This window comes from Larus michahellis, chromosome 2, assembly GCF_964199755.1.
Source record: "Larus michahellis chromosome 2, bLarMic1.1, whole genome shotgun sequence".
NCBI classification, from domain to species: Eukaryota; Metazoa; Chordata; class Aves; order Charadriiformes; family Laridae; genus Larus; species Larus michahellis.
The window spans coordinates 70,765,516-70,909,694 of NC_133897.1; the positions used below are offsets into that span (position 1 = coordinate 70,765,516).

General features: G+C 43.9%; 1 protein-coding gene across 2 annotated transcripts; it reads left to right on the forward strand.

The window, feature by feature from the left end:
* Nucleotides 1–2,804: 2,804 nt before the first annotated feature.
* Nucleotides 2,805–60,906, forward strand: MBOAT1 (membrane bound glycerophospholipid O-acyltransferase 1). 2 transcript variants are annotated; one of them, XM_074575823.1, is made up of 13 exons: nucleotides 2,805–2,978; nucleotides 26,815–26,960; nucleotides 27,502–27,579; nucleotides 31,299–31,394; nucleotides 40,977–41,032; nucleotides 43,253–43,307; nucleotides 46,024–46,207; nucleotides 47,847–48,039; nucleotides 51,135–51,238; nucleotides 54,055–54,119; nucleotides 55,504–55,636; nucleotides 56,841–56,992; nucleotides 59,065–60,906. In XM_074575823.1, the coding sequence occupies exons 3-13, from the start codon at nucleotides 27,530–27,532 to the stop codon at nucleotides 59,195–59,197; spliced, it is 1,221 nt and encodes a 406-aa protein (XP_074431924.1). In that variant the 5' UTR covers nucleotides 2,805–2,978; nucleotides 26,815–26,960; nucleotides 27,502–27,529; the 3' UTR covers nucleotides 59,198–60,906. The 2 variants fall into 2 exon arrangements, with proteins under 2 accessions (XP_074431924.1, XP_074431923.1); XM_074575822.1 differs by lacking the exon at nucleotides 2,805–2,978 and adding an exon at nucleotides 3,120–3,309.
* The last annotated feature ends 83,273 nt before the right edge of the window (nucleotides 60,907–144,179 follow it).

Below are 144,179 nucleotides of genomic sequence, written 5' to 3' on the forward strand. Positions count from 1 at the left end.
TTGTCCAAGCATCCACAATTGTCACCATCAGAGACAACAGACCTAAATAACCTTTTGGTCTGTCAGGTTATGGCTACTTTTACACCTTATATTTGGTCTTGCCAGTGGAGAAAGGGGCAACAGGCAGTGACATACAATTTCCATGTGCAAATTAGTTTATAAATCAAATACGGCATTGGCGCAAAGATACTCAGGGTGAGTCCATTCCAGCATGGTAGGGTGTAGGAGAGCTTTCTAGTCTAAATGCAGTGTATCAGTAATGTACCTTTGCTGAGCCAGTCTGGGTCCAGGAGTGTGGTCTCAGTTGGATTTAGCCCGGTCGAATGCCCCTTGGCTCCATGCAGTGCCAGTCCAAGTGTCTCTTATAGGAGGGCTTCCCTTTCCAGGGGCACAGACTCTGTGTAATGCACTGTGCTACTGGCTCCATATACCTGTACCACCCTGTAACCAAGCTAGAAAAGCTCCTCCAGAAGGAGGTGAACCAAAGACTGCGTTGAGGGGACATCATGCCAAGCCCTCCTGCTGACAGTTCAGGTTTGGAGATGGAATCTACCTTCTCCTTCTTTGGGATTGTACCAGCCTTCCATGCCTATAAGCTGTGGAGTTTATATGTTTCAAAGCTACTAGCTAAACAAGAAAAGGAACACTGAAATTCATCAACAAACAGTAATAATTTTTCTAATAATAATTCCAGTTTTCTTTCCTCCCCTGTTGTCACTCACAGCTTCTCCTGTCTCTCTCCCCAGTGCTTTCATCTTAATACTATCTTGCCTTTCTTAACAAACTTCTATCCCACCCCCTTCTCACTGATACACTTCCCTCACCGATTCTGTGCTCCTAACCATAGCTCCCTTTGCTTCTGTGCCTTTTTATCTGTAGCCAACTTTGCTCTAGCTCCCTTCACTGGGCTTCTTGTGCTAACCCGCTCCAGAATCGCCATCTTCCACCTTCTTGTGCTTGTGCTCCTGGCTTTCTCCATCTGTCCTTTTCTCTTTCCAGCTGTTTTCTGGAGCAGCTGTTTCCACCAGCGCACAAAGCCCAGATGGCCGAGTACTGACTATAGAGAGACAGCCGTGTGATATCCCACTCTGCTCCTATAGTGGCAGAAATAGAGGGAATCCAGTCACATGGAGGAAACGTGAAGGGCTGAAGAATGCTGATGGTCTTCAGAGACGTTATATACTGACCCCCTGAGTCTCCACATGGATTATGTCTGGCTTTTCCCCGAGAACTCTGGCAGTTGGTCACTTCTGAGTAGTTTCACAAAGACAACGAAAGGCATTTCCTTGATTCCAGGAAAACCACCACATCTAAACTTGAAGTCACCATCCCAGAGGTACAAGATTTCCACAGTGAAAAAGCTTTGAGAATATCTGTACCGTGTGTGTAATAAATCATTTTTGTTCTGTTTTCAAAAGCAGGTCAATGGTTTTAGCCGAAGCTCAACAAGCAGCCCGCTTGTGGCGGACACAGCCCATGGAAAGTTCCATCCAGATAGTTTCAGGCTGACAAATTTTAAACAACCGTAAGGAGGGACTTCTAATGGAAAATGTTAGGAACTCATGCATGGCTATCCAGTCCTTCCAAACCACTTACTTTCCCTACTTAAAGTATGTGTGTGTGTGTATGTATGTATATATTTTTTTATACATATATTTTCAAACTGGCACCACTAAAACGATACTATTAAGAAAAAGTTGTTGCTGTAAAACTCCTTCCCTACTGAACAATTTTTGCCTGGGTTTTCCAGCCCAGCACTCACTTGCACAGTATAAGCAGGACAGTTGGAACATGGCATGCTGCCGTTTTAAGCCACAACTACAGTTTCAGCTTCCACATTTGGCAATTATTGGAAGAAGAGAAAATGATGGGCCTATTAAAGAGCCTGCAGCTGAGCTTGTGAAGAATCTTTGGGGTATTTCAGGTTCTAAGCATATCAGCAGCATAAGTGGAACAGAAAGCTTCGCAACATTGCCCGAGCTCTCCTTGCAACACAATACAACACTGTCCGGGGCAAGTGTAAGAACACTTCTTCTGCAGATAGATGATCTTGGCAGAGGTACCTTCTCAATGGCCATATTCCATTTACAAGATAAACATTTCACTTAAAACTCCTACTCTTTTTTAATTTTTTCCCCTATCAAGGAAAAGTCACCACTTCCCCAAATCACACGCATCTTAGTTTCCAGCGACATGAACCACAGGCTGAATGCTTGGTAACTCTCCATTAAAAACATCAGTACTTCTAAGTAATGACTGAAAACAACCTATCTGTGTTTAAAAAAATTTTTAAAAATAAAAAAACCCACATCCTACAACTTTTTTTTTGGGGGGGGAAAACTCCAGCTCTCCTCTGCTTGGGGCAGTTGTGAACTGTCACCTTGGCCCTGCAGGTGTCTGGAGAAGTTAACGCTTCTGACAAGAAGCTGCAAAAAGCGGGAAAACACGTCGAGCTGCTACTGTCGGTCCCTCCTTGGCCGGCTCCAACCCACCCGGAGTGGCACGGCCGGCGCGGTGCCACTGCAAGCGGGCGCCTCGCACCCCTACCAGGCCCCGTTCGCTGTCATCACGCACATCGGGGCCCACCCGCTGTCACCACGTGTACCGGGCCCACTCGTTGTCACCACACGCACCAGGAGACCCCGCCAACCCACCCGTGGTGCCACCCCCGCAGCTCGTCCGCTCCTCCCGCCGCCGGCCATCGCCACGGCCACCGCGGCGTGAGGCGTTGACCGCTCCGCTCCGCCCCGCTCCCGCCCCCGGGCAGCCGCGGGGCCGGGGAAACCCCCGGGGGTGTCGGGGGACGCGCAGGATGTTTTTCACTTCCCGTCACAAACCCGACGCCGCGGGGACGGGGGGGCTCCCTCAGGACGGAGCAGTTGCTTTTCAAATTCGAATCCGACCGTTATAACGGACAAACCCCACGCGCGGGCTCGGCCGCCTGCACACCCCCACCCCCTCCTTTCTGCCGGCAGCAGGTGAGGCCCCGGGCACGGCGAGGGCTCTCGGCCCCCGGCTCCCCGCCGCCGGGGCACGGCCAGCGCCCGCCCCGCCCCCGGCCGTTGGCGGCGGCCCCGCCTCGGCCGAGCGCCCCCTGCGGCCCGGCGGCCGGCGCGGCGGGGCGGCGGCCGGCGCGGAGCGAAGCCGTGGGGTGCGGTGCGGGCCGGGGGCGCGTGGCCGACGGGCGGTGGAAGTGGAGGAGGGTGGGGGGGATGCAGCATGGCCGAGCCGCCCGGCGCCCCGCACCGCACCACCGGTTCCACCTTGCTGCACCCGCTGAGCGGGCTGCTGGGCATCCCGCTGGACCAGGTGAGGCTGCGTGGCGTGCCGTGCTGGGGAGGGGTGGTGCCGAGGCGGGGAGGCTTCTTTGGCAGAGAGGAGTGTCCGTCCCGTCGCTGTCATCTGCCAAAGCGCCCCTGGGGGGGCGGGGAGCGGGGCCACCGTCCCCCGCGGAAAACCTTGGGGTCGGAAGGGGTTTCGGCGAGGGGAAGGCGCACGGCGGGGCCGGGCGGGGGTTGAGCCGGGCGGCGTCGCCGGGCGGGCTGGTTGCCGCTGCCGTAGGAGCCCTCTGTTTTCCCCGGCAATGCCCGGCGCTTTTCGTGGTCTTGCCAGAAGTGGCTGCTGCTGCCGCTGGATGCAGAAAGTCGCGGCGTTGCGCTAGCCGCGGCAAAGTTTGACACGCTTAAGTAGTAGCTCAGGTGCTTGCCCGCCTCTGGGCAGCTGTTTGGGAACGGGAGCTGTTTGGGAGCGGAGATGCAGCGTGTTCCCTACGAAGCCATTGCGTTCAGGCACTGCTTTTGTGGCTGCAGAGGTGGAGAAAGGCGGCACAGAAGTCTCTTTTCAGCCTGGTACAAGTGCCCCTGATGGAGTTGCAAAGGGCATCTATGGAGAGGCGTGAAACGCACAGGCACGCATTGGAGAAAGCGGTCTTACGGGACTGCCTAATATATTTTTGGCAGCGGTGTTGTCTGGTTGTTTACAGCCTCCTAGCTAAGCTGACCCCTAACAGGCAGAAAACATCTCTCCCCCACCGCCACCTTTTATTGTCTCTCAAGCCTGTCTGCACCTGCTGCCTTCCTGCATTCTGTCAGCAAGGAGGAAGTTCGGTCTGGAAGTTTTGTGCCGACGAGAAAAAGTCTCCACTGAACTACTAGGAGGTCGAGCCGTGCTCTAAGGAAGCAGGGTAGCAGAGACGCGCTGGTAAAAATCAACAGAAGATTGAGACTTATTTGCTTTCTTCTGTTTGCAGAGTGGCTGGTCCTATGTGTCGTTTTTTACTACTGTTTGTTTTTAAAAGTTGAGTAAGAAATAAATCATTTTATGGATGAAACCCCTACATCTAACCATGCCAGTTTTTCCTTTTTTAACAGAAAACAGGTTTTCATGCAAAAAAGAGATTTGTTGCTCAACGCTAGAACAGTCAAACAATAAAGGCCTATAATTATCTATAAGCTATTAATTTAGGAGAAGGTGCATGAATAGCGATAGCTTCTTTTTTGAGGTATTCTGTGCCATGACTGATGAATACAGGAACACCAAAGGCACCAGAAATAGCAAACGTTTACTGTTTCAGCTTGTTTGTGATGCCATGGCGTATGTACAGTGTTAGGCTGACTGGGTCACTGAACAATGAAGACTTGACAGACTGCAGTTTTTCTTCCTAAGCTTTCCAAAACTTGTTCTTCCATTTAGCCAAGGTGATACAAAGACGATGTTGTCTGTGGTGAAAATTCTCCCTATGCTCTTCCAGGCCTGAGGATGCTTCACTGCATCTGGTTATGTGCTGTGTTGGTCTCAGGGCCCCGGTCTTGTGGGTGCTGATGGTGGGCACCTGTATGCCTGGTAGTTTGTGACTTGAACCCACACCAGTAAGCAGGGAAGATGTGCTCCAGGGTTGGTGGTGTGGCTGGGCTGTGTGAGCGTGTGTGCAACCATAGGTATTGTCCGTGTGAATGACCGCACTGCCTCCAGTGGTGGGCTGTGAGGAACATCCCCCTTGCTGGAGTTCATCGCAGAACTGCAGCACAGCTCTGCTGAAATGCAGCTTTCCTCACCTGAAAATCACCTCTTCCACCCCACCCCACCCCCCCCGGCCCTGGACCCTGCTTCATTGTCCCTGTGAGATTATGCTATCAGTCATTTAAAAAAGTCTCCCACACCCCTCTTGTTCCACTGCAGTGTGTTGGACCATGCCAAGCATCAGGGATTTCTGCTGCCCTGAAGTAGGAAATACCCAAATCGCTGTGTGGAAGCGTTGTGCCACCACTGTCCCCTCAAGCGACATGAGTTTCAACTCCAACCCGCAGTGCTTACGCCCACAGAAACAAAATAATAACACTTTCAACAGTTCACAGAGCTCTTTTGCCACATGGGTTGGTTACCTTCTTCATTAGAATAAGACAAGGCTTTTGCTGAGGGGGAAAAGAAAAGTCCAGTTACACCTCTGCACAGAACTGAGCGTTGCATATGAAAGACTATTTTTGCTAGGTATGAATCCCACGTCTGGCAGGGGCTGGTTTTATACGAGTCCCTTATTGCGATGCTAACAGGCTCTCTAGGCCTTCCATGTGGTGGCTAGGCTGCAACAGGGAGATGATAATCTCTGGTTTGTCAATGTATGTCAGCGACTTCATGCTCGGCCTGTTGGATGGTGACAGCCTAAGTCTCCCTCCAGTCCGTGTAGCTGGCAGTTCCCCGTGGCTGGCCCTGAGCTTTCGAAAATGCCGAGAAGCGCTCAGAGAGCGAGCGGCAAAGGCACACAAGTGGAGTTTAGACCCTCCAGGTCTAAAGCCATGTATGTCTGCCTCTGTTAAGTGCACAAAGGACTCTTCCCTTCTTTTATAGAGATGGTTTTCCATGAGGTCTGTGCTATGAGAGATTTCAGTCCATGAGAATGACCAGAAAAAACATTGAGGTGCAGGTCCGAAAAATAAACGTCGTAATCTTTACTCTTTCATAGCAGGGTCAGAAAAGCTGAAGCAATGGTAGGTGGAAAATGTTCTGTCATCTAATAAGCAGTTATTGTATCACTCACTATGGGAAGCATGGATAAATATGAAAATGTCATTTTTCACATTGGTTGTTTTCTTCATTTTGAAAAATTACAACTTAAGTTTAAAAACAGTGCAGAATTACAGAGAGTGCAATTCCTAGCTGCACTGTGTACCTGGCAGACTGTACACATTTTATTTAGTAGACAGCGCACTGCATGAGAACACAGCAATGTTTTCTGCTTTAGATGCTAAAATAATCCTGATGTCTGAGCATGTATCTGCATGTCTCTTTAGTGGATGAGTTATCTTTGAATTTAGCATTGAAATATTATTTTTTAAGAAGTGCTATATTCAGTAACAAAATTAATGAGCCTGAAAGAGGATGAAAAGACTCTCTGTGTTCAATTCATCATCATATCCCAGGAAAGTAGACTTTGAAGTTTAGCTGACTTGCATTCTAAAAATATCTGGCTAGGTCAATGACACACCTCCAGCAGCATTTGGAAAAGAGTTTTGGGTTGGTTTTTTTCTTGTCGCATATGCCCCAAATCACTGATTCTGGAATGTCATCCATCCAGTATGCTTATACAGTAAGACTTGGCAAAGTATATATTTTTTTGTCATATATGCCCTAAATCACCAATTTTGAGACATCATCATCTAGCATAAATCGGTGAGGTATGGTAAGTTAAAGCTTAAACTTTTAATGGTGTAAATTTTGTAAACAGAGGCATGTGTTTATAAATACAGTGAAGAAATATATATGCTATTTAAAGGTATATTAAAAGTAAGTTTAATGTCATTGTTTATCCACATGGAGTTTTCACCATGCCTTCCTAAACACTAGGCATCTCTAGAAGTAATTCAGATTCAAAGGGTTAAGACATTTTATTAAAAAAAGTTTCACTTCTTAAGGTTATTTTGCAGTACTGTTAATATCCCAGGTTACCTGTTGTCTCGGAAGTATCAATCCAAATGCAAATCCTCAACGGATGCACAACAAACCTTACATTTTAACAGGCCTTACCCTGACCTATGTCAGACAGTACCAAGTTTGTTGACTTTCAGGGAAATGCATTCTATGTTCAAGGGTGCTCTCAAAAAAAAAAAAAAAAAGCGATGTTGTATGAGCATCTTCTCATGTTTATATCATTTATATCAGAGGGTTTTTAACTTTAGTGTTTTCATTGATGAGGCCAGACGTGGTTCCCCAAAGGGGAAAAAATGTGCTTTTAAACTTAATTTTGGATGCTTTGGCTGCTGGGTGTACACCTTATTTTTCATTTTAATCCTTTCATTGGAGCTGGTCTGCATACTTATGTTGTGGCAGCAGTTTAAATAAAACACTAACTCTGTGGGGGGACTGTGGGACATGCCTCTGAGTCTTGGGATAGTTGAAGTGTTAGAGATGTCTTCCCACTATTCCTTGAGTTTGAATAGCTCTCTGCCCAAAGCATGCTGATAAATTGGCTTAAAAAGGAGAAAGAAGAAAAAAATTATATGTATATTTTTTCCGTTTACAAAAATCCACATGAATTCTCATCCAAAAATCAGGGGTTGTTTTGCTGAACTTCACATTTTGCAGCTCTTTTGCTGTCCAACTTCAGTTTTGCTTCTCTGCTCTCTGGTTTAGCTAGTCAGCAGATTTGTTAGTCCCAAGCCTCTTTGCGTGGTTTTTCTAATCCACTTCTTGTGCAATGAAAAGCCAAATAAAAAAATAGCTTTCTAGGAACTCAACAGACTTAGGCTGGGAAACTTTAAGGTTGCTTTAATGGTCATCAGTAGAGGCATTAGAAGATGTAGTGCTGAAAGGGAAAAAAAAATACATTTTTAGAGATCGAAGCGAGATAAATAAAGGTGGAAGTTCATTGAAGACATTATCTGATTTTTACCTGAATAAAACTACTGTAAGGCAACAGGAACAACTGTCCATGTTTGGTATGAACTATGCTACATTTTGATTCTCTAATGCCAGTCATTCTGCAATTGAAAATTCAGTGTTTTCATTTTGAATTGCAGCTGTACTTGTCAGACTTAACACCTTCCTGCCTGACACCCTCAACTGCAAAAAATAAAGCTGTGTAACTTTTAGTTATTTGAGAAACAGTAAGCAAAAATTAAATTTGAAATCAACACCTTAAAACACATTTATAGAGACATATTGCTTAGGCTGCCAAAGCCGACTTTAATTTTGATATTTTCTGACTTTCAAGCAGCCAGATTTTGTAAAACTATTGTCCTTAAGAGAAATCATTATCTTTTTACTACAATGCCCTGAAGGACATGGCACTTGATTTAAAGAAGAGGCATAGTCTGGCTGACCCTGTTTTGGGTCCCCAGTTGAAGAGGTGCCTGCAAGCAGGGCAGCGGGGTGCACGGCATTTAGAGCAAATTCACTCTCTAACTTGTGCAGGGCCCACTTGTGCAGAGCCCAAGATTCTGTACGTTCCTGAGACAGAGGTATAGTACTTTCCGAAGATTAAGGCTATTTCCAAAGTATTTCTTTCTGTTCAGGTCAGCTGTTACTAACAATTGCAATAATACACATTTTCATCTGCCTTGGAAGCGTGTGCTGCCTTTTTCGACGTGTTCTCACTCAATTTGGCACTGCAGTCTTGAACCTCATGGCTGATGTCTTGATACTATGGGTGTAAATATTTCCACATCCCTCATGCCTTGAAAACAAAGTCTGTCCTATTAAGTTTTTCATTTGGCAAGGGACAAAAGTGCAACTGGAATCAGCCACTTGCAATTTTCCCCCTTTTAAGCAGTTTCCTTCTCATTTGTGTTAAATGAGATCTGGAAAAATAAATGTTGAAGCGCTGCATAAAGTTTCCCGAAACCTTCTCCGCACATTAATTACACCAGCACTGATTTAGTGGTGCTCTGCAGCTATTTTGAGACAATATAAAGTAGTGACGAAGACTCTTGGGCTCCAGCCTAGGGGTCTAGTCACTGAGCACAGAGCTGGCTCTGTGCTTTCAGGGGAGCCCCCAATGCTTAGGATTTACTGTGCGTTGGCCAGCCTGGCATGGTATTTAATGCCCTGATTGCTCCTTGGCTCCTGTTACTGTTCACGAGAATAGGCAGTGCTCGAGGTGGACTTGCCAAACTGCAAGTGGTGCTGGTAATCTCTGGGCGGGGGAGGGATTGGCATCAGTGTGGAGGTGAATCCGGCCTTCTATACTTGTCCAAAACCAAGTGAAAAGTCAGATGTCAATGGGCTGTGTTTCTTTTTGGAGTGAAAAAATCCCTCTGTATGTGACCTAGTAGTAACGGGTAAACTTGAGGGTACCAAACCTTATCTCCTGTATGCTCAGCTATTCTAGTGACTGTTCTTAAGGAGGGCTTCCAGAAACCCAGGCTTGCTCTTAAATGCACGGCATGATGCATAAATTTCTACTGTCCCTTACTAATAGTGGGAGTGTTTATGTTAACATGTGGGTTGGATCAGGAGTGCGCTTTGGGAATGAATCTTTGGACTGTCCCCACTTAGCACACCTTGCACATGAAGTGGCCACAGAGCATCAGCGCAGGCTTGCTTTCTGAGAGTATGGAGCTGATGGATGTGCCCCAGGAGCCTGCAGTGTTTCAGCTGCTGCAGGGCACACAGCCTGCAGCGCCAGAGTTCAGCTTCTCTGAAGCGAGACCCTCCCAACAACGAGTCATGTGAACGTGGGGTCCTCATCCTCAGCCGTTTTGCTCTTCAGACGTGCTGCTGCTATGCTGCGCTACTTGGTGAGATAGGCATAGTGGAAATCTCTGACCTTCACCTGGTGGTTTCTTCAGAGCATAGCACTGGTCAGGCTTGTTTGGTCACTTCTGACAGTGTGGAATCCAGTCTGTTGTGAACGGGGCTCGGCTGGATCAGCCTGTCCTGCTTCTGCCAATGGGAAGAACGGCAGGTGGAGAAAAATGGTCAAGGGTGGTCCTGCCCCAGAACAAGGTGGGATCTGATCATTCTCCCTTCTTAAGATCTTGATTGGGAATGATAATTTTCACCAGTCCTTTTTTCCCTGGTTTAAGGCACTTTAAACAGCTTTTGCAGAATCGTAGGTGAGCACCAAAGCAAAAACAAAAGTACAAGCAATAGTTTCTGACATAAATGTGTTTTGTAGAACTTTTTTGGGGGAGCTACTTGTAGTATGTTGCATCCTTTATGGAGTTGGGTGGAAAATAGTTTTTTTTACTGTGTTTTGGTCTTCCCTCATGATAAGAAAATTTCAAGCTCAAAAAAAAAGAAATCTCAATAATGTGAGAAAAAAACCTGCTAAACATATTTTTGTAATTAAATAAAATGAAACAACGCCAGAGTGCGTGTATCTGCATGGTAAGTCCCAGACAAAAATCTGTTAATCCTATGGAATAGCAACTTTAAAAGTTATTGGTCAGTATCAGATTATATTCTGCAGTCTTCAGTGAGTGAGTCAGGCTGGGGACATCTGGGAGGGAAAAAGGAGGCAAGAAAATACTCCTTTAGATTGGCCTTTTGGATTGCACACAGAATACTAAAAAACTAAGTAACAAATTCAGGCCAAGAAGGAAACTTCATCTGTTGGCTGTTGTGCACAGGGTGAGCGTTTGCTTCTTCTACAGGCCCTGGTCTTGTGACAAAAGCTCTAATTGGACTTGAACAAATTCTTCATTTGTGGTTTTCTGTTCAAGTGCAGTTTGGCACTGGTATGCAGATAGGGCAGGAATGGGGAAGGCAAAATGACAAGGCAAAACCCAAGACATTTGAGGACCCCCCCACTCCCAACATTTCTCAAATAACTTCAGTGTTTGTTTTCATGCTTATGTATCGGTTTTATTTTAAACTTTTTTTTTTAAAGGATTGCTGAGTAGAAAAGATTTAATTATTAACTCTTACACCTAGCTTAAATGACATTATAAACTGGTGAAAGTAGGTTTTTTCCTGTTATCAGTGCAAGGGAGTGTTAAAGAGTAGGACTGTATTGACTTTGTTTATCTCACATGCGCACGCACAGAGGGGAGGTTCAAATCACTGACTCCTATGATTTGCAGTAAGTATTTATACCGCAAATGCCAGGTAGAGCAACAATTTATCTATTTGAGAGAGAGTTAGAATTACTTTGTTCGCTCACAAGCAGAGTTGTCTTACATTTATACTTCCTATGCTGCAGGGTTTCTCAGGATGTTCTGCCAACTATGCTGTACTGAAGGTGAAAAACAAGTGTAGACAAATGGTTTGGAGACAGTGACTGGGAAGTTAAAGGATTTACTCTTTGAATTAAATCCAGTTTTTGATGGTAGTGTTACACATCCACAGTGAGTTGTAGACACTGTTAGCACCCACAGCTGTTTATGCCTTTGTGTGGATGTTTGTGTTTATGCGAATTCTTTTGAGGCAAAAAATTGTGGTCTGTAGTTGCCACAGCAACAATAACACTGCACTCAGTGTATGGGTGGGTTTTGCCTAATTTATACAAGTATGTTGAAAGTGTAGGCATGTTGCTGTGGTACATTGTGAAATATGATAGACTCTTAAGAAAGGAAACATTTGTTTGTTTTGTATTTGGAGAATGTAACTTTGATTTAGTGTTACCTTTATTGCTACTTCTCTGCTAGGGCGCTAGTTCCCAATTGCAAACGTAACATTGCAGAGAGGAAAATGGGCTCAGCAGTTTGGAGAAATAAAGTTTTAGAGATGCTCTGCTGATGCTAACGAGCAAATAAAATGAGGATTAGAACAAAGAATGGTCCAGGGCAGAGGGAAATGGGTGACATAATTATGTTTCTGTCCCATGGCAGTTGCTCTTGTAAATCAGAAGATGACTGTAGCTCTTTGCCATGAAACCAGAATAAAAATATGAACAAGATAGGAGAGGAAAAATTACAGGGTAGACTTTTTAAACATGCAAAAGCAAAGTGAAGGAATTGGGTTGTTTGCTTTAGAAATGTGATTGTTAAGAGGGATCGTGGTGAAAGTATACGTGAGCAGCATAAATGAAATAGATCTAGGACTTCTTCCTTTCTGTCTCCCAGTGTTTCTACATGTGAAGAGAAAAATGTGATAACATTAGAAGGCTGCAGATTCAACAGTGATTAAAATGAAGGTCTTTTTCATGCAGTCCAGAACTGGACTGTGAAACCCATTTCAACAGGGGGCTGCTAAGGCCAAGAACTCGGCCAGAGCCAGTGAGGACTTGGATGTTTATATGAAAAACATGAGTATCCAGAGTAAGATATTTCCTAGCTTAAAAGGGAAACCTTTGGGGAGTACGTATTCTTTTGCTGGATCCTTTCAGGGCCCATCCCGTCTGCAGATGCTGGTTTCTGGCAGCTCTGCCTCTGGTGTTGATGATGCTTTTGGGATCCCGAGTCACTGATGGCAGTCCCAAGCGCAGCTGCTCCTGTTACGGGTGAGTGGGTCTCCTAGAGTCATCATCCCCTCCCAGGGCTTGACCTGACACTGGATTTATTGCTTGAGTTTCTTCACATGGTGACACAGCAAGAAGCAGCAGATCTCTGTAGGGAAGATCAGCCAACTCCCAAGAGAGGTCAATTCTCCAACATTCCGCTTTCAAGGAGCCCAAGCTACAACTATCCTTCTATCAGTTTATATAGAAAGTAACTGGCCCTTTATATACTTTGCAATGTATTTCCCTCTTGGTTATCCTCTTATTTGTCTGTTCTGCTTTCTAACTGGCAGGTTTTTTTTGTCTATATGCTGAGCATTTCCTCTCTGTTCAGTTTATGCTGTGTTTCTTTAATGCTGTATTTGATGGTTTCGTCATCTGTATATTCTCTTTGAAGAGACTACACCAGCAGGTGTCTGGCGTAGTCTGCCCTCTTCCTTTGGTAGGGTTCTGACATACTGATCACTAGGCTGTTATCTGCTTATCAATCATACATTTTACATGCACCATTACGTCAATTGCTTAACAGTCAGGCTTCCTGTTTTTTTCACCTGGATAGAGTTGAGTCAGGGTTTAAATGATTATTGGGAGAAAATTGATTCTGTATCTGCCTCCTCTTTTTCTCGGACACTTTGGTTTTTGAGCATAGTCACTAATAAAAGCAACGTACCAGACCAGTTTAGAAGACCCTAAATGGCAGGTGTGCCTCTGTTTCATGTATCTAGAATCGGGTCTTTGCAATTGCTTGGACTATTTCTGCCTATGAGATGGTGGCCTCATTTGTTTGCTGGGAGGTGGAACTACTGTCTTGTGCCCTGGAGAGACTTTGTCAGAGCAGACAGTGCAGACCAAGGTCCCTGGTCATCCCCCTTCCAAGTCTGCTCTCCCTCATCTGCTATAAAGTACATGCTGCTGGTTGCTCGGGTGGCTTCCAGCATCAGGGAAGCTGATATGCTACCACACTCCGCACTTTAGTGCTACTGTAACAGTGGGAAAAAGTCCATCTGCATTTTGAGATATCTTATGTTTGGTAAAAATCAAACCTGAAATGATGTCTCAAAGTGCTTCTGAGATAGCCAGATGTTAGTGGTATAAAAGCTTGTGATAGAAAGAGAGATGGAAATAAATTTCGCAAGCCAGCTGTCTGGAACATGCAATGTCCCAGTTCTTTTAAAGCATGTTTTTTTAGGCTTTATATGCAAAGGGCTTGTTTGAAAAAGAAGTTGTAATTATTTATGCAACTTGTTGAATTTCTCTTCCCTGGCTTTGTTCAAGTTCATAGGGTATATTGAGAAGAGCTCACTTGGAGTTTCTGGAACTTTGTTCTTGTACTTTGTTTCTTGGACAATAGTTTGCCTGCCGCTGCGTGGTAGGAGCATCACTGTAATCATTGTAAAATGTAAGGGCATTATTTTCTTTTTTTCCAAACTGTTAAAGGGGAAAAAATTAGACTTATTCCTGTTGCCTAATGATTGCTGTCCTTTGTAAAGGAAAGCAAATTAAGTTTCTGCTATTGCTGACTCATAAGCATGGCAAGAATACACCTGGAGAAAATTATAATGCTGTGGCTAAGTAATACAAACGTGGTTGAGTTTTTTCCTCCTGATATGTCAGTTATCTTTGGAAAATATCAGTGTTATAACGCAAAGTTCTGCTGTATTGTATGCAAATAGTAGTATGGAACTCTAGTGGGAGATATATGAAGAAGGCAGCATGCTTTTAAAGAGGCAAAGAAATTAAATCTTTTTTTCTCAAATATACTATAGTGCAAATGAAATCAATTTATAGCAAAATCTAAGTATCTTTTCTTTTTTTATTGTTTGTTTTACATTTCTTTATGCTTATTCACCGATACTTGCTCATGCTGTGTGTTTTCCTGTTAGTTTTTGTTTTGATTTGGTTGCTAAGTTTGAGAACTAGGAAATTTTTTATTTTTTTTTTTTGAGGGGGTAACCCCTGGAATTCATTCAGGGCATGACTTTTGGAAAGATACTAATGATTTCCAGATATTTTAGTGTAGTGACGGTTGAAATGTTTGACTTGTGCCGAGTCCTGAGTGCTTGTCATCTCCAAGTTACTTGTTTTCAATAGAGCCTGAAGTTAAATGCCTAAAATTAGACATGCTCCGAAGTTCAGCTTCCAGAGATATTTGCTGTAGATGTAAGGTGCTTGTCACACAGGCATAACTAAACAGCTGGGGCTACGTTCTTGTCTTCTTGCATGGTTCAGGATCCAAAACAAATGAGCATGAAGTGAGCGTGCTGCAAATTCTGAGCAGAAATAAGGAAGGAAAAACCAGCCACAACAGGATATTGTCACTGTACATGTTTTATTGGTGGCTTCTCTTCCTGCCACAGTTCTGAAGGGATTAAAAATAAGTCTTCAGCCCACATGAATGAAGGTTAGATAAACATATTTTATATTAAACAGCATAGAGCAGTAATTTTACTTTTGACCAATAGGGAACAGTAGGGAAGGGCAGTATTTTATGACTGTGAAATCTCACGATTGTGAAAGCGAGTATCTGAAGTTGGCAGTTTTGGAGGCTTGCTAATTCTACACGGTCACTGTTACAGCAAAGGAATGAAACAAAGATAATTGTGTTTGAATTGAAAAAAAAAATAATAAAATAAACCATCCCCATACACAGCTTTTTGGAAATAGGCTAAAAAATGATGAAGAAAGCTATCTAGAAAATTTGCTTGCCAGCAGAATCAAGGGCCACAGTGGAAATGGGGGACTCTGCAAGCAACTGCAGAATATAAAGTTTACATTGTTTATGGAAACAAAGAGAGTGAGTTACTGTTATGCTTGCAAAGGTAATTGCCAAAATATAAACTGAAAGTGTGATTTTCCCAGTCAAAGAAATGGCTTTGACTAAAGTTTACTAATAAAAAAGGTGGTTCTGTATATATTCCCTCCCCTTTTGCCATGCTTCTTTTTCTTCTCTTGTGGAAAAAAACCTCTCAGTTGTGCATCTGTACAGGTTAAGCTGGCTGAAAATTAACCCAACCAAAAAACATCTGAGCAGATTCACTGCAGATTTTCCTTGGCGCTTACTGATGGCTTCCCAAAATCTTTGTGTATCCTCTTCTGCCTGCAAGGGAGTTCCATGTTGAAAGGTAGCTGGAAATATCTTCTGTACTTCTTTTAGCAATTTCTGTGGCTCTGTAGCCTGGGAAAGGGTATGGTGGCACCCTGAGATCTGTGCCCAGTATTTTGCTAGGTTGGAGCATGTGCAGAAGAACATAGATCTTCACATAGATCTTCACCTCTCCATGTTGATGTACCCTGAAGTGATGTTTTGAAGCTCAACTGAAAGCATTTTCTTTATTGTTCACAAGGGTTTTCCTTCCCTTCTTTTGTAAGTGCTGTTTCTGGGTGTTTTGGAGATACAAAACTGCTTAGACAAGGAAGAGGACAGGAAGAACTGAGGTTTGCAGCACCTGCTTGCGGAAGCAGGAAACCGGGTGCATTTGACTGCACCCATTGTGTAGGAACATTATTACCCTAAAACTCTTCCACACATATCTGGCAGTAGATGTCAGAAGTGCATCCTAATTGGCATCTTCTGCCCGCCCCCCCCCCCCCCCCCCCCCAATTCTATTTCAGGCACTTGAAGTGGGCTTAGTTTATTGCAGAATACCAGGTTCTGGAATATGATACCATTTCACAGTGTCTTTTAAGTGGTAAACCAAAAAGTGGAGCACCAGGAACTGTGGCTCGTTTTTGAAAATTTCATCTCTTGCAACCAAATGGAAGTCCAGTTTCACAGTCCAGAGATTTCTTTTTGCTTCTGTTAAAGTTAATGCCTGTAGTATGGCTACTGTTCATCTTTGTAAGTCTGCAGTGTACATTTTTACATCTAAACTTACTCATCTAGATTACTTTTATCGTAGAAGTACCTGGTTTAGACTTGTGTTTTAGGATCAGATGAATTGCAACTTAGAATTGCCTTTCTTCCCCATTGACAATAAAAGAAATTTAGACAGACTAGCTCAGGTATTGACATCAGTGTTAGGACAGATAAATTCTAACCCTTCCTCTAGCAAAGTCCTTGCATAAATTTTTAAAGCATGTCCTAATATGCTAATTTTTACAGTGCCCTTGTTTTAAGTTACAATGAGCATGGTTCAGTGTTTAAATACAGGATGTTCCAGATTTTCAATGTGTAAGGGCCTAATAAATTCTTCTATAATACCATTGTAATGTCTGAAAGGTTTAGTCTTTGATCAAGCCACTTAATTCCAAGAATAATGCGCGTAAATTTAACACAGTGCTGACAGATTCTACAGTGGGGGGAAAAAAGCGCCGCCCAACTTTCTTTTGGTTTAGAATAACTTGTGAAGTTGGCACTTTTTTTCCCTTACTGATGTTTGTTTCTTTCTGTTGTGTGCACTTACTGGGATATCACTGGGATAACGTGAACAAAACTGCTCTGTTTGTATTGGTGTGTATTTTTAAAGACCACTGACACATTTTTCTATAGAAAAGGAACTGAAAATAGAATTGCACAGACATTGCAACAGCAATAATGGGGCAAGTTAGTTTAGATGTGACAGTTCCCATTCTAGTGAAGGATTGCACTTTAAGCCTACTGTTTTATTTTTAAATTGATGAATATATGCAGGCGCAAGGCTTTCATCTGTCCTGGAAGCATGTTTCTGAATTGGTACTTTAGAAACATTGCTATAAGGATCCTGCCGTTCCTACATTCGTGCAACTCCCATTGCTATCTGGGGAATCTAATTTATATTGAAGCCACAGAAAGACGTGCCAGCAGGGTGGCTGGGTATATGCACATATGTCTGTATTGTCTTCCTTCTTTGCAGTTTGAATAAATCAACTACGTACTTATGCCAGTTACACAGACAAAGTGAAAAGGTGCTTGACTTGCTGTGCTGTGTTGTAAGTTTTTAAAAACTAAACCTTTAAATCTGGGGGGAAAAAGCAGATCTGTGTTGATGCTACTCTTAGTACTGCTACTTTGAAGGTATTTACTGAAGACTACAAAAGTAGAAACCAGACTGAAATCTCTGGAGCAGTTAGTGCTCGAGGCTGGTGAGCTTGAGCTGGGTCATGCCTGATGAAACCTGTCTTGGTCCTGCTTCCTTTTTGTTGCTGACCTACTGTCTGTGGTGGATGAGGTGATGGTGTTGGGCTAGGCAACGCTCTTCACAGGTTGTGTGAAAATAATTGTTTGGGCTTTGAGAGCACTCATCAGGTCTGAAAAGACCAGTTGGGAACAATAGCTGTTATCCAAGAATTCATTTCGGAGAAAAAGATGGGTAACTGGTGTATTTAACTAATGGTTATGAAAACTAAGGATCCAAGTTCCAGTTAGTTGTCTGAGCCCTACAGGTGTCAAAGAAAGGTGGGAAAGAGTGCTGTGGTGTCCCTGCCATGGGAAGTTGCTAGGGACTTTCAGAGGAAGCTTTGCAGGCACTCAAGCCTCTGCTTTGTTGTATTTTACTCTCCTGGAGTTATTGTTTTCCTTGTTTCTGTTCATTTTCACTTCAGCATCTGTCTCCTAACTTTACATATGCTTAAATTGGGTCTTCTGAATGGACCCTGTGAGAAGAGCTGGAGTGATGGACTAATGTGATAAGGTCAGTCTGTTCTCCCTGCATCAGTATGAATCTACGCATAAGCAAGGAGGGTAGGCGGTACAAGATGCCACCTTTGCTACAAGTATGAGATCCCAGTGACTTCCTACTTCCTGTGACGCCTTTGGAAAAGCAAGGCTGGTAGTCCTGGTGTTTGGGTTGTTTGTTTTTTTTTTTTTCTGCCAAAATTACTGCTTGGATAACAACATTTCGCACCTCTCTTCCCATTTCTCATTAAAATATCTTCTATACTCTGACCTGCTGGCTGTAGTTCTGCTTTTGGATGTGTCTGCCATGTTATACCATGTGATACTATACCTGCACAGAGGTATGTCAAATGATTCTTTTTAAAGTACTCTTTTGTGGCTAAAGGTACTGTAATTAGTGTGCTACCTCACTGCCGAGTAATTTGAAGAAATGAGGCAGCTCTCCTAACAACCTAAAGGCATTCTGGTTTAAAAAACCCAACCTGAATGACTAAAAGTTCCAGCTTGTTTGATTTTACTGCTGCTTCTATTACAGGTAGGAATTAGTGCTGGCTATCTCAGGTACAAGGGAATTTTATCATGCTATGTTTTGGCATTACTCACTGAGAGAACACTAATTACTGAGTTACAGGTAGTGGCAGAACATCGCTGCACATAAATGATCACTACTTAAACATCTGTTCAACATACAGTGTCATTACAGTTCAATGTAAGAGCTGTTGACAGCAAGCTAAAGCTGTTTTTGGATCAGGTCCACACATTAAATTTATCAGCCATCAAAGGTAAATGTGTGGGTGTGTGACTTAGCATTGTGATGTAGATTTGACTTCTCAAGCTTACTTATGACTTAAATGTTTTTCTTTTAAAATTTCTGATGACTCAGGGTTTAATCTGCTCTATAGCTATATTTATGTGTGTGTCCTGCTAGTGATTATTCTGCTAGTGGCTTCATAGAGGTAATCCAGAAAGAACATCTGTTTCAAGTTTATAGTCTAAATCATGGAAGGATATTTGACCCTGTAAGTAGGGAAACAGCAGAATTTACCCAGGAAAACAGCACAACAGGCCAAAATACTGGCAATTTGGCATATTCTACTTTACCAACTCCATATCCCACATGCAACAGCAACAAAAAAGCCAGGGCTAATGAGAACTTGGTGCTGCTTCCAAAGGCGACGGTAATCTTAAATTGGTCATGCATATATGCTTTTCTCTCTCTCTTATGAGAGAAATTCTATTTTCAAACATTTGCTTCTGCCCCCTCAAAATCTTCTATGGGACTCTGACAACACAAAGTCAGAGAAATTAGTTGTTTCAGTATAATATCAGAGATGTGACTTTTCAGTAGTCACATCAGTATTTCCCCAATGTAAATTAATGTCTCCTCTCTGATCCATGCTGTTTGCAATTCACAGTGCTTGGATGTAGACATAAAGTATAGCATCTTGCAAGCGGCGGTTGATTCTGATTTCTTCACAAATGGCTGTTTATGCTGGCTGTTGGTGCACTGAGTTCTGTGCAAAGCGATACCACCGTGGGGTATGCACAGATGATGTTACAGGAATACTCCTCTGTGGAAACCCGAGTCAAAATTCTAGCAGTAGGAAACTTGACATGATTTCTGTGATATTGCCCTCTTTTTGGGTGCGTTTGTCACCTTCCTGCATAGAGTTAAGTGATCTCTGTAGAGAATATTTGTCCTTACGGTTCATAAAAATAGTCTGGAAGATCAAAATATTTTGAAAAATTTCAGTTAAGTATCAGATATCTTTGAGATGATCTGATTAAAGAATATTCTCTCTCTCATTCTTAACACACCCATTTTAAATATCACAATTTGGATGTTACGAAATGCTATCATACCAGCAGGCCTAATTTTCAACATCAAAGTAGAAGTGTCGCCAGCAAAGTGAACTTAAACATGTTGTTTGCCAGGTGTCTTTGGTTATATGTGCAAAATAATCTTTTAAACAGAGAATACAAGTTATTGCCCTTCTGTAGTTCTTGCTTTGTTCTTTACAAGAAAGACACCATCCTGGAAGATGGGGCCGATCTCTGGCAAAGTGGAATGTTTTATTATGGCATCCCTTTTCCAAAATACTGCCCAAGCACTGTTGGACTCCACAGACAGTGGTTTGAGTTGAGAAGGAGCTGCTGTTGCTGTCAGTAGTTTCTTATGCTTTTCCAAATACTGAAAACAGCTGTTTGGTGATCTGTGGTAAGTTAGTGAATAGAGGAGAAGTTCTAATTTGGCAGATGAAAACCTCGTAGCAGCCTCCTAAACTAATGCTCAGTAGCTCATTAGTAGATAGCAGCAAATACGAAGTATCTTTACCATGGGCTACGATGTCATCTTTATACTGAGCCACTGAACAACCCTTTTGTTCAGCAAATGAAATGTAGGTGTAAACCCTTATTCTCTCATTCGGCTGATAAGCGCAAGGCCTGGAATAAAAGTAGAGGTATCTTCTGTGATATCTATAATCTGAGGGCAGTCTGCATCACCTGCTGCCTGTTGAAGCGGGCATGGACAGGGGTGCTAGCCGCCAGTATTCTGGCAGCCTAACACTCGTACCTCTGTGTATGAATGTGCAGCAGGCCTGCTTTTTGTCCAAAGGTGGTATGTTGTGGGGGACACGTCAGCACCTTCTCATCAAACAAGTGACATATTAGCAGTGCGATTTCTCATAGTGATTTTCATAGTGAATGAATTATATAGCATTAATAGGAATTTTGCTTACAAAGGGCTGTCCGGTTTGGGTAATGGGCTTAATTGCCATTTGGAGTTTGGAGAGAACTGTGTGGTCAATTTGTTATATCCTCCTAGATTTTTGGAAAGTGAGATCAGTTTTTCTGCTAGTATAAGGGAGGAAAAAAGTAGTAAAGGAAAAGCAAAGTATTTTTGAGGTCAAAACAGAATGCAGGATACTTCTTCCTCATAGTTAACTATAAAGAAAATGTTAAAAGCACTAAAATAACAGACTATGGGCTTAATCTTACTTATTATCTCTTCCTAGAGTGTGATCTAGTAACTCTCAAATGTCTATTACCGCTTCCTTAAATAGGGTGATTTGCAGATGCGAGGCTTGTGGGATGAGGGGAATTGAAACTTCCTGAAGTGGGTTGTTAGCAGCCTACCATGACCTACGGTGAGTGGGCACCAAGAATATTCGTGATGATTTGATGGAAGGGTATAAACACAGATTTTGCCTCCTCTTGTATTTTCTGTTTCCCATCCCAAGAACTTCTAGACGGGAAAAACACTTTCCACTTTCTCCTCATAAGATTTTTGTGGGTTTTTTCAGTCATTTTTCAGTGCACCAAACAACACATTTACCTGTGTCCTTTTGGAAATGCACTGTGGCTCCATGACTTTCTGTTAGAGGAATGTGGTAAATTGCTACCTTTTTTTTTTGTTTTTAACCTTCACCAGGGAGCCAGTTTGCCCCCAGAACAAACAGTGATAATTGTTCCCACTCAGTGTTATGGGCAGTGGGCTTATGTCCTCCAAATGATGAGATTTTGAGACAAGCGTATTTGATGCCAGGTATTTGGAACTTTTATTTCAGGACTTGCCAAATGGCTGTTGCCCTTAAAAGTGCCCACCCTCAGATAGTTAATGGGACCCAATAAAAGACAGAGCAAAAAGTTTTATGGCTTTCCTCTGAGAATGGTTATGAAGTTGAAGAGATGAATTTCCCATGCAATGCCCTGCCTGTTGATGGAGATGACTGAAAAGGTGACTCCAGATGGCTAGGAGTCGGTGTTTCCCCTTCCTACAGTACCAGTCCAGCATTCACCAAGTTAGTTTCATGCTACTAAAAATGGGAGAAGATGCAAAGGCTCAAGGCAGACGGAGTTTACCTTCTATGTACTTTGAGGGCTTTGATTTTGGCGTAATAGTATAGGGGATCCTGAAACCATTATGTTTGGTTATTCTTGTGTCAACATCATAGGTGCTCAGTTGGTTGGTTTGACCTGGTTGCTAGCTTTGTATAAAACTCAGATTTGCAGTCTAAACATTGCTTTGAATTATTGCTGCTACAGAATTTGAATGGATAAGGGGAGGAACTATGGCTTATTTTTTTTCTCATTTTTTGTACCTGGTGTTTACATGTTCTGGATCCATCTGGCCCTTTAAAGTCGAGACTATTGGATATTGAAGGATTCCTTAACCAGACAACAATAATCATCAACCTAGTTGGGCTGGAGCTGTTCCAGATTTTCTCTCTCTCCAGAAGTTCAGATATCTTGTTTCTGCATTGCAAGGCTGCCTTCAGCTGGCTGTGACTCAGGTACAGGTCTTCCAGATGTCGTTGCAGGATACTGTGATGAGACTGCCTTTCTGTCTTCCAGTGTTTAATCATGGAAAATGAAAGGAAGATAATATCTTGTTTTGGCAACATATCACATGCTCTGATTCCTAATTTTATTACATCTTACTCGCTGCAGCATGGAAGAAAATGACTGTGAAAAGCAAAAGTGTTTCTTTTCTGTTGGCAGAGTTGAAACCAGATGTGAAAAAAATAATTGATGGCAACACGGAATAGATGTGACTATCTAAAAACATGGGTTAAATGACTTATAATGGTGGGTCGGAATGAGAAGGGTTAATTCTAATATAATTTCTTTTTTATTTCTGTGTTATTTCTGTGTGGACACCATTCATCGATGTTCACAAGCCCTCAATTTACTGTTTACAAAGTGTTTTTAGCAACAGTGGAAATAACCAAAAGGGTTTTTTATTTTTATATATACACACACACACACGAATGCTTTTCTCTTTGGGAAGGGAAAGGCAGGAAAGTGTGGCTGTTACTTCACTTGTGATGCAGTACATTTCTTAAAGTCTTAGGGATTTATATGCTTAGGTACCTTAAATATGTAGAGTGAAGAATAAAATTAATGTTAAAAAATGAATGAAGTAAAGTCACTGTCGGATGAACTGCCAGTCCTTGTGTGTATGCATGTGAGTGCTGCATGTGTTTAAAATGTTACATATAAATAACTAAACAGAGGTGGTAGTTGTATGAAAAGCTGTCATATACCTTTACTGCTCTGTGGAGAACAGGCTAGATCTGGTCTGGTACCAATGTTAGTGCTTGGTTTTAAATACAGAGTTCAGACTGCCAGGCGGAACAAATTTTCTCAGCACTTGGAAAGGAGCTCCCTGGTTTTACTGGTGTCTTGACATTTGTCTCGCATTCCTGATACCCAAGAAACAAACAGCTTCCCTCCCTCTCTTTGTGACAGGTTATAGTTAAGAAAAGATTTGGCCTGTTTTATGCAATGCTTTCAGGTTGGCTCAGGTAAATGCAGAAGGGATTGATCTACAGAAGTATTCTGCAATTGCTTAGCACCTCTAAAAGTCAGTCTTGCAGTGAAGTATGTGCTAGACCTTGCAGTGAGCTCTGCACAGCTAAGTTTGATCTTCAGACTGAACTCCACAGAAATCAGAGGTGACCTTGGTGTATTCAGATTCTAAGTGCAAGCTTACAGGTGGACAGATAAAAGTAGTATTCTCCAATACTATTGCACAAGGTTTTTGTCCAACAGGTACCAAATACCTCATGGATGACAGAAAGGTTTTATCAGTAATTCTTGTATTTACCTGGCTTTCCTGTCCGTTGGTGTTGCTCTACCAACCCCTCTGCTGATGGATCCTTTAAAACCAATCACATTGTTTGTAATACGTTACTGTGAATACACACGAAAAAAAAACCCACCCTGAAAGCCTTAATGGTAGACGAAAACAAATGCAGCATGTTGTGTTTAGGGGCAGCGCTGCCTGTCAGAAAAACATGGCCATGGAGGAGAGGAACCTGGAAAGCTGCTGAAGAGCTATGGTGGCTGCAGTTCAGAAGGGAGGGCAAAGGCAAAAGCATGAATGGCCTCATCCAGTGAGGAAAAGTCTTCTCTTTCTGCATTTCAGACTGCATTTTTTTTTGTATCTGGGAGTCGATGTCCCAAGCAATGCATTGGGGTGCAGCCTTCTCACTTCCTGTATGCTGCTGTGGTAGGTCACACCATGTTCAAATCACACTTGGGAATCCTGATGTGTATTTGTGCCTCTTCAACACCATCACTGTCATTTACAGGTCCTGAAAAGGAAGGTTAATCTTTATGTTTTTAAATCATATCTGTAGCGTTTAATGGTGTGTCGTAGCCATTCCTTTGTAAGGTACTTTCTAGCTTAATTCAGTACAAAAAACATAAGCTAGTATTCTGAGATTATTGCTTGCTGAGCACATTGAGTCTGTGACGTTTGGCTGCTCAGCAGAAACAACCCTTATAAATTGAAAGCTGATTGAAATGCAGGGCTAGCATGTGCTTTTGCTTTTATCCTGGTACAAGGCTTTGCCCCAACTCTTGCAGAAACAGCGCAGAGAAGAAATAGCCTTGGTTAATTTGTACAACAAAATGAAGGTGTGATAGTGGCATGGTTGGTGTACCTGTGCTAACTTTAACCCAAGTAGCACAGGTGATATGTGCTCAGAGGAACTGATAGTGTAGGCAAGCAACAGCGTATGTATGCAAGGCTGCTGTGCTGTTGTATACTATATGTTAGCTTGTGACGAAGTCTCTGCTGCTTGCTTTTTGCTGCTGCTGGCATTACCTGCCTTAATTATGTACATGCTATTACAAGTGTGTCTGCCATGGCATTTTGCACTTTCATTTTGCTGTGCGTGTGAACCTGTGAAATCCCAGCATCTTTAACATCTTGAACTGAACATACAAGAACTGAATGAAAGTAAAAAGCAAATTCTTGCTTATCTTGATGTTTTTTTACTGGTGTACAGCATCCATGAGTGATGCTGCACAGAAGGGGGTGTTATCTTTTAAACAATCAGCCACATCGGGTTTCTTGGAGTCTCTGCGCTTTCCTTCTTTATTCTGAATCAGAGGGGCTCTGCGTGCCACAAAGTTGAGCTGTGCTGGATGTACTGGTGTGACCCTACGTGGGAGCAGGCTGACGTGGGGTTAAGGTTCACTGAATTGTCATTGATAAATTGGCTTCCATCAGTCTTGGCAACTTGCTTAGAAAAGATGCAATCAGAGCAGCCCTGTAGGGGATGTCTTCTTTTCAGCCATTGCTGTGGTACCTCTGGCTGCAGAAGGAGGGGCAGGAGTTAGTGTTTTGAGTGTAACTGTATGCTAATAGACCAGATGTGAGTTTGGGATTTGTACTTCAGCATCTGGATTTTGTGAGACCAGTGCAATTTTGTTCTCTTACTTTTTAAATCTTGCATGGAAAATAAGAATTATCTTATTTAAATAAAGCGTAAAGTATTGTCATAATAAGACATAGCTAATTACTTGCTTTTGGGTATAGTTCTATGGTACCGTCTGTTATAAATGCAGGTTTCTTACATGAACAAGAAATAAATCAATACTGTCTCTGCTCCAAAGAACTAAGATTCAGCATACCTAAGTACTTAAATTACTGCATTATTCCATTGCACGGCTGCCTGCACCAATGAAATAAAAGAAGAGCAGCAATGTAGCTAACAAACCTTTAATAAAAGCATTTGCTTGAACAGCACCCTGTTGGATACAGTCCACCACAGTAAAAGCAGTTTGGGGCTGTAGTGTCTTGTTAAACACATTGTAAATGTTTTTGACAAGAAGCCTGGCTGAATTCAACCACCTCTGGACAGACAGCATGTCAGAGCATTTCAGCGTGAGATGCATCATCCTGTCCTGGATTGATAGCTTTGGATAATCCTCTAATCCAAGTCATTGCTTAAATGTTGCAGCCTATTTAGGTTTGCTCAGTCTGGGATGACTAGCTGCTGGAGAGCTCAGGGTGATTTTAAAAAAAAAAAAAAAAAAAAAAAAGACTGCAGCTGAATAAATGAATTTAACTCCAGCTGTCTATGGTCCAGGCTGGACTTACGGATGTTGAATCCTAATGCTGTATTGCTCTGTTAGAGACAGCTCCTGAGCTCTGTTGTTCCTCTGACTTCTGGGATTTTTGCAGAGGCTGCCAAAGAGAAGGTGACTTGAACCCTATGGTTCTATGATTCTGTGAAGAAGGCAACTTGGTGTCGGTTTTGCCCTGAGGACACTGAAGCTTTTGCTTGTCCTTGTGTCTGATAGGAGTAGGCTCTAGTCATGGCTGCTTGCCCTCTGCATATACCTGTCTTGTGCCCCTTACAGTGGGACCAGACCGCTTGGCAAAGAACAGCTGAGAAGCATTTTCCTTTAGCTGTCTGCATGATGGTAGGGCAAAGTTGTTTTCTTTGCACTCTGGAACTGCAAAAAAAATGGTAAGTTGAAAGGCCTGCTTGGAGGATGCTGTGGAGTGGAGCGTGTCAGCTAAGGCAGCTGTCCAGTTACTGCTTGTGAAATAGTGTCACATCAAGATTGTTGGTTTTGCCCTTTTTGGAGGGGTTTTGGAGAAAGTCAGGCACTGGGGCAATGCTTCAGAGTTCCGGTCTGCTTCTGGGCCTCTGACTCCCACCAAGAGGACAGGAAGGAGAGTGGTGTCCCCTGCACCTGGGTTGGGCTGGTGTGCCGGGTGGCTGGCAGTGTAGCAGAGCCCTGTCCCGGGGAGAGAGTGAGAACTGCTCCAAGCCTGCCCGTACCGCGGGTAGCTGGAGCCTACTCTTCCTTCAGTCTGAGTTCCTGGGTGGCTACGTGCTTGTTTAATCCCTTCTGTTGTTGGGCAAGGAAAGTTACCGCTTGGGCTCACAAGTGAGAATTCTAAGAAACAAAAGATTAATTGCTCTCACTTTTTTCACTCCCTTTTCCTGGCTCCACTCTTTATTGTTCTGAGAATGGAGAGATTCCTTCCCCCTCTCCTCTAAGAATCACAACCGTTTTTTGTTTTGTTTGTCTTTTGCAGATCAATTTTGTAGCCTGTCAACTGTTTGCACTTTTGGCTGCATTTTGGTTTCGTATTTACTTGGGTCCCAGTCATGCCAGCTCTGCTGTTCGCCATGCATTTGCCACCCTCTTTGGAATATACTTTGCTGTCTTCTGCTTTGGGTGGTGAGTATTTAGTCACCATGTAGACAAGGCTTGGGTAAAAATATTTTTAAACTTCATATCAGCTTTTCTGGATTACATCTTTTTAGACCTTCTTAGTCTTAAGGCACTTTCTGTGTTATCCTAAAAAAACACAGTAATTCCTAACCAGCATAACCATACCAGACTCTTAAAGTAAAATGAACCATGAAAGTATTTATAAGTGAAGTATTTAATCAGTGAAGTTTGTTCTGGAAGGTAAAGCCACGCCAGTCTGCTGTGAAGATACCTCTTTTGGAAAAGATGCGTCCAGTTTGAATGTGCATTTTGAGCTAGGCTGCTCTTTCTCTCAATGAAACACATTGACAGTATCTTGTCGATAAGTATTAATTTATGTTGGATATTCAGGCTATAAAGATGTCATTGTGATAACTCATGTTTACTGATACTGTGATATGACACCACATTCATGTCTTTTGCATGGAAAAATATTCCCTTGCTCTGAACTGCCAGCCCTTCCAGGTCACGTAGAAATTATCTAAATACTCACTTTGTTGTCTTCAAGGTATTCCATTCATCTTTTTGTCCTGGTGATGATGAACTATGGCATTATGAATATGGCGAGTATTCCTAACATCCACAGGTGAGCTGATGTGGCTGCAAGTCTGGAGCTGCCCCTCTGGCAACTTCTCTCCTTTCATGGAGAAGCATGAGGGTTTTTTGGGACCACCTTCTCTCCTTTCCTGCTTTTCTTTCCCAGTTACTTGCAGAAGCTTTGTTCATTCAGTTACAGAAGCAGCTGTAACTTCAATTTGTGGTTTTTTGCATTGATACATTGCATTTCCCTACAAAATTGCTGGCCTCAAGAGTTGGCTTTTGCAGACTTAATAATTTATGCCCAAACCTCTGGTTTCTTAAACATAATGAAGTCATATTCTCCTTAGTCTTGTGTCCTTGAGGATCGCTTTTGATAATTCTTTTTAATGTGTTTTCCCCCTTGCTGTTTGGCCTTTAGGTATTTTCCACTTATTCTTGAGTTAGGTAGTTCAAATAAGGTCACTGTGGCAGCTTAACTTAGTGATCTACAAAATTAAGTCTTGCATTTGGTTCTGGGCTTTGAGCTTGAAAAGTAGAAAGTACCAGAAATGTCATTGCTTTTAAGCAGACGCTTACAGCATCATCATGAGAAGTTCTTGACCGTGGGATCTTTCTTTTCCCTATGCAAATGTCTCAGAGGAAGGAAGACACCTGGACTCCTAAAGTGCTTTATCAAATGAGTGCCTTCCTGGCCAAAAGACAAAAAGCGCTTTCATATAAAAATGAAAACTACATGGTAGTTATGTCTGCTTCTTTCACTGACTAAGAGGAGGTTCATGTGGAAGAACTTCTCTGCCCAGTCACTGAGCCTTCTTATGTAGGTCCCATGCTCTCTAATAGAGTTCAGCATGTCGGAGCTTTTAAAATTGTGTAGGTGGAGTTGTTTGCTTCCCATCAATCTGCACAAATAGAAATTTTTATTTGTAAAACTGCTGCTTTATAGCAGGCTAGAAGGACGAGCTGGCAGTTCTTCCCACTTCTTTACTTTTGCGTTGGTCTCCCTAACAGCATGTGGTTAATACAATGGTTTGGTTTCGGTGTGTTACAGGTGATTTCTGTCTCTACGCTGTGTGGCTGTTTCTGTAGCTGCTGTTGAATGCTCACATCCACATCAGTCTGGGCTGGGGAACAGAAACCCTTTCTTCACTTGTCTTCAGGGTCAGGGCTGTCTGAGGATCTCATGCTCAGATAATCATCTCCCCTTCTTTAGCACTTCCTGAGGGAGCCCCACTCTAATCATCAATTGCGATTTCTCTAGGATTGTTTAAAAACGTGAACCATAAACAACAGGCCTGTCTATAGCAGTCACAAGCATTTTGCACGAGCAAGATAGGTATTAATCAAGGTTTTTTGCAGCCTCTCACAGAGTGCATAGCCCAGAAGTCCAGAGGTAATTAATAATTAAAAAAAGAAAGAAAAAAAGTAATTGGACAATGTTTAAAGAAGTGCCTTCCAGAAACCAGAAAGAAAAGGTGCTAAAAATGTGTACTACTTGTCTCTTGATCATCTCCTGATCATCAGGTAGTTACTGATTGCAGATCAGAGGAACCAAGTCTACAGAGGAAATCATCCAGTACTTACTTATGTCTTCCTAGTCAAGTTGAGGTGGTGGTAGGGAAATAAGCACAGTTTCAACAGGAAACCCCCTCACTCTTACTGTTTAGCCAATTAGTCACAATGGGGAAAAAACCTGTATACTGCAACACAAATTAAGTTAGTTCATGTAATGTTGCGCACTGCTGCGCGATAGTAATGTGTTGATTTGAGTCAATGTGAAATAGCAATCCAACATGCTGAAAAACCGTAGGAGGGCTAGGAGGATCGGGTTAGGACTTTTAAACTGTATTCCACTAGCCATAGCAGTGTGACTCAAAATACATCCCCATTATTAATTTTAGCAAAATAACAGTGTATTCAAGCTGCTTGAGAATAAGCTTGAAAAATGCCAGTTTAAGGGCTGGACCTGTTCATACTGAGAGCCTGTAAGAACACTGGATCCTTCATAGTGGGACTCTAAGACTTGGCTTTTTTCCCCCCAAAATGCAAGTGGAAGTGAACAAATGACATAAAGAAACAACATAGTTTAACCTGCATGCCCCTTTCCCTTGTTATTTTCTGATAGTTTGCTCTCTGGTGAGGCTGCCATCCTTCAAGACCTGTAAATGGACAAACTAATCCAGCATCAGAAATGCTGCCAGCTGCAGCAGCAATTCAGTATCTCTCTCCCTGCTCACTCCCTTTCAGTCTAGGTGCTTTACACTTAAGCATTGAGGCTTATTTTAGATGCTTCATCCTGTCCATTGCCATTACATGTCTGAGCTGGGTGACTTGCCTCTGGAGGCACGCTTGCTGTTCTCTGCTGATGAGAGGGAGCCCAAGGACCTGGCTGAGGCTGGACTGGATGCCTGACCCAGATAAAATAAGATAAATTCTGCTCTAAATCTCCTGAAGAAGCTGTCGTGTCCCCTCAGTCTGCCTTTCATCCAGCTGTTCGCTGTGGGCCGCGTGACCTGCAGGTTGCCTTGCAATCCATCACTGTCACTCACATTTCAGTTTATTAGTCCCCAGGGAGGAAAAACTCATTTCTTTCAAAGCCAACCATGATTTGACAAAGGCCTGGCTCATTTTCCGTTGTCTGCTGACTGTTCCTCTTGTCTGATTTCGCCTTTAGCTCCCTACCACGATCAATCCTCTAATGGATCTGGGGGCACCCTGCTTGGTAATGTGTGCTTACCAGCCTGCCTGACCTCCTGTGGCTCAGCTGTGCTGGGTGTGTAGGATGTGCAGGCTCATTCTGTAGTCTGTATGTCTTTGCATCTTGTCCCCCATGTGGCTAACTTCTCCTGATGCAGGGGACACCAGCAGATGTGGTCCAGACCTGCCTGTGTGATGCATGCCTTTCCCAGCTCTCCATTGCACTGTCTAGTTTGCTTCATGTGTCAGTCTGTTTCTAAATATCCGTCCACTTCTTATCTCCACAGTATCTTCTTTCTTGCTCAGGTAAATACAGGGAGAACTTAGTGGTATGAAGGGCTTCATCTGCCGCACCTAGACACTGCAACACTTCCAGTCCTCAGACTCTTCGACTCTTGAGATAGAGTCATGCAACTGTCCTGCCTGACATAATTTAGCAATCATCTTGAAAAACAGAAGTTGTCATGCTCTACTTAAGGAGTGCGTCATTGGTTGGACTTAATGATCTTAAAGGTCCTTTCCAACCTAAGTGATTCTATGATTCTTCTGGAAGATGGCATATTTCAGCATGTAGAGCTGGAAAGATTAGGCTACGTGTCATTATCTGCCTTTGTACAAAATCAGAAGAGAGAAAATACCTTAAACTTGAAATATTTTAGTTTCTGGTAGCTCTGAGGAAGTGTTGTACGTGTAAATAAAGAACACTTACAGATTAAAACAGCAGTGGATAACTTCAGCAATGCACATACAATCAGAAATTTCAAAATAATATGTGAGGGTGGGAACTCTGAAATTGAAATGCCCAACTTGAAGTGATCCTATTTCTTCTTTTCTTTTTGCCCACCCGCGGTGTGAGGAGACACCTTAGTAATGTTTAAGCTGGGTACACAAAGCCATCAGTCCTCTTTGAAAATTTCTGCCACATCTTGTAACATAGCTTCAGACTTGTTAACAACCTAATTTGCAAAAATCAAACTCTACTCCTAAACAAGCCCAAACCCAATTTGAGGGACTCTAGTTCTTGTTGGTACTTGTGTTGGTAACTATGTGTTCTGTATGTTATGTTTTTAGGTACTCCTTTGTCGTAGCTATGGGATACCTCACGTTGTGCCACATAAGCCGAATATACATATTTCATTATGGTATTCTCACTACAGATTTTTCCGGGTGAGTGAGTGTGCAAGCTGTGTCCTGTGTCAATTAGTATTAGTTGAATCCAGTATGTTTTAAGTGTAATCTTTGTTATCTATGGATCACCTGTAATTTTGTTTCCCTTAAGCTTTTTCTAAGACCTTTTTTTTTTTCTTTTATAAAGGAAGGAATAAACACTGTGTGGGTTTTTTGTTTTTTTTTTTTTTTTTTTTTTTTTTTTTGCCTTGACTCATTGTTTCTGCTGTTTTCTTGCTAGACATTGTCTAATTAGGAAGGTAGAGCTTGGTTAGCTAGACTTCCACCTAGACAGCCTGGGAGGATAAGTCTGCACAGTGGCTTGCTGGTGCTGGAGAGCACTGATAGCCCTGGCGAGCAGCATGGCCGGTGCTCTGGTCCCTGGGTTCTGCCCTGAGAGGTGGAGTGGGCAGCTCTCCTCCCACTTTCCTAGGCACAGCCGTTGGCTCTGGGTCACCTTTTCCCCCTGTTCTGATTAATCTTGATGTCCCAACGGGGAAGGTGTTTCCCACCCCAGGCACTGGGAGCCCAGGCACTGCACCTCAGGAGATGAGGGCTTGGGCAGGGGTCTGAGTGGCTGGGCGAGCTGGGAGGTGGGTGGGTAACCCGGGCAGAGACGCACAAAATCAGCTTTTGCTCTTGGTCGGTCTTATGGGTTCTCTCACGGGGGCAGGTTGTGGCTGCTGTTCAAATAGCACAACTTTCTATATGCCATGCGTTTCTGTGGAAATGTTTTTCATATACACTGTAGTCTCTTGTTTGATTTCACTGAAGCTGTAGAGGATGCTTTGCAAAAATATAGACAGCTTACTCTATATGAGAGGAAAGTATACTTTTGCATGATTTAAAAACAGTGTGCTAATCTGTATTCCACTTGTTTAATTGAATGTCTTGAATACAGAGTAATTAGTAACGTATTATGAAAAACCTCTGTAAACTGGCACAGTAAGTTACAGGTGCCTCTTGCAAACCTCTGTCATCTTACAGGCAACTGGAGTTTTTTGCTGTCTATGTGCATGTGTCTCTGTGTGAGATGGTGGTGGGTTGAAGCATTTAATTAAATGGCGGGGGGGGAGTTGTTCTGAGAGTTTAGAGTTTTTTATTAGAGGAGGGGGCAGAAATGGGAACTTGTACATTTAGAGAAATTTAGTTCTATAGTTTTTTCTGCAGTTCTTTTAATACACAAAAGCATGTCCTGAAAGAGCATGACATACCAAGAAGCCTATAAATGGGATTGGAATGCTATAGCTCTGTGAGATAGACACGGAGAGAGAAATACGAGAGAGCATTCTTTTCTGAATAGTGTGTTCAGAAATGCACTGTGAGGCATATTAGCTGTCTCCCTCTGAAGACATTTAATAAAGATCCAGCTGAGACTGGGGATGGAAGAAGAGGAATACTGGTTGTTTATATTATAGGTTAAGTAGCACTTTCTGCCCTTTTGATGAAAAGGGAGTTACTTTTATTTAATGATGAGTTTGAGGATAATAACGGTACTGAAAGAATAATACCTGAACTTACTCTGTTTTTGATTTTGTTCTGATGCTTCAAGATATAAACCAATTCCTAAACTTCAGTCAAACATAAAACTGCCAAGTAGTAAGCAACTGGAAAATGTAGTATGGATATGAACTACATCTTCATGGCATATTTTAAAAACTAAGAATAAATAAAAATATTGTAGTGGTATTAATAAAAATTTGCAATCCAAAATGCTCAAACCCAGGTCAGCCTCATAAATCTGTAAAACCCGTTTTCCTCAGATGTAAATATAATATATGCCCGCTGAGGCTTTATGCATGTACCTAAACAGATGTGATGACCCAGAGAGACAAAAATATACTCCCTGACCACAGTTTTGCCATGTATGAGCAGCAACTGCACCTCCTCTTGTGTGTTCTCCCATGTTGGATGGTTCCACATCTATTGCGTGTGGTAATAGGGAAGCATCCTGGCTGGAAGGGTGGCCTTAGCGTTCTCCCTCAGGACTTCGGAAACAACCGAGACGGAATCCATGGAGTGATGCCCATCTCCCTCCAGCCTCCTGTCCTTTTGGGTGAATGTGGCTGGGGAAGGCAAAACAGTGGATTTAAGGAAATCTTTAAGAGCAAGCAAAAAGCCTGTCATCTGCTGACATGTGTTTGAGATCTCAGTATCCCATAAGTCTCTGGTGATATCTGATTGCAAGGAGGAAGTTTTAATCCATGTCACGTAGGCACGTAGCCAGTTCTAGTGCCATCAGCTTTCCAATGTCGGTTCCTGAGGAGCCGGGTGTTAAATGAGTGTTTCCCAATGTCAGTGCTAAAAGCTGGCAAACCTCGTTTGCTCTCTTGACCTGCTTTGTGCACTTAACAGTTTGCATGCATAACCCTTTTGGCGTATGCTTGCGAATATATTTTTTTTGTGTTTCTAGTAATAGTTGATTGTGCTGTTTGTCTGGAGTCCCCCCTATTTTGAGAACACAGCTTATAAAATGCAGGTAGAGATGGACGGAGAACAAGGTAGCTTTTGAGTCATGCCTTAAGTAAAATGGAAAATCAAACTGTGAGTCACCACCTCAACGTTAAGAAGAAGTAAGAAAACTTGTTCTGTACTGATGACTAGTTAATTCTTCTAACTGATGCAAAGGGTGGGTTTGGTCACTGACTCCCACAATCAAAACTGTACTCAAGCTGCTTGCAGCAATTTCTTGATTTAAGAGTGTTTCATGTACCGCATAGTGCTTAGGTGAAAAGTCCATTTTCTTAAAATGCGTGCCAAGTCTTAATGAAAACCAGTTCTAGTTTGCTACGCTTCCATTTTAATTACTTTTTAAAAAATGTATATATATTATAAAAAATCTTTTGTTTATATTATTTCACAAAAATGTGGTGACACAATTTAGGAATTTTCTCCTGACTAGTTTCTCAAATAAAACTATTTCTTTTTGAACACTAATTGTAAAATAACTGAATGCTGTGCTTCCCCCTTCATTCAAATCAGTCTTTGAGAGAAACATGCATATTTTATTTTGCTTGGTTTGCCATGGCATTTATACATTGTACCTAGGAATACTAAATCCTAACTCACTCTTTCTCTTTTTCTCTCTTGTATTTCTTCTTCTTTATGCTAAGAGGATTATGCTGGTAAGTTGCCTGGTTTCTATACAACTTTATAAAAATGGTAATACTAACATACAGTTTGGGATTATTTTTTTTTTCTTTGCATCACTGGTTTAGGCCGAATATGGAAATATCATGGCTTTAGGGAAAAATTAGTTTAAAACAAAACAAGGGATCTTGATTGGGATTTCTGGAAACTAGTAATAGATATGGTTTCAATCTAGCAACCTACATGAACAAATGCCATGTGCCTATGATCATCTGCATGGAATTCAGAGGAGCTCCTCATCCATATGAAGTTGTGTCTGCTTTAATCCTCTGCTTGATTAAGACCATAGAGCTTTTTGGTTTCTTCTTTGAATTCTTGCAGTGTCTGAGCAAAATTTCCTAATGTTGTAGCTTGTTTGGTGAATGTCAGGGAATGATTGTGCATATAGAAGTTTGTTGGTGCCATTTGTTACAGAAAAGAAACTCTGTTTGTGAAAGTCACCATACACACACACTGGCATTGCTTTTAGTCTTCTGTTGGTCTTAGACAGACCTAAGCTGAATTATCAGGGACACTTGAGCAGTTTTCCTCCCTACAGATGTCAAATCTGTACCTCTTAAAGGAGTGTTTTGGTGGACATCAGTCTCCAGAAAGAATGGACACCTTTTCATGTTCGCTTTATCCCAAATGCAGAATAGAAGCAGCGTTCTCAGCAAACCACTTAGAAAGGGACAGTCATTGAAAGAGCCCTCTCGAAAAGCCCTATAAGCAGATACTTTAGTAAGAAGTGTCACTTCAGACAGTGAATATTTGTCAGATGCTTTGTTACTGGTTTTTGCCCTCTCAGTGGCTTAGTATCAACCACAAAAGAAAGGAACAAAAGTACAAATACATTTGCTGATGGAAACAAACATAGGTGTACTGTTACCATGTTAAAACACCATGCAGAAATGCCGACTGGTCCTGCGAGTTCAGTTGTTTTGGTTTACTTTATTTCCTTGTCTTTTAAATGTATGAAGTGCGATACACTGCCTGCCGCGTATGTTCCAGCAGCTGTGGGTAACTTTGGTCCGCAGCAAGTCCCCGGAGGCAGTACGGCAGCGCATGTGCAGGCTGAGGAAGGGGAGGTCGGTGAGGTCTCCATGCCCACTCGCTGCTTAGCTGCTCCGCTGGGCGTTTGCCCACTTGAAACTGCACGGACAACACTGGCCATTGGTTACACGGAAGCCCTGCGAGAGCTGCAATGTGGGAATTAGCCAGAATTCAAGCAGGCGGTCGCTACTAGAGAGCTCCACACATTTAGTGCATCCCAGGACACTTCTCCAAAAGTAAATACTCTTTTTAAGTGAAATGCTTCTATCATGAAGGCATAAGAAACGCTCTTTGGGAGCTTTGACCAAAAAAACCACATGAAGCAAATTGGAAGTTGCTTTGGAGGAATGAGCATGTTTAGTGGAGTATTTTTTCCTCTGTGTGCTTCAAGCACTTCCTCATTTTGCTGTCGAAAGCACAAGTACGAGCCCGTTGCCAGTGAAGCCCTTGTGGTGTCTCTGGCTCGGCAATCCCCTCGGCAGCGTGTTTAATGTCATAGCGGAGTGTGACTGTGTGAACTTCTGGTCATGGCTTCAGGGCGAAAGAGATAAACCTGAAACAAGTGTTTGCTGTTTTGCGCTCTTGTCTGCAATGAGCCTTTTGACTCCACCTCCTCTTTTAGTGAAATCAGGTCAGTGGAAACTATTTCTAGTGAGCGTGTGCCAGGCTCCTCCATGGGATTACCGAAGGTCAGGCAGAGTCTGCTTGGTAAACATCTTTTCTCTCATAAGCATCGAAGCTTGCTCGGCGCAGAAGCCAGCCTGTGGTACAGGGGGCATCCCTGCAGCAGGCTACAAAACGATGCTGATATCTTTAGTTCCACTGACCTGTATTTCTGGGCCAGTTTATTTCACTGGAAAAAGCCATGTTTAAAAATGACACTTAAGTGGTATGTTTTCATTTGGAAGGTTTAATTAGGGGGGGTAAAACCCTCTATTCAGCATCCTCTGTAAACTGTTGCATCTTTGTCGTCTTGATTATTTTTCAAGGCATCTAACTTAAGGTAAAGACAGTTTTGGGTTTGTTTTTTTATTTGTTGAAATTTCCTATTTCACACTGACTTCCAGGGGCAATTTCTTGATTTTTTTTTTTTTAATTTCTTTTTTTTTTAAATTAAAAGTTGGCCACTGTAGTTTGTGTGTAGGAAGTACAACGCAGCTACAACCTGAGATTAAAATCTTAGCCAATTAGAAAACACGGAGCGGGGGGAGGGGGGTGGAATCACACCACAGGTAAATTGAATTCTGTGTTTCTGTCCTAGTTTGTAACCGTCGTGGTTAGTAAGATAGGTGAAGAGGAGAGGATGTGGAATTGCCACTTTGCATGTGGCTGCAAAGCAATTGGAAAGTGTTCAAATATGATGGTGTTCAAGTTGTTTAGGCTTCTTAAATGGGTTTTATTTCAAATGCTTCCTTCCTAGGGGTAGGTCTTCATGCTTCACCTGTAAATGCAAGTATAGTAGGTAGATTTTCTTTTTTAATTCAACCTAATAATTTGCCCCACTACAATAACCTGTGCGTCTCTCAAAATTTGTGAGAAAGAAAGGTTATTGAAGTTTTATAGTTTTGTTAACGCCCATTCTTGTTTGTAGCACTACTGACTTTTCCCAGTGGAGTCTAAGGTTTGAAATATTACCATGTCAGAAACAGTTGACTATATGTGATGCGATGCTCTATTTTATGTATTAAATTACTCAGGGTTTTATTGCTGTTTAAAATTAGAACTTGCTTGAAAGGCTGAATAGAAATGACAATTCAATACTCTGGTATTGCCAAGTTTTAATAATCAAAACTCACATGTATATTTAGGAAATTATGTTACTATTTTTTCCGCCTAAATTAAATGTATTTTTCTTATCTAATTTTTAATGTTGTTTCAAGACTTGCATCCTTGTGTATTGTTCTACAAATGTGGGGGAAAGGACTATTTTTCATTCTGAAGAAACAAAAACAGCCTTAGACTTGCTCTATGTGTATGTGTGCGATAAGGAGAGATTGGTGAGTCCCCAGGGAGGAGAGGGACAGGTGTGGGTGTGCAGAAGGTGGGGGCCCTCCACACCCCAAAGGGGTGCCAGAAGGGAGGGAGAGCTCCAGTACTGCCATTGTTTTGTCGTGCTCTGCCCTTTCCTGCAGCGAAGGCTTGGTCCCCCAGTGAGATCAAGTCAGTGGGGGAATGGTAGACAGGTGAGGGAGCAGGAAGATGCTCCCTGTTCACCTGAAACCTTGCTTACCTGTTGTGTGAAGCATTTAATGATATCTGATACTGACCTTGTGAAAGATTTAGAGGGCGTCATCCCATTGCCACTGTACAGCAGGTTTTCACCTTCCCAGGTAAAGTATAGAAGAGCTATGTCAATGTGTAATATGATGGTAGCAGGAGAGAGAACTCAGGGTATCTCAGATGCACTTTGTGGGTCTCCCTCCCACCCATGGAGTCCGCAGCATCACTTTTGTGCTTGCGTGTCTCCTCTGGAGTTGGGATTTGAGGGAGGCAGACCATCCGTCTGATTAAAATGCAGGAGGGGCTGACTTGTTCTGCTGGATTACAATGTGCCGTCGATGAGGCGATGAATTCCTAATATAGATGAAGAAGAGAACCTCTCTCTTCTCTGTGTTTATACGTTGTATGACTTTAGCACAGGCTGCACTTCTGCTTCCCTCGGTTAATCAACACATCAGGATTGTTTGCATTTTGGTTCTCTTTGGCTTATGGTGGGGGGCCCAACTTTCTAAGACAAGTGTCTAAATTTAGGCACTTAAAGACATACGTTTTTGGCGCTGAGCCTGAGGTTTAAAGTTACCCACTTCAATATTGGCATAAAGTGCTTGCCGTAAGAAACATATGCAACAAAGTGAGCCAATTTGAAAGAAGTGTTAATATTCACCCATAAAGCTAAAAGGTCAAGCACTGACAAAATAAAAATCTGTGTTTATTGCAGTAGAACTGCTAGTTTGCCGACAGCCTCTGTCTGTCTTCAGGATTAAAAAAATCTGCTTTTTCATATGCTTAAAGGGTTGGGATTTACGTATCTTTGAAAGTAAAGCTAAACTTTGTCTGAATGGGAAAATCTACTTTGAGGAACAGGATGTTGAAGACAATGGTGAAAACAGCTTATAAATAACTTTTCTTGAAAAAGGAATTGGAATAAAAATTAGAATGACTATTTCAAAATATTGGAGTTGTCTGGAAGGTGAAAAGTCATTGTTGAATTCGTCCATTCCTTAGCTGCAGTCAGTGGTCTAGGTGACCCAAGGAGAGCTGCTGTACCAACCATTGTGTTACGGTTGTATTCCAGGCCTGTGTATATTTAAGCTTGTTCTGGATCTTATGTGCAAGTTTCTTTACTGACATTTCAAGTAGAGACTGCTGAAATGATAAAAATAGTTTCTGATCAAGAACTGGCTGATACTGCATGTTCTCTGGTTTTGGGTAGAAAATGCAAATTACCCACGCAGAATTATATGTGGACTCTTGAAAAAGATCAGCCATATTTAGTATTAAAAAAAAAAGACCACTTACGACGAAAGAGTGTCTTTTTCCAGTATTCTGGTGTTTACCATGTTTAGCATAGTAATTATCTGTAAAATCAGTTTGATTTATCACAGTGGGATAATCAGATTGCAAACAGTTTATCTTAGCTGTTGGATTTACATTTGATTGTAACCAGTAGCTTGATTTTAGTCAAGGATGATCCAGAATATCTTGAAAATCTCTGCAGAACATGAATATTTGACTGTTATTTTAGACAGAGAAATCATTGAATGTAACTTTTGCTTTCTTTTCTTAGCTTGAGAAATACAGTGCTTGAACTAGAAAAAAGCCTTCAACTTTTTTTCCTTCATTGTATTCCAGAAAATATCTTACAATGTGTAAAGTGAATACCATAATATTTGGAATAATCATCTACGTCTTTTGAAAAAGATCCATACACCGGTCAAACTCTGTAAATAGCATGTACCCAAATTTGGGTTTTAATTTCCGTGTTGAAGACAACATTTATGTTCAAGTGGAAACGTCTGTATGGTTTATGTTGATAATTTATCACCAAATTGAGAAACAATCCATTGTATTAATCCTCAGAGAAGACAAATCTCTTCTGTGGACCTGGCTTTACATATAATCGTCACAAATAACGCTTTGAAAATAATGGTGTATCCTCACCACCCATTACAACCTCCTGGCTATTGCGGTTGTGAAGGTCTTGTAGGTAGTGTGAAATCTGGGCGTGCTGTGCTGGTGTCCCCAGTGGCAGAGAGCTGGGGAGAGACAGTGTTAGCAGGTGTTCATCCGTCACTTTGCCTGCCATGGGTCCTTCCAGATCGCAGGTGTTCAGTGCCGGGTTTTGTGTTTAGGGCTCCACGGCCCTTAGAAACTGTATGTGGACCACAATTAGCCCTGGAGCCTCTGCCTATGAGGGACTGGTTAGTTGTCCCTATGGTTTTCCCCTGATCTTTCTTCTTTCGTACCTCTAAGTGCTCCTGGCTGTGTCCTTTACCCTCATGGGGACCAGCTCCTGATGCCACCAAGTTGAGTTTTGTGTTTTTTCTATTCCTTAGCTGCAGCAGCTCACATTTGTTTACAGTGCTAACAAGCTCCATAAAGCTGGATACGGGAAGTATAAGCAGCCCTATTGAACGTCATTCCTATGGCTATTCCTATGCTGATTGTTTGGTTGGCTCCAGAGCTGCTATGGTGGTGTAGCCTGTAAGTGTGGCTCAGGTACAGCTAGATGATGTTTTTGGGAGGCTCCAGATCCCATGTGCCCAAACACTCCCAGCTGGATGGTACATCTTGGATGGGCTGTCCGCAAGGCAGTTGCATGGCCAAGAAGCAAGTGGGAAGTTCTGCTGTACTGACAGCTATTCTGATATTTGCACGTAGTCCTAATTGATAGGGCTATTCATATGGGGAAATAAGCGTGTGTATCTGCAGAGTCGACATTTTTTTTTTTTTAGGGCACTGAGAAGACAGACAATAGGAGATTAACGGTAAGGAGAGCCAGAGTTATGTTACTGCAGGATTCCTGTATTCTAGTCTTGTGTCATATGGGGCTTGAATTTGGTCGTTGCCTGAAAGGGAGCCCAGTGAACTGCAGAAGCTGGTATTTCCTTGCAGTGCAATTTCTTCTGAATTACAATCTGCGTTGCTGCAGGATGGGGAGACGTAAAATAAGGCTTTGTGTGCACTTAGCAATTAAAAATTCCAGTGCAAGTTACTGCACGGTTGTTTTGAACCCAGGCAATTGTCTTATGCCTGAGTTCTTCCTTCAGTTTTAATTGGATGTTTTCCACTTGTTGCTAATACAGTTATGCCTTTTAAAGGGATAAAGACGTTCAGTAAGAAAGTTGGGAATAATTTGTATTACAAGACATGTAACTATTGTTCCTGTCTTTGTTATAGTCCGCTGATGATAATTACACAGAAGATCACAACACTTGCATGCCAGTTACATGATGGTAAGAAAAGGAATCTCTTCCCATGTCCTGAAGACAGCCTTTTTATTCCAGCACATTCTGTGGTTGAGTTATGGAGTGGATGAATGTAGTTCAGCAAGTTGCTCCAAATGAAGAAGAAAAATGCTTTGTGGAGGAAAACGAGAAACTTCAAGTTTTGATCAGTTCTCTAGGTTCCAACTGTTTTCGCAGTAATGAGGACAACTGTTTTGCCCTTTGGGGGCTCTGCTTTCTTGGGGCCCAGTTTGGATTTTAGCTAGTGCCAGTATCCACTGTTTAGATGCTACAGTGCGTTTCCATTAAGCTCTCTGAAGCTGTTCTTGATTCTCAAAAATCAAGAGTTGTATTTGATACATTAATGTCATTCATGCCATTAATGTCAGCATAGCAAAAATATGCTGTCACTGATATATTCAGTGCTAATGTACTCCATGAGTTGTGAGAGATGGAATTCAATAGCTTTTTCCCAGCGCAGGGAGAAGCACAGTTGCAAGCAAAATAGCATTGTCTTCAGTCTTGTGCTGTGCTGTGACAAAGACCACTATTATTTCCCAGTAAAATGCCTGTGTTTAGTACAGCGCAAAGGCTAGAAATGTCAGTTGTCATCAGTACTGTTATTGCTCGTGTCTCCTGATGTTGCAGGGTGAACTTCTGATGGTCCCAGGCACATCGCATTATGAGCGTGGGTGACTGAATAAGTAGCCTGCTATAGAGATACTATGATCTAGGATTTAGGTGATGGCCACACCACAGAGTAGTGCAGGGTCTGGCATTGTTCACAAGCCAAGTTTACACGAGTGGGTCTAATGCTTTTAGCTGGCTATAATGGGTGCAGCTTGAAGCTCGGCTAATTGACCTTGGCATTGACATTCATGTTGCTGGGGCTTCTCTGCTTCTGTTATTTAAGATAGCCAGCTCGGGTGTCGCTGTGTGCCACACTGGCCTGTGGCCTAGATGCGCACCTAAAATATTGAAGGTAAACCGACAAAGGAAAAGATAACAGCAGAGGCAGAAGCGTTTTAAGCAAACCAGAAATCCTACAGATTAATTATGGTGGAAAAGGCTTATTACATTGTGGACATCCATATATGGAGCAGTTGATGCGGAGGCAGCTTGCAGCTCAGGCATCAGTGACAAATCTCTGTTTGCAAAAATGTAACGCAGCTGTCCATAAATGGAAACAGACAAAGAAAATACCCAGCCCTTTAAGTAATTAGGTGCTTAATTGTTTCCCTGAAACTCACGCCCTCCCAGTATTTACAAACTGAAATAGTGGAGAGAGAATGGAAATGTGCAGCTTATCAGCGGTCTTTTTAGGAGATGCATCTTGTGTACGCGTATTGGTAATTATGGCCAGTATGTTTAGAATAGTAGTGTTAATTGATGCCAAGCCCCTGATCTTGTGAAGAAGTATATATGCATGCTCAGCATCAAGTGCTGTGACTGATCCCATGGTGAGTTGTTCTGCTGAAGCCAGTGGGATTCCTCACAGTATGTGCAGCTAAAGCTTCAGAGTGAAGGTTTTGAGATATTTGCTATGTTCAACATCTGTTTACGCGCTGGCCATCTTACAATATTTTTTCATAGTTTTTCTGGGACAGCAAGTCTGTGCTCTACCTCTGCCCACAAAGGTCTTGTGCGCACAACAGGAGGTTGCCCTTCCAGTCTGGACCTTGTACAATTCCAGACTATTACTGATGCGTGTATTTAAGCTTGCTCCAGCAGCAGGCAGCCAGGCTGCTTGTTCACACCAGTGGAGCTTCTGTTTCCTGAGAGCCCGTTTCTCTTCCACTGCCCACTCCTCCTGCTGTGAAATGCTCCATTTCTCACCAAGGAGCCAGCGGGAGGCTTGTGCTTAAATGAGCCAGCAGCTTCTGGGAACAGAGGTTTTTCCAGCCCAGGAGTGTTAGCAGAGGCTGCTGGGGGTCGCTGCCAGTTGGTGGCATTGCGAGTTGCATTGTGTGTGTGGGAATACTATGGCTGCTCTTCCTGAAAGTGTAGCAAGGGTGAGGAAGAGGGAATGAGGTAAAGAGGTAGGGTGGAACATGGATATACTTGACCTGAAAATTGGGAATTGGGCTGTATTGCAACTGCCTGTGACAAAGAAATCTTGAAGCTTATGGCTTTAGAAAGTTATCCGTGGGATGCAAACATAAGGCTTTAGGGGTGGCTGTCACTGTTTGGCTTTTGGAAAGATCTAATGTGACTTTTCTTTCTCTCTAGGAATAGGGCGACAAGCTGAGGAACTCACTGCTGAGCAAAATCGGCTTGCTGTAAAGTAAGAATTTAATTCCCCTAGTGATTTGTGTTTAACTTCATCCAAAGAAGTTGAGGGTTTCAATTTGATGGTTGTTCTGTTTTTTTCCTTTGCAATGTCAGAACCAGTTTAGTGGTCCGGCCATGAAAATGCTCCCTGCTTCTACCCAGTCCATGATAAGCCAAAAGTCCTATCTGCTTTTTCTATTTCCTTGAGCAGTTTTGTTTTTGTAATGCTGCTGTCAGTGCCCTCCTTAAACAAACATAGCTTCGCTGCTATATTCCTTATTTCTTCAATCCAGGACTTCGGCCTTTATCACCCTTGTGCTGGTCAGTAAAGCACTGAAGTACTTGGCAGCATCTCATTGACTTAAATATACACTCCACATGCAACAAAACTAGTCTTCACGGAATCAACTCTTTTATATTCAGGCTAAGACTGTACTATATTGACTTTTTGGCTGTTCTCTTCATCCTATCTGTGACATTTTTGCACCTAGAACACTCCTTCTCTGTCAGCACATCACTGCATAGTAAAAATCCATTTCGGTTTGACTGTGACACTGATTTTCTTTGCCACAATTTTTGGACACTGGAATTTTATTTTTTTCTATCATCTCCCTCCGTAATGTTAATATTCCCAATCCTTCACATTATGTAACTAGTCATCTCATTTTTCAGAGGGAGACAGCATGTTAATCATATGTTTGAGTGCCTTGATTTTTTTTCTATTTTGTCTTTCAGTACAAGTGCAGGATGCAGGTGAATTCTTTTCCTTTTTTTTAAATAAGAATTAGTGTTACAGAATTAGCCTTAGAACCGGAACTACTTTTCACCATGAAGTGTCTGTTTAAGGACAGGGAAATTATTTCCTTCATTTGTAAAGCAGATGAGTCAGCCATCAGAAAATCTGCCTATGAGCTTCTAAAAGTAAGAAGGGAGTAATTTCTTGAGAAGCAAAAAACCTGTAGGGAGAGTCTTACAACTTTGTGTCTATTTTTAAAGCTCACCGCATAAAGTTTAACTGCACTGGGCCCGTGTGACCATATGATTAATTCTAGTCAAATTCTCACCAAACAGGCTTTTTTTTTTTTTCTCACTTGTACAGTAGATGAGCTCATAATAGAAAAGTACATGCCAATAGCTCAAGTGTCGGTGGCAGACAAGTCATAACTGAAGAGTTTTAAATCCCCTTTGGTAATACAGCCTTTTGTCTTCCCTCCTGTTCTTGGTCTGTTTTTGTTTCTCACTCATCCTCTGTACATTCCTTCATGCATTGCTCATGTCTCCCCACCCACCCATGTGCAGAAGCTAAATTGAAACTAATGACTTCAATCTTACTGTAGAGCTCAGAAGTCCAAATCATGGACCTGATTTTGCAGAACAGAAAGATGAGCCTTCCCCCAAATTGTTTGCTGCACCTTTCCGTGAAATGCTTTCACCAGAGAACATATCATTCAGGCACCAACATCTACAATAACCAGCAGGATGAATGCAGAAAATCCTGGCTAAGCTAACTGTTTATTCAAACTAATTCCACTTCAGAATAAAAGGCAACAGCAAACATTTAACTGTTGCTTAGTTTTTCTGCTAGAAATCTATGTTTTGGTCTGAAAGAATTTTAAGTGGGTTTTGGTTTATGTGTGTCCATCTGTGTCTTGGATGGGAGAGCCCTGTGCCCTAGTTTCTGTTCTCATCTGGGGACTCCTCATTTACTTGGATGGTGACTATTAGCACATCCGTGGAGAGGACTGTGTATCTCAGTGCAGAATTTGGATGTTGGTGTTTTCTGCCACATAAATAAAGCACACCCAACAATTTACAGTTTGCACTAGCAGTGAGAGGCCTGTGCATGTTTCTTTTCCATCCTACTGATCTGTAGAAAGGACAGTGGATCTTCTTCATTTTATATCTAATGTAAAACTCCCAAAGAAACTTGTGGGATATGCCCTTGCAAAATGGAAATAATGAACACGATGGACTTCCTTTGACTTTCGTCTTCAGCTGTCTTTTGATTTATGTGTTTTTTCCCCTTAGTTCCTTTTCCTGTTCGTGATGCAATACAGGCAATTACTTCCTTTATTTGCACAGTAGGACAGAGTGCCTCTTCATTCGCTTCCTCTATGTCTCACATCACGCTTCCCATTTTTCAGAAGGCTGAACTGAAGGCTGGGTGAGAGCTCCTCTCCGGCCCAAGAGTCCTGGTCTTAAATGCTGCCCACCCTGTGATTTGCATAATAAGGCAAAGTAGTGCATTGCACAGCTTGGTGAGACCCTGGTTACTCAGCTGTGGTCTGCCAGCCGTTACTGGTCTCTGACATCCTGGACAGATGTCCAAAAACAATTACCAGCTTCTCACTCCTGGTACTGCTGGCCTGTTCAAAATGCGCAAGCCAATTTGTTTGAGAGTGGGTATTTAAATTCATGACTGCTTTTAGCTAAAATGTTTCTAGTGATAAGATTACAACTTTTCAAATAAGTTCACCTGTAGCGTAAGCACTTCCACGTTACCCTTGTTCTGACTGCCATGTGCCAGATGTCACTGGTATATAAGAGAGGATGAGCTTCATCTTCTCCAAAACAGATCTAGTGACCTCTCAGCTGGGGGGAGGGTGGTAGGAGAGAGTTGGGGACTGAGGCAGACAGTACAACAAAAAGCATTCGTGAAAGCCTTTACTGTGTTTTACCTTGTTTTGTTTTCGTTGTTTTGTTTTGTTGTGTGTGGATGATTTTCACAGGACAAGACCTTCTTTGCTAGAGTATTTAAGCTATCTCCTCAATTTTATGAGCATCATAGCTGGGCCTTGCAGCAATTACAAGGATTATATAGCCTTCATTGAAGGGAGGCACGTGCACATGAAACTGTTAGAAGTGAACTGGAAGCAGAAGGGTTATGACAGACTTCCTGATCCTTCTCCAACTGTAAGTTTTAAAATGACAAAGATTTATTGCACAGGGCAGGAGAGTACAGCTTTGTACATGATTCTCATAATTAAAAACTCAGAAGAAAAACCATTTTTGGATTATCTTCCCAGTAATCGTTACAGTGGGTATTTTTCTGTGAAGTGGATGCTGTTTTTATCACGGGGTCAGGGGTGAAGGGGCTGGTGTCTTCCTCTTGAATTCCCCAAATTCGTTTGGCTTGCGAAAGAGGTCATTGGTTAATGGATGTCCTTTGTGCAGCAATGGGAACGGTCTGCAGGTTCTGACAACGAGGAGTGGCAGTTCAGCTCTAGACAGAAGAGGAAATGTCAGGGGAAAAAAAAAAGAAGTCAAATCTCACTCGTAGTGTAGGAGATGTTAGAAGTACATGAGTCAAGGCTAATCAGAAACTGTAGCTTGTCGAGGTGCTTTGCAAGAGAATCTCACACTTTAAGAAGTCTTGCGGGTCATTTTTTACATACTACTAACGCTAATGTTATTTTATATTTTTTATATATTGCTTAAAGCCTTCTTATAAAATGACCGTCTTGTAAGGCAGGATAACATAGCATGAGAACAAAATTCCTCTCTCTTATCTTAAAGCGACACTGAATGTGTAGCTTTGGAGCGTGTGCAGAATGTCTCCTCTGAAGTTGAGTATATGCCTATGCATACCTGATTCCTGTTGCACACGGTTGTATTTCTACTGACTTTAGTGGCGTTATTTCTGATTTACGTTAGTCTGACTGAGGTCAGAATAAGGCCTGTGTCATGTTAGATGCAAGTCAGCAGAGAACGTTAAAATTTACATTAAAGATAATTGCACATTAGTTTATTCCAGAATATGGAGAATATATAAAAAGAGTACTTGTGATTAAAAAATGCATTGTTGTTTCAATAGTATATTGCACTTTTATTAGTCTTTTGAGAATGTGAGTCAATTTTTACATGGTACCCAAGTGCCAGATTTACCTTTTTAATTATGACTGTATCAAGGAGAGTTTACTCCTGACGTGTATTTGAAATCAAGCTTCAAACTGCTGACGTGATTGTTGATAGTAATATGTAGAAAGCTAGGGAGCTGTAATAGAGAACACTGTGGTGTAGTAAATACCCTATATCATGGGAAGGTATGCGCGCTATATAAGACGTGCGCTTTTTGGACAAGTGATTTTTAGCAAGACCTCTGGATGGTAGCAGGACAGTAAGACCTACTGTTGTGCTGAAGGCCAATGCTTTTGGCTTCCAGGAGGAATCCAGTCTTTAGTTCTAGGAGGTGACAGTGCATATAGGGAAGATTTCTGCTTTCCATTGTAGGGTTTTGGTTTTTTGTTTCCCTGCTCACTTTAAGACCTCCACTGACTGCTGTAGGAATCTCTCATGAAGTTCATCACCAGTTTTGACTTCTGGTTGTCCTTTTTACCTGTCTATAGATAGTTCAGTAAACCAAATTAAACCAAAGCTTTGACTGTGGCTTTTTCTTTGTCACCTCTTCTAAATTAATTATTATCATAACTGCTAACTGCTAACTGTATTGGTTCTTGAAGCGCATTGTTTTTGTATGTCATGAGCACTGCCTTTTTTTTCCCCTTAAGCAAACATTTCTAATGAATGTTTCATTGTTGTTTGTGCTTTCTAGGGAGCAGTGATGTACAAGCTGTGTATCACACTAGTATCTCTCATTTTATTCTTGACACTTACCAAGAACTTTCCTATGGCATATATTATTGATAATGAATTTCTTGATAAAACACCCTTCCTGTCAAGACTTGGTTACCTGTATGTTGTAACACAGGCAGCAAAACCAAAGTATTACTTTGCATGGACATTAGGTAAGTCTGGCTACATCCCCTAATTTTGTGGGTAACAAATAAGTTCATAAATGGGGGAGGGGGTCTGAAACATTGTGGGGGGGAATTAGTTGCTAAACCTGTAGTTCATGTGGGAAATGTACATGTGCTCCTGTAGGCAGTGGACCCCACTGAAGTGGGGAAATGTCAAAAGTTTTGAAAAAATGTGCATAAAATATCTTCTAGCTTGTCTGACATCCCCTGCCTCTGGAGCTTTTCAGCTTCTTACCAGTAAAGTCAATGTAAAGTTTGCCTCTTACTTAGAACTTTGTGATTGTACCAAAATAATTTTTCAGGAATTATTAGGAAAAAAAAGTTTGCCTCCTCTAAACCTCGATTTTTATGCTTTGTTCATCATTTGCCACTTATATCAGTGGGGTTAGGAAGTTAAAATTTGTCACACTGGCTTAAGCTTTACAAGTATATTACAGTGCAAAAAGGCCTCTCTCTTCCTTTAGGGACATCTTTAGCACGTGCATCTGTATTAAAAGGCTGTAGTGCTTGTTGTGGGGCTGAGGTTAGGCTTTGCCTCTAAGGCACTCTGGGGTCCTGTGTACACAACAGCTTTGAGCGGTCAAGAGAAAGGACTGGAGAACCCGTGGGGAACAAAGGATGTGATAGGAAGGACCCAAGGATCTCTGCAAGGAAAAGGAGAAGAGAATGAAGAGGGCTCATTATAGAGAGAAGCAAACTTCTTTTACTGGGAGCCAGCTAGACGGGTGGTCAGAATAATCTTTTTGTATTTTACCTTGTTCCTTTCAGAAGTCACCTTTCTCATCTATGTGTGAGGAGTCAAATCGTTCTAGGCCAGGCTGAAAATTGAGACACTGAATTTTTTTGCTGGTGTTACAAGACTTTGTGCGTAGGGGAGATCCTGAAAGCCCAGCCAGTAATGCATGCACCTGAAACTGAGAAGAGTGTCATTGAGATGGGAAGGAAAGAGCCAGGGAAATTCATTGCAAGGCTATGATTAAACTGCTGGGAATAAAACTGACAGAACGAGGGAAGACAGCCAGGACTGGCATGTGTGGGATGGGAAAGGCTTGCTAGATAAAGAATTGCTTGCTCGGAAACTTGTTTTTGTGGGATCCAATGTTAAATTGTTCCCTCTGTTTTTTCTGGCATTATATTTAACTAAAAGTCCATTATCGAAGGGATAAACTGAACTTGGATTTGTGACATGACTAAGCCACAGAGGCTGTAGGAAATGTCTTACAAATGAGGGGATTTGGGAAAAGCATGCATCGATACTGGAGGGTGAGGCCTTTACTAGTCACATTGCAAATCCAGGCAGCAGAACAGCAGGCACTTTATCCTTTCGCAGTTTAGCTCCCAGTGACATGGCCCAGGGCATTACAGAAGTGCCTGCTGAAACGGCCGACAAGCACGTCCTGTCCTCAGAAAAGGACAGGCATGTTATTGTCCTTGAGCCACACTGCTGAATTCCTCCAGATCCATGGAAAGATGGAAAATTTGGCTTCTTGCTGCATTAGCGATAGTCGTGGGAACATGGCTGCAAAGCTAACTGAGAGCTGTCAATGAAACCAATTCGAGACTGAGCACCTACAGCCAAGGAGCTGCGAAAGCGATACCCTAGAGCCGTTCAAGTCAGCAGGGAAACCTCTGCTGGGCTTTGCGGAGATTGGGGTTTTGTGAGCAATTCGAGGGTGGACAATTGCAATTCTTCTGCGCTTCACACCTTGCTCTGCAGGCAGCAGGCCGGGAAGCGAGAGGCTGACGGTTCTGCTGTATTATTATGGCCCTGGATTTCTGGTTTGTTGCTTTTGGCAGAGAAACACTAACTGGTCCCTGCTACCTCTGGGGCAAGGAGGAGCAAATCCAGGAGTCCCCCTTCTCTGGGGTGACAGTTACATGCAGCTCCAGTCTCTGATACTGGGCAGGGTCCTGTGGGCCAGTTTCAGGCAGGGTTGCTGTTTATTGGGTATTTTTAAACAGGGAGAGAATTAAAAACTTGGAGACCTTTCTTTCCCTCAGTAAAATCTAGCTCATTTAGTAAAGTGGAAAATAAAATTGAAAGTTTCAGGTTAGAGAAGGTTGCTCATTTATTTATTTATTTATTTATTGTTAGTCTTGTTGCTTTTAATTAGGTTCTCTCCCTTGTTTTGTGCATTAGGGCTTCTCCATGACCTTGTGCCTGTACTCATAGCATTTACAAAGCAAAATCAGTTTTCATTCTTGGGAAAGAAATGGTGACCTTCTTAAAGTGTAACTTAACCAGGCTTGTATTTTGTAAATGATCTAGAATGAAAAGCCTTACCTGTATTTTTCGCTTTCCTTTTTCTTCCAGTAATCCTCAGTGTTGGCTACACCTAGTGATCCAGAAATAATGAATCCCTTCTGTTTTCTTAGTACTCTGGGAGAGGATTTCTGTCAGGGGAACATTAAAAGCAGAATCTTGAAACTCAGTGATGAGGTGGCTCCCAGGCAAGGCCGAGAGGGGAGGTAGTTGACTGGCGCCCTGGAAAAGAACGGGAGCGCAGCATGTGAAATGCCTACTGTTACCGAAGCTTTTATTTGCACTTAAAGTAGTTAAGTCTATAATTGAAGTTACTCAATATTTGGTTTGTAGAGATGGTGGGGCACTGAGCAACAGGATTACCAAAGGCTTTGTCTGTGGAAGTCTGAATGAAAGTCTTAATTAAAACAACCATGTTGGAACTCTTAATAGAGACGGTAAAGCATGTCTTTGAGACACTACAGTTTTTCGGAATTGTGGAAAATGCTGTGACATCCAGGTACCCTTTTGAGGAAAATGCTCATTCATTTTACGGCGACTTGTCTATCTATCTCAGATGGATAATAAAGGCAAAATAACAGGAAAAGTGATTTCTATCTATTGTTTTTTTTACTATTTTATTTCTTCTACCAAGGAGTCTCTAGTCTTTCCTCTTGAGGAAATGACTCTTCTGTTGCCTTATAGCAATGCCCCTTTGCCAAGAGTAAGCCTCTCTTTGAAAGAGAGCTGGCTTGAACGCGTGTTTAGTGTCATACTGACTTGTAAGAAAACACAACTCCTCCAGCAGTCTGATTTGACCTGTTTTGCTTTGACATTGCAGCAGATGCAGTGAACAATGCAGCTGGCTATGGATTCAGTGGAGTTGATGAAAAAGGCACTTTCCGCTGGGACCTGTTGTCCAATTTGAATATCTGGAACATTGAGGTGAGTTAAAAAAGTGACTGCATTGGCATAGTTATAGAGAAATGGGCACGATAATGGGGAGAAGCTTTGCTGGAAGGAAAATAAGTCCGTGCCACCAGGCTGCCCCTCTTTAACATGAAGAGGTTTTGTATTTTATCTGTTGGGCAGATAAAAAGCACCTGTCACACAGGCTTCATCACTCTCTGTATTCAGGTTGCATTTCTAAATAGTTTATAGAGGGCTAATAAATGATTAATCAGATGTTTAATAAATGAGCAGTCAATTACTGTAGATAGTGGCTGAGTTCAGCAGGTCAGGAAATTGCTTGCAGCTATGATTCTCTACCATCTGTGGTGGATTCTGTTTATTTACTTCTAACAGTCTTCCACTTTTGCAACCCAGTTGAGATGGGTGGTGTTAGCGAAAGAGGCTGCCGTAAGTAGGCATTGCACAAACACTTGTGAGGGCTGGGTCCCTGCACATGCCTGGAGTGCCTCTTGTAAATGCCGAAAAGCAAGGGTTGGAGAGATAACAGGTGGAAACTGAGCAACCTGAGTGGGAACTGGCAGGACCACATAGAGCTTAGGTGGCTGCCGATCTGGAGCTCCATCCAGCAAACCACACTGTTTCTCAAAACATCTGTCACACATGTTTCTTGTGACTGTGGTATACTTTTAACATCCATTAGTCTTTTGTAAGCTATTTATGTTTGTTTCTCTAATGCAAAAGATGGCAATTGTAGTTTGTTTGCCCCGAAGACTATTTTGTGAATGCCAGTGAGATGTGATAATGTTTGTGTCTGAGACTGCTTTCTAAAGGTTTCTTTTCTTCAGAAATAGGAGGAGCTTCCTCCTGTAATTCCGTAGTTATGATTTTAAAAGGAAAAGCAGATGAAAATAAGTTGACTGCTTTATTGCTGAATGATCTGTGACTAAGTGAATGTGCTGTAATAGCTCTTCTCAAAAACAAAAGAGCCCGTGTAATTCTTCATTGAAAGATGCCAAAACTGGAAGCATCCTTATACATTCTCTCTTTCTCAACATCCTTTCTCTGCCTTTTTTTTTTTTTTTTTTTACCTTAATTAATCCTCAGTGAACATCTCTCCTTAAGCGGTACAGAATACACAGCCCAGAAATGCTTTACGCTCCTTGATGATGGCAGCACTCTAGATACTACTCTGAGATCTTGAATCAATATCTGATTTGGTTTTGGGGGCAGGAGGTGATTCCTACCTTGATGGGCTGAGGCAATTTCTGCTTGAAGGAGGAAAGTGAAGTGCAGGCAACGCTCTTTAGTCAAGCCAAATTAAGGAAACAGGAGCCTTTGTTCCTCTCTACGAACTGAACTGTAGGCCCCTCAAAACGTTTTCCTTTCCTAGTCACACGGACAATAGAGATCAGGGTGGAGAAATTATTTTCAGGAGCATAGGTAGAGTGCTTTCCATTGATTTGGTCACGTGTGCAATGATCAAAAGAGAGGCTACAGAGACCATTATTTTAGGAAAGTCTTGAACTGTCACTGTACGCACCAACAACAATTCCAGGAGCTGAAGTTTGAGTGTGATTGTACAGTGCATTTTCAGCAGGTATAGCCACCTGCATATGCAAAATTGTTTAAGAGTTGGGAACTTCAGTGCTAAATATGGCTAAGAAATTACCTGATCTGTAGTAAAGATAAGCACATAGCAAGAGCTGTGAGGGCATTAAAATGTGAATGGGCTAAACACACGTTGGGGACTTGAAAGCCTTGGCAGCGTGCATATTTTGACAGCCAGTGACTACTGTCTGTCTTGGTAATGTAACAGAAGAACTTAAAGGAGGCCAAAAGAGAGTGACAAAATTAGTTGGAAGAGAAATGATATTTTTCTTGGCTTCGCTTGGTGCAGTAATGCAATTAAAATGTGGCAGTACCACATTGGGAATTGTTAATCATTTTAACTCTTTAAACACAGACGCTGAAGTGCGAGCCTTCAGGATTCTGTGTAGAAGTGCAAAAATGTCTACATTTTCCCCTTGGAAACCTTTGCTTTTAATCCATCTTTTCAGTGTGCCCTTGCCTTCAGCTGATACAGGAAAATAACGTGGTGTCACAGAATCACGTCCTTGCTTGGTGAGGGGGTCCTCAGAAGTTTCTGTTAGCAGGCAAGGAGCAAGAGGGAGTGGGCATGGGGAACCACCAGAGGTGAAGTTGACCAGGATTAGGGGAACTGGTGCTGAACAGAGCCCAGCAGTCCCCTAAAGCTGGGGGAACTGGTGCTATGTGAGGGTACAGGTGGTTCTCCCAGGACCCTGGAGTCCACTCTGGTTTCTCAAGCTGGGCAGTGGCTGAGAATTGGGTTCTAAATTTAGTCCCAAATTTTTTTTTTTTTTTGGTCCATGTGTTTCAGTCTTCCCGCTTCCATCTCCAAATAATAATGCATTTCTTTTAGTTTTCATAACACTTTGTTCTAGTAGCACTCTAGGGAAATCCAGACTGCGTAATGGGTGGCAAGATATCTCTTCCAAAAATGAAGCTGTTTATGAACTGAAGGGAAGGCCAAGCATTTAGAACAAGAAAGCTTTTCAGATTTCCTTTAATTTGAAAAATAACCAAACATTGTATTTAATTTTGCAAAACAAAGTGAGATTTTACAGCAAGTGCCAAATGTTAGCGGTGAGCAATCAGCCTAGTTAATGTCCCTCCCAAAACATATTAGTGCAACGATGGACTGTGGCACAGTCTTCACAACAGTTAACTACTAGAATTAATATTTTTCCATGTATCTCCTCTCTAATTTAAAATGCAAGTATTATCTTACAGGTTTCAGTGCTAACATTTCATGTGAACTTCTTTCTTAGACTGCGACAAGTTTTAAAATGTACATTGAAAACTGGAACATTCAGACAGCTGCCTGGCTAAAACGGTAAGAATAATGAAATAGTAATGTGCTTGTGAAACCCAAAACCTCTAGATGGCCTGGAAAAACACCGACTGGTGAATCTCATAAACGTGTAGCCTCTTGTCTATCTTTGTTTCCTGTGTCTGCAACAGTTGGTGGAATACAAGGGTATTTGGTACAGTAGTTTTATTGCTGCAAATGTAAGATGCCTGTGTTTTATATATGAGCAGCAAAGCCATAAACGAACTGTTCAGATCTTCCATAATAAAAAGTAACAGCATTTTGATGGCATCTTTTAGGCTGCTCTTTGCCTCCGTTATTCTTGTTGTACTGTTTCACTTTGCTATGTTATGTTTCCCATGTGTACGACTCCTGGCGGTGAGCCTTATGTCACTGGGATCTATTTCAGCTAGAACTGGAGAGAAGTTGAAATCTTCAGAGCCCCATTGTAGTCCAGTTTGGAGTTACCAGAAGATGCTTGCTAAGGAGTCCCTGTTTAGGATATAGAGAAGAGACTTCTTAAAGCACTGAGATGATCTGATTTTAACCCGTGACTGTTAAGGCACTTATAAATATTAGCATAAGTCCAAGTGAGACTTGTTATGTTTTTTGGCATGATTAAAGCTCAGTGTACAGCCAGTGGTGAGGTCTGAAATGCAGGCACAGATTTATGGTAGTTATCATGGCTATCTTTGTTGTTAAATATATACATCTTAAAAGTCAATGGCTACTATTTTTCATGATTCAAATGATGTTCCTGATAAAAAGTGCATTATCTTGACTCAGTTCTTTGGAATGCAGCATTTCAGTTAAACCTCAGATAGCCAAATAGACCAGTTGGTGCATTCTTGAACTGGTATTATTCGCTTGCATCTTCGGAGTAAGGTTTTGGGCTGCTGAAGTTAGCAGGAATCTCCTGCTTTGCAATAGCTTATAGCGCTCCCTTTTGTTCCCAGCATGACAGATAACAGTGCCTAAAAATACCGCTGTTCACCAGTGAAGGATGCGGTCACGTCTCTGTCCTTCGACTTGCTCTCGATCTGCCATCAGCGTTTGGAAGGGTAGTGTGTGATTCCAGATAGAGCTATAAAGCTGAAAGAGAAGTCTTGCCTGCCCTTTGCCCCGTTATTTGTTTACTTTGCCCTGTTATTTGTTTAAATGCTATGCGCACCAGGAATATGTGTACAGGTGCTCTTTGGATACTCAGTGCATAAAAGCGTGCTTCCTCTTTCCATGTAGTGCTCCTTGTAAATGAAGGGAGAGTGCCTCATGCCCTTGTCTGTAACTGAGGAAAGATAAGACTGTTAAGAAAACAGAATAAGACCTTAAAAACAGAGAAGGATTTGAAGTGCAGTTTCCATTGATCAGTTGTATTCAGTTGCTTCTTGTTTTGTTTTTGTCATTGCAGTGTTTGCTATGACAGAGCTCCCTGGTACCCTACGGCGTTAACATTTATCCTGTCGGCCCTGTGGCATGGTATCTATCCTGGATATTATTTTACATTTCTCACTGGAATCCTTATCACACTCGCAGCCAGAGCAGTATGTACCTTTCATTGTTCTTTTCTAAGGCCCATAGTAGATACTATCCATCTCTCAACTGCAGGAACCACCCTGACATAGTCAAGCAACTTGTCCCTGCTGTGAACCCTCTTTCATGCGTTCGTGGCCTTGATGTTCACCGGAACTTTGTTCTGTGTTGATGCTAATTACCGAATACCCCCAGCAGTTATAACCAACACCAGTTCTGCATGTGCTGCAATGCTGTCCTTGGCTGTCAGAGGAAACATTGCTTGTGAGTGTACAGTTGGTAGTACAGCCACCGGCTATGTCCATGCCGTCAGATTAGCTTGGGATCCAAGATTAAGCTCAAGTCCAGGCTTTTGCGAGGTCATGTTGCCTATACGCTGGCGTGTAATCAGCTCTGGGTGCAATCTTTCACAAGAAGGTGTTATGGGTTGAGCATTAGCCCAAATTTGAACTCTTTCATGTGGATGAAATTGATGCAGTAAACTGGTCTCTGTGTTTATGGGCCTCATCTTGGGTAGAGTCACCAAAGACAGAACAGTGATAAATTTATCGCTGTTAAATTTATCACTGCTGATCTTTCATGCTGAACCAGGCAGTTGTGCAGGGCTGGAAAGCACCACTATGGTTTTTCAGAGTTTGACTATGGATAAATAACCAGGTCAATTTGAAATGTGAATTAAACTAGTGATCAATATTAACCGCTGTGGCTAGAGCAGGTTGCTGAACATGCAGTCTTAACATGTGCTTTGCCTCTCATTTATGAGGATTTCATAGATGTGAAGCTAAACCATTATCTCTAGGGAACAGCACATGCTTGCAGGTATAAAAACATACTTGTTCATTTAAAGTAACTTTGTTTCACTGTTGATTACCAGTAAAAAAATCAAACCAGGAGAGGGAAAGATCAAATCATAACAACTCCCCTCCCCAAACATATTGTGCCAGATACCCAGCATGAGAGTCTGCTCTCTGTCATTATCGCAGAGGAAATTGGGGGACGCTTCTCTGTTTGCCACTGGTTGACTGTGGGATCTTGGATATGCCAGTCGATACACTTCTGTCTTCCTAGTCTTAGTGCTTTCTAACGGGTGTACGAACTTTTCTGTAATACTGATGCCGAGGATAAGTGGAGAGTCATATGCTGTAATGTGTCTGCATGACTTTGCTTAAGAAATGGATTTATATAATTTTCTGTTTACTTTTCCCTGACCTGCAGATAAGAAACAATTGCAGACATTACTTCCTCTCGTCAGTGCCTCTCAAGATAGCCTACGATGTTGTTACTTGGGTTGCCACTCAGCTGGCCGTGTGCTATACTGTTGCACCGTTCGTTATGTTGGCTGTTGAGCCCACAATTAAATTCTACAAGTAAGTTCTCTACTCTTGACTGTTATTCTCCAGACCTGTGCAGGCTTTTACTAAATAATCCAAACCACACTGAAAAGCAGTTGGCATTTCATCAAATTTGAAAGGAGTTCAAACAGGATGTTTAATAACGTGTAAGGGGTGATTTTTGCACTCCTGTAACTTAATGAGATAATAATTATGCCAAAGCAGAGCACTTCACTTCTATTTCTCAGTCTTTCTGTGTTCTTATGTGACTTTTCTTGTATTAAGTTTCCTTTTTCCAAACAGTCAAGTCTCAACCATTAACAGTGGCCAAGGCTGGAGAGTTTAAGAGTAATGCGAGTTGGCAGTTGGAAGGACTCGATGAGAAAAGACCACGTTTCCAGCTGCCAAATGTGTAGAACAGGAGAAGTGATCAGTCAGCAGGAGATAAGGAGGGTGCCTTCCCTAATGCAGAGCATTACTTCTTGAAATGAGTATGCTTTTGTTTTTGAATACTTCCGTAGATTCCTTATGAATAAGAAAACAGTGGTGTTGCAGAGTATATTGGATATACCCTAATAAAAATAATTTGAAATAAAGAAGTTGAGAAAGTAATTTGAAAAGGGAGACTGGACTACATTGCTTTACTTACTTTTCTTTCATTCTACAGTGAACTGTCAACATAGAGTAACAGGTTTTGGCTAAGAAGAAAGACAATTCCCTCCTCTAACATAAAAGACATAAAACTGGTAGTCAAGATAGCCGCTGTCAGGAAGACTGTTTGAAGGGGGTTGAATTTTGACATTTTCAGTCCCTGTTTCTTAAAACATTTGATTTCAACACAGAAAACTTACCATATAAAAATGACTCCAAATCATTCTTAGTTTCGGTAAGGTGCTTTCCCAAGTACCCTGTTAATATCTAATTTTTCTGTCTTTCAAGGCAAAAGTAGCAAACAGCAATCAAACAAAAAAGGAGAGAAAAGACTAAGATATTAAACTGGTTTATAAATTTGCCCTCTAAGTGAAGTTGGTTCCCTTTGTGCTACAAAAGGCCATTCCATGTAGCAAATATTAATGTAATTGTGTGAGATTACATTGTTAACATCAAAACTACAGAAATAAATACATATAGAGAACTTGCTAGCACTATGCCAGCATCCACGAAGGCAGAAATGTTACTTTTACCAAAGTTCTGAACTAAGAAAATGATTTTCCATCTTTGCCCCAAGTTGGGTCATCACCTTAATATTGTTTGCCCTAGTGACTTTGAATGTAGTTAACACTTAAATTTAGAGACTGTTAAGGAAATCTGGAGCACTGCACACCTAGCAATGATCTTAAGCACCTTACAAGGATATCAGAACTGTGATAGGAAGCGTAAATGAGACCACGGACAGGTACATCTCTGTGGTTAAGAGCTGGACCACACCACTGCCAAATGTGGTCCTTCCCAGGCTGACAGAGCCTCAAGTAATTGGTTTAAGTATCTTTTATTTCTGCTCAATCTTGTGTATACCAAATTATTTGAAATAAAAATAGGTGATATTTAATTAGATGTCAAATCATGATGTCTCAGAATAGTTGCCTTCAGAAACACAACCCTTCTGTAAACATTATTACTGGACCTTCCCCAGTTAAAAGTTGAGTGTTTTGATTTATTGCAGCTCTCAGCACTTGGAATGACTTTTTTTTTCTTTCTGTCACTTTTTTAAAAAAAAAAAAAACTTGTACAAGTTTTATATCCTATGTGTGAAGGGTGTTTCTTCAGAAAGCAGGCTTAGTGTGCTCTAACATTACAAGAGAGATGGGCTGAATAAAACTAGAGTTGAATTACATGGGTTCATCTGAGCTGTTAGACTTTGGATTATGGAGTTTGCTGATTGATTCCTTGCCTCATTAGCATCCACGGCAACGTTTTCATCGACGCCAGCAGATACCACATGGATAGGCTGCGTGAAACTCAAGGGTGTGTTTTTGTGCATTCTAGGTCAGGTTCATACTTTCTGCATTCATCCCTCAGCACTGAATTCTGCACGGACTTACTGAGGTTGTGCAATTCATGCTATTACCGACAAAAATATAACATTCTCTTTCTGCTCTTGTTCCCAGGTCTATGTATTTTCACATGCACGTTCTAAGCATCCTGGTGTTGCTCGTGTTACCGATCAGACCTCAAGCCCACTCCATAAGAAAGCCTCAGAATCAGGCCACGCAGAACTCTGTTAAAAGCAAAGACAAATGATGCCTCCAAAGAAAATTGCTGACATTGGGAAATCAAGCTGTCATGTTGGAAACAAGCAAAGAAGAAGAAAAACGGGTGGGATGAGGGTCGAAGTAGCAAACAAGTGGCATTTCTATTGGTTATCTTAAAACCTTACTGGAAAGGGCAGAAAAGAGCCTGGATGACTGTATTTCAAATTATTCCAGTTAAGAGAGCTTTTACAGGCAACGTTTACAGGCTCATGGGGCATTTTGATTTTTTTTTTAGTAAATATTTTTATGAAGTGTTTTTATATATTTAAACGTTTTCACACAGAGAGGCATTTTTTGCTCTTTTACAGAAATATACAATTATTAATCAGTAATCTGGTGATTAGAGGGACAGGAAGCAGCTAATAAAGAGTTAGACCAGCTGCCTTTGATAGCCTGGCGCTGTGGGCAGCTGGCCCGGGGAGCTTTTCACCTCCTGGCTCTGGAGAGAGATGATGCAACTAGAGAACTACGGGCAGGGGGTTGCTCAAGGTGCTGGTGCTGACTTCTGCCCTGGCAGGGAGAAGAGGGAGCGGGGCTTTCCCCAGCAATCCCCAGGAGCAGGGACCTCAGCCTGAGCTCGGCAGCAAGGGTGTTTCACGTGCCTTCAAACGTGACACCTGCTGGTAATGAGGGCAAGACGTGTCCCTTGGGAATAGGTGTCTGGGAGCACTGGCAACTGGCTAGGCCAAAATCTAAAGCCAAGTAAAAGCAAAATGAAAAAAACCGACACCCTTTAGAGTAAAAGAAGGGACATACACCCTGTGTTGTGCTTCTTTAATGATGCAGCTGGTGCTTGTTGCTACGTCTGCCTTACTTTGAGGTTTTAGAGTGATGCAGCACTTCCATTTCACTGTCAAAATAACTGAGGGGCCGTGCAGGTTTAGTGTTTTAAAGCTTGCAGTTACGGGTTAAATCTGAAAAGGTTTTGTAATGGATCAGATTGTTCTACTCCAAAACATCCTGTCTTGTGGAGGGGTCACTTTCCAGCGGTATAACACTAACATGAAATCTGAGCGGTAATTATCATAGTCCTAATAAATCATTCTCCAGAAAATATTGTGATGTGGTATGATCATCACGAGAGTCAAGACCACGTCCTTATATGATCTTGACATGTCGCTTAGCCTGTTGGTTCAAGTTTCCCTGCTTGTAAAGTCCTTGGCTTACAGGGATGTTTTGAGGCTTGATTTCTAAGAGCTTGTTGTGCATTGAGATAACCCGCTGCAAAATGCTGTGTCAGGTTTTTTATTTCATTTTTCTAAAATCCACTTACCCCAATAAAACAGGGATGGTACGACACATCAAAACCGACTAAACCATTTTTTAAAATTACTGTTTTCCAGGAATGTTTTTTTCGGGATTTAGTAGAAGAAATTCCCTTGTTAAAGTATTGGTATTGCTTTATGATCATTTAACTGACGTGTGATTGAGCAAAGAATCTGCTGTTTACTGCGTTCTGATCTTTATGTCAGATTAAAATTTTGCAGAATCCTAACATTTTTGGAAGAAACAAATTGGTGAAACCAAAACAAGTTCCAAAAAAAGTTTGATTTTTTTTCTTTTCTCTGGTGGGAAGTTTTTGTCCTGTGACCAACTCATGATTTAGAGCATAGTTCATGAAAGAGTTTATTTGGTAATTTATTTCGAAGGTGAGATGGGATTAAAAGGTTGATCTGAATAAACAAATTACTTTGTGTCGCCGTCTGGCATTATTAATCGCAAACGTCTGATGTGAAAACGGGTGAATGGGTGTGAGATCCCTCACGCTTGTGAGGGGAGATGTTCAGGTCTACTGGATCTTACAGAGCGTGGGGGCTTTACACACTGCTCCTGCTGAAACAGAGACGATCCCCACTTGTTCTCGTGGCAGCTTTGTCCTTGACTTGGTCAGTCCTTATTTGTCCTCGTGCGTGTGTTCTCCTTGTGGCACTGGCCTCAGTTGCGTCTCGGGCATCTAATGTTTTCCTTGAGGTCTGGCTGCACCAGCCCTGTTTCTTGCGGGAGGGAACCGGGGTGCATCCCCAGGGAGGATGGGGCTTGGGTGCTGCTGGCCATGGGATCCTGTGGGCTGAAGCCAGTCTGCCTTCACCTCCCAGAAACTGAAATGAATTTCTATGAGTGCTGGCAGAGGCAGCGTAACGCGCATCAACTCCGGGCTTCGGCAAGCCTGCAGAAGGCAAATGTTTCCGGCAGATTGGCTTTACCGCCTGCTTTGGAAAAATAAATGCACTCAAAGGGGTCTGCAGGTTTGTATCATCTGCTCTGTGCCTTGGTCTGCAGCCCTTCCCAAACTGCTCATTCAAGAGAGGCCAGATATTATCAGTGCGGTTTCTTTTCTGGTGTTTCACCTAAGTGGAACTTGCTTAACTCTAATACCGTCAACTTCTGTTGTAGTTTCAGCTTCTGCAATGTGATGAATTAGTCAGGGCTAGTGAGCAAACTCTTGTTCTCCTGTCACGTTGTCTTCTCAGCCTGAACCTCTCCCTGGAAACAGGAACCCCGGGCTTCGATGAGAACTGGTCGTGTGGATTTAATATGATATGTTACGTGAATTAAAATTGAAATGGTCTTTTTAAATGTATTTGCAGGGAAACTTATTGGTTGAATTAGTCTTAAAGCTTGGAGCGGGTGGGGGTCGAGAAGGACATTAGCTAAAATCTTTGCTGTATGGGGTCTGCTGTTAGGCTAGGTAGCTTACCTAGCCAAACACGGCAGTCCTGCAAAGCTAATGCAGAGTGGATTTAAATCGCTGTAAAATTTTTCTTTGAAAAAAGGCTGTTAATTTTTGTGCTACCTTTCTCAATCCATTGCGCTGAGTCGTCATCTCCTTTTCTTCTTCTCAGGGGGCGAAAATTTGCGTTTATAGAAAGGCTGCAAACAGCCACTACTATTTAGGGAAGACTTGTGCTAGTAGTGTGCGTCTACTTTTCACAGGAATATATAACTCTAAGAGCCAAAGTAGAAAGTCAGGTGATAAAAGTGTGATGTTGGGAACTCAAGTACTGGCCTTGCACTACTTGGTCTCTTCTTGGAATGCTGTAATTTGAAGATGTGCTTCGGTGATTAAAATATGTGATTGTGATTACCAGTGTGTTATTAGTCTCTAAACCCTCTCTGGGTTCCTTGTGCTGCAAAAAGTTGAGGAGCCGAAGCTTTTAGAGAGCTTCTGAAGACAAAACCAATGTTGATGGTTTGTAAGAGAGAAATATGGGACTATTGGACAGAAATTAAAAAGGCAGATTGTACTGGTTTGACAAAGGTTGTATTTTAAATGTAGGAATACCAAAAAGACACCACCACCATCACCCCCTTGGAACTGAAGGCAAATTCTATCTGCTATTTTTCAGCACATTTGGCTGCATTAAAACTAAGCTAGAAGTTGAGACGCACTTAGGAGAGAGGACTGAATGAAGAGTAAAGCTTCATTTCAGCTTAACTATGGGTGTGGTATTTAAAGAAGCAATAGCTCATCAATTTCTTCAATGGACTAGAAGCACAAAGTACGTTCTTTTACTGTCCTGTAAACTGTCCCCCTCCTTGAGTACATTCCTTGCATGTCCCATTGGAGCATGCCAAGCCACGGAGGCAGCACGGCAGTGGGATACAAGGTGGGCAGATGTTTTTCCTCCCTTTTTGGCTGCTCTGTTCTGCGTGCATACATTGCACATAGCTGGGATTTTTGCATCACTTAAAATGAGGTAGGCGGGTGAGAAGGACGTAGATTTTTACTCTATTGGTAGGTGTTTGCATAAACCTGCGCTTAGTTCTCTGTTTGCATGTGTAAAAGCAGGCTCAGCAAACTAGATCCGTATCCTTTCTTAGAAATACAGGTTGAAATACTGACACTCAAGGAAGTCTCGCAATAAAATTCCTGTCAGTGAGGTCAGTGTCTCTGGTATTTCAAGGGATAAACTATCTCTTTATCTGTGAACTGGGGACTTCAGAAAAATATTCTGCTGGCTGCAGTAGTAAAGGGACTAAATAGAAACTTTAACGTTTAAGAGTGTGTTACGAGGAATGCCTATAGTCCACATGTTGTGGACAGAGGAAGAGCATGTCTCTCCTCATCCTTGCCCAAGACAAAGTGACGTGCATGGCTGCATATTGAAATATCAAATATTCTTTGAGGTACCATTCTCTTTCTTTATGTCACTGAACTGATGTACTTCAGCTCTCGAGGGCTAGAGGCGTTCCACTGCGATACGAAGTGGGAAGCCTTGCCTGACATCTCAGCGTGAGTACGAACGCACAGTCTGCGCTTTAAAAAATGTATTCTTTTGTGCGGCGTCGGCCTGCTGCTCCCTTTCTTCTCAGAGATGACAGTAATAATATGCACGAAGCGTGTGCATTTGCTCCGGGTGGAAACCGCAGCCTTCCGAGCGCTGGTGTGACACGAAGCGGCAGCGCGTTTGCTGGGTGTTACATTTACGAGTAGTGCCCTCTGTGGGCGACTGGACCCCGGCGAACACTGGAGTGAAGACTCAAGTGTGCTGAGGAAGGGGCGCCGCAAAGGCGAAGGTTTTTGGAGGAGTGCAATCGCGCTAGCTGCAGGACAGCGGCTGGTTTTCGCACGGGCGATAATGAGCGTGTTTTGCTTCGGGGCAGGAGAGCAGAAGAAATTGAAGACCTAGGTAGATTGGAGAAAAAAATATCGTTACAGGAGGAAATGCTGCCTTGTTGGGAGGAGGTGTTTTTATGCCTGAAGAACTTGGGGTACGCTTTCGTTCACCTGACCCAAGTATGGTCTGTGGAAGGGAACCACAGGATGGGGGAAAATCAGTTCTGAGAAGTGCCCCGAGCCTGCCCTGAGGACCTGATTTATTTTTCATCCCTAGAGCTGCTCTGAAAGTGAGACCCTGGGTTTGCCTGGAGGCTTTTCTGCTGCAGCGTGGCTCCCTGCGCACCTGGGTGAGGGGCCGTGCAGCTTACCTGTGAGGGCCTGGCACGAACGGTAGGCAGCAGATCTGGGAGCACACCATACAGTCAGTTTTCCTGATCCCCCTGTCAGATGCTGTACAGGCAAACACTGCACCCAGTGGTACTGGGAAAAGAGTTCGGAGCGTACCGAGGCCGGTAGATACCTGTCATGGTGAGACAGGGTGAAGGGAAACGCTGCCAGGGCCCAGACACGCTAAGCAACTCTTGCCTTGTCCAGGAGTGGAAACTGGTACCCCTCTTTGTCCGAAACATCTTCAGATGGTGACGTTGTCACTGCTCTGAGACACATGGATTTCTCTTTGTTCGTATTTATTCTTGCCTTGATGGCTTCTGTATTAGTGCACTTTTCTTTTTCTGCTTAAATTGTTTTATTTGTGTTTGAGAAAGATGGTGTTATGTGGCTATTTTATATCTGATCAGGGAGATACAGAACTAAAGGCAACCTCAGAAGATGTGAGTATAGGAATAGATAATGTGAACACGTTCTAAGTCTATGAATTGATTTACCTATCTGTGACTGATGTGGGGTTTTTTGCCCGAATACTCCTAAATGACACCTTCCAGTGTGCAACAGATGGTCCAGGTTTCCCCTGGAGGTGTCTCGGGAAGCAGCTCGGACATAAAAGCCCATTTCTGACACCCACAGGCCCCCCTGGCTGTCCTGGTCCACGGCTCCTCCAGGGCAACCGCGTGAGGGGCTGCCCGGGATGCTTCGGGGTAGTTTGGGGTGCTGGGTGCTTCCTCCTTCTCCCACCCTGTGAACACGTATGCGATCCACAGCGTGCATGAGTGTGTGAAAGAGAGAGACTGCTTGCAACTTCAGCCCTCAGTGTGCGAACGCGGGTGCAGGGCCCCTCGGGTACGTGAAACAAGAGAGGATCCTCGCACGAATCATGAGCTGAAAGACAGCTCGCTTTGGGCAGCCGACAGCAGAGGTAATTGCGTAGGGGGGGACCGGAGGTACGGAGAGATTGTGGCAAGGGACTGCGAGCAGGCGAGAAGGAGCAAAAGGCAGCTGTCCGAAGTGCCACCGGAGACGGTGGCAAGGTTTGCCTGCTGCGTTTGGAGGAGTCTGCACTGGGCCCAGCACCGGTGGGGCCGGAGGCAGCCCCGTGGGAAGGACGGTCTGCCACGGTGTAACCGCAGGACCTGTGCGGCACTGAAGGAGGGGGCTGCAGCCTTGTTAGCTGCCTCGGTCTCCGGGTATGTGCCTGTGCCTGATTGCCAGTCCTGGGCGTTTCAAATCCCAAGCTGGATGCTCTCGCGCTTCCCCCCACCCCAATGAAATCAAGAGATGCTCTTAAAATACAAAATGTCATCCGGAATCTTTAGTGTCTTTATATTCGCCTTCTGATCTCGGCGCCTTTGAAGCCTGTGCATTCAGGCTGTTCCCAGCGGCGAAGGCCAGAAAGGCTTCTGGAAACGGCGGCTGTCAATAAGACCATTTCCACGCCGCGCCCAGTTCCCCGACGTGTTTTGCAAGAGATGTAAAGCCACGATGGGCACGGGACCTCTCCTCTCTCCTTGCTCTTTTCTGCCCAGGGTTTCGTCTGGCGGGAGGGACAGTGGCAGCAACTGCCCGGAGAATGGGAAGCGACATTATCGGCGGCTTTCAGAGAGCTGGCTTCTGCCGAGCGGTTTTGTTTGCAGCCAGCCGTGTGGTCCCAGCGGCGCGCTATTGGCCTGCCTCAATTAGGCTTCTTGACTGATGGCCAGTTTAATGAGCCTATGTACAGAGGGTCATTCAACATGGCAATTATACCTATAAATCTATTTGCAGCAGGGCTCAAATAACCTTTTGCGCACAGTTCTTCATAAAATGACTGTCTGATTAATTAACATTAATTTATCCACTGTATGGAACCAGATGCAGTCTGTATGAAAGCCTCCGCTCTGATGTGCTGGCGCTGTGTGAACTGGGAGGATTTGGGGATGTGAATGGCTCTGATGTTGTTTAAAGTCTCTCTCTTAGATTTCCCCTTCCCCCCTGCGCCGCCCCCCCCCCCCCCGCTTTCTTCCTCTGTCTCTCTCTCTCTGGTCCCAGTTGATTAACATTCCAGGGCAGCATCATATAACAGGGGGCAAAATTCAATTAATTGAATATGAAATATTTATAACCCTACTCTATGTGTCTATCAGAGAAGGGTCCTTAATAGATCTTCTCATTAGCATGGACTGGTGACTCACTTCTCTGCTTTCACAGTCATTTGGAATTAAAATCCAATTAATCTAATGTCCCTGTGAATATTATTAAACTATTTGAAAAACTGCATAGAAGAGATATGAGGTAGGGGGTGAGGGGCTAAGAGAAGAAGAGGGAATATGTTTTGAGCTCATGAAGATTCATTTCTTCTCTGTTAAACACATAGTCTGGAAAGACTAATTCCCTGTTTTCTGGAAAGTGGATAGCTAATTCTTAATAGCAAAAGCCCGAGAATAGAAAAATAACTTGCTTTCTACCAGCAGAATTGTTGTTGTCTTTGAACAAGTGAAGAAATGCCCTTACCTCCTTCCACCTTCCAGGTTGCTCCTACTTCTTGGGTGCTGATGTTAGCCTGAACCGGTGGACAGATTTACACAAGGTAAAGGCACCACGAGATAATTTTGGGGCTCGTCCCCAGATCTTGAGCAGCGTTCAGCTGCTCTGGACTGTGGGGCTGGCTCTGTAGCCAGAGGCCCCACCTGCCCAACCTGGGGCACCGCGTGTCCCTCCGGACCCTTGCAAGGAATTTCCCTTCCCGTGGGGAGAGACGGGGTGAGACTGTACCTTCCCAGAGTGAAAACAGCCAGAGCACGTAGCTCCCCGGTCTGGGGAGTGCTCCTGGACTGCCTCGTATGGATGTAGCCTAGAGGACTATTTAATTGTTAAATATCTCTGTCTCTTCAGAGAATAGGGCACTGACCTGAAACTCAGCAAGGAGGGATCTTAACCATGAATTTCACATGCGAACTTTGAGCAGGAGGCAAGTTTCTAAATTGAATATTCCCCTAATGGGAATGACTTGAGGACAAAATCCTTTAATGACTCAAAGGAATTCAGAGACTGCTGCAAGAGCGTGTAAGTCAGGAGATAAATATTTCTGAGCTGGAAGAATATTCTGGATACCCAGATACAAAATGTTCCTCCTCTATTTTAAAAAACAATAAATTAAAAGATCTGCCCACAAATTTTGTTCTGGTTTTGTTTGTTTGCTTTTTGTTTTAGGTGGAAGTAGCCTATTCCTTTGAACACTGCCCTTTTTTTTTTTTTTTTCTTTCTCTGCTAGAAGCTGAGTTCAAACATTATCACAGAACATAAATACACATTAAGACACAACTACTATACATCCAGTGCCTTGATGAAGCCTTATAAAGCCAGGCTTTAGAGAGACTGAACATACTTCCCCTGGCACAGAGGTACAACCCATGGGAGACACTTAGCTGTGTAGTAATGCTGCTGTACAGACTGTAAACCAGGAACAAGGAATACTTGTGCGTATTGGGCAGAGGTCAGGCTCAGGCACTCCTTTCTTTCAGCACATCTGGAGTTGTCACCCCTGTATCAGCCAGTTCCGATTTATTTATTCTGCCTAGTAAAACTGCAGGCTGCGCCTGTGTGGTACAGTGAAGTACAGCATGCAAATCGCAGCTGCTCTGGACTTAATGCGGCAAATAAATCACAGGTGAACGTATATGTATTTTTAATTTACTGAGGGAGTTCTATGCCTAACGTGCCCCTTTTCCCATTATTGTAACCCTGAAAGTCATCTAGATCTTTTTAAAGTAGCGTAATTTACTAGTAATGAAAATTTCATCAGCTGTTTGGTTTGGTGCACCGAGGAGCTGAAGTCAGGCCCGGCAGAAACATATTCCCATTCACGGTAAATCTGAGCGAGAAGCCTCTTAATTCAAACAACAGCTTTTCAGGGAGCAGAAAGCAAGAACTGAAATCTTAACCCTCTTCGCTCTGGAGAAACCGCGGTACCTGAAACGTGGTGGCACCTTGCGGGACAAACCCAGAACGCCCTGAGGGTGCACCGTTGGTCTGCTGAGAGCTGGTGCCACTGCAAAAAGCTGCTATTTGGGCTTGGCAGCATTTCATACCTGTTTTGTCTGTCTGTCTGTCAATCTATATTGATTTGTTGCTGCTGACCTGCTATGATGGATATAGGGAGGTGGCTGAATCTGAACTACAGGCTTAAAATTTTATTATCCAAGGCTCTAATTGGGTTTGCTTTTGATGTTAGAAGAGATCGATTGTGGCAAAACTCTTGACTCCAACCCAATTAAGAGAAGAAACAAGTTTTTCTATTCTGTAAGTCTGTGCTTTTCCTGCAGCTGGTCACTGGATGTTGTCCCCAGTTTATTCTTATTCCCCCTTCCATCCTAGCCAGAGATAAATGTGGCAGCCCTTCTCAGTGGCTTCCCTCTCCCTTTGTCTGTTGTTTATGGTCTATGTCCTAGCTTAGGCTCCAAGCCCCAGTGGTCAGGGACAAATAGTCTTGATTGCGCCTTTCCCGGGGATCTTTGCAGCAGGAAAATAGAGAGAAAGGCAACATAAAGTGCACTTGTTCTGTGCTGTGAAGATTGCACTCCCACTTTGCGCTGGTATAAAATGATGCTGCTGCTGAAGGGCAGTGGAAAATCAAATCTCTGGGTCTTTTTTTCCAATCTTCTGTAGTCCCCTGCACACTTCAGGCGCTGTATTAATCATTATAATTTCTTCCACATTGCCACTTTGTCTGTGAGCTTCCTTTGAGCAGTGTTTTCTGTTTTGTGCTCTCTTCCAGCAGGCTCCAGCTTTTCTGGAAGCGGTTGCCTGAGCTCTTTCCCAGGGCGAGGGTATGCCAGCCAGTGCATCAATCCACTTTTGTTTTCATTAAGCCAGCTTCCTGCGAAGTTTTCAAATTAATTTTAATGCCTCCCTCAATTTTAAGGCCTATGAAAAGACCTTGGTTCTGCCTACCTTGGTGAACTGGGACCTGTTCAGGAATCCGGAGGATCCTTTTGCCTTGGTGCCGGGGGTAACTGTTTCCCCCACCTCCGTTCAGCGGGTTCTGGCACTATCAGTCCGAAAACATCCGGACCCCCCAGCACCCCCCCGGGTCAGAGGATGGAGATACACTTCAGATGTCACACCCCTGTCCCACAGTGTGCTGGGTCGGGCAATCCCAGCAGGGCAGTCCTGAGCCTCGCGTCCCCATGCTCGGCCGGCTTGTCAGAGCCGGCGTCGTTCCAGAAAAGCCCAGTGGAAGCTCGTGGGGAGCACTTAGGCTGAAGTGACAAGTGACATGGGTTTCCTATGCAGGGTCAAAAAAAAAATATCAATAAAGGGTTTGGTTTGTGTCTGGCCTGCAAGTCAAAAGGGTGCAGCTTGTGCGGACTTAGTTATGTTAGCTTCAAACTAGCTGGCTCTGTGGCAACGTAGAATCATAGAACCCTGTAGGCTGGAAAAGATCTTTAAGATCATCGAGTCCATGGACCTTGGCGTGGGCTCAGAGTTGGCAGAGGCGAGGGGGGATGAGGACATCCTTGTACCAGTGAAAGCTGTCCGTGTTGCATGCTAAGTCAGGCATCTGTGACTTGTGGATGGTTGTGGGTCTGCAGACAACTGCCAAGAACTCTGCGAGGGAAAGGCAAAACTGACGTTAGCCCTACATTTGCGATTTAGGCATCTTCACCACCAGTGGAAAAAAGTTTAGTGGTCTAAGGATCAAAAAAAAAAAGCTCACCATGGGGCAAGATGCCAGATTGCACTGGGTAACCCCTTTTCTGCTTTTTGCCTAGCTCTCTGCTAAGTATCTTTAACAGCTCCCTTTTCTGATGAAAGAAAGGATGTGTGTGGTAACACGGTCTGGAAAGCATTTGTCTCGCTTGCAACGGGTTGCTCAGTCTGCGCTTCCAAGGGACACCCCCTTCCTTTCTAAGAGCTGTCTCACGGTGACAGGATATGGGGGGACAAACCAGGCCGCAGAGAAATAACCGTCCTGTGCCTCTAGAGTCACAGCTCTGCCTCAGTGGAGAGTGGCCATGAGCCGCAGTAAGGCAAATGGAGCCAAACAACGTCCAACCCCTTTGCACCTGTCACAGAAGCAACATCACTGAGGTTGGGGGTAACCTGTGGTGGGCAGATGGTCCAGCCCACCTTGCTGCCGCTTGGAGCTTATATGGGGATGGGGGGAAAGGGCAAAATACTGATGAATGGGTCCCACAGCCAGCTTTCTGCGTCTAGTTTTCCCTTGTTCACACCAGTAAGGGATTCGGACGCTGAAGTTGGCAAAGTGGCACTGCCAGAGCCTGTGTGTCGGGTGGAAGGGACCGGAGGAGAGACTCTCGCCTTTCCCCTGCTCCCAGGTACCTTTCACAGTTCAGGTGTTTTAAATAACAGAAAGGGAAGAAACTTCTAAAACCTCTCTATTCGCAACAAAGAAAGAGAAAAAGCTGCCAGTTTTCTGATCAGCTAAAGCCTCGTGGTCTCGACTCAGCCATTACCTGGTGCCCCAGGAGGCTTTTCCCAGTCTGATGGCGAAAGGAGCTCCTCTGCCAGTGCCCACCTAGTACTCCACAGCCTCAGATAAGGCTGAGACCTGGGTGGCTGAGAGATAGCCTACTTTTCTTTTTTTTTTTTCCTTCCCAGCATCAGGCTGCAAACAAAAATACCTTTTCTGCCCTCGTATTATTAGCCATATGGATGGCACCTTTAGTGCGTGCTATTCATTGCTATAATAGCTGCACCTGTGTATAGCAAGCGCGCTGGAGCTGCGGCAGCTGTGGGCTGTAATTGCAAAACATTATTTTCTGTTTCTCCCTGAAAGCTTTTTTTTTTTCTTCTTTTTTCTTCTTGTTGCCGCCGCCGTGAAGGTCCATTTATAATGACTGCAGACCTCTTTCGTTCTGCAGGGCTCCCTCTTCCTCTTACCCCTATTTCTATATGCTGGAGTTCTTCAAAGAGCACCCGTGCGAGCGCCCGTGCCGTCTCACGTGGGTGTGCGCCTGGCAGCCTCCACATGCGTGTCTGGCGGTGACCGGGGTGGATGGGGCACTTGTGGCCGGAGCTGGTGCTGTGTGGTCAAGCAAGGGGCCGGGCTGCACCCGTCATTGCCCCCACTCCTGGGCGGCAGGCCTTTCTGTGGGTTGGCGCGGAGGCTCCGAGATGATTAATTCATTTGTTCCTTGAATATTCTGCCCCTGGGTGCCTGCATTACTGGGAATCAATTTAGTACTTTCGGGCCTGGATTAATGCAAGTGCCGACGGAGCATGCACAGGAGGGAGGAGGGGGATGGAGTCAGGGGAACAGGGGGATATCCAGGACACAGCTAGCAACTCTAAAAAATGAAAAATAGAGAGACAGAGTGCTTTGAAAAAAAATGTTTGTTCATTTGTTTTTCAGTCCTCTCAGCTATCATGCTAAATTCAGTTCACGGAAATGGCAACGAGCTAGTCAGTGTTTCAGGTTGTGCCTTATAAATCAAGGCTGTAGCAAGGAATTTGAAATGTATGTTGATGCTGGCTGTTCTCTTACCTCCTGCTGTAATGAATTCATGTCTGCAGACAACAGACACAATTATTATGGAAATTACACACACACAAACACTCAGAGGAAAACAGGTTTGGTTTTTTTTTTAGCTCTTGCTTTACTGCTCTTAGTCCAGGTCCCCAGCACCTGGCTGGGCTGTCACAGCTAGTGGCAGGATTTTGCCCACCTTCTGGGGCATCGCCACCTGGGTGTAGAGCTGGGGGTGCCTCCACCTCCCAACCCAGTGCCCGAAGGCAGAAGCAGGAAAGCTGGGTGCCCAGCTTGGGGCTGAACAGCAGAGCAGTGGTGTGGGAAATAACCAGCCATCCACTGGTAACTCCGAGGAATAGAATTAGAATCACAGAATCACAGAATGACAGGGGTTGGAAGGGACCTCTGGAGACCACCTAGTCCAACCCCCCTGCCAGAGCAGGGTCACCTACAGCAGGTTGCACAGGAACGCGTCCAGGAGGGTTTTGAATGTCTCCAGAGAAGGAGACTCCACCACCTCCCTGGGCAGCCTGTGCCAGTGCTCTGCCACCCTCAAAGTAAAGAAGTTCCTCCTCATGTTTAGGTGGAACTTCCTGTGCTCAAGTCTCTGCCCGTTACATCTTGTCCTGAATTGTTAAAGTTGGAAGCGACCTTTAAGCTCTTTGAGTCCAACCATCAACCTAACACTGCCAAAACCACCACTAAACCATGTCCCTAAGCGCCACCTCAACCCGTCTTTTCAATACCTCCAGGGGTGGCGATTCCACCCACTTCCCTGGGCAGCCTGTCCCGATGCCTGATAACCCAGAGGAACGTTGCCGTAATTAAATAAAATCAATAAAACCAAGTCCCACTAAGTGTTCACGCACGGAGCGTGATAGCGTGGCGAAGGGAATCCAACGGCGGGTGAACGGGGCTGATGTGCCGATAAATTGAGCAATCCGTGCCCCCTCCCCCGGACACCCGGGGCCGGGGGGGTGTCGGCTGCCTCCGCTCAGCCCCGGTGCCGCCGGCAGGGCCGGGGCCGGTAGGTGGCAGTCCTCCCTCAAGAATTTAATTCTCCTTAATCTGAGGCACACCTAATTTGTTTCTCCTCCAGCCCCAAAGACTAAGTTATGCAGCTTTTTTCGGTTTTTTTTTGTTTTGTTTTGTTTTTTATTTTGTTTGTTTGTTTTGTTTTGTTTTTGTTTTGTTTGGTTGTTTGGGTTTTTTTGGGGTTTTTTTTGTTTGTTTTTTTTTTGTTTTTTTTTTAAAACCTCAGGTTGTGCTGCCAAAGTGGTTTTTCTTTTCTCTCCGCCCCCCGCCCCCCCCGCCCCCCCATTTTCTTTCCACAACATTATGGGGTCTTCATTGCTGCTCTTTGTTACTGCCCCAAAAGGTTAAGGCAAGGGCAGGAGTGCGGTAGAGGGATTTCAATGAGGCAGGGGGGGAAAAAAAAAAAGCCTCAGAAGAAATATTGTCCAGATGACGATACACCTGAGTGCTGCGTACAAACCCTCCTTGAATGCCACAGCTTCGTCGCTGTACCAGGAGCTAGAAAATGTTAGTGTATCAACGTTTTTTTTGTTTTGTTTTTTTTTAAGGTAGTTTATGTGGAAGTTTCCTGAATTCAAACTTTTTTGGCCTTCATGCATACGTGAAAGCTGTTCTCCAAGTGTAAAAGTGAAGTACTGAAGGGGCTGGATGGTGGCATGGTGCAAAGGGTGCTTTGTAATGCCATACGTGTTTCATGGCTGCCGGTACGTCTGACATGAAAATGCTACTGAGGAGCATTTGCAAATGTTGCCTTTTCTCTCGGGTCCTTTGAAAGTGGCACCCACTCTAGAAATTTTCCTGAAGAGGCCAAACACCTGCGAGGGACAAGGCTGAGCGTTCATGGCCAGCTACCGTCCATCTAGTGCATCGTCTTTTTCCTTCCCTGCGAATTTAAGGCATAGGCAGTGGCAGGATGGACAGCCCCAGAGAGGAAAGCCCTCAGCGCACAAAGCCAGCACAGCAGCAAGGGCAGCTTCTGCTCACCTCCAGAGGCACCACAGACCTGCATGCAAGATTTTCATAGGATCCATCCCTCGGGATGCTTGGACACCATTTTGAGCCTGCCAGCATGGGTGTAAGTTAACGTTACCTGTCTCAGACATTAGACTGAGGTCATGAATTGTCTCCAAAGAGGCCATTGAGTGGCCATTACAGAGCAGCGAAGTTTGGTCAATAGCTTGCTGGGTTGAAACCGTAGCATGGTGCACAGCGGTGATGGGTTCCCACCTAGCCTTATTCATCACCATGCTCCTCAGCCTTCCTGGTTTGGTTGCTGTGAAAGAAATCATTTTCTAAACCAACAGGACAATGCTGAGGAATCTTCCTCGTGGTGGGGAACAGCTTCATCTGGATTTCAAAAGCCAGACCGAGCCTTTGAACTTTCTCCTGTTGCTGCTCACCTTTCTCTGTGTGCCAGGTAATTCAGTTAGGGGGAGCCATAAACAGAGAATTCTATTATTTCCCTTGAAAATGTGGTTTGTTTTTTTTTTTTAAATATATTACCTCATTAGGAAGTTAATTGCAAGGCAGAGGAAAGCATCAAGTGTAAGCTGGCTTTACTTGTGCGACCGCAGCTTTTTTGTGCCTTTACTTCCGAGAGGAAATGTCAAAGGATGGATGAGGCGAACAGAGTTTGATCATGATACAGCAGTTCTTACCTCCATGTTGCTGGCTAAAACCAGCTGAGGTCTGCGTAAATAGCTGTTACCATCTGTCTGTTGTGAAATGATTTGATAGTTTCGAGTTGTGTTTCTATGGGACAAATTTCTATTTAACAAGAAAACACCAGCGAAACAGGCGCTCTTGCTAATCGTTAGCAAGGCCAGAGATTGAATAGATGATGGAAACTGAATTTCTTTCTCATCTAGCTCTTGTCAACACTGCGTGAAAAATAGAGCAGGCCTTGAATCGGGAAAACAGCTTCATCAAATTTTGAACTTCCTAAGTTATTTTCATTGTGCAGGGACGAGAATGGACTTTTTTTATCTCTTATGAAATAAGCCACAGCATCCTTTAATGAAATTTGTTATCAGAGTAACTCTTGAGATATTTAATTTACTGAAAGTAATTTTTTTTTCAGAGAGGAAAACCACTCAGTAGTAACTTTGGTGCTAATTTGGTTAAAAATGATGACAAATTTTTGCAAACAGAATGGAAAATCCTGAAAAGTGTCATTTTTTCCAACTAAAATGTATTTAATGCAAAAGTTCTCTGTTGTTTCCAGGTGAAAAAATGTGTCCCAGCCATTACTGAATATTCATTCAAAGCCAGGTTTGGCTTTTCTGAGCTATTTTTTTCTTGCATGTAATAATTAGTAGCGACACTGGAAATCAGATCTTTAGCTGACGTCCATTTGAACTCCCTGCAGTTGCCTGTCTTTGAACATTTTTCCAGATTTTGAAGTGTTTACACCGTTTTTTTTTTCTTCTGTTTTTTTTTTTCTTTTTTGCATTACAGCCACACCAGCAGACTTGAGCGAGGATTAAGATCCTGTTGTGAGCGGTGTTGCGCAAGCACGTAGCAAGAGGCAGTTGCTGACCCAAAGAGTTTTACAATCAACATCATGAAGGCAGACGACATTTGGGAATGGAAACAGGCAAATGGAGACAGAGGATCTTGTCCAAGCTCAAGGCTGGGATGAAATACAGATTTCCAGCATCCTTGTCCAGGGCCTGACTCATGATTGGCTCAGGCTTTCCCACCCTGACCCCTTCTTCAGCATTTTCCAGTTGGGTGGACTTTTCCTCTGGCTTTCCCTCCCATTTCGCACCACCTTTTAGGGAGGCACCTCCTTCGCGGTCACACCTGAGAGGGGACAGCTGGGAGGAGAGGTCAGATGTCAGAGGAGATGGCTCAGCGGCTGGCTCGCCCAGCTCCGAGCCCTATCGCCAGCAGTTGCTGGAGCCAGATGCTTCAGGGGTATAGAGAAGAAACCCACAGCAGGCAGTTTTGAAATGGCTTACCCCCGGGAATGTTTCCTTTGAACTGCTGTCAATTAAAGTATGACTTGTGGCCTCCAGCACTACTTTTTTTTTTTTTTTTAAATATTTACTATGTAAATTTTAGATGTTCATGTTACCCAGACTTGTTTATGCTTGGTCTGCCTAATTTAAACTAAAACAGCTCCTCAGGGCAGAGTTCTGGTCTTCTTACATTTGTAAATTACCATGCCCCCTCTAAAATCGTGCACATTGTAATAAATAAAATAGCAGTGCTGGGTCCTTCTGGTTTTAACCAGTGATTCCCAATCTTTCCTTCTTTTTTTGGTGTTGGTTAGATACACTGCTTGGGTTAAAACTGTCTTCATCCCAGATTTTAAAGCAAAAGAAAATTGTATTCAAAGAGAACCAAAACCTAGTCAAAGAGGTGAGGACTGTCTTTGGGATATCCGTATCTTTGTTTCTGTAGCCTTTTTGATTTGGGCACCTGAGACACCAAAAATTCCTCAGCAGTGAAATTCAGTATCCAGAGTCAGATCTTCAGCCGGGATAAGTCAGGCTGCTTCCCCAGTGACAGGGGGAACGTTAGGGCATGGCACATTGAGGCTGCTCCGGGGACACCCACCAGACAAGATTCATTTTGGGGATGGCTTGTGAAATGGCATGAACCCCCTCAGAGCAGAGCTCCGTGGAGGCCACCACCATCCTCCTGCCGACTCCTGGCACAGCCATCAGCCAGGCTGAAACCAGTGTGTGGTGGGAGAGGTGGATAACTCAGCTCCTCCCCAGACTGGGCGAAGGAGATGTAGCTCATATTGGGTCTTTCCCAACCTGGTATTTTGGATGACATGATCTAGTGGGAGGTGTCCCTGACCATGGCGGGGGGTTGGAACCAGATGATCTTTAAGGTCCTTTCCAACCCAAACCATTCTGTGATTCTCTGACTTGGACACCACCTAACCTGGAGCTTGCAGGGCTTTTCCCCAAAGTCTGTTAACTGCTCCAGAAAGTGCCGCTAAACCTGATTTGTGCGAGCACTTACAGCAAGTTTCTTGCGAAACGTGCTCAATAAGGCCTAGTGCACGTGCTAAGGAGGTGTGCGTGTTGAGAGTGAAAGCAGCCGCCACTGCTTTTGAAAAGGAGGAGGTACCTGCGAGACTTGTGGTCCTGATGCAAGGCATACTTAACATCAAGAAGGGTTTGGCACCTTTGTTGTAACCCCTCTGGATCGTACACCTCCACCATGATATTGTGGATGGCTTTTTCTCAGAGCAGGACAAAGAAAAAAGGTTTTTCAGGGCAAGATTAGTTTATTTTATGTGGTAGCTTGAGTTAGATTTCACTGTGCTTGTCTAAACGTTGCTAATCTAGCTGTGAAGTAATCGAGGAAACCGCATTACAGTTACACAAATGTTGTGAATTAAAAAAAAAACAACCACCACCCAAATCCAACTCTCTCTGGTCTGGCCTTACTGAGAAAAATGAAGATAAACAAAACCTCGCGTGAACTCTGGCCTAACCCTTGTCCCCAGGTCTGGCTGAGATTGAAGATGAGTCATTTACTGTGGCATGATGGTGAAAATGAGCATCTGGATTGGGTTTCTAGCATGCAAAAAGCCCCACTGTGCACACCACAGTCCTGCGCACTGAAGTGGGATGAAACATTGATTTTTTTCAACAAGTGGATTGCTAGAGCTCTTGTCCATCTACCTTCACCCCTTTCCCTCTCCACAGACCAAACTGGGAGAGGTCAAGCAGAGGACCTCCTACCCCAACGCATGCTAGCTTGCATCCTCAGAGAGAAGCGAGCACGCTGCCTTGCCTGCCTGGGAGTAGGGCTCAGATGCAAGCCTTCAACACAGATGGCTGAAACTGAATTTTCAGTTCACTGGGTGTGTTATTTCTACCCTGTATGAACCAGAAATATGTTTGTTTAAATATTTTCTCTGAAATTTCACTTTTGGAAATTTGCCTTGTGGCATTTCAGAACTAGTTCACTTGGTGATTTGTGTATTTTGGGAGCTAATTATTACAATTTTAGGGTATTCCTTGATGTCAGTTATCAGAAGTATTCTGATGTAATTGGTAAGTAATACAAATAGTACAAAACCCAAAACGAACCACCTAAAAACATTTTGACATTTCATTCTCAAATTTAATTTCAAAACTCCAAAATGTGACCTCAAAATGCCAAGATGTTCTGGGATGGAAATGCCTAACTCTCTTTTATTTCATTTCAGTATTTTTTTAATGGGACTTCTATTGAGATCATTGCTAAAAAGATTACATTGGGTAAAGCCTTCAGTTTTTCATTAGAAATTCACTCTTAAATTCTGTCGCCACTACCCTGCACCTGCAGCAGAGCCGCTCATGTGAGGTACGTGTCTTCATCCATTCTGGGTGTGAGGCTTTTCATAGAATCATAGCATCGTAGAATCTTCATGGTTGGAAAGGACCTTTGAGATCATCGAGTCCAACCATACACACACAAAACAAACAAACAAACAACCAACCAACCCAAAAAATCCCACAGAAACAACCCCTACAATCTCTGTCACTAGAGCATGCCTTTAAGTGCCAAATCTAGCCATTTCTTAAACACCTCTAGGGATGGTGACTCAACCACCTCCCTGGGCAGGCCGTTCCAGTGCCTGACCACTCTTTCAGTAAAGTCATTCTTCCTAATATCTAATCTAAACCTCCCCTGCCACAACTTTATACCATTTCCTCTGTTCCTGTCGTTGTTCACCTGGGAGAAGAGGCCAACACCCACCTCCCTACAACCTCCTTTCAGGTAGTTGTAGAGGGCAATGAGGTCTCCCCTCAGCCTCCTCTTCTCCAAGCTAAACATGCCCAGTTCCCTCAGCCTCTCCTCATATGACCTGGTCTCCAGACCCCTCACCAGCCTGGTAGCTCTCCTCTGGACACGCTCCAGCACTTTGATGTCCTTCTTGTACAGAGGGGCCCAGAACTGAACCCAGCACTCGAGGTGAGGCCTCACCAGTGCCCAGTACAGAGGCACGATCACTTCCCTACTCCTGCTGGCCACGCTATTCCTGATACAAGCCAGAATGCTATTGGCCTTCTTGGCCACTGCTGGCTCATGTTAAGCTGGCCTTCCACCAGCATCCCTAGGTCCTTTTCTGCCAGGCAGCTTTCCAGCCACTCTTCCCCCAGCCTGTAGCGTTGCTTGGGGTTGTTGTGACCGAAATGCAGGACCCGGCACTTGGCTTTATTAAACCTCATACAGTTGACCTTGGCCCATCGATCCAGCCTGTCTTAGAGAAATGCCTGGGTCTTATGGAAATGTTAAAGGCAGCATCCTGTTAAGAGATTGATTCAATGCCACAGTGAATTTATCCTATTGTGTCTTTATTTTCTCAGACCTATCTGTGCTCCAGCTCTTCTCATTAGGGGTAAATGCTCAGCAACTGTAAGTCGCTGCCTACTTAGGTGTCATACCTGCCTGAGCCAAGCCTAGAAGGATTTATGATGTTGATATTAAATATGATATATTGAACATGTAGATACGATGATGGAGAGCACCAAGAGAGGGCTCCTGCCGTATTACCACATCCCTTTCATCACTCCTTCTGAGAGGAGCATGGAAAGATCTAAAGGAGGGGTCAGAAGAAGACAAGGTTAGGAGATAGGGCAGCAAGCCTCTAGGTTTAATGTTGAATATGGCGAATTTTGAGGTCATTTTAATTTCTGGTAGTGGCGAGTTCCACGCCACATAAATCACAGGTCTGTGGGAGAGCGGCTGGGTGCTGCTGTCAGGAGGAGATGGATGCTGGTGGGGGGAGAGGTGGCCTCGCAGGTGAGCCCAGCTGGGACACGTGCAGGGGTAACGGGCAGCTTAAACCGCTCTCTGCCTGCACTGTAGAGCCTGCATCCCTCTGGCGGGATGAAGGCAGAGGTTTGTTCCCAGGGACCCGCTTTGCTGAGCAGATGTGCTGCTCTGCTTCGCACGAGTGCATAGCTTCATTTTTTTTGTGTAACAGCAGGAGGCATCAAACCCATGCCCACCTCACTCACCCTGGGGGTAGGCAACAAGCCGTCAGGGGCAGGTGAGAAGCGCTTTTCTTTGTACCTGCTCTTTCTTATCTCCCAGTGCTCAACCCAGTCTCCAGGGTGGCAAGGGCTGACCCCAACAGCCCGAGCGGGCACTGCCGGGGAGAGGAAGACGGCTGAGGCTGAACAAGCCTCCCCAGTGGGTAGCTGATGCTGCCAGTGTCCTGGCAGGATGCACATGGGAACAACACAAAGCCACTAACATCCCGTCCCTCTGGAGACCCACCACTTCTCCTGCCAGCCTGGCATGCTGAAACCCTTCTTCTGACCCGACCAAAAGCTGGGGTAAGCCCCAGGATGGCTGAGGCTTGCAGATGGCCCGCACGGCTCGCAGGGAGCGCTGTTGCTGGCCCTTCACATGAGTCTCCTTGTCACAGGACAGCAGCAGGGTGGCAGGGCTGTACTTCACACCGTCACACCCCTGGTTGTCCCCTCCTAACTCCGCACTCCTTGCCCTGTGCTGAGCACAATAGCAGAGTGAAGGTAATGATCCTCATTTATATCAGTTAAGGTCTCAGCCCACTCTGGAATTTACTTCATTAGGACTGTAGGCTGAATTTATTTTCATTTCTCCTATCCCAGTGCCTTGCTGCAGTGTAACTGAAGCATTGCTTTTTAGTGTACTGAAGTACCGGAGTTGTCTTTTCTCATTTCTTTCAACCTTCTTCAGCTTTCTCTTCCTCCCCTTCCCGCTTCTCCTCCTCGTTATCCCTTTTGGAAGTTGTTTACCCACTATCACCCAGTCTCTGATGCCGGGCATCGTCTGGATTCCTCAGCCACTAGCAACGAGAAGGCAGTAGGCAGGGCTGCCAGCCGCACTCAGTACGTCACTTGGCCTATGGGTCAAACCCTAATCTCACCGCAGGGGACAGGTGCCTCTCCCTCTCCCCCCAGCTAGTGCAGGTCAGAAGATGCACTGCAGCCTGCAGGAGGTGCTGAGGGAGGGGAGAAAGCTCCAGCTGCCTCTAGGGACAGGCATACAAAAAGCAGGAAGGGCAAGAGCCAAAATTTAAAAAGGAGGGAAGCAAGTGGGGACACTGGGAGCAGAGATCATGGACCATCGCCTTTGGCTGAGAGAGAGAAATCTGTGTGTGGTGCGATGCGGCTGTGCATGTCCTACCTTGATATAGTCAAAAGTGGTTCTCCACGTCCAGCCCCATTCCCCCTCCAACCAGGGACTGGGACTGGACTGCTCTTTGAGAAGGTGTCCTGTCCACAAGGATGCTGGGTCTTCTCCTTCCCCCTTACTCCCATTTGTGCCTTTGAAGGAGGAAAAAGAAGCAAAAGGAAACTTTTAAAGTGGCCTTTTAAGGGTCACTGCCTCTCAGAGCTTTGGCCTCTCCAAGCGAGGGGAACAGAGATTGTGAGGAGGTGGCTTTTGTGGCAGTAAGACCCCGTGATGAGTGCAAGAGCCACAATAGGAGCAGCAACCCCAGAAGAGCCCATCCCACACAGGCACCCCGTCCCCAGTGGCATGACTGCTGTGGCCAGGATGCCTGGTACCTGCAGCCTCTGTCATCTCCTTCTCCTCTTCCCATGCCTGCAAAACTGTAGTTCCCCCATACCGCTGGACGCCAGGGCCGTGGGACCTGTTTTCAGGGAAGGGGACACTGTGTTGGGGTTAATGCCAGGCTTACCAGGTTTTGCCTGATTTCTGCCATGAGACGGGTACCTCCTCCTCTTATTTTCATCCAAGCCCCAGTGCTCCCTCTGCTGGGAAAAGTAAAGAGGTGGAAAGCAACCTAAAACAGTCGGAAATGGCCAGAAATCACTAACACAATATTGCACTTTCCAATCCGTCACACACCTGCGTAGCCGTAGCTGCAGCAAGGTCATGGCCACTGACTGCCTGTGGACATACACGGACAAGGTGGTGGGTTTTTTTAATGGGCTTTCACAGAATCACAGAATGACAGGGGTTGGAAGGGACCTCTGGAGACCACCTAGTCCAACCCCCCTGCCAGAGCAGGGTCACCTACAGCAGGTTGCACAGGAATGCGTCCAGGCGGGTTTTGAATGTCTCCAGAGACTCCACCACCTCCCTGGGCAGCCTGTGCCAGTGCTCTGCCACCCTCAAAGTAAAGAAGTTCCTCCTCATGTTTAGGTGGAACTTCCTGTGCTCAGGTCTCTGCCCGTTACCTCTTGTCCTATCACCAGGCACCACTGAAAAGAGCCTGGCCCCATCCTCCTGACACCCAGCCTTTCCTGTGAGTCTATGCTTTAGAAGAGAAGTAGGGCCTTCTTTCATGGCAGCATGGCTTTAATATAGCTTGTCTGGCCTCTCTGTTTGCCCCTAATGAGGGACTTTTTCCAAAGTGTGACCCTAAACTCAGGGTTCTGGTGACTGGTGGCTCAGCACACCCATCACTTCTTGCTCCTACACCTGGTATAAGACCTGTAGAAGTTCCCTAGAGGCAAAGGATTCCTTCACTGGGGGTAAACCCATGGTACAGATTGGCCTTTTCACGTAGAACCAGTGCTGTATTATAACACTAGAAATACCTGTTTTGAATAAGGGAAACATAAAGGTTTAAATGTGTGTGCTTGTGTGGCGCACAAGCCTGTGTCTGCATGTGTGCTATCAATGCATGGGGAGAAAGTGTCCACCAACCTCTTCATCCGTTTTGGAGGTGGTGGCAGCACATTTACTTCTATAGAGCGCTTTATAGACTTGTTTCCCATCAATGGGCAACCCTGACTGCATTAATTCCTTCCATTGAAACAAATGAGTCTGTGGCTGGATCTGACTGCATGGCTTTCAAGGGAATTCATTCTGTATCTTTCATGTTAGTGATATCTGTGAAAAACAGGAAACTGTTTTCCCATCTCATTCACATAATAGATAAGATGAGAAATTAGCTGCTGGATGAGCATCCTGGGGGCTGTTCATTTTGTCACAATAAATAAGGCTCTGCTGCTTCTGCCTCCTGTGTGCGTGCACCACAAACACACGCACACACATGTGCACCCACCCACCCACACTGCATGCACACCCACACCCACACTGTCGCTCTCTCACTTGAGAGCAGCTCTGCCTCATTGCTAGAGACCCCCTGATTTGAAAAGGTTTTCCTCCCTCGACTTCTTTGCTTTCTTGTTTCCTCCCACAGCTGCTGCCTGTGGAGTGCCCCACGGCTGGCTGCGTGCACTCCCAAATGAGGAAGGTTTGTGTGGGGAGTGGATTTTCAGCAGCACGACATGGTAGACAACCCCTCCTGCTCGCTGCTCTTCCCACTTCCACGTCCAGGGGCAGGGACCAGATGTGGGCCCCGAAATGCTGCTGTGGTGAGCTGAGGGTGCACCCCCGCCACTGACACCCTCGCATGGCCTCCACGACTTGACAGCAATTGTTTTTCTCAAGCCTGATGAGGACCACGCCATCCTCCTGCACTGCTTCCTCCACAGGCAGTGATCAACACCACGGTTGGGTACTGCTGTAACCCACAGGTGACATGCAGCACTGTCTTTCTTTTGAAATGTTTTTTCCACCACCTCACATTTTGCCCGCTTTCGGACAGTAAAATGAAGCCAGCATCAGGCAGAATTAATCATGTTGAAGAGCTGCAGCTAGTGTTTAGGATGAAACAAAAGTATTCCCAGGAGGACGCTGGAGAAGGAGAGGGTGCTTTTGCCCTCCAAGTTATCTTCCCGCAGACCCGGCTTGGGGGGAAGCTCACAGCCTTGGAGCACATTTGAAAAAAGGAAAGTGTAGTCAAAGCAGAGGTGGGGTTTTTTTTTGTTGTTTTGTTTAATGTTTAGAAAACTAAAGAAAAGGAAATCAATTATGAGGCCTACCTGAATTTTATTTCCTCACCAAAAACCAAATTACTCAGCAAACTTATCGCTTCCTATTGCAGGCCTTGGTATTAAAGAAAACAATCAGGCCAGCAGGATTAATCTCTGACAGCTGCCTTATCTTTAACTTGCACCTTTGTTATTTTCTGATGAGCTTCTCTTTTTTTGCTGCCACGTTGTACCATACCTCACTGGTTCCTTTCATTTTATCATCAGGCAGGAGCGGAGGACCTTTCAGTTTATTAAAAAACCTTTATTTGTGAAGAACAAAGAGGGGGGAAAAAAGGCAAACAATGAGGTCAGACAATCTCCTTCTTGCCAGGAGTCACTCACCTGTTATTTAGAGTGTTATCAGTTAGAGGAGACTTGCATCATTGAAAATCAGTCCCTGACAGCATACTCTGTTAATGCGCACACCCCCGTGCACACACATACACACACATACACATACATGCGTATGCACAAAAAAGCCCCTTACAATTGACTCATACCAACCTCCAGACAGGGTCCTCTCCTGCCAAGGCTATAGTATTTTCACCGGGGGAAGTCCATTTTTGTTCTGGCTCAGCTGTGGCAGTCAGGGTCCATGGCGCAGGAATACGGCTTTGACAAGTCGAGGGGCACGAGGCTACATGCACCACAAGCAGCGTCCTCTGCCTCCCCAGGAGAGCCTGCTGCCCTAACCTGCCTCGTGCTCTCCTGGCACCTGGTGAGATGCAATGTGACTTTGAGATTCACTCTCAAGCAACAGCCTTTCTCTTCTGCTGGGGCTGTTCATCTGCCTCTCCAATTAAGCTTTGCTAATGAGGTTGACTCAGGTAGCACCCAAAATGACTTTTTTTCAGGTAAGAACATGGCATTTCCCAACCGCAGTCCTCAGTGTTGTGCAGATGCTGGTCCCCTCAGTGCAGGAAATGCCTCTTGCCTTTGTCCTCCTGGTGGGTTTTGCTGTGAAAGTCTTCACAGAAGCTTGTAGGGCCAAGATGAGGTCTGTTTGCAAAACGTAGAGCTGGCTTCCTGCACTTGACATAACAAGTCCATCTTGCAGTGTCTTTTTGCCTCCTTTCCTCCCATGGAGTTCTGGACTTGTAGGCCACGAGCTCATGAACGAGTGAATTTGTTAGTGGCATCACATTGGTCCCACACGGCTGAGAGCTGCATCTATAAAAACAGAGTAACAAATCAAGACCTCTTTTAGAATTTGAAGAGCAAACCAACTTTGAAGCTGTCTTTAAGGAAGAACTTGTAGAAGACATGGAGATTGTTGGTGACTACTTTATGACAGCGGCAACGGATTGTGTGCTCAGTAAGTTCATTGTACTCATTGCTTATCTTGATGTAGGCGTGATACACATATGTCAGTCTCATCTATATGGTGTAGGTGAGCTACGGGAGTGCTTGCAATGTACATGTTTCCCATAGGCTTATGATCATGGTGGGGAAAGTTTCTCATGAAGGAAGGAACAGAGCTAGTCTGGGATGAGGACTCAGTTACAAATGTGTCATGAGGCAGAGCTTTAAACAAGACTGAGAGCCAGACAGGTGATTTTTAAAGTCCTTTTAAGTCGTCCCTGTATAGTTGAAGGCTAGCCAAAGACTATGTGCATGTTGCAAGAGCTGTGTAGTTAATACCGCTAAGAAATTTTTCAGTATTTAAAAAGAGCTAACGAGAGAATCAAGGAAAAAAGAACAACGAACCCATAAATAACCATAGTAAAATGGTGTTACTCAACCCCCACAAAAATTAAAAAGGCCTGAAACACAAACGTATGAACCTATGGATACATACCTTACTGCATCTGCGTGATCACAGACATAGCCATGTACGTGATGATAGAAGACAGGATGATCTAGCATTATAAATGCTTTACTGGCAGGAGCTTAAATTGGTCTGCTGTAAATCATGCTGCCAAGAGTGGTGCATGGCATTCTTGTCCTTTGCCTCTCCTCTGAACCAGAGGGGGAAGCAGATGGTATAAAACTGTTTCTTCCAGCACTATGCCAATCCCCATCCTAGGAAAAAACACCCCTCTGCTGCCTGTTTGAGGCAGCTTTCAGTCCCCTTTACACCACTGGAGAGCAACACTCCCTCAACAAAGCTTTTCTACAGGTAAAGAAAGCACAGTTCCAAAGGACTGACATCTCCTGGTTAAGTGCTTTGGGGAGCTGGGTTTCTCTTCTTTCCTGGGTCTTGGGCTGAGTTCTGCAGTGTGTTTTGTCCATAGTTTTGTCCTGTGAGCTCTAGGCAAGAAGTCTTCTCTGCCACACGTGGCTACAGAAACTGAAGGTTTGTCATTGCATAATCAAAAGCGACCATCAATTGTGGCTGGTTTATTAAATAGAAATATACACAGACCTAGGAGGGATAAAATTGCCCATAAAAGGAATAGATGTGTTTCCAGACTGTGGATATACACAGAGAAATGCTTTTTGCAATCATGATCTGTTTACCTATGTGTGTGTATATGTACATACATGTGCCTTTAGACAGAATCAGCTATATCATCGGAGACCTTTGGTTATTTTCAGCAATCTGCCTCTCTTCTTTCTAGGTGTTTTCATTTCTTCTCCGGAGGCATTATTCGATTTGACGTCCCAGTTCCAATCTGCAATGTACGAACCCAGCTGAAAAGAACCTGAGAAAATGAGCAGAGACAGCCACACAAAGGGGGACTAAAATCAGAAGAAAAGGAAAAGTAGAATAATTCTTTGACAAAGCGGTCTTTGGGATCTAATGCTGTTGTGGCTTGTTATTGTACTCCATGCTTTCTTGTTGTTGGTTGGTTATTCTTTTTTACTTTTTTTTTCCTAACAGCGGTCAGTATCTCTGTGCCTTCCTCTATAGACCAATGGCAGACACATATTGCAGTGAACTCTCAATATGAGCTTGAAGGACACCTCAGGCCTCAAGAACGCCCTTGCAAAGAAACTAATCAGTGGCATCCCGTAGCATGAGCTACGGGAGGTAACCTGGCTTACTCCCTTTCGTTTGGCCATACCTACTTAATTCTTTCCAGTGCGGCAATACTCTACTCTTGCCTTTCCTTCCCTGGCTCTCCAGTAAACAGCACTGGCCTGAAGCAATTGTAATTATTTATTTGATTTCATTTATGCTGTGCACAATCTTAGATTGCACTAGCTACAGTTAAAATAAAAACAAATCAAAACTCATATCCCCTACTGAATTATACTGCCATGACAACAATGAAAGTAAAAGTGTCCTCTTCAAAACCTTCCTCCTCAGCCCACCCCAATATATTAAACTAAAGCTTAACAAAAGAGACAGGTTTCGCAACGTGTCCTGAAGGTTCACCACACAAGGAAGCGAATTCAAGAGCTGTGGGCCTTCTTCTGATGGGGAAAAAAGCCGTTTCCAAGTGCGCTGCTCCAGGGACTCTCATTTCAAATGCCTCGGCTCATCTCAACGGTGGACCTAGCCTTCGTAGGCAGAGGTAGTCTCACGGGGACAGGCAGGTTCAAATCACAAGGAGATTTAGAAACTAAGGCCTGAATTGCACCTGGAAATGAACTGAAAATTGGCGCAGCCTGTGTACCATCTGCGCTCTATGGTTTGTGTCTGAAATGTGGATATGTAAGCAGGCAGCTGCATACTGCAATTAGCTGAAGTTTCTGAGTGGTCCTCAGACGTAGTGCTGAGCAGACCACATGGCAGCGATCCAGTCTGGAGATGAGAAAAGCACAGACAATGGCGACACAGTCCAACAGGACAAGAGGTTGAAATCTCCTCACCAAGCAGATAGGAGAAGGGGAAATAAACACTCGTAGCTCCTGCTGCCACTGGAACATTCAAAAGCATCTGGAAATCCAGGAGGCCTCCTCCAGCCGGGCAGCAAAGGGCAAGGCTTCCCTCCATCCAGACGGCAAGCATCACTTTTGCCATCTCCCCCAATTATTTCCTGCCACCATTATCATTTTGATTTCATGTGCAGTCAGCTCTTGTCTTCCAAAACCTGGATTTGGATTGAGCCTGATAAAGCCAAATGCCTGCAAAACCTGAAGTCCCATGAAATAGGAGTCACAGAGCTGAACATCAAGAGCGTTTTGATGGCATTGTTTTTCAGCACTGTGGTGGTTCCTTTGTGAGTATCACAAGCCATCTGTGAAAAAAGCAGTTAAATAACCCTCTAATAGCCCAAAATACATTTTAGTCACATGTCAGAACCTCTTGACCATAAACTAGGTGGGTGCAGAATATAAGGACTCTGAGGCATAAGCCCTGTTATGGAAGACTCTCTCTGAAGTTTGTCTCAAAGGTGATGGTCTCCTTGCTGCAGTGAACAAAATCTATTTGAGGCCTGCTAGGTTTTCCACCTCCAGGATTCAGAAGTGTGGTGAATTTTAGCCCTAGTTACAGTAGTGAAGATTACTGCAGAGACTTTTCTGAGGGAATTTTTGGGAGGAAAATGGTGGCTTAAAGTGGGAAGCTGAGGTTGGAGCTTTACTGCTGGCCAAGAGTCACACCAGTCTGAGCGCCCAAGTATGTTGTGCCGGTCGTGCCTGATGTACGGAAGGGGTACCAACAGACTGATTAAATGAAAAGATGACAACTGCATTATCATGAACCCAATGAATCTGACCTGCCCCTGCACTGCTTGGGCTTTAGGCTGGTGTACCTCTTCTGAAGTGACTTCCCTCTGCTGAGGCATCCTGGAGCAACGCATTGCCCTGGAACCATGTGACGGTGCAGCCGGTGTTGTTTCTTGAGGGACAGAGAGCAATTATGCTTCTGGGGGTGAATAAGTAAAATCACTACACCTCAGAGTTTAGACAACAATGTAATCTAATGTCAGCCATTCATGAGCTAAGAGGAGTTTTATCAATAAAACAACAAACGTGGAAGCTCGGACAAATTCACACGGGGAGCAGATTCCAGTTTTTCGAGAATGATTGTATGTCAGGAGTGGTAGTATAGAAATCCACCTTATTATATCACCCAGGTGTGAAAAGTTTGGTTTAAAGTTATGTTTGCTCACTGTGCTAACTGAAATGGAGGGTATACTTCTTTTTGTCCAGCAAGAGCTGAATAACCAGCCCGGCGTGGCTGCTTGATTTTGTTCTGGCACACCCAACATCCTGAGGACTGGCAGCTCATTTCAAATTGGATGGCTTTAGCTGTTAGTGGTAAGACAGGATGGCAGCACAGGCTGAGGCTGGGGCTGACAGTTAAAATAATGGTCTTTTTCCTAGTGAACTGTGCACATTTGATCTTGAGTCAGTGAGAGAAAACAGCATGGAGAGAGCTCCGGGAGGCAGCTCGCACAGTGCCCTCTCTAGTACAATGGCGGGGGAGACTCGCACTTCAGACTTCTGCTCACTTGATACCAGCTTCGATTTTGTTCAGCTTTGATCTTGTTCCTAGCACAAAATGCACCTTGGTTCAGATCTGCTAGTTCATATTTATGCCAAGAAGACGACCAATGCAATAGTGTCAGGGTAATTTTCTGCATAAAGAATGTGGTAGTCTTGATTTAAAAATTCTGTTTTGGAGCTGTGTGACCTTCTGAAACTTTGGGGGCATGCTGTCTACCAGGTCACCTACCTACCCAGATGTCCCAACACATCAAATCACTTGACCATCATGATCCATGTTTTCTATGGCTTGTTGCGTTGACCATGCCAGTCTGCCTTGAGGGGTTCCCTCCATTTGCTTTGAACGTGCATTGAACATCCGTTACACATCTTCGTTTTCAAGGCCTGATTCCCCATCTAGCACACCACTGGGCCACCACCATCTCTTGCATACTTATGAAATGTCTACTTCCACCTCCAGTCAGGCAATTTTCTGGCCTCTATTTCTCGTTTGTTAAATTTTCAAACAAGGGTCTCTGTGTTTTCTTCCCTGATGCCTTGTTAAAGTTTCAAACAAGTGTCTCTCTGTTTTCTATCCTGCTGCCTTTTGTGCTCAAGATACATCCCCTGCAGCCAAATCCAAACTTGCCTTATTATCACTGTCCAAACCGCCTTGAGACTATCCTTTATAATGGTATCTATAAAAGCCTGGACAACTGCTTGTGGGTGTGCTGGAGTGACTGCCTGTCCAGCTGACTACTCTTTTCCTGTTCTTTCCTTGTATTTCCTTCCTGTCTGTATTTGCCTGGGGTCTTTTTTCTCCCACTAAGCCTCATTTCTTTGTAGTTTAGACCATTCTCTTGTGCTGTGCTTATACAGTGCATGCCACAATGCGAGCCTTGCCTGTGGCTAGGGCTCTTGGACGTGATGGTGGTTTATGTCAGGTGCAGATGTTCTGCGGGGAGAGAGGAGGATGCCTGTGTTGCCTGTTGCTAGCCCTGGTTAGTGTGGGACATGCGTTCCTCAGTCCCCTGACATGACTGTGCGGCCTCCTGGCACTCTCCCTGGAGTCCAACCCTATGAATTTGAGATGTAATCTGCAAAACTTTGAGGGGTTTTACAGTGAGGAAATGCCACGCTGCAGCACAAAAAGGCGCAGTCTTGCCCTGATGCAAAAGGACAAAATGCAGTCCCAGCTGATGGAGGCACAGCCATGGTACGCTGGCAGAAAATGAACCCCTCTGCAGATGGAGAAGTTCTGTGGGGTCTCTCTGCCTCTGGTTTGAACCAGCCACTGTAGGCTCATGGCTGTGATGAGCAACTCATACCAGGTCAGCAATGGGAAGAAGGAGAAGGAAAGGAAGGGAAGGGAAGGGAAGGGAAGGGAGGGGGAGGGAGGGGATGGAAGGGAAGGGAAGGGAAGGGAAGGGAAGGGAAGGGAAGGGAAGGGAAGGGAAGGGAAGGGAAGGGAAGGGAAGGGAAGGGAAGGGAAGGGAAGGGAAGGGAAGGGAAGGGAAGGGAAGGGAAGGGAAGGGAAGGGAAGGGAAGGGAAGGGAAGGGAAGGGAAGGGAAGGGAAGGGAAGGGAAGGGAAGGGAAGGGAAGGGAAGGGAAGGGAAGGGAAGGGAAGGGAAGGGAAGGGAAGAGAGAGGAGAGGAGAAAACAAAAGGCATTGTTTGGAGCTAGTGGCCAAATATGTTTTTAAAATATAACTGCATTTTTTCCACCTCGATGGAATATGGAAATTCTGTAAAAGTATTTTGAAGATAAGTACTAGTTAAGTAGCCCCAAATAATCATTTTTTTCTTTGAGCTTTATATTTCTCTTAAGTTAAATCCATTAGTAGATTAGGTTTTGCCAGCTCTATTCATGGATATTTGATCCCTGAATCCTTTCAAGAAAATCAATGCGTGGCTTTCCAGTTAATTATCATAACGTTAATAAAATGTATAAGGCGGCCAGGCTTGCCGAAACCCCACACTTCGCCTTACGGACTCGGCTGGCGGGGGAAGGTCAACAAGTCCTTTGGGCGCCCCGGCCGGGGGCGGGGGCTGCGACATCCCGGGTGGCGCCGGGGGGCTCGGGGGAGCGGCGGGCACCGGCCTCCCCTTCCCTTATTTTCCTTCTCCCTCCCCCCCCCCCCCCCCCCCATATCCCCCCTCCGCTTTCTTCTGCAAATCAAAGCCGCCATCTGCTGTGACAAGTGTTCCCATTCACCTTTTCCCTCTTATCTGCTCCCTCGCAGGGAAGTGCTCTGGAGGCTGACAGCCTAATCTCCCTGCTGATGCGGCATTTCTGCAGCCATCGCACCCCCTCCCCGTCCCCTCCCCGTCCCCCACCGCCTGCCCTCCGTTAACGGCGGGAGAAGGGGACTCCGGGGTCCCGGTGGGGAGCCGGGGCTGCGGGGGTGAGGGGGGAGGAGGGGAGGCGGAGTTGCTTCCTAGCCCCAGGCTACCCCACCGTTCCCCAGCATCTCTCAGCATCCATCCCCAGGTGTTTGCCCCCCCCCGCTGCATTGCTCCGATTTTTGAGGCAGATGCTGGCTGGGGTGGGGGTGTGCGTGTGCGTGAACCTTGCTTGTTCTCCCCTTCGCGCCCTTTCCCGCAAACTTGCGCAGCTCACTGGCATTTCTCATTTGTTGAGAGGAAATCATTTGGGTGACTGAGAAGCTTAAGCTAAAAATATGTAACGGGCCCCGATAAATCACGGCAGTAATGGCAATGCAGCAGATCACAGAAATGCTGGGGGTAAATATTTTTTTCTTTTCCACCCAGTCAGCTCATGCTGACACGTCTGTGGTTGCATAGGTGTCAACAGAGAGCGAATTATTTCCCTGCATGAAAGAAACCCGAGAAGGAAAAAAAAATAATGACAGAGGAAGGGATAAGAAGCTTCTGTGAATACTTTTTTCCTGCTGTAAGGGAAGAAAAAAAAAATCCCTTTGTTTTGTTCTCTTGTCTGGATGTGACATTTTACACCATTTCCCTTCTATTCTTTCTTATCCAATTTTAAAGGCTATGGCTATCTCACATAAGTATTTCTGTGGCAGGCAGTTAGCCGCGCCGCCGAAGGCTGCCTGCCAGCGTGGGCAGGCAGCAGCAGCTCCATCCTCAGGGCTTCACCCTTGCGGTCCCACAGCGCTCTCAGGAGGGTATCAAGTGATTTCTCGGGAGTTAATGCTGCTTGCTTGAGAGTTAATGCCACGCTTTCAGTTTTTTGCACCCTTTGGCCCAAACCCCGCCGTCATGGTATCTCCCTGCACAGCAGCACAATAAGGCTTTTCCCTTCATTCGAACTGTTGGAGTGTGGAAGAACTTCGCAAGTTTAGTAAAAGTGAACAGCAAAATAGCTTCCATTAGAGGTAAAATTATTAGTAACCAGTAACTGACAGAACAGTATCACAAGATGAGTTTACAGGAGCTACAGATACTGGAAGAAAATTGAAAGTGGGCAATAAGCTTGCCTTTGCCACCGCTAAATTTGGCTTGAGACTGAGTACAGGTTTTGTTGCCTTTTGACCCTTGTAGGTACTTCATCCACGGGAATGTGTTGCTTAACGCTCTTTTCTTGAGAGATGATACTTAACCTTTTCATTAATCATCTAACAATATTTGAGCTGATGCAAAAATGTTCAGGGTATTGAAAGCTCCTGAAGACTCTGAGGAACTTCAGAGTAACTCGACAAATTCAGGTGCGTAGATTGCTCAAAACCAAATACAAATAGTGAAAAAAAGTGAAGGACATCCATGGAAATAATTTGAATAAAACACAGGTGGTAGTGGGGTCTCCAGAAAAAAATAATGCAAGTAATGTGTTAGAGTCCATAGGATTAAAAAAAATCCACCCCCCTTGTGTACTTATAATGTCTTCAGCCAGAGAAGGAAAGTTAGTCTATCTTGCAAAACTTTTCAGTTCATCTAATCAAGAAAAAAAAAGAAAAAAAAAAGCTTGAGATGAGAGTTGAAAGCAACTGCAATATGAAAGGATTGAAGTCGGTTATGGAAGTTGTTAGAGATATGGAAAGATAACCTTGGAGAGAGAGGGTAAAATGCGTGAAATCTAGAGTAGACCGGAGACTTGCAGTGCTCACAGAGGTGCGTGACCCACAGGATGCCTAAAGTGGAAGGAGAGCGGCACTCTGCACGGTATTAGAGACGATTTAATCCGTCAGTGGTATAAACCCTAATGCTCCATGGCGTAACTCAGAGACCCACTGTCTAGCTTCAGAAGGCATTTTCCAAGTGGGTAAGTTATTTCATAACTACGTAGTGTAAATTGCTTTGCCTTGTCATTGGGACTGCTCATACTGGTCACTTGTGGAGGCCCAATAACTTGCCTCCACTGGTAATCTGCTATGGGCTATAATTACACATCTCCGTGCCAGACCTCTGGGGATTTGCAGTGAATAAATTCCTTAAAAATGGTTCCTAATACCCTATCACATGAATGTCCTTGAAAATTGTCTCAGGGACTTCTGCCCATATACTTGGCCCTTTCTCCCAGTGCACTGTATTTATGTGGGCACAGCCACGTGTCCCTGTTTGAATGGGCCGGGAAGTCTGTATGGGAGGACACGGACCTGGATCCAATGTGTGCCTTTAAATAAGAGAACCTTTCCCCGATAAAAGAAAATGTGTGCGGCTAGTACAGTGTCAAAGCGCTGAGCAGCACATTTTCTGAGCATGAAACATATTGACAAAAATTCCCTGTCTCGCTAGATGGGATTATGATAAAGTGCCGTGGCTTCATCACTATTACCGCTGTGCCGGGTTTTTGTTCGTTAGTTTGTTTAGCTTAACATTTGTAACGTTGCTAAAAGGCAATTGTCTGCTTGTTCCTGATTCAGCTGTTCTTCTCGCGTGTGCTGGACTGTGCAAAAGGAAAAGGACGCGGGGTGGGAAGGTGGAGAGCTCTGGCTGGCGTGGCTGGGACGGAGGGCAGAGCATGGGACTGATGCGTCGCCGCCGTTGCATTGTGAAGTGTGTGCGTGTGCGTGTGTGTGTCTTGCAGTGCTTTGGGGGGGCATTGCCCGCCAGTGCAGGGCTTTGGCTTTTGATTCTTTCCATCTGACAGATGCAGGCTGCTTTTCGGCTGAGCTTGCTCTTGCACCCGCAGCAGTGGTGCCTCGGTGGTGGCCCGGGCGGTCTGGCACATCAGCAATGATGAGGTGACGCGGGAAGGTCTGACCCAGCCCTATGGCTAGAGCGGAGGGAGCTGCTAGGTGTCTGCAGGCGTGAAAGGCATTTCTGTCATCTTTCAGGAAGCTTCTCTACCTTGAACTGACTGGCAAAGGTTAGACTAAACTTTCTGCGCTGATTAATAAAGCCTCTGTGGAGAGGGTCCAAGCCAAACCTGTGAACAGACTCTATCTCTGAATTTCAGTTTGTTACAGCATTTACATTAACTTGTAGATAATGTGCTCATAAAGCATTAATCTAATACTCTGAATTATGAAGCAGTTGCAGTTGAATTAATGTCTTTTTACAGTCAAGTCTCATTTTGATACCCCTTATGTTCAATTTCCTGAAAAAATCTTTCTACCTAAAATTTGCATATCTGGTTTTTAACAAATCTGGTAGAATTGTTTGACAAAAAGTATGAAGTAGATTAGAGAAGGTATTTCACAGGTGTGTAAAATGAGCTACAGTACGTATTTTGCAATAGCTTCCCTCATTTTTAACCCATGTCTCAAAGTTGTCGTGTTTTGGAAGCGTGAGCCATAAGTAAGATGCAGATAGCAGGAGATACATCCTGTTGACGTTGAATTTAAATCAGTTAGACATGCAGTAGCTCACCTCATGAGTTTAGGAAGAAGTCAGTTCAAGGCTGGAAGATAAATTTGGCACACATTTGCAAAGGTGAAACTGTAGGACCTGTCAGCCAAGCATCTTATTAGAAAGACAAGTTAAACTACGCTGGGAATTCCTGAACCAAGGTGGCACTGGAGTCAGAAGCCTGTATAATCCTAATACTGAATGTATTGGGGTTCAATTCTGATTTCTGGTGGCAGCAAGGCAGACCAAGACTTTCACACTTCTCAGTTGAACCTTATTCCAATCACTTTTCCTACGCGCAGGAAATAATACCCGGTGTTTATTCACTGGAATGAACTACATCTCAGAAAACTCTAATTAAAATCTTTGTCGACAGCGACTATACTGCCTGTCCACACTTTTAGGTGACCCAGATGAGACAGGAAATCAGGATCAGAGAGGTCAAGATTTCAAGATTTCAGAGGGTCCACGTCGTACTTTGCACATAGAACAAATCTACAGTAAGGAGTGACTTGAGATGTCTGAGGATTTGTATGCTCATTAGGTAAGTATATTTTTAAAAAATACTTTTTCATGATGGGAAAACAAAAAGGACATAGATTTGTTTCTTTTATTGCAACAAGGGGTTGCTGTGCTAATGAACTGTAAGCACAAAATTTGAACGTTACAGTATTTGTCAACAAATTGGTTTTCCAGCCTGTTTTGTTTATCAGCTACTTATTTGACACGGATTGTCAGTAAGGTAGAATTATGAGACAGCAAGTGGGGTATGGTTGTGATTTTTCAGTGGTTTTCAATGAGTCCCTTTAAATCTTTGTGTTGACTACCTCAAAATGCTCCAGGAATTTTCAACAAAGTTTTTGGTTAGGTTTACTAACTCCAGGAGAAAAAAAGCACAGCTTGGAAAGTTGGTTTTGTAATGATATATATTCTTAATATCCAGATAAATTCCTAATCCTACTGATTTTTTTCTTCAGTCATATCTGTTGACAGTTAGCTCCAGAAGTTACTTGCATGTTGTATAGAAATAAATAAATCCTTTTATCAGTTTTCAATTGAATGCTTTTCAATTTTTTTTTTTTAGCTATCTCTTGTTCTTTCATTATGAGAGACAGTAGATAAAACAAAAGTAGATTGTTTTGTGTCACATAGGCTAGTGAGTCCCTGTTTTTGTTACTTCTCTAAACTAGAGGCCCTGTTCTTTTCAATCCTTCTTCCTATGGAAACTTTCCTCATATCTCTAATAATACAGCACTGAATTACACAACGATGAACTGAAACAGGATGCTTCCTGTTGTGCAATTAGCTTCGATGAGTGGGTCTGCCAATACTATTGACTATTGATTGTCAGTTTATATCAAGTACTTGGAGTTCAGGGTTCATGGATGGAGTAGACTGACACTCTTCCTGGTGGGAAAAGGCCAGGAGGGATTTGCTTATCTAATTTTGGAGCGGATGGTAAGCAGCACTGTTGAAGGGGCGAGGTGCCAACTTCCTTCAAAGAAGTAATTGTTGGAACACTTTCTCAATAAATCATCTCTTGTTTCTGATAAACTCACCAGTGTTTGTTCTGCCCCTTCTTTTCCCGGCAGGAGAATCAGGCCAAGCAACACCAGCATTATCTGAGCCTTTTGCCTTTCTTAACCCTAGTGAGGTTGGTGCGTGCTGCAGGAACCCCGGGGGACCGGTGCTGGCCAGGCTGTTCGATAACACTGCAGAGGGTCACGTTGGTTGTGCTGACTTCCCAGGGTCTGGGGCAATCAGGAACACCAGGTTTTTCTGGTGTGGAAGAACACACGGTTCCCGAAAGAAGATGAACTTGGTGACCATGGCATTAGTATGAGCTCCAGGCTAGGCTACAGTTATCACAAGACTTTCCCTGGGGTCACCTACACCTTTGGTGGGCCTCACTTCTGTTCTCACTTGCATCGTCTTCAGAAACATAGCATTTCTGGACCACCCTGGTCTCAAGCTGGGTCCTAGCTGAGGAACTCCTAGGTGTTTCCCTAAGCACTCACCTCTGCCTTTCCCCATCAGCCAGTACCAGCGGCCTAGTGCCCCTCCAACCCCTGTCTCTTGTCCAGGTGCTATCCTCATGTCAATTTCCTTTCCCCATCACTCATGACTCCCTGTAGTATCTTGCTTCTCCACTGAGTCCCACAATAACTCTTTATTTGCCTTGTAACAGAAGCATTGAGATATGCAGAACTAGTGCAGAGCAAATGTTTTGGGAAGTACTTCTCAAGAGTGTTGAGATGTTGTCTGGGCATTTTGTAAGACCAGTAACCCTGATTGCTGTTCTGCCTGCCAAAAATCTACCTTTCTGCAATTCTGTGTCCAAATTATGAATACCTGCTTCCCCCAAAACTCTTCCTTCTCATAAAGTAGGTGAGGAGACTGCTCCCGTTGCCTCTTCACTGCTTATAGAAATGTCAAAAGTAGTCTTGACTAAATGTAGACATTAGCAGAGACAGTTCTATGATGGGCTTGAATTAATGAAACAAGACTTCATTTGGTTTAACTTCCAGACACCTTGGTTTTCATGTGGAATCTCAGGTATGGGTATGTTTAATTTGTATGTACCAGGATGCTTGGGAGATGGGGAGTTTTCTTTGTGGTAAACTGATTTTAGGCTTAATATCGTTGTTGATTTGTATCATAACAACAATAAACTTCCATTATCCAGATACTGTTTCTCAAACTTTTGATCTGACGTGAGTAAAATAATGATACTGAATTCATTTAAAGTCACGGCTTCAGGCTCTTACATTGTATGTGTGAAGAAATGTCCACAGGATATTTTTTTTCCTATGGACATAGACAAATTTGTGGTTTCTAGATTTCACCCTGAGTATGTTGCCTTAAATACAGCACACAGAAATGCATAAAGGCCAGAAAAGAAACACAAAGGTGTTGCTATCAACCCCTGTATGACGCTGGTAGAAGTAGCTGCAGGAGTGGCCCTTCAGTGCATCATCTCAGGCTTTCCAGCTCTGACAGTATACTCTTCTAATGATCGCTGGAGAGAGTTATTGTATAGAAAATAAGTGTATGTCAGTGAGAGAGAGAGAGAGAGAGAGAGGCAGGGAAAGTTTTTTAAAATTAGTATTTTAAGTCTTCTGTAATTTGCAGCAAATCAAAACACATTATCGTATGAATAATATATAAAGAGATAATAATATAAATGCATGCTACATTTCCATATCTGCACAACCAAAGAAAGAAAATTTGATTCACTCCCATAGTTTTTCTCATCCAATTGCTGTAAAAATCTCTCTTCTCTCACATCTGTCTTTGTAGTATCTGAAATACGAATATGCACCCAGACAGCACTATCTAGGCAGACTGCAGAGAGGTTTCTGCCCTTCCTTGGGCTGTGGAAAAAGTAGGTCTTTGACAAAATGGGGAACAAAATCACCTTTTACTTTCAATTTTTTCCATTTTTACTTTACTGAGACCTGCTTTGATAATTTTGTTTTCTGTTGTTGTTGCTTCTTCTTTCACCTCGACTTGTTTTTCCAGCAAAGAATAAAGCAGAGCTGTGGGGAAAAGCAAAAGAAAGCACGGAAAGAAGCAGGCTTTACTCACCCCTAATTTTGACATAAATCTTCAGAGAAAACAGTGAATGAATGAAAAAGTTTGTCCCGGGGCTGTCAAATGAAAACATTACTGGAAGTTGTTACAATTTTGGAGGAATTTGAATCATCACCACTTGCAAGGCAGCAGTCAGCTGCGTTCACTTAGCAAGAATATAGTGAACTGAGGTTTCTTTTTCCGCGCTGTTGATGTTGAAATACTGGGACTGTTCAACTACTTTCTGAAATACTTCATTCCTAAGGCACAACATTTTGCAGGATCCTAAACACAGCGATGATTTCTGTAGATTAGATTTATTTCAAATGCCCTGGTGGAACTCATTGCTTTGGTACAGAGGTCTCATCTGATCCCTGCTTTTAACATGCACATTCCTCAGTTGAGAAACCCATTGTTCTGCCTTAAAACAGTGAGGAAACAGATTAAGCTACCCAAAAACAAAGCACTTAATGCGGAGTAGCCTTCAAAACATGTATACATGTGTTTGTTCTTAGGAAGGTGTCTGTATTTTGTGCGACCCATAGCATTGTTATTTTTAAAGGGGCGAGAATCATTTATTCTGAGAACAGAGTGTGGGGGGGATGGCGACACCGCAGTGTTCCTCTTGCACCACAGGCTGCATTGCTGCTTGCTAAGATCTTGTCAAAAGCACATGACCCAGGGATTTCGGTTTCCTTGGTGTCACCAATGCACGGATGCTGCAGACAGAGGTGTATGTGTGCACATGGATTTTGAATGCTTGGTTATATATATGTTTAGGTGCATGTGATTTTGTAGACAGCGCACATTTGTGCTTGGCAAATAAAAATCATTAGGATGAGATGTCCTTTGCTGGACACAACAGGGAATATTAAACAGAAGATGAAAAACTATTATTATCAAGTACGATTACTGCTTAATGTGCAATGCCAAAAGATAAACTTTTCGTATGCTTCCCCTTGTCCTGTGATGCTTAAGATGTCCTGTTTACAGCCGTCCTTACCTTACCTAATTCTGGAGTTATATTTAATATCAAACACTTCCATCCTGAGGTGGGTCCGTGACAGTCTTTAATATGACAAGATGATTTGGGCATCCAGCTTAAATCACTTTTCTACCCACGTATAAAGAAAGCACCATGGCAATCCTTGATGGCCACAAGCAAAATGTGGCTGGTCCCAGTCTGACCGTCGGCTGCACGGCACTGCATTGTCATCATAATTGGACGTGATGGATTTTCGCTCTCCTTTACTAAAATTTTGTTTGTGACTGAGTAAATGTGCCACTCACAGTTGAAAATAAATTAGCCCAGGGCAACAGCAGCATGAGTATTTCTTTAAAGTGTGTGTGCTTTTTATATACATACAGACATATATATACACATACGTATAAATAAGATAGAAAGGCTGTATGAACAGGTCAAGTGCCTACCTAAGATTAGGAAAAAATCCCCTTCGTTGCTAAATGGCGTCCTGAACTCCATTTTCTCGATGTGTGTTGTACATTTCCCCCCTCAAAGAGGGTGAAAACATAAAAGCAATACTGCCGACTGCAGCGTGGGGGAGGGTTTTTCTTCCTCACACTTTCTACTTCTGTCAAGCCACCTGAGAAGTTGATACGAGAAGGGCATTTTAGAATAAAGACATTGCTCTGACAGCAAATACAAATGAAATAAAATTGGCCTAAGGCTTTGATGCCAGAACCTGAATGGAGAGCTGAGACTTGGCAATGCACTAGTTTAATACACCAGAGAAATAGAACTAGAATAATTTGCAACGCAGTATGATGAAAGAAGAAAATATAACAAATCCAGAGATTAAAATACACTTTCCGGCCTCTGTCTTTTCGCATTTTGCACTCAAGTTGACCCATAAACATAGCAAGAGAAGTAAACGTGCACTTTGTGCTCCTGGAACAAAGCCGTCGGAGGCGGGGGGATACCGTGCCAGGAGCTTGGCCCCGAGACTCCAGGGGGAAGGAACTAAGGCTCTCGCAATTTGTGGATAAAGTCTTCTTTGTGGGCATCTCCTAACTCTGGAAATAGCCACCACCAGCCACGTTAAGCCATCGCTCTGGTCATTGAACAGGCAAACGGCTTTGTGGTGGAAGAGAAGGAATACTTGAGAGAAAGAAGGCATTCCTAGGACACCTTGTGCATGTCACCTATAGTTTTTTTTCCTGTACATGTGCACATGCATCCCTACCTTCATCCAATCCAATTACTTTCCTTAAAGTAAAAAATCTTAAGTATTATTTGGGATTTCATGCTTGTACAGTGTTTATAACCAAAAGTGATCCTATGTGTTGCCACAATGCAAACAGAAAAAATAATAGCCAACGGGCTGGTTCACATTAACATGCCGGTCTGTTTATTTTCACATCCTCCAGAAGACATCATTTATTGGTGTCTAATGTTTTTCAGGTTTGTATGACCCAAATATGAATTGTTCAACTTTTTTTGCAATAGGCATTTTGGCAAGTACTGAATTCATTTTATGGTATTAACTAAGTCAGCTGTAGAGAAAAATAAATAAATTGCTGAAGTATCAGAGCCAATTACGGGCACTGGTTCATGTGTTGGATTCTGCATTTCTCCTTTAGATATTTAAATTTTTCCAGTGCACAGGCCCATTCATTCCAAGTCTTTGGTTGTATTTAAAATAATTGAAAATCTGTTTTCAACACAAAAGTCAAATATTGTTACAGTCCCTTTAACAAATACTAATGGTTACCTTGAGATTGTGGTAGGATGTAAGTTTTAGTGTAAAATTCCACTCGGTGGTAAAGGAGTGTTTAAGCTACACAGGAAAAGTGCCATGAAGTACAAATATAATGAAAATGATAACAATAGCAACAACTACAACTACTACTTTTAAAAAAAAAATGTTCAAGGACTACAGCATCCTCGTCTCCTGGTATAAGTCACTTAATTTTCTTCAGATGTAGAGCTTGATTGAACAGAGAGCGATTTGCAGCAAACAAATGTAAGACACGCAGAATTATACAGTGTTCTCCTAAAGGGAGACTTTTCTACCAGTTCTGTCATACAAACTGCCTTAGGAAGGAAACCAGCAATTCAAATAAACCAGTCATTAGTTTGCATCTAACTCGTAAGTCTGAATCCTCCAAGTCATTAGTTTGGGGTGGGAAGGGCGAGAGTGCAGCTATTGTCTGATTCTATCAGTAGAGTAAGAAAAAGAAGAAAAAGAAGACAGTGGTGCTATCTAATTAATGGGGAATTTATGTACATTAGAAAAGCAATAACTTTGTCACAAGTACACAAACCATGACAAGTAAACAGCTTCTTCATGCCTGATGGAAAAAGCCCCAGCGTGCCGCAGCAGCAGTGCACTTGTTTATTATTGTATATAGTTTAACCTGTTTTTACATTGACTGTCTGAATCTCTGCTTTTCACCCAGACATAAAAATCCAAGGTTGGGGTGTAAAGGAAGGCAAAGCTTGTAAGCAAGAGCTGGACAGCTGGTGATGGAGATTATTAACTGAGGACAAAGCAGACATTTATAACAGTGGGGCAGAAAGGGGAGAATGAAACAGAGGTCTTTAGTTATATTTTTCTCCTTCAGAAATATCACTTTGTCTATGGCAGTTCAAACACTTGGGGAAAAAAAAAAAAGTAATAATATGAATGTTTAGGCTTCCCCTAGGCATTTTCCATGCTCTAGATATCCCCAGAACGCAACAGAGCATCCTAGCTCACTACTGAATAACGTCTCAAATATGCCCTTCCCCTCACTGGCTGGAGGGACTAATTTATGAAGAGAGATTAAAAGAATTAAATATAGATAGCTTTGCTAAGTGAAGACTACAGTGGGACAAAAGAATAGCCTACAAATATATGGAGGGGATAAATTCCTGAGGGAGGTGAATTATTTAGGACAATAGGAGTGGGTTTAACTAAGAGTAATGGGATGAAATTAAGGATAGGAAAAATTAGGCTGGACATGTAAAAGAAATCTTCTTGACAGCAAGATCTGTTTGATCGTGGACGACCGTCCCTTGGGAGGTGATGGAAGACCCATCGTTTGGTATGCTTAGGGGCAGGCTTGACAAAACATCCGTTAGTGCGCTGTGGGAAACAACTTGTAGGGAAATATGCGAAAGGAGTTGATCTGTATTGTTGGTCTCCTCAGTCTTTCTGTAACGTATCTCACCAAACCAACCCCCCAGCTCAGTGCATTGACTTTGCCGTCATCACACTTGGACCAGCACGGATCCAGAGATGGCTGTGCGAGAGCCACTCCATCACCCTCCCCTTGCCCAGGCAGAGGCTGGTAGATCTGGCGGGGTCTTCTCTTGGCGCGGTTTGGCAGGTCAGGGAGCAAATGATGGCTATCTATCTCCATCGAACGGCTCCTCCCGTACCCTCAGGTCCTGAACGATCCTTTGCCTCCCCCTTATTTTACGCCACCCCATGGAGGCGCTGCAGCAATTTCTTCCTATTTAAAATCCTCCAGCCACGGCTTCATGTTGTGAGCTCCCTGAACCTGTAAATGCTGGAAATGCCTCCCTCCCTTTCAAATGTGTGTTGGGAAGATAGTTCTTGTTGCCACCGCCAGTGACAGCAGTAAGCACTGCAGTTTAAGGATTACGTTGCATTTGAGTTTTGCTGTTTGTTATAAAAAGGTGGGGATGACTTCAGCTTATTTTTAGGAGTAGAAGAGAAGTGGTTTCTGCAGCCAGCTGCAGGATCCTTAACCCTGTTGTATGCCTGTGCATAAGAAGGAGCTGAAGTACAATACAGTTTGTACAAGCATTTATTATGATTAAAACTGCATTAAATAGAGATATGAAATACATCGCTTTTAAAGAAGTGGCACACAGAACTATGCTCAGCGTGGTTTTACCGGTCATTCAGACCCCCAGAACAGGAATAACGTGTTGTGATGGGAAGGTGTGACTTTCTAGACGCATCTGATTTCCATTATATTGAAGAGCTCCATTTTGACACTTTAAAATCATTAAGGCTTCCCGGTTGAGATGTGGAACATTTCTATATTACCCCTGCAAATCTCTCTCACCCGAAGTCTTGATGTGACCCTGTCGATTCCCGAGGACTGTGCCACCACCCCGAGGGACGAATGCCCCACGGAAAGGGGGCTTTGAGAAGGACCAGCCTCGCACAAATTGAATTCAGCAACTCCAGCTTGTCATTTTGCCCTTCTTTTGCAGGGAAAAAATACCCACCACCAACAAAAAAAAAAATGCGCTAGTGATTTCTTTTGACTTAAACTGGGCATTCAAAAAGCTGTTTTTATTAATGAATCATATTAAGCCATCAGTGAAAGGCTCCCTGACTCTGTTTAAATAACAGGCTATGATTCCTCCCTCCCTCACCCCCCTTCCCTTTGGCTCCACTGCTATTAATTGAGGAGTTTCTTTGTTTCTTTTCTAATGAAGCTAACAGAACACATCTGTCAGGTGCTTGTATTCTTCACCCGTCTATAGTATGTAATAGCCCAGCTGGAGGCTATAATGCTACACAATACCCCTGGCCGTTACAGCAACTATTTATTCCTGGGCTTTTCCTCAGATAGGGATTTGAAAAAAGTCTGAAATTTGGGCCTAATTGCTATTTACACAGCGATAGACACCTGTTCTAGCTGAGACACTGGCTCATGAATCCCACACCTGAGACCTTAGGGAAAGCGAAGGGGAAAATTTCAAGCAGCTGTCAGTCCGGTTCAGAAACAGAGAGCTTTTCTATGCGATATGTATGTACAGTACATAAATTCGTGCCTGCGTATTGCCATAGCTACTGTTCCACGGCCAAATGTTCATTTAAAGGCTTAACATATGCTGGTTGTGTGGACACACGTACACAACCGGGAGGAGCGAGTTTTCTGCCTTCACTTCCACATTTTTATTGGACTCTCCCAAATTCGCTGTGCCAGGATTTCTCTCTCCAAAGATCGGTGGCCGTGGGTTGCTGCCAGCCGCCGAACTTCCACTCTCGCCCCACGTCGTGCAGCACAATCGCTCCTTTTTCGCCTGGCTTATGCAAAGGATCCTGCTCTTCCTCTTTGTTTTTGTCCGGGGGAGTTTTTCTTGCCCGCGCGCTCCGCAGGAGCAACAGCCCATGGTGACGGCGGCGGCGGGGGCTTCGTTATCGTAAAGCTGCTAACGGTGGGGACGCAGTGTAAAACCATACATGAATCTAATACAAGTTAGCAGCCTCTCCAATGCAGTTAAGAGCTCAAATTGATTAAAACGCAATTAGCTCATAAAACTCCCCGTTTATTACCTCAGATGCTTGTCAAAGACGCAGAGCTGAAGAAAAGGTTTCTTTCTGTTTCCCTCCTCTCTCGGTCATCATCATTCTTCCCCCCTACTTGTTTCTGTTTGGTGGCAAACAAACAGCCCCATTAGTTAGGTGCGGGACAGAAATAAAATGTTATTGCCCTGCCACGTTATCAGACAACAGCATCCTCTGCCGCTGCTGGGGAGGAAGCTGGTTTTTACAAAACTTTCCCTGCAGTAGCTGGGGGGTGGTGGGGTCTGAGCTTTTTGGTTGAGACCTCTCTTTTGTGGGAAGACCTTCAATTCAGTCTGTTTCTTTACACTGGTGATGCTCTGTCATCCTGAGCCCATCTTTGTAACACTCTCGTTTAGGGGGAGGGGAGAGCCAGGAGAAGAGGTTGAATAATTAACTGGAAAAATTGGTTCTTATGTCATGCAAAAGACATCTGAGAGCTGGTGAACATCAAATGCAAGAAAGGAAGGTGAGGAATAGGAAGGTTAATAGATGGATTTTTTAAAAAAAGGTGCCAAAAGCTCACGCAAGGGATGAAATAAGACTACCGAGCCAAGCTGAGTATTCTAGAGGCTTTTAAAAACATACATCAGAAACAGAGAGATGAGTCAAGAAGGCAGCAGAGCTTTTCAGGTGGGGTGGGGCACCCGGACTGTGAGAGACGATGGGGATACTGCTAATATTAATTATTTGCCGCAGGGCTCACGAAAGCAGTTCAGTAGCTGAGAACAGAAACAGAAATTCATTTCCCCGAGGAGGAAGAAAGAAGTAGTGAGTGATCTCAGGGTCACTCCAGGACAGGTGATAATGAAATTAGAGTTAATGAAGATTAGGAAGACACCAGGTCCAGATGAGCCTCCATCCCAAGATTATGAAGATGATGCCGGTAATAAGTGCTCCCTGCACATGAAGAGGGACCTTAAATGTAGAGGGAAACCATGGCTGCATCTGATTTGACAGGAGCTGTGGGATAATAATAGACCTTAACCTTTTTCTTCTAAAGGCTAAAGTTTTAATAGCCACTGAGTACCTAGGAAATGCTGGCAATGCACCTTCTTTATCTCTGGAATAGCCTCCACATTAAAGGAACCAGGTAATACAGAATGGATTAGATATCATTTCCTTGCTATGTGGCCCTGTAGGGCACTGGGACAACTTTGGTGAAACCAAACCCTCAGTACCTAACAGAAACCAAACTATATGTACATGTGTATATGTCTCTATGTCCTTCACCGCAGAAGCTGTGCATGCTTGTGAATATAAAACACAGGAAAAAAGGTGAAAGCAAGCAAAACTGGAAATGTAGCCTTCCCCTTTGCAGAGACAATGAGATGATGAGGTGACAGCTCTGACTCACCGCTGGCTCCTGCCAGGGTGATTTAGGAGGACACAAGCTGGAACATAGGAAGTTCCGATCAAATAAGAGAAAAAACTTCTTTACGGTGAGGGTGACAGAGCACTGGAACAGGCTGCCCAGGGAGGTTGTGGAGTCCCCTTCTCTGGAGACTTTCAAGACCCACCTGGATGCAGTCCTGAGTGACGTGCTCTAGGCAGTCCTGCTTTAGCAGGGGAGTTGGACTAGATGATCTCCAGAGGTCCCTTCCAACTCTGAAAAATTCCGTGATTCCATGACACTGTCTCCAGCTGTGTGACCGGGTCACCACTGTAGTGTCACTGATTTCAATTGCCTGATAGAATTTTATATTTGAGAAGGGGTCAGCTTTGGGGACATGCTGTCTCTTCTGCCACCTGTCTAGTTCCCTGGGGACGGGTGTGTGGTTAGTTAACATCCACGAAGAGAAGGCTTTGGGTCTGTGATCTTTGCTGAGCAAAACTCCTGCCGATTCACATCCCGTGTCTAGCAGAATACACAGTTTTGTATCGTTTTTAAGTGCCATGACAGGATGTTTCTGTCCTGCTCATCTCACCTTCATTTCACCAGCGTGATGCTTTCACAGGTCTGTTCTGGACTTGCAGTTTTGTCCTCAATATCAGACTCATTCACTCCTCTCTGTTAATGCCTATATATCCCTATGTCCCTTATTTGACCTGGTTTTTTATATAAGCCTTTTCTTAAATTTTGGTTCTTAACGCTGCTTGCGTGTGCTACAGATATGATCGCCTTCCTCTCCATTTCTCTTATTACAGATGCCTTCACCTGAGCTCCAATAAGGTGATCCTCAGGGCAACCCCTTGAAATGCTTTTCTACTGTAAAAGTTTTGCAGAAGAGGGTCTTGATTTTTTTTTTTTATTTCTTTTTTATTTTTGTAATCAGGTAAATTACTTCCCAATTGAGAATGAAAACATTATGCTTTTGAGTAAATTGTGGCAATCCTCTCATATGAATCAGCTTTTTGTATGCTGCTGCCTCAAAAGCTTTCTTGTTGTCTAGGTAAATAATGCTTGGTTCCCTCGCCTTGGTTCTGGGTGTTACTTCTGTGATGATTTTCCTCAGCTTTGTTGGCCATAGTGTTTCTTAATAAAGATATGCCCATACCTTTGATCGGACTAAGCCCCACTGAATATTGCGTCACTCCAGCTCTGGGTGGCTGGTATCTTCCCTGCTACGGAAATCACATTTAGCGCTGTGAAAAGTTTTTTTTAATCATTAGATCTGCATCCGAGTTTATCAGTTTCTGATGTTCACCTCACTTTCCTGTGTTATCTCTCTAATCACAATGACTATATCAGGAAAACGTAGTTGTCAGGATGCCATTCCTGGCTTTATTGTCTTTGTCATAGGTTAAGCCCTTCTGTGTTACATACGCAAAGTTCAGGGTGAGTAGCTCTGGCCTCAGCACATGTAAAGAATTTTGTAGGCGAGCAATGCAAGTTCAGGGTGACCAGACAGTCGATGTGATAGCATCATCATTTTGATTTGGCTCATTATTAACGGATGAAATTCTAGATGTAAGGGAAAGAAGCAGTTAATAGATTTTAAAAGTTAGCTTTATATAAAGGGTCCTGTTTCTGTTTGTCGTCAGTGAGAATAATTGGCAACAGAGGCTTATTTCTAGCTCTGGCCACTTCTCAAATTCCTGCCTAAACTTGGTTAAATCTGAATCACAGGTTACTTCCAACATTTCCGCCGTATTCTTTTCAATGGCAAAGTGTAAAAAAAGTCATTTGGCCATTCAGAAGTTTTTAAGTGAAGTGAAATGGTTTGCAAGGCTTAATCACAGTTCAAAAAACCAGCCAGCTTTGATTATTATTGCAATATTACCTTGATACCTTTGTTCATGTTGACAAACGCTTAGCTTGAACACTTATTTCCAACAGCACTACACCCAAGATAAAGCACAGTTAGTTTTGGAGAGAGATAATTTAATTCTGTATGCTCTGATCTTTCTCTGGGAAATATTCTCTAGACTAACATATTTATACCTGTGTACAGTCTGAAATACAGAATATACATGCCTACCCAAATGTAGGTACATGTGTGCCTAAAAAAAAAGCTTATAAATCTATAAAATAGGTCTCCGGAAATCAGTAAGACCGTTTATGGATAAAGGCGTTGCACAATATATGCAAAGGTGGCAAATTTGAGAACTTTTAAACCCAGCTCTAGGAATCAAATGAATGACTTAAAAATAGATGGGAAGAGGGCGATGAAGGCTTGTCGGGCTGTGAACTCTTCGGAGCCAGAGCCTCATGCCACGGTGCGTTTGTACACTGCCTTGCGCAACAGGGTTTCATTTTTTTGGCCGCCTCTTAGGCACAGCAGTAACGAAAATGATTAACGGTGACAACACGTTTTAGTCAGACTTGTGGGGTCGGTCCTTCCCATGTGTGAATGTCTGGCCACACAGACCATCTCCGTCTTACCAGAACTGCAAAACATCCTTGCGGCCAAGACAGTAATTGCTTACAGAGGAAATTAATGTTGGGAGAGTATTTAATGTATTTTAAGCTGCCTTTTAATGCTATTTAACAGGTGGAAACAAGGAAGAGATTTAGCAGCATGTGAACAGCCAGTTCTCAGTGGACCACCAAAAGGTTGGAACAGCTGAGTTGGGCTATCAGAGCCACTTCCAGATGTTGTCCAATAGCATCTATTTGACCAATTATGTGGAGTAATAGTGAAGTCCAGATGTGATCGAGCTACATCTGAGTTCTCAGGGAAAGAAACACGCCTATACATGAAATAGATATTATACGGTTGCTTGCCACAGTCCAGGAGTTTATTTTATATCCAGCGTTTAACCTCTTTTCCCCCCAAGGTACAAATGTCAATATTGGATTTTCTCTGGTTGAATGAATGTGTCACAGCGCAGATTAACCACTGGCAGTGATAAAGGACTTTCACTTGCCAAAACTAAATTTCTCACAAATGGATCAAAACAGTCTGAGGTACAGAAAAGAAGCAAGCTGGGAAATCTTGCCAAATTTAGTCATGATGGTTCATTAAACTGATCTTAAGACCTCGGCGTATGCACTTTATCTAGGAGTTCCTGCTTTCAGCTGGGGGGAAGTATAGGCTTGTGTGTGCCAGCGTGTCTGTGTGTGGAAGCGCACGTACGCTTGGGGACGAGGTGGCAGGGCAACGGCTAAGGAGACAGACGAAGCTAGCACTTACCACAGCGGGGTTCCTCAAAAACCCACTGCTCTCTCCGGTTATTCCCATTTTTCACAGTGGAGGCTGAATTTCCCCTCTCGCTCCTGGGGCACTGTCGCCGTTCGGCCGGTCATTGTTGCGCTCTGTTAACGGTGTGCGAGGCACAATGGGCTGTGGGAGGACCCCGGTCCCCATGAGCCAGGCTGGGTGGGACATTTGCTCCTGGCTGCCCCACGGCGCTGGGTGCAGCTGGCCACGCTCCTGGACGTCTGAGCGCCTTAAAAAATACCTCTCCTTCCCCAGCCCGTAAACCCGGAGAGCATCTATTATTCCTGCCTGAGGAATCTCTCCCTTTGTTTATATTGTAACACAGGTTGTTTAAGTCAGCTCAGCTCACCTCGGATTTAGCTGTTGCTGGAAAACTGACCTGCCCTTGTTATTTATTATTCTTCCATTTTTTGTGCTCTCTGCAAAGCTCGACGGCAATAACTTTATACGTTCTTCTGGTTCACCGATTCTTTTTTTTCCCTCGGTATCATTTCAGAGGCCTTTATCAGTTTTCCACTTCTGTGATTTTTAACTTTTACATGTTTATTGCCTTGTTAATTATAATGAAAAGGGGAGGGGAGGACAGAAAGGGAAGAAAAAATAGGATACACACGCATCTGTTATTAATATATAATGGATACAGTAATGTTGTCCCAATTGTTCACCACCAAATGTTAGCGTTCACAACAGTGACTTGCAAGGCAATGTGTTACTGAAGTGTGGTGAGTGCAAGATTCAAAGCACAGATCTGCTTTCTGTTTCCTTTGACTTTACATGACTCTCTTCGTTGGGAGATAATTGCAAACACAGGCAATGGAAAAGGAGATACCAAAAAGCCGTGGGTCTGATTTTTCTGGGCTGTCGGGGTACACATGTCAGGTCAGAAGGGGTGTTTCTGGATGTTAAAGAGCATCAAAAATTATTTAATGTTTTTAAATTAACATTTTTGTATAACTTGAACTGAAGAGCTTTTTATGGGTTGGCCGAGCCTTTCTTGTCTCTGAAAAGTGGGAGAGTTCCGGTGAAGCAGGAAGGTGAAGGTCAGTATTAAAAGCAACTCCTCGCTCAATCCCGTTGACTAAAATTACCTTTGGCTTGAAGAAGATTCTGGGCCAGTAACATCGGGGTTGTTACTGGCATCAACACAAGGTGAAATGAGTATTAATGAAAGTGATGTAATTGCTGATTATTTTTTTTTTAAAAAAATTTGACAGCTTTCAGGGGTGAGATTTCAAGTGTGAAGACCAAAAGTACCTGTACATTCATGGTAGGCATCTGCAAAGTTCCTGACTTGCTGCCATATCCATTTTGATTGGCGCAGAGGACTGTCACGCCGCAGAGGCCCGTCACGCCGCAGAGGCCCATGGGGGTCCAGGTGGATGGGCGGTGGAGCAGGAGCCACGGAAGTTGCACAAATTCGTGTTGCAAGCAGAGCATGTCTTGGATGAAATTGTCCTGTTCTAACTGAAAAACATGCAATGATCTAAAATCAGTGTGACAAAAGTAAAATGGATTAAAATTTTCTATTTTAAAAAACCTAAAAGCAACTGTATTATTACTCTAAGTTAGGTAGTGGTTGGTATGAATTGTTGGTATAAATAATAGATTGCAATGATGTTTTCATTACAGTCATAGTAACAGAAGAGAATCAAACAGCCTGACAGATCCAATAATTTAATGGGGAATCAATGTCTAGTTGATCCTAGATATTGATTAGATATTAGATAATGGTCTATATATATAGATATCAATATTAGACGTTGATCTATACCCTACTGGTACAGATCCTTTGATCTAGTGAGGACACCCCTGCCCCTGAGGGGACAGAAGGTAGTTGACAATGGCAGTCTCTGCTCCTGGTGGTCTGGAGCTGGGTCAAAAGCTGCGAGCAGCCCAGCACCCTTTCTCTGGGTACCGAGAAGCACAGGGGGAAACATTGGAGCGACGCCCTTTACATTTAGGTTGGGTTTGGGTTTTTTTTTTTCTATTGTGTTTACTTATGGAGTTCCCTGTCTATGTCAGGCTGACAGCAAGCAGACAACTGTGGAACTAACAGACTGTTTGGGTAGTATCTGTTCCTCAGGAGCAGTGATTTACAAAGTTTTACCGAAGTCCTGAAAATAGCATAAGCAGGAAATACCACCCTGAAAGGTAGAAGCAGTGTATTTATTAGGGAATGCAAATGCAAATGTAAATATAAAGGAGAGGGGGAGACGGCGGAAAATTAGGAGCTGCTCCAGGAGACAGGGTGGGTGAGGACAGGGCAGCCATCTCATGCAAAGCAAAAGGAAACTTAAAGCAAGGAACTCTGGCATAGACCAAGAAGCCCAGGCCTGGAAGAGCAGCCAAGCTGACCACGTCCATCGGACATGTCTAGTCCAAACAGCTGGGGCATGCTGCAGGATGCGGCAGGTCCCAGGTCACCACAGCTCAGGCTGGGACTTGAGCAAAGGGTGCTGTAGCCCTGTCCAGACCCACGCACCTGGTTTCGACCCCACAGGGGTGTGGGTGGTGTTGGGGATAGGATCCATCTTGGGGGGAGGATCTTGCTCCAGCATCAAAAGAGACCCATCTCTCTCTGATGCTGCCTAAATTAGCTGAAGTTTGATCTTGAGATGATATTATGACATTTTGTTCTTGTGTAGATGCTTGCAGGTTTGCAATTGAATGTTTGACCCTGACTGAACGGTGAACGAGGGAGCTTTTCTCCCTCGAGCTTTTATCCATCACGTTGCTTTGCAACAAACATGTCTGGAGTGGTAAATTGCTGAAAACTGAGGTATCCTTTGTGGGGAGGAACCAGTATAAAAGGCAGCTGTGGCGCCTGTTACCCGGCACAAGCTGTACGGGTCTTGAAAGCGGGGATGTGCTCTGTGCCAACCTGCCCCACATGCCAAAATAACTCCATGGAGCCGCTCGTTGCAGACATGACGTATCACCTCTTCAGCAACGCCTTGGTTTTAGGCCTTGGATTATGACTTTGAGAATATCTTGGGCTTGTTGGTGCAGGGCAGGTTTACAGGAGCAGCGGGGAGGGCTTGGCTTTGGCAAGCAGTGGCTGCTGGCCAGGCAGGTGGGGTGGTCAGAAAGCAACGGGGGACTAAGTTCTGGTCTGGCCGTGCGGTGAACGAGCCCGTGCTCAGCATGAGCAGAGGGAAGCTGTCACTGCTCCTGGTGGCAAGAGGACATCCCTCTGCCGTATGGACAGTGCTGAGAGCACCAGGCAGGTTTTCCTCACGGGCAGGTCACCACGCTGTCATCTTCACATGGCAATCGAGCGGCAGCTCGCCCAGCTGCCTCTCCTTGCAGGGAGTGCTGAGGGCCTGCAGTTTTACTCAAAATGACCCCGAGGTGTGCAGCGCAGGTGTCCCTGACGAAGTGCAGACAGTGTGCAGTTTAGAAGGTTGGTTACAACCTGAATGTGGAGTCTTTTCTCTCTCATTTTCACAGGCTCATCTGCCTCTTTCAAGCTTTATCTGATCTCTGCAGCTCCTTCATGACATAGAATCATAGAATAGTTGGAGTTGGAAGGGACCTTAAAGATCACCTAGTTCCAACCCCCTGCCATGGGCAGGGACACCTCCCACTAGACCAGGTTGCTCAAAGCCCCATCCAGCCTGGCCTTGAACACTTCCAGGGATGGGGCATCCACAACTTCCCTGGGCAACTTCTTCCAGCGTCTCACCACCCCCACAGTAAAGAATTTCTTCCTAATATCTAATCTGAATCTCCCCTCTTTCAGTTTAAAACCGTTACCCCACATCCAATCACTCCACTTTCTCCTGAAGAGTCCCTCCCCATCCTTCCTGTAGGCCCCCTTTAAGTACTGGAAGGCCGCTGTAAGGTCTCCTCGGAGCCTTCCCTTCTCCAGGCTGAAAAACCACAACTCTCTCAGCCTGTCCTCACAGGAGAGGTGTGCATGAAGGGTTCAGTCCGGGTCCTACAAGTGAACAAGCCTCAAGCACTGTCCTCCAAGAAGCTGCAGGGGTCTGGGTGCATGGGGAGGTTTGCTTGCCGGGTGTGTAAGGAGACCCCTTCCCTCTCAGTGGCATCAGCTCTGCTTTTCCATCAACACTCAACTCGCATGGAAAAAAAATTATATTGATAACTTAAAAAGGCAACATCAATGCTTGGAGTCAGAGCAATAAAAGTGAAGTGCGTGGCTGCTGCCAGGCTTCTTTCTCGCTCCTTGGTGTTCTGGCTCCAGCATTCAAGCAATAGATTTAAATATAAAACAGATCATTAACGGCTGGCTCAACATCTGCTAATATTATTTTCCTTGCATTGTCTGTGCGTCTTTGTTTATCTCAGTGTGCTACTTTGTTTTTCCCCTTTTATAATAAGGATCATTCCTTTATTTTAAAGCGCTGCATCAATTTTCAATTGCTTGGGCTCTTGGAGCCTCCCACGCTTTGCCCACATGCTTGCACCGCACGAAGAGGTGGAGAAACAAAGCGAATGCGAAGCGTGGGATGATTGTTGCTTCAAAAAACAGTAATTAAGAATCTGTTAGAAAAATAACAACTGAGTTTAATAAGAGCTTAACTTAGCTGCGTGAGCTGGACAGAGAGAGACTCCTGGGCTGTTTCATAGAAACCAAGCAGCTCGACTATTCAGGAGACTTTCAAGTGACATTGAAGTGCATTCATGAAACTCCAGTAAAAGGCATTGTTCTTGTTTCTATTGGAGAGATGACTTGCCTTTTTTGTGTTTTGGTTTTGCTGGTTTGTTTTTGGGTTTTTTTTAGGAAATTATAATAATCAGCATTGTAATGAAAATTCAAACGCGAAAAGTGAAAACTTGGGTATAAAATCTACTCTTATACTAAGAGAGCTGGTTTATATCAACAAAATCCTGGGCAATTCTCAGTTAAGCCCCAAAGCCTGTTGTTATTATACATATCCCTCTACCTCCATACCACAGCACAGATGATACAATATGCAAAATCACCAGCTGTTCAGATATTCATAGAGTACTTAAGCTAAGTGAATTGAGGATAGAGTGTACTTTTTTACCTTGAAATTCATCTATATTTCTTTTGTCCTCACTCTCCCAACTTCCTGCGTCTTAAAGTTCATCACATTTATCCTGATGAAAAAGAACTAAAGAGAGAAATTAGATCTGTAAATACCTACTGAACATAACTTTCTGTGAAGCAGATGGACTTATAATGTGGTATTGTATGACTAGAGCTGTCTTCTGCTTAGGACTGTTCAAGCAGATCTCACTCCTTACTTGCCAGAGACAAGTAAAGAGTGCCTTTCAAGTAGTCTTTCCTTATCTCTCCTCACAAGCAGAAGCAAAAATACCCTTTCCTCTTCCTAGAACTCAAGAGGTCTTCCATGGCCTCAAGAGGTCTTTCACATCATGAGAGGGTTTCTGGTTGCCCAGAGAAGTCCTCATCCCTCAAAGAAGAGGAAATCTCCACCATTTTTAAGGCACATTTATTTCAGGAACTCCAGGTTCAGTATTTTATTGCTGGTACCGGGCTGGGAAGCACCGTAGCTCCCTTCGTGCCCCTTGCCTGGACCCGGGTGTCTTGCAGTGCTCCTCTCATTTTGGAGATAAATGCCAGAAGATGACTGTAAAGCATGGCCAAATTCCCTTGCTGTAGCCTTTGTTTCTTCAAAGGTCTCCCTCTCCCTTGCCTGTTTTCATCTTCAGTGCTTACTGGGATTTTGCTGGGACTGGTAGCAATTACTGTACATCTGCCCTAGAAGAAGGCTCCCAGCGGTGTAACATAGACACGGACTGTTTAGTGTCACCCAGAGAGATCTGAACAGTCCTCCTCTACGATAATGTTTTGTCAGTTGCTGTTGTTTTTAGGGGCTTTAAATTTGCAATATAGGTGAAAGGTGACAGTAGTACATTAACGGTGACTCCATGACTAAAAAACGGAACTGCTTTGCCTTGGAATAACTATTTGCTTTCTGCTACCTCTATCACGCTGAGGCTTTACTTGGGAATGGCACATTTCCAAAAGGTTTGATCAATAAAATGTCGCCCCAAGTTTTATGACAGCTGATGGACAGTGCATGCCAGAGAGAGGTGCAAGTTATATTATCCAGTGTGGCAGGATGGTTGGGATTGAGGAGAAACGGGCCACTTGCAAAATCCACCCCTGGAGTGACAAAATTTGGAACCGTCTCTGGTGCTCACCCACCCTTTGGCTTAAGGAGGTATTGCAAGACCCTACTTGGTGGTAACTTAAATATTACTTCATTACAGTGAAATGTTAAGACAGATAGTAGTCGCAGTAGCTCAGTAATGATAACTCTGTAGGCTCAAAATTTCCTTTGGGTATCTCACATGAAACACTTTAAAAGCTGAGGCACGTCATTCTCAGTATGAAGCAATAATTTGAAATACTGCAGATCCAGATGCTGACTTCCCACTGAATTCGTTGTAAATCACATGCATTTGTACTGTCTAAGTCTGGGCAAACGGCTCTCACCCGAGGAAACGAGTTATGCTCAAGTCTGCATAAACAAACCCACACACCAAGCTTATTTCACCAGGCAAAAGTCCACTCCTAAACTCAGGTGGGGAGATCACACTGTTGACTTCCTTAGAAGGAGACCAGAAATAGCTATGTTTCATTGCTGTGGAAATCCAGGATGTTTGAAGACAACCGTCACCTATCTGGTTGGTGTTTCATGGTCTGCATTCACACAGAAAGCAGGTTTTGGGCCAGGGCCGTTGTTTTTCTGCAAGCAACTTACAAAATGCCTAGCATGCATTTGGGCATCTGTACTTCTAAATCAGTCGGCGTGCACATTAGGTGGAGCAATCCCCTGTGTGCCGGCGCTGCAATAAAGAATACCTGCCTAATAGTCACCAAGGCCATTGAGTCTTAACTTCGGCATTGCACGGCATCATGGAAATGGAGGATAAGGTTCATCCCTCCATGAAGGGAGCATTGGAGAAGAATCATCAAAGATCAGGTGGATCTCAAGCTGTTGGAGCCCATTCCCAACATGAGCAGACCTAATGAAATAGCATCAGAAGCTGAGGTTTCCCATCTGCTCCAGGGCTGGCAGCTGCTTCAACACATGACAAAATCAAGGACATGACACTATTTTGCTTCTGTGCTTCTTCAGTGCTTCTCTCATGTTTTAAATAAACTTTTGACTTCTGTCCAAATGCAGTTAACTGGGGAAAAGGAAAACTCAAACTGCCTTACAAGCACATGGAAATAGGTGATAAATAAATGCAGTCTGCCTGATATTATAAGATAACTGAGCTTGTATAAAACATAACTTTTCACTCTTTCATTAAATGAATGAGACTGTGTTTTGGAATACACTCTTTTTTAAAGAAAGCTAATAGTAATTTTGCTATGGTGAAGATCAGAGCGTCCGCACCAAATTTATTCTGGCTCATCACAGACCAACTTCTCATGTGTCAGCTGTTGATAATTTTTCGGCAACCAACCTGGAATACTATCTGAACTTCTGAAGATATAATCTGCTTCAAAAACCTGAAAAGCTTCAGCATGCAAAAAATTGAGAGCTCCTGGACAAAGAGTTTCAAAGATGCTAATTCTTTCCGCTGCTTTGAACTGAGGTTGTATGTCACAGGCGGCTATGATCCATGCCATGACCACCTTATTGGGGCCTTTCAGTACTTAAAGGGGGCTTATCAGAAAGATAGGGACAAACTTTTTAGCAGGGCCTGTTGCAATAGGACATGGTAATGATTTTAAACTAAAAGAGGGTAGATTTAGTCTAGATAGAAGGAGCGTATTTTTTACCATGAGGGTGGTGAAACACTGGCACAGGTTGCCCAGAGGGGTGGTAGATGCCCCATCCCTGGAAATATTCAAGGTCAGGTTGGACGGGGCTCTGAGCAACCTGATCTAGTTGAAGATGCCCCAGCTCATTGCAGGGGGGGTGGACTAGATGACCTTTAAGGGTCCCTTACAACCCAAACTGTTCTGTGATTCTATGGGTCTTCCTGAATGAGCTCTCATGAAGTAGGTGTCTGTCTGTCAAGCTCTCCTGGCTTTTCATAAAAGCATCTTTTATCACTGTAGCAAAGGGGTTTAGAGAAATTTATTGATCTATGAAAAGAAACTTCATTACTTTTTGCTACCAGCCATGTAGATGGAGAAGTTTAAGTCTAAAACGCCATCGAGGTTTCCTGAAAATTTGAGCCTATATATCTACAGCCATTTTTGCAGGGAGGCACACTTGCTCTGAACTCTGACTGTTCTCATATACACTTTTTCTCATCTGGGCTGATTCCCTGGGGTTTGGCACCACACTGTTGTGGCCACATGTGTCCTGACCAGCTTGGAGTGCGGTCAGATCGAGCCCGAGTCTGCCTGCAAAATGCTGTGTAGACATAGCCTTTGATGTGTTCCTGAGCCAGATGTAGCACTTTCCAGCATAAGGAATGTGGAATAACAAGTTTTATGACATCTGGCGGTGCAAATGTTCCCCCAGATTGAACATTGGTTCCTATCCAAAATTATAATCTCTTAGTGGGCTGCACGTATTTATGGTCTGCATCTCCAGTGTTCAAGTGTGTCCCTCACAGCTTGTGTCTGCCTGTTCAAAATAGCGTCTTGCATGTATATGCATGCAAACAGTTGATTTGCAGGTGGAAATGAACTATTCCTAATACCTGTAAATAATGAGAAATATGAAGAATCACAGGGAAGCTGATATTCTTGTGTTAAAGGTCTTATAAATAAAACAAAGGAAAGAAGTGGCAGCATATGTAATAGGGCTGTTTATTGTCCCCAAGTTAAGGAATGTTTTCTTGACTGAGCAGTGTCTCTGCCAAATGACTCATGAAGAGCTTTGTTGTGGCATAAGCTGAAGTAAAGGAAAATCTGTATTGTTCTAGGCATTTGGATCTGTCATGGACTGTTTCTGCAGAGTGACTGGACTTCGTGCTGTACAGTGAAGTACATATGTCAACACTTGCAAGTTAATGCAGGCTAGGAAAGAAGCAAGATAATAACAGAGCTGTGAAAAATTTTGGGAAAGAAGCTGGGCAGGGAGAATCTGTACGTGATGCCTACAGGACTTGTGGGTCCTCAGCAGCTCCAAAAAACCAGACCACTGGTGGTGGTGCTTAATACACTGACTTAGCTGCTGAGCTGCAGGCACAAAAGCATGGAAGTTTTGGGGGGATCTGGCAGTCTGTGCTTGTTTGTCCTCCTTGAATGTGTGAAAGGAGACATCTAAGCACATGCTCATCATACTGTAAGACCGGTCAGAGGGTGAAGTTGAAGCACACAAAGGCTGCTAATAAATCCAATGTAACTTTTCTTTTCTCAGGCAATCATGCATCAGCCCACTTACTGGCAGGAGGACATCGCGTAGGGCGGTGTGGAGCTGACACGACAAACACATGAAGCCAGTCGGGAAACATTCCTCTGGCCATCTTGGGATATTCCTGGGAAGCAGTGATGATACAGAAACATCATTGCAGGAGCTGTTGGGACAGGTACCCAGGAAAATCCTGGGAATAGACTAGATGCAGTATCTTGTCCTGAAAGTGCTATGTCATGTGAGCGCCAATACTTCTCATCTTGCTGATTAAATGTGCAGGCACAAAGGGTACCCCACTGCCCCTCCCAAACTCAACAGCTGCTACTTGGAAGAGGCTTTTTTCCCCCCATAATTGGTATTAGATGATGATGATGCCACAGGCTTTGAAATATTGGAAGCCAGCGCTGATCACGCTTACAGATAGCTGAACAATGCAGTGCAATGTAAACTAGGCAAACAAATCCATCTGGGTTGCCAGAGAAGGCAGAGAAAAGCTCTAATCTTCTAGAAGCAGCTGTTGGCCAAGCTGACATTGAAAGGCATTATTTTTAAAATGAAAGCTTCTGTGCGGGTGATGAAAGCTGCTGGGTTTCTTGCTTTGGACTGGAAGCACTTATCGGTAGCCCAGACGGAGATCAAAATCATTGAATGCTGCAGAGCAAGAGTGGTAAGCAGGACCCTCTTCAGTGGGTAATGGATTCTTGTCCATGCTGGGACATGGTGGGTTTTGCCAGGAATAGCTGCTTACTGACAGCAGAAGCAGCAGCAGCAGCGTTCACACCCAGGTGAGCAGCCCTGGCAGCTTTTTAATTCAGAAGCACATGGTGAGCCTCAGCTCTCCTTTCCTTGACGTGCCTCTTGGTACAGAAAGGGACACAGAAGACAATCAATCTGGCTGGATGGTGCTGGAACTGGCAGGGGACACTCTGGGGCAGAGTGGGAGCAGTGCTGAGCTAGGGCAGGACAGCTGATGGTGCACCTGAGCTGGCTGAGAGACAGGGCTGCCGTATGCACCCTGTCTCAGATCCTCACCAAACTGGATAAGGCAAGAGGCAGGTGTCTGGTCCGATTCCTCCTGGAGAGGTTCCAAAGCATGAGGAAGCTTATAGACAGACATCACCCTGTGCCGTGTCCTAGGGTGGACCTAGTAGGATGGTCAGGTGAGAAAAACATTCCTCAGGTAGCCACAGCCTGGGGCAGCAAACAAGTGATGTTGTAGCAGGAGTCTGGATGTGCTGCGCATGTAAACCAAGCTACATCATTCAAAGCAGCTTTATTCCAGGACAAGTCAACCTAGTGCTTTTGCCCATACAATATTATAAAGTTACAGGAAAAAGCCCCAAACACCTAAAATTACATGATCATACTGGCAAGTGTCTTTAGAGGCCTAATATGAGTGTCTGAAGACTTCAGTTTGGAAAAACAAAAGAAGAGAGAATAACTTCATTTATGAGGAAAGCATTGTTAGCATCAATAAGGATGTGGGTTTTCATCCACGGTGAGATGACACAGTTCAAATGTGGAAGAGCAAAGGAGACGAGATCTCCCATGTGTACAGTGCCCTCAGGATCTTGGTGGTAGGTTTACCAATGGCAGTAGCAGCAGGTAAACCAGTTGTAACTTGTATTGGTTTTAACAGCCTGTGATGCCTGAGGGATGGTACAAAGATTCGTATTTTTCTTTTGTGCACTGTGACTGCCAGAAAAATAAAAGCCACCCCTACCAGGATAAGTAGCGTTATTATCCATGCTGCAGACAGGGACACCGAACCACGGAGAGGTTTACTTGGAACCACGCGGTTTGCTGGGCGGGAGTCACGACAAGGCTGTCAGACCAGCCCAGGCAGGGCCAGGACCCAGACCTCCTTCGCAGAAAAGAGACATGGTGCCAGAGGATGCAGCATTGGGGTCTGTTGTGAGCAGTTAGCACTTCTGGTACATGGCAACCGATGAATTAGTAAACTTGACTTAAGGCTTGGAGACTGGAATGAGAAGAGTAATACCCCGGGCTAGTGCTAAGCCCCCTCTCTGAAAGCAAGTTGTCCTTTGGGCGTTGTTGGCGGTGGTTTGCCTGGCAGAGCAAACACGAGAGCGGAGGAGCAAGCAAAACGTTTCATTATCCTCATTGCCAGAGAGTTGAAAGAATCTGACAGGGAGACTTGTTTAGCTGCAAAGCCACATAGACCATATTGTCTCAATACATTTTGTTTTCTTGTTAAACTCCATTTATAAGAGTGACAAGAAAAATAATAAAATCTACTAAGAACAACGATGGTAATTTAGCACTGAGAGAGAGGGGAGCTGTATCTGAGGACTGCATATGCTTCTCTAACATCGTCAAGCCATGCCTGAAGTACAGATATTTCTTCTGATGAGCTATGAGCCTGCACAGGAGGGGTTTTTTTCTATCCCTTTTTTCTTCTGGACAACACCTACTGTCTGTCTTCTGAGGCTTTTCATACAAAGTTGTTGCCAGCCAGCTTCAAGTAGAGAATTTAAAAGGCTCAGTAGGTAATGTGATGGTTTGGGAGTCGAAAAATGAACCACCCCAGACTGAGTCATAGGTTACTCTATGTAAGCGCTCTCTCCTCTGTTTGCACTGGCCTGTGGTGACTTCCATCACAACCTTGTCAATCAAATATGAGATGCCACGTTTTTAAAACTGTGTCAGTCAACAGACATGAGTAGGTCTAATGTGTCCATCATCTGCTTGACAATAGCCAATTGATGCACTGCGCTTTCAGATGCACCTGAACACAGAGATAAAGCTTCAACGCAACAATACTTCCAACAGCTTTGTTCTTTCCCACTTGCTTTGGTCTCTTAATTTTTCCACACAATTTTTGAAAAAGAGAAATGGTACATTTTTAATATATTTAAGAAACTAATTCAATATTCTTATTTAAACATGTCAATGTAAATGGTGAAAAACAAGGAGGTGAAACACCAAAGAAATGGAAACCAAAAACCAAAATACAGTTTTGTGGAATGACCTTATGTCCAGACTTGAGATTTATATAGCTATATTTTGGTGTCCTAAATTTTCGCCGGAATCAGCCTTTATCTTAATAGTCCCTGCCCAGTGCTGCTATGAGGTCAGGTTGTATGTGGTTAAACAGCTGCTGTACTCAGACCAGAGGCGGAAGCCTTTCCATGATGGTCTGAAAAGAACTGGTGTACGGCATTTGTACAGCTCTTTGGGGATCTTCCTGGATGAAAGGCACTATTATACGGGTAAGATCATTATCATTATCATGAAAAACCTTCTCAAGGAAGCAATTCCACCTTCTGCTTCTGACACCTCATTTCTCTGTTGTCTCAGGAGCCTCTTTTGTATCTCCTAGGAGTGTCAGTTCACATCTTAATCTCTTTGTATGTAATCTCATTACAGATAATCCCATTTGCTGGAGATGTCAGTACTTCTCCACTATGTGAGGAAGGATTTCCACTCATCTCATTTTGTAACTGATCCCAGCTACATTCACTGTACAAAACAGACTGGCCGTAGCTGGAATCTCCCTTAGGTTAGGTTTGCTGTGGGCAGGGAAATTCAAGGGAGAAAGAAAGAAAGAAAGAAAGAAAGAAAGAAAGAAAGAAAGAAAGAAAGAAAGAAAGAAAGAAAGAAAGAAAGAAAGAAAGAAAGAAAGAAAGAAAGAAAGAAAGAAAGAAAGAAAGAAAGAAAGAAAGAAAGAGAAAGAAAGAAAGAGAGAGAGACTCCTTTCTGCTAGTAGTATCTAATGATTTTTTTTCTCCATCACATCCTTTACACAAGAGAGGAATTTTCCCTTTTAAAAAAATAATCAAGGTTTATAAAGAGATAATAATAAAAGAAGTTTAGAAATTACTTTCTTCGCTATCCATCTTCAGTCGGGTCTGCATGGTAGAGGCAGATGCACTGTGAGCTTTCCTCACTTTGATTTCTTGCCTTTTAGTAACTCTTGACAATTAGGGAGGATATAGTCTACTCTCAATTTATTAAGTGCACCACAATTGTCAGTTAGTGACAGGCTCAGGGGAGGCCAGGACTAAGTAAACATGGAGGATAAATTATACAAGAAGAGCAGAGTTTGGAGAAAACAGGAGCCCCCTTTATATAACATGCTTATCCTTAAAATCTTGAGTAAGCTCCTACCGTTGATAAAAGTCCAAAACCTCATATTCTTAAAGGGAAGAGTGGGGGGGAAAAAAGCAGTCACTCTCCTTTGACGGTTTGAAAAAAGAAAAGATGTTTGTACCACTCACTGACTGGCTAATGAATAATCAGATTTCACAGCTTGAGTGCTGGGGTGGTAATTTGGTTGCACGCCATGCTCCAAATCCATGGAATAGTGCTTCATTAATGTGAAGACCTGTATAATCAAACAATTAGCAGTCTCTCTGCTGCTAAAGCAGCTTTTCATCAGCATATATACTTCGTTGTAAGATGAGTCTCAAATTACTGGATCTGACAGCAACTAGTCTTTTACTAAATCACAGCAGTAGTAAAGTAGGGTGGACAGAACATCCATTTTTTTAACTCATTTCTACATTTGCAAGAGGTTCATTCTATCTACGCTGCATGCCATATATAACTACCGTTGGGAAGGTGAAGACATTATAGTTGAACTAAAATTTCATCTAAATAAGTAAATCGCAAATTAGATATTTTTTTTTTTACCAGAATATTCAAGTGCTGTAAATTAGCAGTGATACGTTGCTACTTCTCACTTCACCTACTTCTCAATTGTCTTCCAGGAAAGAGGAAGAGACTTCTACCCATATTCCAGTACCCGAATGTCACCTTCTTCCCTTCCTTGTACAGGATTTAACAATACAGGCAGAAGGAAGTGCCACAGGTTTCAACTCTTTTTCTATACTTTGACATTGGGTTCTGCTGAGGTCCAAGGGCAAGTGCCCTCTGCTCTCCAGTTCATTTGAAAACATCACAGCTAGGGGAGAGGAGGTGGAAAAAGAGAAGACGAGTCCAGACTGCAAGATTAATCTTCACATATGGGCATGAGTGTCCCACTTGCTTCAAGCTCAGAACGGCCTCGTGCACAGAGCCTCTTATGCCTCTCATCCCCATGCCAGCTGGGGATGTGGTTGGCACCTTCCAGGGGACAAAAGCATCAATATGGGCCTGAGCAACTGCTTGTGCACCTGCTGCCACCAGGCTGGCAGGCAATGGAGGTGTTCATTGGAAGGATGGGACAATGCATAGGATCAGAGTAAGCTAGCAAAGTATATGGAAGGACAAAGTGTTTTGTATACGGATGGTTTTGTAGAGCATTCTTAAGTTCTAATTATGGACACTTCCCCTCGTATTAGCAAATAAGGAAAAATATTATTTATTTATGTACATGCTACGTGGCTTTTTTGTTTCCTTTAGCATTGCCTTAATTTTTATGGAAATCAGCTGAATGTCAGTGGGCTTGTTTTGTTCCACGGCCCAGCAGGTGCTAGCTGTGGAGTGTACTGGAAACACTCACCAAGTATTTGTGGTATTGGCATAGATATTGCACCAGAACTTTAGCTTGCGTGAGACAGTGCAATGAAGTTCATTTGAGACAGTTGAGACAACTGACCCATTACATTTATGATCTAATTCAGGAACAGCTGATCTAAGGTGGAACTGTGCTAGGCTGTTTTCATGGCTGCAGTGTTTTATCTGGTTTTCTCTTCCTGTTTGTTAAAAAAAATAGATATTTTACATGTTATGGGACCCAAATATCTGAAGTGTAACTCATGGTAGCCGAAAGGCTCAGCATCTTCAAGTACCTGTTAGTCTGCCCTGCCTGAATAGGTGTCTTCTAAATATCAGACATAGAAGTGATGATGAGTTCAGGTTCACCGTAGAGAAAGTTTTCTCCAAGAGCAATCCTAAAAACTGACCATTTCAGAGAAGATGAAAGGAGAGGTCTCCCGCTTTCAGTATCTGTGTCTGTCTAATACCAACTTGAGAAGAGTGTGCTGCAGAGGTCATCCTGTTTGTTATATCAGATACAGAGAGTCGGAAACTGGGAAAGGCCAAAATATCCCTCAAGCCGACTACCCGGTTTTCAATGTGAGGTACTAACACCTGATTGCCTTTCATACAGCTGGCCTCCACCGGCATTGTCACCCAAGCTGTGACCTCCTTTTGGCTTCCAAAAGATTCTGCAATCACTGAATGCAGAATTCAGTGGTTACTTGTTGATCTGGGACTTGCCCTCACTGTCAGGGGCAGAAGCAAACAAAGGATGGGACCCAGCACGGGACCCAGCCCCAGCTCCCTGCCTGTAGGTGCTGTCACTGACTCATGAGGGGCACCCTTGCGTCACAAGGGACACACAGTTTCTACAGAAATGAAATCTTAAACTGAACAAGCAGGCAGTATTTCTTTTTTTTAATAGTATGATGCGTCTTAATGCCTCTCCTTTCCAATGTACAACAAACATCTCTCTGGCCCAGGCTGTGCCTCTGCCATTGTATAGGTATGGCACAGAAGAACTGCATAACTGAAGATGTGCATTTCAGGTCACGGAGTTGGCTGGCTTGAGAGCTCTAACATCTGGATTTTTTTTTTAAAAAACTCAACATTTTCTAACATGGAATTTTGAAATGCTGATGATTTTTAATCTTTGTAATGGTATAACTTGTGAGATCACGTGCGGGGTTCTCTTCATTGTCACAGGCAGCAGGAACAGAGTCCATTACTAGACGCTAAATATGCTCATTAATTTTCTTAGGCATTCATCTTCCTTGTAACAATTTGGATGCGTACACTGAAACTTATGAACCCATTCATAAAGCTAGTGTTGCTTTGTGAAATTATGTTGTGACACATTTTCTCGGGAAACAGTTCTTTGTCCAGTCCTTGCCTGAAAAACAATTAGGAACATTTTCCCATTGGATTCCTTTACAAATGTCCTTTTTATCCTTGGATTTTATCCTTGGTGGAAATAACCCAGAAAATGCTCTGATCCACCTGGGAAGAGAGCCCTAGCCCTGGGGTGGGCTCTCTCCAGCCTCACAAGCAGAAGGGGGGGGGGTGGGCTGTCTTCTCCAGCTGCCTGGCCCTGTGGAGCTCACCCTTTGCCCCTCTTTCCGAGGCACTGTCCTGCACAGGATGGCAGCCCATCAGTGGTCCCAGAAGCCCTGCTCAGGGCAAACTGGTGCTGCCTAAATTTTCTGGGGTATTCCACAGCAGGCCATGGAAAGAGGGTAGAGCCGTGACCACCAGCTGCCAAGCTACCATGCAGGGAGCTCTGGCAGGGGGAGTATTTATCCTCAGGAGGACGGAGTGTGGAAAAGGCCTGGGAAATTCATAATGAGGAGTAAGCTTTAACAAATGCCCTGGAGGAATTAGGCACAAAGACTCGGCACAGGAGTTATGTGCCTACAGCTCGCCAGTGCTTTTATAATGTTACCCTTAAGCCTCTTATTTGATCTCAGGTTCACCCTCCCTCCCTGAAAACAACCAGGAAAAAAAAAAAAAAAAACAAACCAGAAAAAAAACCCCACATGTAGAAATTCAATAAAAGCAGGGAGGCAGTGACTATGCTTTCTCCTTGCTTATGGAAATAGCAGGTGTCCCAGTGTAGCAGGGGACGCAAACACCTGCCAGGGTATCCCAAGAGTGCAGGAAGAAAGCAACACCAGTGCCTTGCCCCCACGGTAATGGATTCCATTTCAGGATGCTATTCCCTGAGACAGCAACATCCACTGCAAGTGTGACACTCTGTGCATATGCAGGTAACACATCTGTGAATTTATAGTATAACATTACACACAGACACACACCCACACACCCACTCTCACACACACACACACCCCCCTTATCATTTTTAACCACACATTTTTACCACAATGGGTGTTTTTCGGCTGTGAATTCCTCAGCTGTAAAAACTTTTTTCCTTGCATGAGACCTCTGCCCCTGTCGTACCCCAGGACCCAGTCCTGCAGACGCTGCTGCGTGCATTCGAGCACAAGTGCCTCTGCCAGTGTAACTCCTGAAAGGAGAAAACTGAACTCCAATAGCGGTAAGAGGCAAATAGCACAAAATAAAAAATATAAGCGTTGCAAGAATAGGGCCAAAAGGGATGGAGATATTCATACAGTGCTGCAAAAGATACAGTTATGTAAAGCTTGGATTCTAAATAAATAAATGTGTATATGTAAAAAAAATCAATCACAGTCTATTGTAGGCTGATCGCAACAAATACAACAGCTCTAAATAAACATGGTCCCATAGTCATGTTAAATGAGTTTCATTTGTTGTTGATTTATAAATAATAAAAATGTTATTTTCAGGACTAATTATTTAAACTCTGCTAATTCAAAATAATTTTTAAAAAACCACCTTTGTATAAAGATATTAATTTTACCCTATTTTTTAAAAAACTGTTTAGTTTTCTTTTTCTTTTTTTTTCTGTTGCATAAAACTTGTGTTTTAACAAATCACTGCCATGAGCTAACCCAGATCTGAATCCAGAAAATGCTCTCAACATTATCCTTCTCTGTTCACATATATTTGAAGTAAATTACATCAAATTGTATTTGAAATACCAAACTGGCATTAATGGAAGCTTTTTTTGCTCCAGGCACCATTTTAAAATAGATGAGCATAAAAATGCAGTCTGCATCATTAAGTTTATATGAAACTAGTGAGAATAAAAATCACCATGTAAGTTCTAATAAGATGTGTTTTTCATTCCAGTTTAATAACCCAAGACTATATTCATCTTCCAGTATAATAAATACACTGAAAGGAATTCATTCTTTTGCGGTTTTTAACATGTTGAGGGTTTCAGAAGATGGAGTTTTCTGGGAAGCTGGGTGAAGAAAATTCTTTAATATGGCAGTGCGGAGTATTATTATCATAAATAATTAATGTGCACAGCAGAAGAAAGCCTAGCTTCATTAATAATTCTTATTTTTAGTTGGCATAAGCTAGAGGTGCTGTATCTTCTTTCATCCGATCCATGTCAGTTTCCCCGATTTTAATTTACTAGATGTTAAAAATTTTAAAGGTATGTTCCATTTTGCAATGGATTTTTGTTTGTGACTTTGCATTAATATCCTACTGCTAATTCTCACCCGTCGAGATATTTTTAGTAACATGTGAAAAAGGAAGAAAAAAAAGATAGTAGCAGCCAAGCAAGGTAGAGTGGGCATCAGTGTCAGCTCCTTTCATCTTTCATTTCCCTTTGGGACCAGTTAAGATGCTTCTTTGATTAGGACCTCAGGAAATATTAAAAAGCTCTTCTGTGAATTTAAACTCATCAAACTTGTCTCTGTTTATTTTTTTGAATACCGAGATAATTCACCTCCCACATTTTGAGAACACAGGTTCCCTCCAACCCAACCGCGCTTCTCTGATCAGCTAAGTCACTTGTCAACATCGCTGAACCTCTCCTCACAAACGTTAGAGCTTCATTAATGCAGCGCCTGAGTCGGAGCCGCTCCTAAACGTTCCTTATTAGCACAAACGAGGAAATAAAGACGACGCTATGGATGGCACTGAGGCGGCGTGCCACGAGGCGAGCGCAGGTAGTGCCGGATTAAGACAAAGGAGAAGGATGTGACACCTGAAGGAAAACCACAGGGTGGGGAGAAAACGTTTTGTCTTGTTGCAAAATGTGCGTGGCAAAGAGACCGCGACTCGCGTGGCAACTTCGGAAACGCCAACACCGTGGAGACGCAACGTTAACCTGCATTTATGCCTTTTAAACACATTTGCAAATGCTCTTGTTAACCGGTGCAAATGTTAGAGCTGATTGAAAAGCAATGTTTTTTTTTTTGTTTTTTTTTTTTGTTTTTTTCTCTTAAGTATTTTAAAAGAATATGTGTTTTGGTGTTTTTTCTTCCAAACTGTATTGAGCTGTCTGGGAAAAAATAAACAACCCTTTCCTCCTGATTTTTATACTTTTCTCTGCATTTTAACTGTTTACCTCCTTTTATTTTTCTTGACGAGAAAAAAACAGAGGTTTGCGGAAGAAGAAGAAAGATATCGCAGAGACCACAGGACATAAATTTAGGGTGGGGGGAGAAGGAAGCCAACAAAAAGCAAAATGCATGAAGCTGCTCACTTGGGAAGAAGGCCGTTTGAACCTCATTTATTTGGGGATTAAAATTTTCAGCTGCTAGCAATACTTCTAGCATCTAAAGCAGCCCAGGTAGTCATTTCAGCCATCTATCACAGCAACTTCAGTGAGGCATCGGCATTCCTTATAAAATCAATTTCTCTTTAAGCGTTTTCACATCTTTTTCCTACGCTGGCACATGGTTCATGTTGCTTAACTTAAAGTTGTGCTGCGACTCGTGTCCTGTTGTGGCTCAGAAAGCCAGTCCAGTCTGGGCAAAACTGAGAAATTAGGCTCCCGTCAGGGAAAATGCTGATGCCTCTGTGTATATGTGCACACGTTCACCCCCAAAATCAACGATGCTACTCATCCCACATGCACGAGCTCGGAAGATTAATTTAGGCACGGCCAGAAAATTGCAGTCGCAATTGCAGTGCCCTGTGTGAGGCACCAGGATGCTGGGCAACGGCAAGTGTCTACCAGGAAATAATTCCCGTCCCTGTACACCATGCAGGGATAGATCTGCTATTCGCGTTGTTCAGTTTTGTAAAAAGCAAAGAACGAGTACCACACCTTAACCGTGCACTGAAAGCCTTGTCTTCCTTAATGTCTGCATGGAATAATAAAGCCAGAGACCACACGTCCACAGGGATTGCTGCTTTTGCTGGACTTGAAGTCTATCTTTAAGGGACTTAGTTACAAATATTTTAAGGTGGGTTTTTTTTGCTTTTATTTTGTTTGTTTCTCCCTCCTTTCTCTCAGGCAAAAGGTCAGGTTGTACCATTTCAGAATAGCATCACATTTCTGGCATCTTTCTTTCTGAGGTGTCAGGGTACTTTAGAAAGCTGATGGGCTGTGATTTTGCCGCACTATTGTTTTCACGGGAAGGACCGTAAAAGGTGATATTCCGATGTTTTGCTGAGGTATTTCCTACCATCAAAGGGGAAAAAAGTGACAAAACTTTGTGTTCCAACAACAGCAAAATCAGCAAACACAGACCAATTATAAATAGGTGAAAGACATGGGCTTGCATGCTAAAATCTGCACCAAAAAGAGGCGTTTTCCTGATGACTTTATTTCCTATTAATCCTCTGTGACAATGAGTTTATTTTCCAGGAAAATATGCAAATACCTTAATCTGGTAGAACAGTATGACAGTCTGAATGCGGGTCTCTTCACTATACGTTGAAAAACACTTGTTTAAGGGGACCAGCACTAGGAAGATGATACATTTCCGAGTGCAAAATCAGAATCTCTGCAGAAAAACTGTGCAGACCTTGAAAAAAAACCCCACTAATGCATGGGCAGTGAGGACCAGTCTCTCCAAATAATAAATTTATCTTTTCTGAAATACAATTAATTAATAAATGAGTAGGTGAAGGAATTTGGGATCTTTTCCTGCTTGCTTTTTGCACCCACATAATGAAAAAAACCACTTTTTTAGAAGGTCTGTTGTCTCTTTGTTTTACTTTATACATTAATTATATAGCATCAGCTGTTGGAACAATACTTCTGAAATATTCCTGTAAATGTTGAAACTGTATCTGCAGAGAATTTTTTGATATTTTTTTTTTGCAACATCCTAATTTGAAGAGTGATTTAAGAACTGATTGGCAGTTGGCAAAAAATGAATGATAATGAACTCATTTCGATAGAGATGGACCAGATACCATGCCGGCTGTCGAAACTTTTCAAAGCTGGTTTCTCTCCAGTAAATGTGATCCTGCAGGCTCTGTCCATCTGCCTGCAAGAAAAGAGACATTCGCATTCTGCGGGAAACGCTGCTGAGAAAATACCGCAGAGAATTATCGATTTCGTGATCGCTCGTTGCTCTCAGCGAGGAAACTGGACGACGATAAACACCATGACAAAACAACAGTGCTGAGCTCTTTTGCTTTTTTTTTTCCTTTTTTATTTTCCTTTTATTTTCCTTCTTTTTTCTTTTTCCTTTTGATTTTTTTTTTTCTTTTTGCATTAACAGGTAACTGGCATGCTTCAGCATGGTGAGTAGTGTGTAGGAGGAGCAGCTCGAGCAGGGCCGAGCTCTCCCCGTGGCAGGGATGCTCGAGGGTGACCTGAAGCTGTTGCTTACAGGGATGGTTTGATTCTGGCCTCAGCCTAGTTTTCGCCAGTGGAAACCAAGCCGCAGCCACCCCATTAAACAGCTGAAGTGAAAAACTGTGCCAGCTGTTAGGCCACTCTGGTTGCTCTCCTGTTGCACGAAATTAAAATAGCGCTGAGATTTAAGGAAAAGAGCATAAATTCACCCAACATCCCGGGGGCAGGCTCTTCCTCGCCCAGACCATGTCAGCCAACCTCACTCGGATCCCAGGTTGCCGATGCTGGCGGAGGGGTGTCCGGGCGATGTCCTCCCCCGGATGGCAGCGGTGGGGGAGAAGGGCAGGACCAGCACAGGTGCCCCAGCCCCTGTGGTGATGCCCACCCCAGCCCCCATCTCCCAGGGCAGGTCAGCTCACAATGCTCATTTCTAAGTTATTTCATTCCTCCTCCAAAACCTTTCTCTCTCTTCCCCCCTCTCCAAGAGATGGTTTCTGTGTCTCCCTTGGGTGTTTTCCGCTGCTGCTGAGGTCCCGGTCCCCATCCCATTTCCCCCTCCACCCCAGACCCTCCCCAGCCTCTCTCTGTGCCTCTCATTTTGAAGGTGGCTCTCGAGTAAAGTGCCTGTCACTTTACCTTTGCGCAGCATCGCTGATAAATTTTTAATCAGTGGTAGTGAAACAAAGGAAATGAAGCAACTCTCACAGTATTTAATGAACAACGTATGGCTAAACCCCATGCCTTATCCTGGCTTACAGACGTGAACAGGGTGGCAAGCACCTACCGTAGAAGTCATTTAACGTCCCAGAAGGTCTTACTCTGGTGTGTGGTACAGTGGTCATGCAACTCACATTAATATTACGTGGTGTTACCGTTGCACTTCACCAAAAAAAAACCAGAGAGGAAATACTTCCGCATATAATGCTGGATTCACTGCTACATCAGTCGATAATTAAAAAACTTGGCTCGTTTCTGTCCCTTTACACAATCAGAATGATGTAAATAAGAACCTTATCCAAAAGCTTTTAAAATTCATTTTTAAAAAGGCTGGCAACAATATTTGTACAATATTTGCAGCTGAGCAGAATGAAGCAGGGAATAACTAAATCTTCAGCTTCCCAGTTTCAATGCACAGCCACCAAAATCCGCTTAGATCTGCCCGTTGCAGCAGAGGGCTGAGCGGGATCCCGTGTTTGCAAGGCAGGATGCTCACCCCTGCCTTTATGCGGAGTATTTGGTACCAGCCGGTACAAGAGGCAGCAATCCGTGTGCGCTGGGTCGCGGGCTGATTCATCCGAGCAAAGTCAGTGAACCCAACTCTCTTAATTATGCACATGTAAGAAATAGAGGAAGGATGTTTCTCTAAGCAGACTGATTCTCCAGACCTCAGCACACCTGGCTTATGGTCCTGCTCCAGCCAGTGCATCCCTGGCGCATATCTTTAATGGTGATGCTAACTGCGGGTTGAATTTGTAGCACAGAGGCCAGTCTTCGCTCCTAGCTAATTCCCAAGACTATGAAAGTGAGACCCTACCTCTTCAATCGCTATATTTTGCTCCAAATGCTTTATTACCTATGAAACTCTCTGATTTGTGTGAGACATAAAGGAGTTTAAGTCAACCAGCAGCTTCTGAAATGCAAGTCGTGATGCTAAAACCACCCCTTTACAACCAAAAAGGTAGGGTATAATATTATGATTTATTGCTTGTATTATAGTAGTTCCTCAAGAACTAAGCAAGGATTTGAGCCTTTTTGTGTTTTATTCACGAGTGGGCACGTTAAAAGCTGTCAGAAGACATATTGCTTGTCCCAAAGGATTAACTCAGCTCTTTCTAACGCTTTCATTCCCACATTCCTAAAGCTCACACATACATGGAAAAAGCACTCACAGGCTTTATTTCACCGCACTTTTGAGGGGCCATACCTGCTCAGGAATTTTTCAGAGCGTTTGTTTAACACAAGGAAAAAGCATAGCACCATTCCACAAAAAAATATATATAAGGTTATCATCACAGCAAAGCGTCAGCCGTCGGTGCGGAGGGCACAGAGCTCCACAGGAGGAGAGCATGCATGACATTGCTCCTCATCCCCATCTTGACACCTCGGGGGAAAACCAGTGCGCTTTGTGGAGGAAACGAGCGGCATCAGAAAGGGACACTGGCACCAAAGGTGTTTCTTGGATGTTGAGTCCTGGTGCATTTGGCTGCCGAGCACTGGTTTCCCCATGTCATGGGCCACGTTGCCCTTTCCTATTGAGAGGTACTTTCACCCTCTGATCACTTCCCATTTCTAGCATGGAAAATGGACTAGTCATTAAGAGGGGTGAAGATGGGAAGCCTGCTAAGAAATATTTTAGCAATCAGGACAGGAGGGAATATAGTATCCCTGGTTTCCAGGGAAAAACCTACTTCCTTGCCTCTTTTCCATCCAAGCGTAAACTGGTGTTTTTCACCACCGTGAGAGCGAGCCAGGGCCAGCACTGGAGGCAGAGAGGGGAACCGCTATAGTGTGGACTCATTAAACCCATCTCAGCCCACCTCTTTTTTTCTTTTTTTCTTTTTTTTTTTTTTGGGTATTAAAGGAATATGGAGTAAAGCAGGGCAGAACGAAGTGTTCTGGGAAACTGATAATCAAATGGCCTAAAGCTAATGTTTACTTTTTTGAATGTTTTACAGCAGCATTACTTGCAGTTGTATTAAAAACAGGGAGCGAGAGGGAGGGAGGGAGGGAGGGAGCCTAATAATAGCCTTCCAGTTACAGAAATAGAGAAGCAGCATAGATATGATAATTGAATTTGGTTTGGATGGGTGATAATCCTCCTTTATGCTACAGCTGTAGTTCTCAGATTTGAGCCTCGCTAGTGGCAGGTGTTGGGCAGCCTCCCCTGCCACGGGAAGGCTCCAGCACCGCGCGCCCCTGCGTGCCCCCCGTTCCTCTCCCTGTGGGGTCGTTGGTTTTGTGTGCGTGGTTCTGGTTTTTCTCTGCATTTATGGGGGTTGTCCCAAAGGTGACCTGGAGCCTCCCTTGCCTGCCTGGCCAGGAAAAGTCACCAGTGAAGCTGGAGGGCAGCTCTTCTCCTCCCCAGCAAACTCCATGCTCAACCACTCTCTGGTTCTCCTCCACCCTAAATTATTCAGCTCCACACTTGGGGAGCTGACACTGCTAGTAAACCGAGAAGTTATATATTTTCGGTTGCACTTGGAGATTAAGTGCCACTTGAGTTATAGTGTCTAGATTCACAAATATTTGTGTAATTTTAGATCATGAATTCTCATTCCTGACTATGTTTAGTATAAATATTTATTCACACAGCTCTGTCTGTTAGATGCCATGGAGGAAATTATGGGGGAGTGGGGAGGTACCTCCAAGCTGGCTCTGTCACAGGTGCGGGTCCCCTTGCTGTATCCTTTCCTGAAGCAAACTCCAGCCTCTCTTTGCCTCCTCATGATGCCTCTGTCGTGCAAGATTACTCTGGAAAATGTGGGTTGGGGGGCAGTGGGTGGGATAACTGGGCTGCAGTTGGGTGGGTAGCAGGGCCACCCACTTTCACAAGGTGACCGTAAAGATTTTGTGCCAGAGACATGGGTCTGGTTGTGTGCTGCTGTCCCGCTAGTGAGAGGAATGGGAGAAAGGTGAAGAGACTGAAGCAGAAGAAAAAGTCACAACATCCTTCCGGGGTGGTGGGAAGCCTCCCTCTCACCCCTGCTGCCTTCCATCCTCCTGACAAAACCCTCCAAGAAACTTTATCAGTCCCTTTTGTTCTCTTGGTTTATTTTAGCAAAAGTGCTGCTGAAGGAAAAGTATTAATTAATTTCCTCTTCATAAAGAGATGTGAGAAGATTTTGGTTTCTCCAGGCACTGAATTAAATTCTGGCTGCACAAGAGTTTGCATTTTTAATGGAGCTGCTTTGCAGGTCACCAAAATTGTTCCCCATTCAGCCACTCTCATCATCTGGGTCATTACGACGAATAGCCACAGCTGATGCCTGGATCCGACTCCCGCAGTACTCAGCTGGCACTCAAATGCCACCTCTAATGATAACGAAGAGCATGATGGCTGCTACAGCACCTTTTCTCCAACTATCTCAGAAGAGCTTTATAGCTGCGGTTAAATTAGCCTCGTAATCTCACCGTGAGTCAGACAGGGAATGGGCAAGTTTCACAGGTGAAAAAACAGGAAAGAAGCAGGACATTGCTTAAACTTTGCAGCCAGAGAGCCCAGGTGATGAATGAGGACCCGGGCTCCGTCTATGGGGCTCAGCAACCCAGCTCAACCAAAAGCTCTGTCTGCGATTGGTGGGGAAATTAGTCATGCTTACCCCAGTTTCCAAAGTGTTTTAGATGAAGACTTGCCACACAAGAGTTTTTTTGTCTGCGCTGTTTGTGCCATGTCCTCAGTGAGCGTTCTCACTGTCCTTAGTGCGTTCATGTTGGCTCAGCCCTCCGTTTTTCCTTTTTTTTTTTTTTCCCACAAAAAAACCTACTTATCACCTTAAATGCATAGTTTGGACTTGGGAGGGCAAAGTTTTGGAGACATAGATGTCAGCACACAGTGTCGGTTCAACACTATTTGCTTGTAGTGCTCATTAATTGCTATCCAGACAAGAAATATCCTAAGAGCAGACCTCTATGATTATGCCACAGTCAAAGATGGGATGGTAAATACAAAGCACATCTACAAGCACTTCTTCCCGTACTCAGAAAGTGTCAGAATCTTTCTTGTCCAAATTCCAGCTTTGCATCGCTGGAAGAAAAAAGAAAACATAATGCATTTTCTCCAAAACAGTACCTAGCAATCTAAACTCCAAGCCATCCTTTTCTGTCTCTGGCTTTGATGGATGCCTTTAGATTCTGAAAAGGATCATGGTAGATGCCTTATTAGAATAATATTCCAGCCTCTTGACAAGCAGCTTCAATTTATATGGCAGCTTTCCTTTTTATGCCAACAGCTATGTAATACCAAAGGACTGCAAAAGGCATCATGCACTCTTCTGGGGTTTTTTTTATTTTTTTTATTTTTTTTTATGTAAGGGTTGTTTTAATCCAAGAATCTTTGTTTTGTCTTTCCTGTTGTTTTCTGGCACCCTTATCAGTTTATGTTCTTCCCTCTGCAGTTGTTTCCCACAGTGGGAACATCTATCTTTTCCAAAAGTAGAGGAAAAATGGTGTAAAAACAGTCTCCGTGTGAGCCTATGATTTGGGTATCCCTCCTTTGCCGCTGATTTAGCCAAGTCCCCTGTGATGTGGGGGCTCAGACTACCAACTGGTTAACTGGGAAAAATCCCTGCCTTTGCTTTACGGTAGAGGCAGGGGGGAAGAAATACTTCAAGAACTGCTATATCCAGCTTTTATGGCAATGTTAAATGCATAAATACTTCAGGTAAGGTAAATCTGGATTTACTGCCAAACCTTCCACTTCTGTGCGTGTAGGCCGGTATGTCTGAAGTGATGTATCATTCATGACCACTGGTGGGAAAGACCACATACCACTCCAATTAGTGTTTTCACTCTTCACTCAGAAGAATGAGTGAATCTCCTTAGCAAACACCAACTTTGAAAGCGGTGGGGTGGAAATCCTGTTTCAGCTAACCTATCCCTTTTCCCTCTGCAATCCCTGCTCCTCTGGGCAAATTACAAACCTCTTTTGAGAGACTGTGAGCTACCAAAAGTGCTTGTGGGTCTACGGTTCTAGCAGGCAGAAGACAAAACCCAAGATGTGCCCCTGCCTGGATGGATGTGCAATTTTATCAGGAGAGAGACCACACCAAAATCTCTCCTGCCTGGGCATAAGATGCCAAACAGCAGAAGCTCCCCACTCCTCATCCTGGAAGACCACTCCAGACATCCCATCCTTCCTCCTAGTGAGGGAGCTTTTCCATGGGATTTGACAAGCTCTTGATCACGGTCTTTTCAGCTTCTGGGCCCATCCAGCCTCGGGCATGCGGAATGCTTGTCTCAGTTAGAAAAGTCATCTGTAAGAAGGACACCTCTTCCCTGGGAGTGGGACTAAAGTCTGCAGCTATTTCACATGGGGAAATGAACGGGCCATCAAGAAGAAATGCTGGAATTACTGTCACCAGAGACCTAAATTAAGACCGCCTTACCATAGGAAAACCTAAGGTGTTGTCTGCTCCCTCCAAGTGAACCAATAGCAGAAGCTGTAAGAAAACGTGTATTACAGGCAAGGGAGAAAACACCATAAAACACACGGGAAGAAACAAGCCCCATCCTCCACCTCCTTTCTCTCAGGACACCCACATCCTGACCCAGGAGGAGACCTCTTACCCTCTAGTTTATTGGAATAGCCACCAAGAAAGTATGTCTAGCATTCCCTCATAACCCTGTGCTTGTTAGTCACCCAGAAAGAGACTGTGTTATTGGTTTTTAATCTTTATGGGAATAATTATTTTTTGAAAGGGAATCTAGTGTTCAAGTACAGAAACAAATTAAGGTCAGAGAGAAGCACCTAGCTTTAGGTAAGTGTTTAGTCTCTCCTTGTGAAGTGGCTGGTTCTGCATGAATTACCATTAATAATAAAATGTATGTAAGATAGTGACATTTGGTGCGCATGTTCTTAGTTCCCCATTAAGCTGTATTCCCTAAAAAGGTTTCCAGGTTTATTTAAACATGCAGGAAAGAATTTAATATTAAACAGAAATAAGATGTAATAGAATTATGTCAAAACACCTGGGGGAATTTTGTGTACCTTTAAGGAATGAGCTCTGAAGTGATTCATAGCTAGGGCAAGTGATAATTTAGCTGCTATATTGAGAAGAAGGGGGAAAAAAAAGGGAAAAATGAGTTAATTCTTCCACAGCTATGAAATGCTGTAGCCCACAGACTCATCAGGAGTCTTTCCTCAGTATAGGCATTATTTTACTTTCTGATGCTGAAAATTAGTGTAGTGATCTTGCTAGCACTTTTGCATGCGCTTAGCATAAGCACATGACTAGCTCCCTGGGGTCTGGCGTGACTGCCGATGTGGGGGGAGTTAACACATAATACAAGTAATCAGAGGCTTGGATGCTATTCTACAACTTCTGGAGACAAATGTGTGATTTAGTTGTAGTCAACATTACCGATCTCGTTACATCATCCTTGTGCGTTTTAGATTGCAGAATTGCATCAGATCCTGCAAAGGGATAAAAACTTTACCCTTTGTCATTTTTGGGAGTTTGGACACAAACCAGACGTTCTGGTTAAAACCAAAAGGGCCAAAGCACAGAGCACAGAAGGTTGGCTTACTTGCATCATAATGCAGCTATAGATTTAATGTAAGATATTCCTATTTAAATTAATATTTTCTGCGTCAGTTCAGCAGTATCAGCACACTGCTAATGATCTCCATATCCATTAAGATCAGTTCAAATGCACCTCAGTGTAGACTTCTTACTCTATACTCCTGATGGTATTTTTTTAATCTGACCTGTAGCTTATTATTTTTATTATTCACAAATGTCCCAGGCCTTTTCTCTCCCTTTCGGGATTGTTCTTCTCCTATTTTGGGTCTTTTCCTTTCTTGTAATGTTGCTTTGGGAAAGCTCTAGGGGTATATAAAGCAAAATAGACAGATGCCTTCACCTACCAGATTGTTGTGAATAATAATAATCACCTCTTATATATCCCTTTTCATTTTCAAAGCACTTTGCAGCAATTAACTAATTTGTCTTTACAACAATCTCAGATAGATAGGTAGAGGCATTTGCATAGTGGCTATTTATTTATTTATTTTTTTTACCCTGCATAAAATTGTAGTGTGGTTTTTTTTCTTTTCCTCTCTTTCTTTTTCTTCTTTTGCTGGATGTTTTTGCTGCCCATCTTTTTCTGAAAGGTAAATTTCTGTGGGATTTTTATGCCCATTAGCACTCCTAATCACTGAACCTAATTAGATTCTTACAGAAATGAAAGCGCACACCAGCAACGGATTAACAACAAATTCCTTCAAGAATACGAGCCGTATCTCTATGTCAGTCAGATATGGCTGGAGAACTGGGAGCCAAATCCAAGCCATACCAGATACCAGCAAGGGAGATGATGGTAGTACATCTTTTCCTAAAAACCCTCTTGCATGGTTCTACTTGCCGAAGGCATCGACCTACAGAATACATGAAGTAAAAAATGTAAAAAACTGCTTTTTTGGAATAAAACCCCAGAAATGTAAGAAAAGATGATGCTAAACCCCCAAATCTATGACGGAATTGCGCGCCTATTTGGGTCAGTAGAAAAGTGGACCCAAGCATGGTCTCAGAGGTTTCTATAGCCCAGTTCACCAAAGAGAAAACTCCTAAATAAGCAGAGCAGGCCAGACAATTTGTTCCCTCTTGTCCCACATTTTCAGTCCAGTGCACACTACATTAAGTCCATAGCTAAAAACCCCAGCTTGGCCATTTGCTGGGGTGAACCTGATGCACCGTAATATAGAATGAAACACGGATTATCACAACCTAATCTAGCAGGTTGTGCTGGCGTGTGTGAGGGTGATGGGCAGTCTCCTACGGCCTCCTCCGCAGCCCACGCCTCAGGAAAGGGGGCTCTGCCAGCATGGATTGTCCCATGTCCTGCAGCGGGAAGGGACTGCTTGCTGCTGCGTGCCACTCACGTCAGGATGATCCGGACACCCATGTCCTGACATGTCCTCAGGACCAGCCCAGGCAGCCCAGTGGCAACCAGCCGCTGCCACAGCGTTTATGCCACTGCCAACCCCTGTGCCACTGCTTCGTCCCCTTTTCTCTGCCTCTTCCCGTCCCTGAATGACTCTTTTCCACCTTATCTTTTGTGCATCAGAATAGGCAATTTAAAACTTTCTGCAGAATGGGGCAGGGAAAGGGTACGAATGCTAATACCAGACACAGTCATTGCAGAAAATATCTTTAATGTGTCTTTTACAAGTAGCGGTGCTAATGGCTTTTGTAGTAACAAAGCTGCAGTGAAGGTTTTACTGGCAAATCCTAACTTACTCACACGGAAAAGAGCAAGGAAGCCCCCACTGTACTATCTTCGTGAAGTGTTAATGCAACAGGGATCCCCTGTACTTTGGGATAATTGAACCATAAAATAGTTCAGCTTTATCTATAAACTCTCCAGCGCAATGCTTCGAGTGTGTAACCGTTTACATTATTCCCTGAAAATTAGGTCAGCTTTTCACACAGAAAATGTCAAATTAAAAAAAAAAAAAAAAAAAAAAAAAGAAGAAGAAATAAGAAATAAGGAAGGAAAAAAAAAAAAGAGGCTTCCTCTAAAAGAACTTTTCCACCCCAGATAGGAAAATGTCACCGCATCCTCCCAACAGCACCAGGCCGGCTTGCGAGCCAGGGAGGGAGCAGGGGCCGAGGAACAGTGGGCAGCATCCGCACTCGGCTCCTTTGAGCTGGAACACAGCTGTGTTATGGCTGTGTCATCACTGCGAGCGAATTAAAAGAAATGGAAACATTAACTCTGTGGAATCTTTTCAGAAGCTGGTGGTGACTAAACCGGGAGGCGCTAACAAAAGAACGCTTTCAGCAAGTGTTTGGCATTTGGAGTGCAGCACGGTCTTTCCATTAGGCTGTTGTGAGGGTTAAAATTAATCCGCATTGTAAGGGGAGAAGGCCGTACAATGGATGTTTATTGTGGAGTAAGGCACCTGGAGATGTGTTGTGTTGTCAGAAGGCTTAAATAGTTTGATTCCAAAATTTCACAGCCTATTAAAAGAACCGCCAGAGTCTGGCAGGGAATATCCCTGAGATTCTGAGCATCTCAGTAAACTAACTGAGAACGCTTGGGAGATGGCGGTGGCCCCGCCAGCAGGCTCACAAACTCAATCACAGGTTCAGAGCGGTGTGTGGAAATGCAACTCCTCAACCCACAGTTTATTTTCCAAGCACATTTCACCCACAAGCCGGGAGGCAGGAATTCTGCTCCTTGCCGCACAGGAGCCTCACGTAGTTTGGCCTCCAACCTCTGAGAAGCTCCCCATCGGAGGGAGAAAGCATGGTCCCGGAGGAAAAGAGTGCAGGATACTGCAACGTTCGGCGACTCACTGCACCACTTTCAATTTCCAAGAGCAGCCACAAGTGCATTCATAATTTCCAAAATGTGCAGGTTGCCTGTGCTCTGGTATGGAAGACCTGAGGGATACTGAAAAGGGAAGGAACAAATTCGGAGCGATGCAAGGTATGCATCACCTGTACTGGGGACACACACTGTTCCTATGCACTGCCAGGCTCTCGGCTCTGGAAATAGGCCTCATGGGGTGGATGGGAAAAAGACCCAAATATAGACAATTTGGGCTATAAGAAAATAGCTGCAAAGTTTTTGTGGACACAAAGTCCGAGGAAGCTGGTGCTTGTGCAGAGGCTGGCCACACATGCCAGGTTGCAGAGCAAGTGTCTGACCCGATCCCACGTTCCCCAGCTTCTCAAACAGCTTTTTCCCTCTGCTATTAGATTGCATTGATGGTCAATTTTTTCCGTGACATTCAGACTGGGCCTAGCTGGCTCTCCTTCCCCTGCTAGCACCCCAAAGCTGCCGTTCCTCTCCAGGCACAACCATCTCTCCGGCTTTCGGAGGGACCCTGCAGCTCCTGCCCACGGTTCTCTGTGGCTGGGCTGAGGCTTTCCGCCCGGCAGCCCACATGCTCCTGCCTTCTTCCCAACAGGACCCTCTCGCTATTTTGTAGCTCTGACAGAACTGGACATGGTAGCCATGGGATCACCGATGGCTTTGCTGTGCTGGAAAAGAGCTGGTGGTGGCAGAGGCATCGCATTCAGGCGGCTACCACTGCGTGTTGCTATGGGCACTGATGCAGAGGCGAAACGCAGGCTAAGCCATCGCTTGATTTTCTATTCAAGCAACTCTTGAGTACTAAAGGAATGGCCATCTGCCAGTGTTTGTAATAGAAGGTCAGTATACACTGACATTCAGCAAATTGGTATTATATGCATTAGAGCTGTGCTTTATGAGGTTTTGCTCCATTTTGGAAATGTGCAAATTGACTGAAATCACGACTAAAATTTTAGAGGTGCCAATCTGCAGCTGCAAGCGCACTGACAGTGCCCCAAATACCCAGGCAAGCAGCAGGTCCGGCTATTTAAAAGATGCAGAAAAATTTGAAAACGAGCATGTGTGTCTGCTGCAAAGTTGCCACCAGCACGAAACCCACTGTTCCAACAACTGTCCCCAAGTGGGACCCTCCCCAGGGAGGGGGGGTCACATAGTGGGGATGGGTAGTGCCCCCTGCTCAGCTGATGGCAACCGCTACTTGATGGCAGGAGGAAGCCACCACCATACATGAGGCTGTTTCAAACTGCTCTCTGCAGGGTTCGACATGAGCCTGCCAGGCTTCATGTGGAAAGGGTGAGGTGTCCGTGGCCCCCCATGGCCCCCCAGCTCAGCCAGTATGGTGCAGGCAGGCCCTGTGGGATGCACTATAGGGTTTGTGTGTGGGACCGTGCCCTCCGAGGTCGCCCCATGCCCAAAACACACTGCCCCAGTGAGGTGCCTGAGCTGACCAGAAACAAGTACGAAGTCACAGGTTTTGGGGTAGATCCACTCTGTGGGAGTTCTTAGCAGTGAATACACTAAATGGGCTCTTAAATCCAAAATCACACGTTGTTTTTCCTTTAAGCAAGTTATCTCCTTTTGCTGTTTCCCCACGACTTTGAGTGCAGCCCTCTCCAGATCAGCAATGGCATTAAAGGGACACTAAGTGTCCCAAAGCTGGAATAGCAAAGGCTGCTCTTCCAGGACCCCTGTGCATGGCGCAGAGGCAATGCCAGCCCCAGACTGAGTGGCAGTTCCTCCCACATCCAGTACTTTCCCAGTACCATGCAGAACGTGGGAAGACGGGAAGGAGCTTTCACCCCTAGCAGAGATAGAAAGTCCACAGAGGCCACCAAAGAGTGATGTTTTTTTTCCCAGAGGCAACCTTTTCTCTGGGAGAGCCAGGCAAGCCAGACTAAGGCGATGTGGTCCCAGCACAGGCAGGCGCCGTCCCTGCACCTCATCATCCCTTACCAGGCACAGCAGCGGTCTGCGCCGGACGCGCAGCTTGTGGTACGCGCTGCCCCAATACGTGGAAGAGCAGCTTAAACTATTCGCCTCCAATATTATGCCCCATTAACTTAAAGTCATGCATGGTTACTGATTTTCCTTCCTTATTTCGTATGCATGTGCAAGGCGAGCCGTAGGAAGCCCTCTGCTCTCCTGTTTACAGCCTGAGCGGGGTTTTGGGAGATGGTTCTTTCACGGGATGAAAGCGAGCTGGTAAGTGGCACAGAGAATACGGTCCTTTCCCAAAAGCTGCTGCAAAGAGAAGTTTGAAAGGCACTGATGTGACAAGAGTTATGTTTGTCTGTCTTTCTCTCTCTACACCATGATGAATTGCATATTATTTCCTTCATTAGCTTTAGGCTTCAACCACTTTGCAGTGCAGACATGAATAAAAATACCAAGCGGTTTCAGTCTGGTGACGATTTTATTCATTGGTGCTGCATGTCAGATAATAGTTGTATTCCACTTCTTCGCTCTGCGAGTTTTTCAAATATTTCACAGGCTGAGTCTTTCATTAGGTATCCTCATACAAAGCCCTCTGCCTCTTCCTCTGAAAGGTAATTGTTTAAGTGGATTAGTAGCTTTTCCTGGAGATGTGCAGGGAGTGGCACAAAAGAGCAACACAGTGGTGACACTCTCATTCTGACCTTAGGAATATACCCAGAGGGTTGCTAAGATCATAGGCTGCTCCAATTATTGTCAAGGGAAATTAATATACCATTTTATTCCAGCTAATACTCATTGGTCAGGCCAGGGAAAATACTGTGATACAGAATATTCCTCCAAAAACAGAAAAACAAACCCCGATGAAAATCTTACATCTCAGTGGGTTTACTCTGCCAAGTTTTCCATTCTTTACAGGAATAATTTCGTGTTCTGTTTCATATCATTGTGACTTCATATTAAGTGCCCCACCTCGCCCTGGGTCTCTGAAAGAAAAGTGTAATAGTAGAAGATGCAGCCCCCGTCTCAAAGAGCTTGTGACTATAATGGGGAAAACACATTTAGCAGACAAACTGGAAAATAAGACAGCGGCATTCAAAGGCAAGAGAAGAGAAAGATATTGGGTTTGACGCTCTTCAGCTTCTCTGTGCTGCTTCTGGGGATGCCAGGAACATTTTTACATCCTATTTAATACATCCTTCTGTTTCAAGACAAAAGAGGCACTAAAGACTGAGGCTAGTAACAAAAAGGTAAAGACCAGCTGCTCTTCCTAAATCTGATGTTTCGCTCTGCAGTCATTCCGAAGGATTGCATGAGGCGATTGTTAAAACCACGTCAGGGTTTTCAACACCCCTTTTCTGTCATTGCTAGTGAGATGTCGGCCAGGGAAGAGCCATGCAGACCCGAGCACCTCTGCGGTATTTGCTGGTTGGTGCTTTAGGCCGGGTGGGAACAGCGGCGCCACAGAAGTTGCAGCCGCAGGGGGGTGGTGGCTAGGGCTGAGCTGTGAAAATGCCAGCGGGGAGTCAAACCAACCAGCGACGTCTGTAAAAGTTGGTACCACAGGTATTGCAGTAAGCGGCCTTAATACATAGCTGTAAAGATTTCATGTGTCTCCCAAATGTTTGATATTGATGATATTTTTCAAGTTAGAAATTTAATTTAAGAGGTCATTAGTATTTATTAAAAATTGATAGGGTGGCTATTTCTCGTCACTAACGTTGGACATTTAACAACTAAAATTAAAATAGTGACATGAAAATGTCTTTCCATTTGGATTTTGAATGTAAGGTATGTGTTCACTCTCATCTCCTT

Excerpts from the sequence above, each read along its gene's own strand:
- MBOAT1 (XM_074575822.1), top strand. The coding sequence starts at position 3,220 with ATGGCCGAGCCGCCCGGCGCCCCGCACCGCACCACCGGTTCCACCTTG. Across the intron at positions 41,033-43,252 it reads TGCATGCCAGTTACATGATG|GAATAGGGCGACAAGCTGAG; the intron begins GTAAGAAAAGGA and ends CTTTCTCTCTAG. Across the intron at positions 43,308-46,023 it reads CAAAATCGGCTTGCTGTAAA|GACAAGACCTTCTTTGCTAG; the intron begins GTAAGAATTTAA and ends TGATTTTCACAG.